Below are 121,676 nucleotides of genomic sequence, written 5' to 3'. Positions count from 1 at the left end.
GGGGGGAGAGGCCCGGCCCCACCTCGCTCCCACCCAATCGCCTCTCGCCGGGGCGCCGCGTGACGCCGCTGCGCCAACGGGCGCGGGGTTCGTCACGCGGCTGCCGCCGCGCCCTTCCGGACCTGCCCCCTTTGCCTTCCCCACGCGCACACGCACACGCAGCAACCGGCTGCGGCCCTCCCCGCCACTCCTTGTCCACGCCCCCCGGTGGCGCCACGCCCCGCGCCACGCCCCCAGGGGGCGGTGCCCGAGCCGCGCTGCCCGGCCGCGCACATGCTGCAGCAGCAGCAGCATAATCATAATGCTAATAATCATCATAATAATAGAAGAAGAAGGATAAGCTATAATATAACAAAGTAAAATAATACGTGAATAATGACATTGCTGATATCCCGCCCCCTCGGTGGTTGGGCGCCGCAGCCCGGGGAGGGGATGCCAGCAGCCTCCCGTGTGCTGCCCCTGTAAGTTTAGGAGGTTGTTCGCGAGCGTCGTCGGTTCCTTTCCCCCATTATTCAGGGTTTTAAGGGCGTCCCACTTGGCCGGGGGTGTTCTGCCCACTTGTCCCCACGGGTCGTCAGGCTCCACCCGCTGGCGAGGAGTCCTGGGGTGTGTTCTCGATGACTTGGCGGTGAAGTCCCTCAAGCTGTAAGCGATGCTGCGTCCCACCGTTCGGTCCCACCGCTCGCTTGTGGCTCACGGTTTGCCGCTCTGCATCTTCACCCATGTGCACAGCCTGGGGAGGATGCGTTCCACACAGTGCTGGGATTGTCCAGGGACTGCTGTTCCACTGTGCTGAATGTCTCCGGCTGCTGCGCTTCTGCTTGGTGAGCCTCAGCTACTTGAGAGCTTCTCAGTGGGTTGGAATGCTCAAATACACTCCGGGGAAGATGGATTAGAGGCAGTCAGAGGCCCTGATAAACACGAACATACGTCATTCTGCAATGGATCACCTCACTATCGCTACAAAAATTTAACTCTGGCCCCTGATAAGAAGAGTGGCTCTGCAGAAGATGTGGGAACACACAGAGCATCACAAAACGCTGCTATCGCGCTGGCAGTTCTTCCAGAGATAGGCAGGCTCAGGGTTTTACTCCATTTTGCAGGACAAATCCTAACATTGGCTGTCCCACGTGATCGCGGACACCGAGTTTTCAGACAAAACCATGCCTAGTTTCTTTGAAGAGAGGCAGTCATAGGCGCTGCACTTCTAGAATCTGTACAACTTAATCCCGGGCACAATAAAGGGAGGAACTAAATGATTTACAGTCTTATATGGGGATTATTCCCTCAGACTGATGAATTATACTTTTTCACTTGCCGGCAAGTTCTCTAAGCTGTGTTAGCTAAGCCTCTCTACACGCTGCTGACAGTTCGCAAAGCCTTGTTACTCCGGAGAAATCTGACCTCCCTGTGGATTACACGAGGGCCTCAGAGAAGATTTGCTTTCAGCGCTTTTTGAACCACTTCCTCCGCAGCCTCTGTGCTCTGCTTGGAAAGCTGTAGGATGGCAGGTCCTACTCCCAGGTCTCAGGAGGACCGGGACCTAACCGACGGGTGGGACAGGAGACTCGCCTGTGTCAGGGAGGGGAAAAAAAAAGGGCTTCACACAAAACAGCCATTCAGAAGTTGGTGTTTTCATCCCTCTGGCGTTGCATCCACTGATTTTTCGTGAGGATGCGGTGGGGGAAGAGGAGAAAGCTGGAGGGCTGGGGTGGTGTAGTGAAGTAATTAATTGTCCAGCACAAATAACAGCTGGCTTGCATCTCCTCGATTTAATATTAAAACTAGTGTAATTTACCCTCTTACAGCAGAAAAGCAATACCCTTACTTGTTTGCAACTGGCTGACTCTATTTTTAAAAGCGGCAGCGGCTGAGCATGCTGCACTCCTGCTGCGCTGCCGGGCCCTGTGCAGCGGCTCAACGCCGATGGAGGCGAGCCTGCTCCGTCCGCAGTGGTGGTAGGAATCACAAGGCAAATCTGCACATTTCAGCCAGACAGCCACGGCGTCAAGTGTGCGTTTCTTAAACCATGTCCATCTTGTTCCTTTGCAGCCAACGCCAGCGTGTTGCGATGGGTCTGCCTGGCTTCGGTGGAGGGAGGTACAACCGCAGCGGCAAGCTGGGACCTCCGTTATGTCAGGGCTTTGGAGCAGCCTCAGGGAACCCTTTGCCAAAGCTGTGGTTTTGGGCAGTGGAAAATCCTTGTTCAAGGGTGAAGAAGCGAGCAAGAGCGGCTCACCAGGTGGCTGAGAGCCAGGACCCAGCCGTCAAGGGCAACAGCCAAAACTCCACATACTTGTCCCGATAGATGAAAAATGCTGGGAACTCGGAGTGGCTGGAGTACGTGACGTGTCTCACTGCTATTTGGGTGTGAAGTTTTTGGTTCCTCTGCCTCCCAGAGGCCTCATGGGCCTCATACTTGTTCTTGGTGTGTAATGCTGCAAAGGGGAAGAGATGAGGGCTGCTCTTCCCCCACGCAAGCGCTGTTGTAGAGTATCAGGATTTATACAAAAATGCAGAGGGAGGAAAGAAATCAGTGGTCTGTTTCCCTGTGTAGCCTTATTCATGTAGGTCTTAAGCAAGAGGAAGCTGACTTTAATCCCTGGAAATCACAGAAACAGCAAACTGTCCCACCTCCCCGTCATTCCAGAAGAATTTAAGCTTCTGCTTCCACATACCTCAGTACGCCAGTAAAGAGTATTTTTCCATATCTCTGCATGTTTCCCTGTAGCTGCAGTAATGAGGAACATTCATTTCCCTCTCCATTTTGGCAAAGTAACTCTTAGAATCTTAATACAGATCTGATTTATCAGGATAATATGACAAAACCTGTTGCTGTGTGTATTTTCTGCAGAACCAGGCGATCCTTTTAATAGTTACAGCCTGAGCAACACCCTGCAGAGATGAAACACATTATCTTTTATTTATGCAGCTTAGCACTCTATTGACTTACTGCTATAGCAATATACCGAATACCATCTATCATGATTTATTACCAGTCCTGGTTCTCTTCCTATTTTCTGTCTTGTCTTTCTACTGTTTGGCTTGATTTACCCCAGTGAATCATCAGACAGTTTCCATTATAAAAAAATCAATTACTTGGATGTACAATGGGCAGCACATACCTAGTTCCACATTTTGCATGATAAGTAGGCATTTTGGATGGCAGATCTTGGCAATAATGAATGCATAAGCTGAAAACAGCTTACTACGGACTGCTGAGATTTAACCCCTTTTCCTCCTGCTCAGGGAAGAGAGGTCTGTGCCACGGGACCCTCTGTCGCTGCCCCTTCTCTCTGAGCAGGACACCCAGTGGGCAGCAACCCCCGCCTCGCTCACAGACACTAAATACTGTGCTTTTACATAATCCATTGGACTGAACTGTTTTTCCACCCTGCATGAAGCGTTTCCCATCAGTTGCAGTGTTCACCCTGCCCGCCCCTGCCTGGTTTCAGGGCTGTCCTGGTTCACCAGGGCTGCAGCCGAGGTAGGATGATTCCCAGTGTAGATGACACTGCAAGGAGGGTGGGTCAGTTTTAGTGAGCTCTCCTGATTACAAGGCTGGGCCATAAAGATTAATAAGTCCCATTGCAGTGATGTCCCAGGTAACGGGGGAGAATCACTGCTATTGCCAGGGAGGAGGTGAGGGTAACATTGGCAAGCGCCAGTGCCACCGATGACAGTGTGCCATTTCCGCATCTTGCTTGGGAAGGACACTCCAGCTTCAAGGTGTACTGGGTGAAAACCACTGTGAAAGAAAGACTTGCTGGTTGATGGAATTGGGATTCACGGGTGTATTTGCCTGCTCGTTTCAAGCCAGAGGCAGACACTTAGGAAGAAGCCTGATCACGAGCTATGGCCTATTCTGAATGGGGCTCAAACCTGCATGTTTGCAGACAAAATTCAAACAAATCAGAAAGAACTTGTGTCATCCTCTGCACTGGGCAAACACTTCTTAAAATGGTGAAGGCTTTTTTCTTATGGGACAAGAAAACAGTTTATCACTCAGCTTTAAATGCATGCAGTATTTGTAGTTTGGATTAGCGCTGAGCATTCATGCTCAATTAACCTCTTAGGGATTACGTTTAGTTTCATTTGAACACTGCCTCGGCATTGCATTCAACCAGGATAACTCAGGCAAGGAGGGCACAGACCAAAGTCCTGGATTTTAGGCAGGTTTGATCCTCAGGGGAAGGTGTTTTGGGTTTTCTAATTCTCTCTCTTTTCTTGTTTCAGTTGCACACCTAACAGGTTTCAGTCGCTCACTATGGGTAGGAAGGACCAGCTCTCAGCACTGTCCTGAAAGTCAGCACATAAAAACATCCCCCCAGAAGTGCTGGCCGGGCTTTGAGCACAAAGCAGGGCGATACAGCCAGAGCTGCCACTGCGCCGCAGCCAGCGACCATGCGCCTTGCTCGCCTCAGCTTGGGGAGAGCATCCCCTCTCCCACCAGGCAGCCATGCTGTAACGTGAAGGCAAATGTTTCCTGGCGAGTGGGTTATAGCAGGTTTTCTTGCAAGGTGCCTCCCAGCTGAGCCACGACAGGCAGAACAGTGGATTTGCAGTACCCAGAGAATGGATGGATGCAGTCGGGGCAGGGACAGAGGCCCTACAGCTGCCAGGGCTGAGATGCAGCTCTCTGGAAACCAAGGGTAGGAGTAACTTCAGTAGGATCCCTAGGTGTGTTCCTCAAAAGCATACTACATCTTTCTCCTGGGGAACAGAGCAGAGCAGCTTTTGACTTGTTCTGGCATTGTAGGTTTGCTTTTTCTTTTTAAAAATACCCCATAGAATCTTGCTTTCATGAAGATAAAAAGTAATCCTCTTGCATTTGAGTTCACAAAGAAAATGTGACTTAAATGTAACCTACAAAGTCGTAGCTCAAGGGTACTGGCTGCCGAATGGATTTCAGCAGGTGTTAATGCTAGCACGGATGGGAGTTTATAAATTTGACATTTAATGTCATTTAATGTCATTATTCCCTAAAGAGAGCAAGTTTGTTACACAGGCCTTCATTCCTCCTCCAAGTGATGGCTCATATTTAACTTTTATAACGCGTGGTGGGGAGAGGGTATGTTTGCTTTAATTTTCAGAAAAGGGAAAGCAACTTTCCAAAATGTGAGAAACAAATGCTAATTTAAGCCCTCTGGGGAAGTTGCTGTAATTGCCAGGAGAACTCCACACAGCCTTTAAGGAAGGCCAGGTGGGGTCCTGAAACAAAATCTAAGTCAGATCATGATGACAGCCGAAGGAAGAGCAACCTATATTCCCAAGACACAGAGATGAAAAAGACCTATGATTTATTCTGAAATTACAAGGGACCAGATTCACTCCTGATGTGACTCTGATGAGGTCAAAGGATCTATACGAGCGAGGAACATACCTTGCCAACTACTGAATGCAGCTTTTGAGCTATAAGCTTAACTATATGTATAATTATTTGCAGGGTGCATAATAAATGAAGACTGCTAGGCTTGACAGGACTAATATTAGTGCTACCAGCTGTGTTTTGGCTTGTGGGCTCACAGGGGAAGGTAATTCTGCCTCTTTACTTGGCCCATTTGCCCCGTACACATGAACCACTGTCTGCTTGTGTTCAAAGGAACTCCACTTCTCAGACAAGTCTTTACATTTCCTGCGATGGTTACCTGTAGGTAGATTTGTGCATATTTTTATTTAACTCCCTCTCTGAAAGCTTAGCGCTTGTGTTCATAACCACACAACCCCGTAGTCCCTTGCTTCATGATGCAAAACCAGGCTTCCCTTCTGCGAGCAGCAGTATCCCTGAGAGGAGACGTCTGAAACCATAGTTACCAGCTCCTATCTGAATAATGACTCTTGAAAAATTCCCAAATCCAAGGGTATGTTCTTGCCCACACCAACTGCAACAAGAAGCTGAGTCTCCTAAAATGCTTGAAATGAAATTCTAGGATTTTTCATAAGCCATCCAGCTTCACAGTCACCATCAGTCCCAGAAATGGAGAATGGCTCCTTGCAAACGCTCAGTTGTGCTTCACAGGGCCAAGAATCTTAAATCTTGTAAATTCTGCTGCTGTCTTCACCTTGACTTAGTACTGCACATGCCTTTCCAAGGCCGTGTGTCTCCTTGCTTGTCTGCAGGGTGATAACACCAGTTCTGTGTTGTGTTTTATTTAATTTCTCCCTTCTTAGAAAGTGTCCCAGCTGCGGGAGAAGGAGTGCTTTCTGATCTTACTCTCAAGCAGTCTATGGATAACTTGGAGAAGAGCCAGGACTTTGTCTTTTCCTGGAAACGTAGCTGCAGGAAGAATGAATCACCAGGTTGAACCTGTATAACCAACTGAAAACAAAAGCTCAGACTTCTGTGTCTCACTGTTGCAAATAATGGGGGGAAAAATAGGCATCCTGTTTTGAAATCCACTACCAGCTGACAGGACAAAAATATTGCACGCGTGATTGTCTTTTGAAGCTGACAAGTAACATAAGACTATGGCCATTTAAGGGAAAAAGCCTGAAACAAAACAGTAGTTAGGGAAATAGAAATTTCCAACATTTTCAGGGGAGAAAGTAACCAGCGAGGTTGTTCAGAACACACAGGGTGGATATTCAGTAGCCCTAAATTTTCACACTTCAAAATCATCTTCTGTACTACCCTTGGCTAGCGGTGAATACATGCAAACCAGGGCCGGGAGTCTGTGTTTCATAGCATCAGGACAGACTGCAGTGCTGGTGTCATTGATTAAATCCGTCCTTTTGCCTCTGCAGCAATCTAAGATGTCATTACAGGCAATGCAGAGGCTTCTCGGCTAGCATGCGAGCATCTGGATCACTGCAGGGATACCAACAGCACAAATGTATAGGAGTTAACGCTTCTTTATCTTAGTTTCTCTTTTTCTTTAGATTCATTTTGTCTTAAGGAAAAATAGAACTAGCTTTGCTCAGGTAGCGCTACTGGAGACTTAATACCCAAGAAGGATATTTGAGATGTGCTGCTGCCAAGAAAGACCAAGGCCTGCAAAGCTGTACTGTGTGTGTTCTTGGGCAGGGGGCTGGCAGCACTATTTTGATGTACCGAGTGTTAGAAATAGCTGTTACTGCAGGTCATGGATACAAATTTCCTCGGAGAAAAAGGAAAATGCTTTCCAGTATTTTAACACAAACATTAGCATGGATGTGTGACTTCATTCAGAAAAGCCAAATTGCATGTGTAAGCCCTGCAGTAAGTTTGTTTAGGGCAAACTTCTAAAGGTCTAATTCCAAGCCTGCGCCACCAAAGCCTGGAGGGAGGCTCTGAGGAGCACTCCCTATTAGCTTTAAGGTACCTGAAACTGCTTAGACTTGACTCTTCCTTCTTCTCCATTGTATTCTAAGGAGTGGAGAAGAGAAACACCGCCAATACCATTACAAATAACACTTAAAACCCCCACATTTTTTGTAAACTTGGATTCTGCTTGGTTTTAAGAGGGTAATCTTTGCAATGAGGCATGGCTCCTGCACCTGTATGAATGCTATGGCTGTTGTCTGCCTGTCCATATAATTGTTTTATTTTTTAATTAGATGTTGTTAACTAGTTTTAAATTAATAGAATGCATTTCTTGCACTGCAATTTCCTCTCCAGTTATATAACACTGCACCTGTAGAGCACATCAGAAATTTGGCCACCTAACATTAAGCCTCTAGAACATACTCCGACTCCATAAAAGGGTGGGTTTTGCAGCATTTTTCCCTGCCCCAGTATTCCATGCACAAGATGCACGTGTTACCCTGGCCTACAACCATCAACCAGCTGCAATGAGTACAGAAGCTGCTGGTGGAGGACGGAAATCACAGCACTGCACCATGATTTCCCTACCACAGCCGCACGCTCACTGGAGCACTGCTGGAGAAGCCCCTTCCAGTATCCACCTGTGCGTGCATCGATGCCACTCATGTGTCAGTTGCAGTCTGGTGGCTTAGGGACTGTCCTGTCACAAGACCCAACACGTGGCGTCTCATGGCCTGGAAGTCCGTTGACTGGAAACGTGGGCAAGGCTGTAGGTCTGTGAACAGTTGAATGTGCGGTGATAAGTGGAAGAGGTTTCCAGCAAATGAAGTGTAGCTGGAACTGCAGTGGTTGCTTGTGAAGAAGAGCTTACTCATTTTGCTTTTTGTTCCTTAATTAAAACTTCAGAGTAATGTCAGCTTTCAGACCTGCGTAGCCTTTGAGAGATCAGTCACATAATTCCACTAAAAGCTAAGTGATCTTTCTGTAACAAGACATTTTAATAAATGTGGTGATTATGTATGACAGTTTATCAAGCTGCAAGGTTGAAGGCGTGAATGTAATGTTACTGACGGGAACTATTCCCTCTTCAGGGGCTCCAGAAACTTCCTGCATTTCAGCTCAAGCACTTATGAAATTATACATCTTCATTTTTTTTATCATTACTTCCATTGTTTAATGTAACTCTGTGTGTAAAGGAAATGACATTAGATCAGACCATACATTTACTTCAGTATTTGGCCGTTTTTGCAAGGATCTTGTTGAAGCAGCAAGTTATAAGGTCTACTCATAACCCGTCAGTTTCTGCAGAACTTAGGTTTTTATTTTTAATTCACCCCATTGGTTTCAAAGACGATCCAGAACAGTTCAAGCCGGGGCTGTCTTGATTCTGCAACTGCAAGCCTGTCGTCAACCAAATTACTCTCTGGTTTATTCCCTTTGTATTTAACAGCAAGTGATTTACTGCCCCATCTATCTAATTGGTGTGGAGAATCTGGAAGCTACTGGGGAAGATGAAAATGAAAAATTTGTTAAATCCTTCCACTGCTAGTCAGTCAAATGGCCACTTATGGCGATACTTAAGGAGAAAGACTGCTTTCTTTTCTGGGTTGTACTCCAATCTTTGTGTTAGCTCATGTTTGTTTGGTTGATGAAAGCTCTTAGCAAAATAGATACTTGTCCAAACTTTACTTCAAAGACAGTTTTCGTATTTCAGTGGAATGACAAACAGAAGTAGCTGCTATTTATTTAGAGAGGAAAGGATTAAATGTGTATGAACAGAAGTTTCTACACAAATGTAGAACAGAACCATTTGGAATAAGGCGTTGCTGTCATAGGGTTATCAACAACACAGGTTTCTAGATCGAGTTTAAAAAAAATTCAGATTGTTTCTATTTATACCTGCCTTTGCCTTGGTAACCAGAGACAGCATGAGGGATGCAGTATTTCCCCCACATCGTGGATAGCTCAAAAATCCATGCGCAGCCATGCAGTACACGCAGTGTCTGCAGACCTATCACAAGAACTGTCACACTCACGTTTCTGAGAGGATTTAAAATATTAAGCAGGAAAGAAAAGATTTCAGAAAGGGAGGCATATTAGTATAGCTTCAAAATAATTTGCTCTCATTTCTGTCTCATCTACTTGATTCTTTGATCTTCTGAGTATTACAAGGACCGTTGCTGTTAAACACTTTTTCTTAATTACCCCAAGCAGCTTACCTGCATCTGAGGTAGCAAGATGTACTTATAATTGGACACATTATGCCTTTGCTCTATCAAGCAGCTGAATAAGCTAAGAATGGACTTGAATTGATGTTTCTTTATACTTTAGCTCATTCTTGCTTACCTTAAAATCAGCTACTCCCTACTTTGTGTTAGGTGTCCTTGTAGTGCTTAAAAGCTGAACCAAGCTATGTTCTTGCAACTTTATTTTTGTGCTGAGCTCCTGCCCTGCTGGGAGAAAAAGCGTTTCCGTTCTAGGCAACTGTTTTAGTCATAATTCTTTGTTGTTGTGTTTTCCTTTTACTCTCAGGATAGGTGGAACAAACCAAGCGTCTTTCTCTGTCACTATAATACTTGGGTACTGTACCTTTCTAGAAAATGGACTTGGAGAGGGGAAAAGCAGGTAAATATAGACTTAGAATGAATATGGGGAATCGTGGTCCTTACTGAAAGCTTCCCTTTTAATAGGTTCACTATCCAGTTATGAACTGGAAAGTAATTTCTGATCTCCTGTGTAAGGCTCACAGAAGTCAGTGCCAAAGCAACATTACCAGGGAAGGGGAAATAGTTCCGGGAAGAGGAGCAGGACTGGTAGAGAACCTGCTGGGCTCCAAAGATATTCAGGGATATCTGACCTACAAAAACATGTTCTTGGGATAAAAGCACTCGCTGCATTATCATCTTTGCGAAAAAATGTATAAATTTTTACTCTAGTTGCTATTTTGCCAGACCCTAGGTCTTATGAAATACTGCAGGGGAAGAAAACTGCTCTTCGTGGGGGGGGGGGGGGAAGGAGGCAGTTGGGAGTGCTGGAGCCCTGCTGCACTCCTCCGCATTTCGGCTGGAGATCCCAGGGCTGGCATGTGGTGCCAAAGGTGGAGGCAAAATCCTTGAGCCATTTGGGAGTTTCCCCTTCATTTGCCTGATGGTGTAGTTTAGGCACACAGCATAAGTGATTCAAAAACTCATCCAAGCAGATTTCTCATTTCAAGTGTAATCACTCTCATTGCTTTTCCCACACTGCCTATATAAATAATTAAAAAAATAATCGAGATAATAGCACAAGTAGTTTCAAACTCAAAAGCAGGAGTAGTGGCAAGGGACCAGCACTTTAGGACATAAAACCACAATAAGCTGAATCATCACACCTGCTCTGGCATGTTTATGAAGAGAAGTCTGAGTTGCCATAAGACAAGTATGAACTGGTTTGGGGCAAGTGAAATTCTGGTTTCCATTCCCCTACAGTAGCAGAACCCTAAAAACAAGCTTTAGTTCCTGCTACCCCTGTGCAGCCTGTAATGCACCTTCACAAAGGCTTTAATGAATCTTGAGCCACTCTGTTGAAATCAACAGCTTTCAGATGTAACCACATTTGCTTTCGTCTGCCAGCCAGATTTGCTGCTCCCTGTGGGAAACAGCAGGCATGTTTTCTGGAGCTGGTTACACTCCCCGACTTTGAGGGCCGGCCTCGCCCCATCAGTGGTGACACTGGGAGCTGCTGAGCCACACAGCCACTGGAGAGGGGAGCAGGGATGGCATGCTGCTCTCCTGCCCAGCTCCCCTACATGTGGTTCTTCCCACATGAGGCCTGGCCCTTTGCAGGGGCTGAGGAGCATGGCTGGAGGTCCTGCGCCTTTTGGTGGAGTACCTGGAGCAGCACCTCCAGGCAGCCAGAGTGCAAGCGCTGCCAGGACGCTTGCCCGGCCCTCCCGTGGCCTTTAGCAGTCTTTGGAGGAAGTTCAAGTAACTGGAGATGGAGACATACAAAGGAGAGGAGCACTGTGTTGTTTTGCCAAACAAGGGAATTAAACGGAGCCAAAGGTGAAGAGAAGCCCATGCATAAACAACACCGCAGGAGCGTTACCGCCACACCACCGCCCCAGAGCAACTTTGTCCTTGGTCAATGCTCTGACCCAGATGCACAAGAAGTGTTGAGTTTCTGTGATGGTTACCCAGTTACTGAGGGGCTGCTTCCAGGCTGGTGATGAGCACTTCCAGAGACAACGTACACCATGCTGGCAATGGAAGATGAGGCTGGCAGGCTGGACAAACGCCTTTCCTTTGCACTGACTTCCAAAAACCCCTGAAACAAAAGCCACCAGCCAGAGCCACAAACAGGCTGCGGGGACAGCAGACGTGTCCCACAGGGTGGTTCGCATCTCATACCTTTTCACGTGGCATGTCGGTCTGAAAATGTGAGAAGCCCCCTTGGTCCCAGCCTCCCACAGGGACCAGTGCCATGCTTCTCCCCTCCGGCATGCCCCAAGGACTTCTCAGGGATGGGCCCAGGCACAGCCCTTACCCGGCCAGTGGCTTCCCTGTGCCATACACCAACCCGCCAAGCCCGAGATGGCCGGCACCAGCCCTGCGGACAGCCATGGCATGCCTTCTGCCTTGCCCCCCTTCCCTTCCCCCTTCTCTCCCGCCGTGGCCGAGGGGCGGGAGCGCTATGGAGACCTTCCAGCCCCAGCCTCGTCCCTCTTTACCCGTGATTTGATCTCCCTCCCCGGGCTCGCCGGGGTAGGCCGCTGAGCGCCGCCGGCCCCGGCCGCCGTTCCCCAGCCCGGGGAGGCCGCACCCGCCTGAGGCGGCGGCGGCGCTGGGGGCCGGGCCGAGCTCTCAGCGGCGGCCCCGGGCCTGCGACGCGTGAGTAGCGGACGGGCCGGGCGGCGAGGGGCCTGGCCCAGGCCCAGGCGAGAACCGTGCCTTTCCCGGCGGCGGCCCCGGGCCTTCCCCTCGGGCGGCGGGGCGGGGCGGAGCGGGCCGAGGGGGAGCGAGGCGGCGGGGTGGCCTCCGGAGGCCGCGGCGGCGGAGAGCCGGGAGGGCCGGGGCTGCGGCGAGCGGATCGGGAGGCGATCGGCCGGCGGCGGGATGGCCTTGGTCCCCTACGAGGAGGGAGCCGGCTGGGGAGCGCGGCAGCTACACAGCCCCTCGGCCACCTACCGCTTCGCCGGGCGCACCATCCGGCTGCAGCAGGACTGGCGGCGGCTGGGGGTGGCGGCCGTGGTGTGGGATGCGGTAGGTGCTCACGCCGAACGGGCGTATTTCTGTGCCGGATGGCTTCCTCTAGCGCTCGCCCGGGCTCTCAGCATCACCTTACAAAATCATTTAACACCGAATCTTTACAGGAAGGCTTTTTTCCTTGTCAGTTGCGTGGTTTTTTTTTTTTACAAAAAAAAAAGTTAAACTCTGCTCTAAACCCCCCCCCCCCCCCCCCAAGAGATCCTGGGGGACTGCAAGGGAAACGGGCCACCTTAGACCCTGCACCACCAGAGCCAAATACAGGCAGTATTCGGGATCCCTCACAGAAGTCTCACCCTTCACAGCAGCCGGGGCGATGTTTGCTTCGCAGCGCCCTTCAGAGCACAGCACGGGTCCTGCTGCTTGTAGCAGGCAAGGAGGACTGCTGATAGGCTTTACCTTGGGGATAAGGACCGTCCAAAACAGAGGGGTTTGCGGTGGGCCCAAGGCTGCAGGGCAGTGGGTCGCAGTGCTGCTGTAGGGATCCAAGGGCTTGCCATCGGTCGGGTCTCTGTCCAGACACAAATTGCACTTTTAGCTCTAGTTTTTAAGAACAAGTGTAGCAGTTTTAGCCAACTCCTCACGTGAATTGGTGCACAGGGCTGTTGGTCTTTCCCAACATCGGCTTTGACAGAACTTGCTATGGAGAGAGCACCCTATCAAGATTGCTGTAAAATATAACATGTTAGATACAACTAGATAGAAGAGTTATTACTTTACTTTCCCTACGTCCTTCCTGATGGCATGCCAGTGTTGTGCAGAAACCTTTTGAAATACCATGCAAGATACTATGAAACCTTATCCTGGACTTTCGCAATACTGTGTTCATTGACCAGTATTTGACACCCCCCAGCTTTCCCTTTCCAAATGCCACTCTTTCTGCCTCCTGTTGCGTTTGGGGATTCATGAAGCAGCGTTACCACATCCAGGTTGTAGCCTCCATGGTTCTTTTTTCCTTCTGCCTGTAAGAGTCTTCCCTAAAACTCATAAAAAGACCACACGTGCACACAGGAGGCAGAGAAGGGCTGAACAAAGTCTTGCTGCAGACCTGAAGTGCCTGACCCTTCCCATAACCTCTCCCTCAGTGTAAATCAGAAATCCTGTGTTCAGTATGACTGAAATGAGCCCTGTGCTTAATTGCTCTTGTCTCTTGGCTTAGGCTGTTGTCCTGTGTGCTTATCTGGAGATAGGAGGCATTGATCTCAGGGATCGGTCTGTGATTGAGCTGGGAGCTGGAACTGGATTGCTGGGAATAGTGGCCACATTATTAGGTAAGGGCTTGTTTGTTTGCTTGTTTAAAGCAATTTACAACTGTAGTAAAGCTAGCACTTTTACATCTACATGCCTGGTATAGAAGTTAGCACCACAGCTACATAATGTGAACTGTGATGTTTCCTGTCTGAGTCATCTTCCTTTCTTGTTAGACTTCAGAGCCTGCTGTGTTATTTATTGTAGTGATGGTACCACTGCAGTTTACTTTATGGTGGGACCCTGTTAAGGCTGACGCCCGTTACCATGGTGCTCAGCTCAGCAGCATTCAGTTCTGTAGCTATTCTCCCCCAGGGAGCAAGTGCTGTTCTTGCAGTCTTCCACTTGTCCTTGTATGCAGCACAGATAAAGCTACAGACAGAAACCAGTCTCTGAGCTTGCGTAAGTCTTGTTAGCCTATCTTGCAGACAGGGGAACCAAGGTCTGGAGAAATGAAGTGATTTGCCTGTGATCTGTCTGTGGCTTAAGCAGAGACTGAGTACTATGTTAAATTTTTGCTAACTGTCCCAGGTTAACTTTGTAATTCAAAGCTGTAGTGGCTGTGGAAGGTGCCTATGGAAATAATAAAGCAGTTTGACAAAATGCAATCATGATATGCAAAGTCACACAAGCATGACTTTTGTCTGACCTGTGAAAGAGGCTGTCCTACTGAACAAGTACAGAATTGGAGCAGGTTAATTGTAACAGTCCCTGTAATGTACTCTGTTGACACCTATGGAAAGGCAGAAAGTAACTCCTCCACTTTCATACACTAAGAAGAATCTCCAGAAAACACTTTTTGTTCCCTACCTAACTTAATCTTCAGGTGGAGTACACTTTATATTCCTAAGTGACTGTTGGAGAGTAGGATATATGTAGATAGTGGGCTTTTTGCTTATTTTGTTCTTTTGTTTGTTTGTTTTTAATCAGGCAGCTCAGGGGAGTTGTTAATGTTTAACAGAAACTAAGGAGCCTATTTGACTTAAGAGCATTGTATTCCAAATGCTGTATTTATAAACATCGATTATTTGTCTGAGACATACACTCCTGTTCCATTTAGGTGCTCGTGTTACCATCACAGACAGGGCGGCAGCACTGGAATTCCTGGATTCAAACGTACAGGCTAACTTACCTTCTGAACTACGTCCGAGAGCTGAGGTGAAGGAACTGACTTGGGGAAAAGACCTGGGTAACTTCCCTCCAGGAGCATTTGACTTCGTCCTGGGTGCAGACATTGTTTATCTGGAAGAAACTTTTGCAGAACTGCTTCAGACCCTGGAGCACCTGTGCTCAGAGCAAACCGTAATTTTTCTTTCCTGTCGTATCCGGTATGAACGGGATCACAAATTCTTGAAGATGCTGAGAGGCCGTTTCTCTGTATATGAGGTCTACTATGATTCCAGTAAGGATGTTCATATCTACAGAGCACAGAGAGGTAGTCACAGGGATGACTTTTGACTCTCTGCTTTGTTAGTAAACCAGTGATTCTGTTCAATCCTCCCCTTGTTTCTACTCAATACACTTGTTCCTAAGCATATAATTGCAGTTATGTTATTTCATTGGCTTCTTGTTCTGATGGTCTCGTCTGATCCCTTGGTCTGATACAGCAAGGATTGTACTTCTGTTCTGCGTAGTGAACCTCTGCTTCATTTCTCAGTAGAGTTGTATAGGGTCTTCCACTGACTTTTTATAGACTGCAATTTTTGAAACTGAATTAAGTTGCGGATATCTCCAGCATCAAAAATGTCATCAAAAGATCTGTTACTTAAAATTAAACCACACTTAATTTCTGTGGGAAACTTAATAAATAGAGTGAGTTTTTTTCCCCTTATCACTTCCTTCACTCTAGAAAAGTAAACGTGGATGAAACATAAGCTAAGACCCCAGCTCCACGCTTTAACTCTTCAGGCCTTCAGCATCTTAAAAGTTGTGGTAAAAGAAGCCACTTAAACGGCAAAACCAACAAAGGCAACTGCTATAAAGTTGATCTGTTGCTGTCACTGCTGCATTGAAGAGGCATAGGGAAACAAAAGAACAAGATCTCCATGTGTGGGTGGGTGGGTTGGGAATCAGTACTGCAGCATAAGGCAACTTAGAAATCAGTGATGTTTTTACCTGACTTGCGAGTGTGGAGGCTATGCCTGCAGTACCGACGCAGTCATGATTCTTGGGTTGTTTCTAACAAGATAACTTTTCCTCGCACAGATCAAGGCTCCTTGCAGCAGATACACATGCACATGTGCCAGCAGGGAAAGCAAACCAAGGAGACTCAAACTGTTCTTTAAATATCAAATAATTCCTTGACTCTCAGAGTACCACTACATAATATTCTGCTTTCTGCCTTTGTGGCTCACTCTGTCTGAGAGCTGTTATTTAGAAGAGGAGGATGCTGCTGTAAAGTCTTTGTAGCTGGGGGAGTACTTACTCTTGTATTACTTGGGACCTTGGGGCAGCGTCTAGATTTCAGCGTGCTTTCTGTGCACAGTGGTAGATGCTGTTCTAAGTAACTGATTTAATACCTTGAGCTTGTAAAAACACCTGTGTTTGTTTATCCCACAAGATCCTATGTGAAAAGGGCTGCAGCCTGGAATCCAGCTTGCATCAGCAACAGACTTCCTTCTCTTTCTAGTGGTGGAATAATGAAACTGGTGAAAACAATGGCCTAAGACAGCTACAGTCCTAAATTCAGGAATTGCTACAGTACTTATTTTCTGGTGGATGTGGAACTTTTTTTTTCTTTAAACCTAACTTGCAAAGCCCCAGGTCAGGTTTAGGCTTTAAGCGTGTACATGTCTTTGGCACTGGCAACAGCAATCACCAGCAGCTGCTTCAGGCCATGGGCATTAGGAGCTCACTTCTGCTTCCATCAAACTTTCTAACTGGAAAAGATGCAGGTCTGTGGTCCAGAAGTGATGTGCAGACTGTAATCTGGAAATGATACATTTATCATTAGAGCTCCCGTGAATGAAGCCCGAAGGTCCTGTACTTCACCTCTGGCATGTCTCTCGCATGTTTTCAGCTAAGTTCCTTGCTCGGCCTTGGACTCAGCCTGAGAGCTGCTGCTGTAAAACACTTGCTTACAACAGTATCCTCAGAAGCCACAGGGTGTCACTAAAACAGTACTTACGCAGCTGGCTGGGAATCTGCAGTCTGAAACTAGACTTGAAGTCCCTTTGAGGGAAGGAAGACAGCACCTTTAATTAAGACCAGAACATGATATGAACTTTAATGTGCCGGACATGGCTTTCTCTGTCCTGTTAACTGGGTGAGCAACGGTTGAAAAAAATTACGAGCTCTCCCCACTTTCTGGTTTTTGGAGTTTGGCCGTTAAGTTCTCACCACTCCTCTTCCTTTTCCTCCCCACTGGTGTTTCCTTGTCTCCGAGTTCCTCTGCGGTCATTGTATGTTAGGCTCTCCCTGGGCTGAAGCTGCGCAGCATGCTGGGGATTGGACTTGTGAGAGTACGTGACAGTGCATGGGGAAAGCCTGCTACCTGGCTGTGCTCTCAAGAGGCTGCAGCTTACAATACTGAGAGTCTGAGCAGCTGCTGTTGTTGCCGTAGTAGGAACATGCTTGAAAAGCCCGCTTAAATAGCACAGAATAAAGCCCAGTGTAGTACAGAATAAAGGCTAGTGCAGCAACCTACATGCTTTTAAGAACAGGGCTTTGCTCCAGGCCTTGCTTCAACAATAGGAAAAGTTTTGTACTTTTAAAACAGATCAGTTTAATTGCATCTCCTTCTAATTGTTTAGCAGCTTTCAGTGTCTGCTTTCCCACTGCTGCTGTTACAGCCCGTAGCCTTCCTGTAAGAGTAGGCACGTGCTGGAAGAGACCAGGCTTGGCTTCTTTTGCTGTGCTGCTGTTGGACAGCAGCTGTATGCAAAACTGAGCGAGTATGTTTGAAGGCTGAAGCAGTGCTACTGTCCATAAGTAAATGCTTGTAGAGAAAATTGTGAGATGACACTGGCAGCTCGGGTGAGTGCCGTGTCCCTGACCTGCAGAGCTGAGCTCTTGGTGGCCCCTCCCCAGCATAGCAAGTGGCATCCCCTCAAGGAGACACCTTTCTCCTTTGACTGCTACTGAGGTGCGGGCACTCCTTCAGATTCAGGAGACCAGACCCAGGAAAATTGCGATTAGACCACCACCACAAGCACATTAGTTCTGGCTGCTTTTTAAGCTCCAGTGTTTAGGGGCAGGCACCAACTGTGAGAATGTAACTCTGCTGTAACCTACAGCCCATTCCTGCTGGGCAGTGCTAACACCCACCCGCACCAGGCACTGAGCAGTGCCTTCTGTTGTCCCAGGTTGAGCTTTGCAGCTTTTTTATATTCCCATCACACTTAGCTTCAACAGAGATGTCGGGAGTGAATCACGCCAGACGTGCAGGACAGAAGTAGCAGAGGCATAATTGCCCATTGCGTGAGCACACAGAGAGCAGCCCTTCGTGATGACACCTGCAAACTCTGGTGTCCCAGCCAATTGGTCCCAGGCGAGCTCCTGCTCCAGTATGAGATGATGCTCAGCGGCTGTTTGGCAATTACACTAACACCCTGCCCAAGTGCTTTTTGTCACCCTGTTCATCCCAGCACTGGAGAATCACAGAATGGTAGGGGTTGGAAGGGACCTTCGGAGATCATCTAGTCCAACCCCCCTGGCCAAAGCATGTTCATCTAGAGGAGGCTGGACAGGAAAGCATCCAGGTGGGTTTTGAGAAGGAGACTCCACAACCTCTCTGGGCAGCCTGTTCCAGTGCTCTGTCACCCTCTAAGTAAAGAAGTTTGTCCTTATGTTCAGACAGAATTCCCTGTGTTCCTGTTTGTGCCCATTGCCTCTTGTCCTGTTGCTGGGCACCACCGAAGAGCCTGGCTCCTCTTGACACCCACACTTTAGACTTTTGTAAGCATTGATGAGATCCCCTCTCAGTCTTCTCTTCTGCAGGTTAAACAGACCCAGGTCTCTCAGCCTTTCAGTGTGGTTCTCCTTTGGGTGGTTCCATTGCATTGCTCCTGTTTTGTAACAGATGACGTGAACTCATCTGCAGGGAGGATATGTTTGGGCATGGGTGCCCGAGTCGTGGGGCAATGCAGAAATAGTCTCTTGAGAAATAAAAATAGGGAGAGGATCCAAGTCACAGGGAAGTGACCAGATAAGATGTGAACATGCTGCGAGATTGTGAAACCATCCCCAAAACGTGCCATTCTGCAAGGGAGCAAACTTCTAAAATGTTATTGCAACTAAAGTCATGTTTGATTAATATTAAGCCTCTGTATTTTATGGACAAAGAGCTTCAAGGTGCAGCGTTGTCAGAAGAATCAGGTTTACCAGCTGGCCTACTGACTGCATAGGGATATGTGTTACCAGATTCTTTCAGTGCGAAATTCAAGCCAAACAGCATTTTTCTCATGGACTACTCTCTCTTTGGGGTTCTCCCTCATTACTGAGATGTAGATTTTTCTGAACAAGGATGTGAAGGGCATTATGAAAACACTCGGTTGCGAAAAACCACAAAATCCCAGCCATAATGAGCTGACCTTACTGCTTCCCCTTTATTTCACTGGAGGTGTGTTTACCTCAGCGCTGAGTTTTTTCTCCTGGCTTTCATCCCGGTGTTTGGATCCAGCCTCGCAGATTACATAACTGGGTTGGGATCCTTGCGGCGTTCGCTGCCTTCTGTTCTGCTCTGTTATTAACATCAGTAGTACATGGTTTACAGGAACGCTTAAAAGCGGGGGAAAAACCAGCATATTTAAACTGTGAAAGGGAAAAAAGTCTTTCACGCATTATTAAACAACGGAACTAATTGCCACCAGAATGGGTACTGGAAAGCGGGTTTAAAAATATCAGAAGTGGAAGAGAAACTTTGTTTTTCAGGACTTAACCTCTTGCTAATCTAATTCAATTTAATTAAGATTACAAAAGCCTTCCCTTTGGGGAAAATATATCTCATGAATACTCACAGGAGGCCACAGATCATGAGAGGACACCACAGTCTGCTTCAAGTATGCCTTCTCCCATATTCCTATCTAGCTACCATTTGCCACTAAATCAGTGTAAATGGAACATCCTGCTCAAAAAAGAGACTTCGTAGAATTTTTTAAAGCATGTTTATGTGACTGCACATAAATGTTTGTGTAAAAAGGGAGTTATGACAGTTTATACCACAAAGGTTACAGTAAGAAAAAGCACTTCTTTATGACAATAATTCACAAATTCACAAGAATCACTTTAATATACAAAGCAATTACTACCATTCTGAAACACAAAGCAGCTAATATGTACATAGTGTTAATAAAATGCATTATAACCCAGTACAATTAAAAAAAAAAAAACACAGATAAAGCACAAAAAATTAAGTGGAAAAAAAAAACAAACAACCACAACAGGGATGTTCCTGTATTTCTGGGGAAATGTAAATAAGAATTCCTTTTCCCCCAATAATGGATTTTCATTTAGTCTTTTAACTTCCACAAGTACGTGGGAGTTGAGCTCAAATACCCTGTTCTGTGCTGACATGATTTGGGTAAAGAATCAGAAATGCAGATGAGGTGAACTTACTCTTTCCAGCTTACATTACAAAGGGAGAATAATAACCCTCACTCTGGAAGCTTCCCTGAAAAACATTGTTCCAAAACAATTTTTAATTATCAATCCAGAGTAGAAATAACTAATTTTTGAAGCGAGCAACCAATCTGTAGACAAGTCTGTGGAGGGGTTGGCTGCCAACTAGCACCTCTTCTTGCCCTGTTCCCCATCCCATCCTCAGAAGTCCATGTAAGCAGCACAGTTTCAAATCTCATACAAACTCAAAGTTCTAGAACTTTTTAAAATTAATGTCTTAATATAAATAAATGTCATTACACACACACAAAATGGAGTGGCACCTGGATAAAACACGACTTGCGGAGAGCATCCGAACATCCTTAGTTCTTTTGGAGCGGCCCTTTCCAGATAACTCACTGGCTCAAGACCTTCCTTCCCCATGCTCTCACTCAGCTATCCCCTAATTTAGAGAAATATATAGCTGAGTGAACCGACTGCTCCCAAGTCGTGAGTACAGTAAGTGGTCAGCTTATGAAGTGCGCCAACCGTGGGTCATCACAGCCTGTCCCCGACCCTGTCCCTGCCAGCGCGCAGCTCCTGGGGACAGCTGACTTCTCCTGCCTCTCGCTGGTGAAAGCCACACCAGGACTCACCAATTCGTGCTAGGCCAACCAGCCCAAGCAAGCCTCTTTGCGGACCAGAGCTTAAATACATTTAAAAAAAACACATTCCAAGGCAAAACACTTGAAATGCAAACCCTCTTTACCAACTGGATCTGGTCCCTTTTCCCCAAAGGTGTACAGATTTGAGCCATATCCATCCACAGACCTGAACCTGCCACAAGCACACAGTAGATAGGTTTTCAGCACCCTGTTTCTCTCCATCAGTCCGGCTCCTCCCAGACCGACTGAGCTTCGTGATACATTCAGGTTTCCGCAAAATCAGTGTCTTTTACAGCTAGCAAATTCAAAAGCTCAGGGAAAGGAGCTCCCAGGCACAGTACAGAGAACCATCAACGTACTGTATGCTTTTAAAACCCGCTCACAGTGACAGATTTCAGGGTTATAGCTAAATTATCATTGTTCCTGCAAAAGAAAGGTGGTTGTGCTTTTTTCATCCGTTAAAGCAGGGGGACACATTGTCGATGTACCTCTACTTCCTGGTGTCAAAGAACTGGAAAGCCTTTTGATTTATTTTCTTGGAGTGCAGCTTGTAAAATTTGCAGCCAAATCTCAAATTAAGAAAAGGAGAATAAAGTGACGGAAAAATAGTTCAGCTTTCCTTCCAAATTAACCTCCCTTTCCCCACTTGGGATCACTGAACTAGTTCTATTCTAAAAATAATTTCCCATCCATCCTGCACATACTGCTCTGAGACACCGCACACTTAATTCTTTCCAGTCTTCAGTACTGCCAGTTCAGATCTCCTGCCATTTTGAAGCAACGCCTGCTGGACGCCAGGTGCTAACCAGCAAGTTAAATTTGCGAAGGAGTCAACTGCTGTGGGGAGAGGAGTGAATTGTGTGCAGGCAGCAGGATTACAACAACTGTGCCAGGGAGCTTCTCAAGCAAACCCAATTACTCTTCTTTATTTTTTTTTGTTCTGTGTTTTTTTTTTTTTTTTAAAAAGTGCACATTTTAATTAAACATTTACAAAGAATATAGTGTAACAAAAATAAATACATGACCTTTTGGTTAGATCATTGGCAAATGTTACATCACTAACCAGCTTCAGGGTGAAAAAATGACAATAAAAACAGGGTCTCAGAAAATCAATGAAATCCTCCATGAATTGTCATAGATTTGCAACCACTGATAATGAACTTGCTTGGATGGGGAGACTTGTCTTTAACCCACAAAAAGCACTCGCTGTCTGTCATAAATTAAAAAAATATAAAATAGAAAAGCAGAGGCCAGTTTTCACTAACAGATGACTACTGGAGCTGCAGTCTACTGGAAGCCCAGATTTAAAAGAAACCTGTAGTACAAATTTAGATCAGAAACTAACAGGGCTGTTTTTCCTTATTAAATCTAAATTTTTAATTTTTTTTTTCCTGAGCCTCTTAATGATTCCAAACACCCCACCAATTTTCTGATCAACGTACAAGTACCAGAGAAGACAGTGGTCTGCAACGCAAACGCCAACTACAGAACAGCCAGAACCTACAGGTGTCTGTACAGTCTTGACGAGCACGACAGGCTGAAATTGTGCTTTCAGACAGAAGCTACGCTGCTGGCAACTACCTGATTCTGGTGAAATCGCTGCTTAAATAAAAATGCATCGCCACTACCCCAGGAGGAAAACAGAAGTCTTACCAGTGGTTCCTTTAGAAAATAACACCTTAACAACCTTTCCAATTGTTTTGCCTTTGAGATATATAGCTGCCGAAGAGGAAAAAGCACAAAAGTGAATTATTCTGGGGGGTGGTGGTTGTTGTAAAACAGCTGTTTACATAATTTCAAAAATCTCCATCAATAAAAAACAAAAACAAACCTCACAAAAGCAACGAAAGATGAAATAAAATTCTTGAAAATGGATAACTGAGAAACAGCACAAAACAAATCAGTAATAAGCGCTAGAATAATGCAGCCCAGAACTACTGGGGCTTTCACACCCACGCACACATCCACACACACACCCAGACACACACAGAGAAGTAAAAATTTTTTCTGACCTCCATATACTATAATACTCAGCATTCCTGACTTAAAAGCTCTCAGAGCTGTAGATTATATACTGTGTGTATATATATATATGTACATATATTATACATATGTATTTTCCAAGAATATCTAAATTAAAAGAGCACCTCTGACAATATCTTAACTGCCTGATTGGTGCTGTTTTGCAAAATAATGACATTACAAAAATTATATTTCAAATCAATTCTTGTTTATTATGGACATAATGGATCTAGCCCTTTCTAACCCTCTCTTCAGGTGAAACAGGCTATCGATTCTTGAAAACTCACAACTGTGAGATATAAAACTAACCCTCCCTCCCCCCTGCCAGCGTAATTTCCGCCCTACTTCCAAATGGCCTTAGTTTATAGAAGCTGATTACCCCAACCTCACTACTTGGTAAATAACATGAGAATGGATTCCTGTGTCATATTCCTTCTCTTTTTGGGTCAATACGAATAGTAAAGCATGTACGGGTAACTCTAGCCAGCCCTCCACTTGGTCTAATACTTTTTTTATTATTGTCATTTAAAATCTCCATGAAAGAAATTCAAGTCCCTAAATCCTCAGTGCAGCATAAACAAAGTTAAAGATTCTTGCAGATCCCTATCGACTTTAAAATAACGCTCTTTTTCTTAAGTGAAACGTTACTTGCTACCGAGGTCGAGACTAATAACACTACAGACTACTTGCAGACCACGCACAGACAAACCGGTAACACAGTTCTCCTCTCACTGCTGCACAGATTTGCACCAGCCCTGTATCAGAAGAACCCCGTCCAGGTAGCGGTTTAGGCTCCCTGGTCCATTCAGCTCGCAGGCTTTGTGCCGAGCGACTACCGGCAAGTGCCAGACAGTGCTCATCACCCACTCAGACCAGCTCTCAGATCACAGCTGGCCGCATCCAGGTTCACTGCAAAACCTCAAGTTTTTGCAAACAGATGTTTCTACGAAAGAAACAGCCTTAATATAGGCACGTACAGCCTTTTCCGTGTTTCTCAAAGCTGGAGGAACCATTCCACGTAACTGTGTAAATTACGCCACCACGATTCTTCATGTTTCACAGGAACGACTCCTGTGTTATCGACATTTCTACTTCAGCATGAGTTCTGAAAAACTGGTAACCATTGTATGCATTCGTATTCTTTGACTTTAAGAATCCCACAATTTTTATAAAAGCGTTGCTGAGAATTTAGAGTATTCTTTAAATTTGCATTGCTAAATTAATAAATTCATCTTCCATTAAATAAAACCATGAAAATCAGTTCTCTATGGCAGATAAGAACAGACCATTTATAAACCCCCTCAAAACTTGTGAAAATGAATTCTTTCATAATTCTGATACTTGTGTTCTCTTCTTGAAATACAAACTTAATTTGAAATTACTGATAACTCTAGATTTAACAATAATGCTACAAGTTCAACCCTGCTCCTTTTAAAGTCTCTTAGAAACTGAATGCCCTCTCAAATGAGAAAACTAGAACTTTTAATACTGCTTAACTGTTTGAGACTCAACTGCCCGGAGTCTTCCAAATGTTCTTCTTATAACATCATATTGATTGTATAACCTTTTAGAAGCTTGGGTTCGAATTTCATCTTAACAACAGGTAGTGTGAATGGGAAAAAGATATTAGCTAATACTTTGCTAGAGGCATTAGTACAGACCAGAGTCGTATTCCTATGTCTCTATACATAAAAGTTTGACCAGAAGCCCAAAGTAAACTTACTCCAGCAAATGACCCAAGTTAATGTATCAAGAGACTGGCTTCAGGGGGCCAGTAAACAAACTGCACATGATTCTTTTTGACACAATCTTTTTGACAACTTCTTGACATTCTTTTTCGGTTATTTTTGAGCATGGTTCTTTTGAAGTTCTAATACTTAGTACACAGTTCTTTTTAAACACGAACTACCTTTTTAACAATGTAAATCTGAGAAAGACCACATTTCCTCAGTGCATGCAAAAAATTTGATCTTGCAAATGTCTGAGGCACATGAATAATTTTACTTACAGGAATAAATTACTTGGGAAATCTGACACGTTACATGAAAAAATCCTCTGAATAAATTAAGAATTTAGCTAGCCTGGCCAGGTTCAAATAATTAATATTGTCCCTTGCAAGCCGAAGTTGCAATATTTGTTTTTGAAGTCCTCTTCAATATTTGAGGTTGTCCGGGTAGTCGTCATACCGCAATTTATGCATGGAAGGCAGCCTCAAAATTTGAAAAAGAATCTAGCAAACCAGGCTGATGCTTCCACCGAGTACATTAATTTCCATTACGTGAGATGGTGGTAGGGAAATAGCAGCAACCTCACTGCTTGAGAGGACTTGGGACACAGACTATACTGTCATCAGGGAGTATGTATGTGGAGCTGGCCGTGCTTCAACTGCTTAGTTGTTCGGCATACAAATAGGTAGTGCTTTCATGTGTTACCCTTGCTTACTATGTGACTGGTTTCGAAACGTCACTTTTGTACCTTTTTTATTCTGAATTCCTTTCCCATTCCAAATATCATTTCCCAATCAGTATCCTATGAAGTTGGTGTTTGCCTTCTGTGCGTTCAGAATGCTGAACACACTTGCACACATAAGCTTCGAGAAGCAACAACTGACCAGTGAAGCTCATTTCAATGCATTTGTTTCTCAGGTACGGAGAAGTTTGTACTAGTGCAGGAGGGCTTAATACAGATTACAAATCAAAACCCCTCCTGGGCTAGTCTGAAAAAGGTATGTTATCTCCACACCAAGAACGTGACTGTGAAGCGCCTTTCATTTGGCGTGCCGCTTAGCCGCGTGTTTTTATAGTTCATAAAGAATATGTGAAACCAATTTGGCAACCATCGCTTGTTTGTCGCACCATGCACGCTCCACGTATGTGGCCCACTGTTTCCTGGCCCATGAGGCTGGGGTGGTTCTGTCTCTAAGGCAATGGAAAGAGCTCAGCACAAATTCTTGAAATCGTTACAAAAGGACCCTCCCCACAGTAACTTCCCAAGCGACCACTGTTACTCCTTGAAGAGGATGGGGAGACGAGAAAGAAGCCTGTTCTTCTTCTCCACGCTGAAACTGATGATGAAAATAATCTTGTAGGGGGAGGAGTGGAGGCAAGTACTTGAACATTCACAGTTTGATGCAAAGCACAGATGAAGTATATTCTGTAGTTGCTTCAGGCAGTTTTGCGCATAGAAAAAAAGAAATGTTTAGAAAATAAAAAGTTTACTTTGTCTTTCTGGATATAGCCAGAACCAGTCTCTATCCCACCTGGACAAGTGAAAATGGGAATCCAAAATTAATCTGATTTGTGGCAGTAAAGGTCCTTAAGTGCTTTCAATTCCTCAATCAGTGTCTTGTTTTGGTTTTCAAGCACAGCCACTCGATTTTCTAGACATTTCACATACTCCTTTTTCTTCCTGCGACATTCACGTGCTGCCTCTCTGCAAAGGAAAAAAAGGCCATTCAAATCCAGAACAATTACTTGCAGACACGGGTGACTCAACTGTTCAGGTCAAACCCTTACCTAGCACTGCCATTTTTAGCATATGGAGGTATTGTTAAGAAATGCAAGTTTAGGAACAAAGGCTGAGTTCACAACAATTGCTCTTCACAAATAACACACATTCGAGATCCACGGATCATTTCAACAGGCAGAACCCAGTAGGTCAGCGCCAATAAAATTCTGCTGCTACGAGAAAAGGATCCTACTCAATGACAAAATTCTGCTTGCAGGATTTACATTAGAGCCTTTAGGCTGAATTGAATGCTGCTGCAACAATTTCATTTATTTTATTACAGTAAATAGATGAATAATAAAAGCATGGGTAAGACCAACGTTCATCTATTAATCTCTTTACAGTCTTAACTCTTCCCTTTGCTACAGCCCAATCAAACACCAATGGTCAGGATGTTCAACTGGTGCAAAAAAAAAAAGCTGCATTTAGAGCATTCATATCTTTGCTCTCGAGCAATACTTTCATTTTATTTATAATGCCCGTATCACTGCAAAGATACTATAAATGACCCAAATAAAAAAATCACAAAATAAAGTCACTAGCAACTGTGTAATTCTTTAGTCCTTGTCTGCTGCGCTAAGAACACGGCAGTGTTAATGTGCTGAAGCAGATCTCGAGACAGTCAAACTTTTAAGGCTTGCTTGTAAAGACTGAGCTGCCCGTAGGTAACTCGGTGACATACAAAGAACACCAACGAAAAAATACCTGAGAAGCATTCCTGTGCTGCTGAGCGTCCCGAAGGCAGTAACGCCAAGGCAGACGCTATCCTGCACAGCACCAGTAATGGCACCAACGTGCAAAGTAAGGACAAGGCTAAATGCCGCAGGTGGACGGGAGTCCAGACAGAGGGCTCTCCTCCTGTAATGCACCTTGTCAAAGCTGCATGCTGCAGACACGTGTAAAGGTACACGCTTCTTTGCCCTCAACCTTTAGGTGCAAAGCAGAGAAGCCTCAAAAGGAGAGTCTGAGTGTCCCTTCCTTGCAAATACTACATAGATTGGCGATACAGTCAATGTTCTGGGAAATGAGAGGACAAAATTGAACCCGGTTCTTCTGCTGAGTAGATAAACAGAGGTTGTACTAGGTAAAAAATAATGTCTGTTCCAGGACCTACCTGGTAAGAAGACTTTAAAAGTAATTATTGAAATTCAGCTCCACAGGATGAAGAAAACCTAGTTTGTAAGCCCTGAAAGGACTCAGGTATCCATCCATTTGTCACTCCTACAAACACAATTGCACATGCTTGGAGCACTTCAGTGGGACACGTGCAACGTTGAGAATTTAAGTCATTTCGGGCTGTTACGTGTGTCATCAAAAGATCAAGTACTACTGGATCAGGAAGTGCCTCCCAGTGCAAACTACTAACCTGTCTTCTTGGGTGACAACTTTTTCTTTCTTTTTGTAAGTTTTGTGCCAGCTTGGGCTGTGTATTAAGCCACCACAAGTCTGTGTGCGTTAGCTATTCATTATGAACAGTCAGAGTTATACTGAATTACAAGAGAGCTTTTAAAATGTAAAATTCACACAGAAAATTTGCACAATAATATCTATGAATATTTACACTATAATCCTGCAGTAAGTACCACCTCACCATCTGCCTCTCTATATCCCTTTCCCCTGCTTTGCTACGGAGCCTAGATTTGCAAATAGCTATTAAGCAGGCAGGCTAAAGGCACCACATGCAACATGATACTGTCGCAGAAGCTGTCAATTTAACTCAAGTGGGGGTAATTCCCCATTGTTTTTCTTGGCTTTCCCAAACACAAAAGCTTTCTTTTACTGGAATAAGACTGCTGACTAAATGAGGGGATTCAGAATGCTAATTAAATTTTTCTCAAATGCAGAGCCTGAAAGCGTGACATCTACTATTCACTGATAGCAGAAAAATATATAAAAAGGGGAGATGGGTGACGTTCTGTACAAAAACCTTTTAAAAAAGTGAACTCTGCTGTTCAGCATTATTTACTTAATTAAAGCCCTTCAGACAGGCATTGGGTCTGCTCATGTAACTTTCTATTGCCTTCACAGTTTAGCAATGTACAGAAGATAAATGCACCTGTACAACATAACAGTTTTTTTCAGACTGGCAGATGAAGTAAACAGTGGTTTCATGGGGCTTCCCCTCCTCAGAGGGAGGGAAGCACTGCTGTTTTCCCAGTGTCACATGCAGGACCAAATCTATGGCCTGCCGATGGAGTTCACGCTTGGTGTGATGGGCCGGCTCAGGCCACTCTCACAGCAGTAGTCTTAAGGAGCATCATGCCCAACTTCCTGCTCCCTTCCTTTACTGCCTCCACCAAGCCCCCACCTCAGTAGGCTTGGCTGTTCCTCCTCACTCACCAAATCCTACGGGGTCAAATCTCCTCTCTCTCTCTCTTTCAGCCCCTCTGCTGCCACTACTGGCTCCGCAAGACATCAAAAGGAGTAGCTGCTCGTTTAGCTTTTCCTTGAGTCTTTCTGCCTCCAGAGGATAAAACCCAAAGGGCAGGCAGCGAAAGAGAACAAGTGAGACAATCAAGAAAGCACTCGTGAAGAGCGCAGGTGGGCCAGCAGCAAGGAGAATGCACGCAGAAGGCTAAGGCAAAGAGTCCAGGAAAGGAAACTGCATGAATGTACTAACACAAAAGAAATCAACTCACCTCAGTGTTTGTAAGAACATGCATGTAGCCATACAAGTCTCTCACCAATGACTTTTCTCCTTATGGCAACACACAAATTCACACACCTCCCAGAATGAGTCTGACACCTTTACTTAAGGTTTCATAGTCACAATAGATGGCATTAGCAGATGTGCTTCTTTGCTTTGCATCTTTAAGTAAAGGCAAATTCTTCAGAAAGCATTTCATAAAATGACTAAGCAAAATGAGGATTCTTAGTGCTTAACACTCTAGTTCTACGCGCAGCTGACTGGGAAGAGAAGTGATATAAATGTACATGCCTGTTCTTCATTAGACGCACTTCTCTCTTCCGCGCGGCCTCTTCTGCTGGCTGGGTTGGAAGTGCTGGAGAGGATGCCATGACTACGCCTGGTGCAATGGTGCTGGTAGGGGCGGTGCGAATCTGGTAGGTCTGCACATCTCCTGAGGCAGCTGAAAGACACATGGGAACATGATGCCAGTCTGGTGACAGCGCTGTTAAATGTGGTGCAAGAGCACCTAGTCATCTACCTAACCGCCCGCTCTGGGCTACAGTACAGGAGGGATGATCTGGGTCATCATTGCTATCTCAGTCTTAGCTGATTAACATATACAAGGTTTTGGACATTCCTGCTGAAGAAGTCTTCACTTGTGCTTGATAACTGGATTTGTCTTGCTGTATTGCTGTGCTTCTTTCTCCCTTAATGTATTTCTTTTTACTTCTCTGCTTTTTGGGCAGTTTTAGCAGTTTTAAGAAGATGAAGCACGGCAAACAGCATTTCTAGCTATGCTCCAAATGTCTATCTAAGAAAGGAGAACCTGCACGTGTAAGTATTTGGCACAGACAAAAGGATGTAGAAATGTACCACCTACTCCAATGAGAGAGACGCAGTGCAAACTAGACACTCAACTTCACTACTTCTCCAGAATGAACGAGGTCTTGGGTTTCTTTTGCTTGCTTATTGCAATCTAGGAGTGTGCCACTTTTGCCTGAGCTTGTAAAAAATACAATACCACCTAAAGCAATCACATGTCCTTAAGAACACAAAAAACAGAAGATCAGTGCAACAATAGTATTTTTCTCAGCTATGTATTTCCACTGATGCCTGGAGATCTCTTCACTGGTTAACTTTCAAATTGCCTGCTTTACAATCATAAAAGCAGGGACACACTTTTCTGTTATTTTTAATAAACGATTTTTAATAAACCAAAGCATACACTTATTCTAAGTTGAAGTATCCCTGCTTGCTCTAAGTGGAGGGCTAGATCAAATGATCTCATAAGACACTAAATTATTCTATTACTCTAAGACTCAGTATTAAGTACTTGGTGTCTAGTTACAAAAGCCACAATAGGAAGAAATTATGACTTGTAACTGAAAAGGGGAAAAAATTACTAATAAATAAAAGCGTCATTATAGAAAGAATCAAATACCCATCCTTCCTAAATTTAATGCTCCACTTTAAATTTACTGTTGTTGCAGATGACTATCTGGAAGAACCCAACTCTAAAGTGGGATCGGTTTTTGCAGAACATATACAAAAAAATTATGTGGACAACGTGCAGGAAGTACAGCACGGAAAACAAAAAATAAATATATTGTTTTAAGAAGTAAACCCAAAATATCCACAATTTTATCAATATGAAGGGAAAGGCTCCAAGAAAATGTGAGAAATAGCTTTGTCCAGAATTTCCTTTAATCATTTTGGAGACTCGTCTGTGCCAAAGCTGTTAATTCTGTCTCCTGACACATTTGAAGGAGTTAGGTTGGCAACTTATATCTGCATGGAGAAAATGTTATACAGAATGTCTGGCTGTGAAGTTTCTCACCTTGTACAACAACTTGGTTGCTGGGTACAAGTATCTGTTGTCCATCTGTGGTCTGTGCATATTGTAAAATGGTGGTGCCTGGTTGGGTTGCAGCTGCATTGGTCATAGTCAACGTCTGGAGACCTTGTACTCCATCTGTGCCATTGTTAGACAACTGTATTGCTCCCCCTTGGGTAATAGCAACTGAAGACAAAAAAAAATCGACACACCATTTAAGACACTAATTTACTTATTAACTTACAGTATTAAAACTAGATATGGAAGAATACTCATCTGAGTTAAATCCCTTGAACCTTTATACACCCTCAAATCAGTCACATGGCTTTAACATACATTAAAGAAATCATGCTTTGAAAATAATTTTTCGTGAGACCCATATTTTGGGGGGGGGGGGACAAAAAGCACAGCCTAAACCAGAAATTAGTTTCTCTGATAAAAGAGCATCACACAGAGGAGATACAATCCTCCCCCAGGCAATAATTTTTAATTTGATAGTTAGGATTTTCTTCTTGGCTGGTTTAGGTCTTTTTCTCAGTCCTTTCTTTTTTCTTCTCATCTGAAATTCCTCTCCTCTTCCATGCTTTATGCCCTTCAATTTCCTCTGCTGCTATTGCTATCCATCTTGTGTCTCACCTTCTTTTTGCTTTGGCATTTTTTTTTCTTCTGATTGTATCCCCCCTTCTCTACAACTTCCTCAGCACCTTCCTAGCAGTGTTTTCATTCATAAAGGTCCACTTTCACCTATTTTTTTTTCCTTCAAGCAGTCTTACTTTGCTGGCTTTTTTTCCCCTTTCTTTCCCTCAATCCTGTCATGCAGATGGACTGAGACATCACCCCCCATTTGTGATTCCACAGAATTTCACTGTGTTCCTACACACAGACATACCAAAATCTCAAGTATCTGCACAAGCGTTTCTTTTACAGTTATGGTAGGAAAGCAGAGTTAACCACATCAGTTTCAGTAAAATTAAGTAGGGTATTAGGCAAAGTGGCTAAGGATTAAACAGAGATACAAACTTTTAAAGAGATTTTAAGAGAAAGATGTAAACAAGCAGTTCTCCCTTTTGTATGTTTGATACTGTGTTTGTTTGTGTGAGACTGTGTGAATTCTAGCTTTACTGCTGTATCCTCAACCCCTTAAGTCAAAGCACTATAGCTGTAAAATCTAACGAATAAAAACCCCACAGAAATGTATACTTATTAAATATTTTAAGTAAGGTTGCTGAAGTTCTTATTTTTTCAGGACTTTCTAAAAAGGTAACTGCAGACTGTAATGTTTCTTTCTATTAATGAGGTTACAATTTTGTGAACCAGGATTAATAATCTGCCAGGAAAAAAAGAAATTTCTGAATTACCTCATTTGGTTCCTGAAGTGAAAAAGCTTATAATAACATTATGGTTAGTTCATACTTTGCCGGAGGATGTATGAGCTGCACTAACATTTCAAATACTTACAATAGGAAAGTTTTTAGAAGGCACAGTTATCAAACAGCCAAATTAAAGTAATCTTATTTTCACCTCCTGCTTTGTCCTAGTCCAAACAGTTACAGAAATAATAGTTCTTCATCTTCTCATCCCCACTTACTAGCACCACTGAGAAATTCAGACTACATACTGTACTGCCCACTGCTGGTTTGGTAAATGGGAGTTGGCACCGTAACAGTGGCGATGGCAGGTGCTGCTGTTTCCTCTTCAGACTTTTCTTCTTCGATCCTTGGCACTCCTGGGGCGTCTGAGGACAAGTCATTCAAAATTTTTCTGGCAAAGACAGTGTGTTGTAGAGATTTTAATAAAAATTAAAAAAAAAAAAAAAAAAGAAAGTCTATTTGATACATAATGCTGGAGAAAACTGAAAAGTGCGGTAAGCCAGCAAGGAAAATACGGGTGCAGAATGAAAAGCCCGCACTATCTTCCAACTCTTATTGGAGAGGACTGTTCAAAGTGCCACGCACAGATGGGCGAGGGAGACAGCCCAGAACAGCTGTGCTTATCAACACAAGATACGGCTGCGCCGCCTCAACAGGTTCTTCTCACCCCAAGATACAGCTATCACAACCTTCTCTTTGTCTGAAAAACATGTTTCTTGTCCATTTTTTTCTTGTTTCCTGCTTTTAGCCCCATAAAGATTTGAAGAAAGCAAAAATACACAAAAACCTATCTCCTCACATCAGGGGAACTGCTCTGTTTCAGAGAACACAAAGGCCTCTGCCAGAGAGCTGAGTATAAAGGAAATTAGATAAAATGCTTGTAAAAGGCAACCTGTTTATAATCTAACACCTGCCTCAGAGACAACACTGAGCTATGTCTACAGGTGCCCTGCCTCAGAAAGCTGTAAGATTAGCACGGGTAAAGGAAAGAATAGTTTGTTTAATCACTTCCATGGGTTAATTATCCAAAGGCAAAACTGCTAAAACATCACTGCTACAGGTCCCACTGAACATGACCGTAAGGCTGACCGTAGCACTTACTGCAATTTGCATCATTTAGACCAAGCACTATCCCTCAGAGGACTGTCAAGCCCTTTTCACTGGTGGCATATTCCATTATGTCACTGCAAAATGCTACTTAGGTGAAGGGCAACTTTTTTTGTCATTCTCTTCATATGTTTTCCTGAGGATTGCCACTAGGACCCAAAGCGCGATGAAGCAAACACAGCTGCAGACCCCAAGCTCCAAGACAACACTTGTTTCTTAAATAAGGCTCCTAAAGCTTTGAGCCAGAACATCTGTATGGAGCTATTTGGGGAGAGCCGTCACTCTGCTAAGCAACTTGACAAACAGAGCTTTGCTGTTGCTGTTTTGACTTTGTGTGCACGCAGGAACCCTAGCATTGCACAAGCACTCCACTGTGCCAAGCACCACTTGGACAAATAAAAAGCTCCCGTCCAGAGGGTTTGCAACCTAGGTGTCAGATGAGAAAAACTAGCGGACAAAACAGATGAAAAAATACGGAGAGAGCAGGGAGGACGAGGAACAAAGCCCAAGAAGCTCAAAATAGAAAAGAAGAAGCTACAGCTCTCCATTTTTTAAGCTCATGTCAGATACAATCTGGTGGTTAAAACCTACCTTTGCCACCATAAAGATGGATTTAAGATAGAAGGTAAGGTGGCAGCTTTACAAATATAGGTGCTATGAACTGACATGGGGAACGCGTGATGCACTTCAAGAGCAGGATCAAAGCGGCGTGTCTGAGGAAGAGGTATAGCTCTTCAATTCCGCGAACCCATCCGCACCCTATCTTGTCTCTGGGGCCAGTTACAGTAGCTTGAATAACACCAACCGGGCACTCACTACACACAGCTGTAGTCTGGCTCAGCCCTTCTGACATGACCCCTACGCCAGCCCTGAGTCTGAGCTGCGTCTACAAGTTTTACAATTACAAAGTTTTGCTGAGTTACCACGATCTGGTTTGAGGACAGAGGCTGTGGTGTGGCATCAGCGCGTGCAAAGGAGTCCATCTCAATGGGAAGCTAGCACGCACTGGCCCCCTCTTCTAAGTTTTGCTGCTTGTTTACTTAGCTCTGTCATCTCACGATATACAGCCATTCTTCCATATATAGTAAAAGCAAGTGTCGCACTGCAGAAGCAGACTGCAAGGAAGTCTGTGGCAGCCTTGAAGTTAGCAACACCGCTCCTCACAAATAAAAGTGTTTTCCCAGATCTATTACAGCTAGGGATCTTCTGTAATGATTTTCACTATCTTCAGCACAACAGCCTTGAAGGCTGCTGGAGAAGTTAGAAAGTAATCTGCAAGTGCTATAAAAAGACAATAAATGGGTGAGATGTGCTCAGGCCTAGAGGCTAGCTTGTATTTCTAAGGCCACGCTCATAAAGAAAAAAGGAGCATCGGAATTTTCTGAAGCAGCAGGAATCCACAGGTCAATTACAACCCCCTGAACACCAGAGCTGTTCCTTAATGCTATTTGGCATGTTTTAAGAATGAAAAGTGAGATTTAGTACAGCCACAAAAAGCTGTGCAAGGGCTTAATTAACAAAGTAACACATGACTAACACCATGCGAAGGAGCACTTCAGTTGGTCTTACCACAGAAGTATTTGCCATGACAACTAGAGATACTAGATGCCTATCACTACATTCAACTCATACCCTGACTTCTTGAACTTTAAACACAACCAATTTTTTGCCAAGCAGAAATTCTCTCTGAGCCACAGAACACCACGTTCGTTGAAAGTCTCATGGGAGAAAGGAATTAAGTTTGATTGCTGCTAGCATTTCAGCAATAATGAAAAACAATAGAGTTGATTTGTTGCAGACTACAGATTATACAGAAGCCACTTTCTTGCAAAGCTTCAGTATATTTCACATATTAAGTATCCATTAAAGCTAGCTCTAAGGCACCTAGCGCAATGATACCTCAATGTTTCACAAATTTGGCAATTAGCTTATTCTCAGCTCACTTCTGTCTTAACTGAGTGTAACAGCTGAGGTTTCCTCCTCCTCCTATTTGCTTATCTCTTTACACCCCATTCCATGGAAAGACATTGCAGAAGAGAGATTTCAGTGAAATGGTAAATATAAAAATAATTATACAATCACGCTGTTTGTCTCCCCACGTGAAGAACGCATCAAGCAAAATGCTTCTGCTTTTAACCTCCGTACCTGTAGGAGGGTCGTCTGGAAAGAATTTCTCTTCGTTTCTGTGAGTCTGTGACACTGTCTACTGATTCCTGTGAATCTTCACTTTCTGCTATAGTGGAGATCTGTAAATAAGAACAGCAATCAAACTTAACAAGACACTTCCAATGTCTTTATTTCAAGGAAATGTTGACGTCCTGCAAAAACCACTACAATGCAAGTATTCTACAGTGCTTCTACGTAGGCAATGAACAGAAAGGGCAGGCTGTTTAGTAAGAGATCCAGTTAAAAATGACCAGTCAGTTATCTACCTATGAGAATGTCCTTTATAATTTAAATACTCCAATAAGAAAATATAAACAGTAATTCCACACACTTTTTGCTTTCCATGATTCCCTGTTTCCATCCATTTTAAAGAAACAAAGAAAGATTTTTTTTAGTAAAATTCAGGGAGAGAAAAACTAAAACCAAATTAAGATAACAGAAACATTTGGAAACAAAGACCGAAATACTGAAGTTGAGAAACATCAATTTATAAATAATTAGATAGGTATGTTATAGAGAGACTGCCTTTTGGGGGGGGAAATTGTCAGGAAAATGTCATGCATTAAGATGCTAAAAAATAATGCAGTGCTGCAATTCTGAATATCTGTGCTACAAAAAGACAACGATTTACAAAGGAAAGCTAAAATGTTTGTATCAATCACATTTCAATAATTTTAAATGTCAAGTGTGCCAAAAAATGCAAAAAACATTTCCAATACATAAAAACAGAGACTGTTTTCCAAAGAACTATATCCACGTGACAAATATACAAAAGCTAACAATTATTGAATAGAAAATTGTCTGTGTGAGAAACAGCTCACAGCCTGACGTTTTATGGACTGTAGGGAAGATTCCTAAAGGCTCCAAAAGCTTGCTGGCACCCACGTCTCACAGTTATCAGATAGAGGGCCTGAATAGGTCTACGGCTGACTGTGAACTATTGGGCTCTGAATCATCGCAGCATTCCGAAGAGGTTCTGGCTCTGCGCTGAGCCAGGTGAATTCCAAGCGTGGTTTCACTGTCAGTCTCTTACCTTCCACCCCTGGGCTAGTAACTTGTGCCCTCATCTGAAAACTGCTCACTTTAGCGAGCGTTCTCAACTTTTGACTGCAATGGCTGAGGAGAGTAGAGCCTGCCAGAAACTCAGCACTAAAGCTGACAAGGAGTAAACAAAAGATTATTATCAGAATGGCCTAGTTTTAAATTATGCATGCCTTATTTTTGTTTTTAAATAATACCCAGCTAAATATCTGTATCAAAGAGTCACAATGCCGACTTTTAAAAATTAAACTATTTTTGAGCTCAGTTTACTAACAGCAAAGGAATGATGCACAGTCCTTGCCCTGTGTAGCTGCTGTACGCAAAGCAATTTATATTTCTGCGTTCAGTAACACTGGGCTAAAAGTGGTTAAAAAAAAAAGTTACAAGTTTTAAATATTTCAGACTACTTGTCTCCTATATCTTCAAGCTATCTCATCATATTGCATTATCTGTCTCGCTTTACAGAAGAGAAAATGCTAAGGCTTCACAAAGCAAACAACACTCAACAGGCAAATTTTAAAACCATTTTTATGAGAGGACCGATAGGTCTATTTTAAGGACCATTAACATACAGACAGCTGTTTTGTAAACCAATGCAAATATTTTCCAAGTAGCAGACTCTCATCCCAGGACATCAGCCTCATTCATGATTAAAGATTACATTATAAAAGAAATCCCTTTTGTTCACTTCAGAATGGTATGAACTCTTACTTAATAATGATGTATGAAAATACAGGAGAGAAAAAGTAGAGTAACTGTAAGAAAACCCATGAAGCTGTTAAACTCACCAACCAAATTCTAGAGGGAAATGTAACTCAGCAATGTTTGAAAGTGAAAAGTGGTTAAACCAGAACAGAAAAAAAAAGTCACAGAGCAGCAAAGACTGTACACGCTCTTAAAGTTTATACACGCAAAAACACAATCCAGGACACAAACGCATCAGAAACCAGTTCAACTATTCAAAAGGTCCAATTCACATAATAGGAATGTTCTTCAGTCAGTACCTGGACTGTCTGGACCTGTGGAGACTGAATAACTGATGGCTGGGCAGCCTGAATTACTCCATGCACTTGAACCGTCTGCCCGTTGGGCAGCTGAACTAAGGTCACCGTGGGCGCAGACGACGTTGCGTGAGCTGCTGGCATAGATACCTGCAAAGAAGAGACAGTGACCATAAATTAGGTATTACAAAATCTTCACGTTTCACTACCAAGAGCACTTCTTGGTGAAAGAATTATGTATTTTCTAGACCAGTTAGATGACCCGAATGTTTCAGCATAATATAAAACCTCCTGAACTGCCTAAGCTCAACATCTGACCTACTTTGCAAATTAATCTAATGCAGAATTTCTGCAGGCTCAAAACATCGCTTGTAAAACCACTGACAAGAATGAGAAAAACACAACTGTCTCTATTTTGAGGTAACCTAATAAAAACCACATTATTACCTTTCACTGACTTCAGTTAGATATTGCTCTAGGACTTGCTACACCTACAGACACTGCTGAGTCAAAGGAGAAGAAGCATATGGGAGCGGAACTATTTTTGTTCTCACTCAAGAAAATGCAAAGTGCTTGCCAGATGTAAGAAGTTAAAATTTTTAGGGAGTCATACCTTTCAGACCTTCTGGAGACTAAACCGCACTGAGTAGTTGGCAAAGTCCATGTAAATGAAGAAAACTGACCGTGTATTCAGACAGAAAACCCACGGGTTTGCAGGCAGTTCCTGTGATACAGGGTAACGGGTCAACGAACTCTAGTCTTAAGAGTTATTCCTATGAGGACCCTATGAGGAAAATGGCCCACGTTTTAAACCCTCAGGTTCCTAAACACGACGTTGCTCCTCCAGCACAGACCTGTAGGCACAGCGGCTATGCCAACCGGGATACACACGCTAACGACTTCAGCACGGCTCGTTAGCGCTGCGTGCACGGCCACGCATGTCCTGCGCAGGGGCTCAGGCTCTGAGGACAGCTTTACCCGCACAAAAAGTTCTTCACTCCACGCGGGGCAGTCTCACTCTGGCAGGTCACAAGGACCACCATGGCCGGCAGATGGGCCACGCACCGAGGTTGCCTCATGGCTGGGCAGACGGCCCGGTGCACATCCAGTACTCGGCACCTGCCTGGTGACACCACACACGTGTCGGTGGCCGGGGGCTCCTGGAGGCAGGGTGGTGCCAGGGCTGCCGTACCAGCCCACCCGGCCCACCGTTTGTGCCCGACTCACACCACCGTAGCCCTCCGGGAAGGGATGCAGGCAAGCGTGAGCTCTCGCAGACCACAACCGGGTCGCTGACTAGCCAGCCCTCTCCTAGACACCCAACCTCGGAAAAAATTTAACAATCCTCCAGTGTTCCAACGGCATTTTCAAGAAATCCGATGCGTGCAGCTGCGAGGCGAGAAGGGGCCTGCACCACCGCTGTCCTACCTCATCTCACAGCGCTGCTCTGTAAGTAAATCCTCTGCTGTCCCCACGAACATGTGGTTCTCAAAAAGCTGCGGTAGCTGATCCCTGAATTTCCATAAACACCCGCCACTTACAAGGAAATCTCGCTTAACAACAAAATTAAGGGGAATTAGATGTAGACCTCTCTCCCCCACAGCTGTCCCTCCCTAATCCACAAATTTGCGTTTGCTTTTACCTTCACTTTTTTCAGGAAAACAGCTGCAGCGTTACATGGCGGTACTCAGCTCACGTCTGAGAGAAACTGGGGATGAGATTAACATGAGCGCACTCTCCTCTGGCAAATTATACTCCTTTACCGAACAACCTTTTTTAATAATGCATGTCTGACTAAACAGTCCTTGGCAATGACAGCAAAGCTGATCAACTGGAGGCCACTTGGCAGTTGAATTAAGCCAACAGCAGAGTGCAACTTCCGCAGATGTCTCTGACTCATACCTTGTGGAACTGGAACGAGTTTCCTTTTGACTCTGAAAACTACCCTGAACTCGCTAAAAATGCAGCAATTAAACTAAGCTTACAAGAGGGGTGACCTTACAAGAGATAATGAAAGAATTAAATTGACATGATTAGTTATTTAGATGTGCCTAAGCCTCTAAGGGCACTCCCTAATGCCAAACACTACCACTTCACATATTAAAAATATCGTAATAACGTAACACTGATGTGAACATGACAAGAAATTATGTTTAGACTATTATATCACCTCCACGAGGAATATAAAGCCTGGGGAAAAGGTAAGGTGCAAATAATACAGCGAATGACAACAGAGGAAACTAGGAAAAACGTAACACATATATATAAAATATATATATATTGTGGTTCACATGGATTTTAACCATAGCTGTATAGCTTTTCCTTACTCAGAAAAAAATCTCATCCAAGTACCCGGGTAGCGTTGCCCGAGTAGAGTGCATTCAACCCGCTACCTACCTGTAAGTTCAGCTACCCAGTGGTTAGTACGTTAGCACACGAGCTGGAAACATTCCTGCTTCTCTGGACTAAATCTTAATGCACACCAAGCGAGAAGCAGTTTACTGGTTTTGCAAGAGAAATAAACTACTTCCACTCAGTTCACGCTGCAGTGTTATTCACACCACCTACATCCTCTGCCTAAGTTAGACGGTGAGAAAACGGCCCAAAGAGGCAAGCTGGTGCAGGGCAGCTGGTGTCCTGTAAATTCACACTACAGCTTCACTGAACCAAATCACCCCGTGCATTTTCACAGCTCCAGTCCCTGTACTATCACTTGAATGGAAGTGTACTCCCTCTGGTTTACCAAAAGGTGTAATGACTTGAAAAAGACACTAATCATTTATAAAATGATAAGCGAATTAACACTTGTGCCACTTAAAAGACACTCGATTCCCCAAATTGCGAGATCTAAAAAGCCTGTTTGTTCTTTGCAGACTGCAAATAGTTTTAAAATGAAATGGTTACAGAAGAGAGCCAAACAGATTCGGTACTCATTTACACAATGGAGTTGCTCCTGCCAACCATCAGTGTATCCAAGAATGAAACCAGGTTCCAAAAATTAGAGCTGTAGCTGCGATCGCCATTTCTTGTCTCTCCAAAATAATTTGGGGATAATAAATGATCTACTACTTTCCCTCTAAACAGCCAACAATTCAGTGAAAGTCTGGAGACAACAGGATAACACAAGCTGTCAAACGCCAGGTTGTTCCACTTGATTATAATGTAATGTTTATAATATTAATCCCATCTGATAAGATGTTGTTATTTGCTGCATTATTTATCTATATTTTCAGTTTGTTTTCTTCCGAATTAAACTGACTGCTACAGACAAGTTTCTAACAGAAAACAACAGCAAAACAATCCAGTCAATATGAAAAAGACAGTAAATTACATGTTTTGAAAAAAATATCTCTCAGTGGTATGGTTGTGGTAAAGAATGCTAGAAATATTTTCATTCATTATTCTGTTAACATTACACAGTTCACACACATACAGTTCTTCAGAACTAACACAGCTCAGTGTGACGGGAAGTTAAAAATCTCTACTGCTTTAAAAATGTGAAGACAAATATTAAAGGAACTATACATTGCACCTGTTTCAGAATCGTACCAATGGACCCTTCTCTCAGGCCCATGAGCAGACATTATCCCTCTTAAAAAAAAATTATCCAATAGGTAAAACTATTACACCGTATGATTTTATACCTGGGCTAACGTTGCAATCTGTGGTTGTGCCTGTACTGTCATCTGTTGGGTTTCTGCCTCTGTAACGGCTGCATCTCCACTCTGCTGGTTCTCTGCTCCAGATTCCATGGTCATTTAGTTACCTACAATCACAATATTTGTCGTAAGTCTGGGTTGGCATGCAAGTCCATTATTCTTGGTGGATCTGGTAGCAATCACTGCAGCTGAATTCCCATTACTACATACTGTTTTCATTTGCTTATTAAAATGTTGCCAAACTATTAGCATTCAGGCAAAATTTTTTTCATGCCAGGTGTCTGCCTCAGGTTGATTTTTCTGTGTGGAATGTTTCTGAAAAACAGGTCCAGTCTCCTCCAATAATGAGATCAGAAAAAAAATGTGTTTTGCTCTTCTTAAAAAAAATTGCTTGGGCAATTGCACTGTGATGATCTAGTACCTCCGCAATTTGGAATAATGACTGGCGGTTCGTCAGGAAGGGCACTCCCTCCATGCCAAGGTGACAATATGCCCTGCTACAGCCCTCCCTCTCCCCTTCCCCCCCCCCCCCCGCAACTGCAGTTTGCAGATCACCTACAGCAATTGCTTCTGTGTTGGGCACTTGGTTTTCAGTCTTCTGTCTGAACTATAAAATACGCAACACCTCCATGCAAATTCTTCCCACAACCAGACTGTGTACGGCCCTACGTCACAGCAACTTAAGACTTTTCTGCTCGGTAGTTTTAAAGTCAGCATACATAACGATGGAAGCCATTTCTACTTGAACCTTACTGCAAATAAATATTTTTGTATTTAGAGGTACATAGTAGTTTGTCACGACCTAAGTTTTGTATCACATATAGCTCCGAATACATTTGTATTTCTAAGCAATAACTGAGCAAGCCTGGATCACCAGAACACACAACTCTATAAAAAGAGGTTGCGTAACTTCCAAAACTATGCATGTAGGCAGAGTGCAATGAATGTTAAATTCTGCACTGATCTGCGAAAATTACTTTTCAGTTCTTCTTTAAATACTGATGTGAAAATATTTAATGTATAAAAAAGAGCTTCAAAATACAAGGAAATGTGCCCAATGGTGATACAGCAATACCACTGTATTATACAGAACTCCAAATACCAAATATTAAGAATGGATATTACCTCCATAGCCACAATACTAATTCTCTGTACTACCCTGTGTTGCCCAATCTACTCAGGCCTCTGGCTACCCTAAGGCAGCACACCTCTCTTCAGAGCTGGAGCAAAACAACCAGTAGAGCATTTCTGCTTTGGGGAAGGGCCTGGAGGCAGAAGATGCTCAGATGAGAAGAAAGGTGGAAAGAAGGAGAAATGCCCCTCTCTTTGCTCAACTTTAATGGCATGCCCCTCCTCCCCCCAAGGAAAAGACTTAGAAACGTCAATACTGTCAATACCAGTGGTGGTACCATGAACCCCATTCAAGACGTTTCATTTTAAACACAAAGCCAGGGAAACTTCCATTTCAATGCAAACTATACTTCAGTATTACAGGAAAGAGAACACTCTTTGGAGATGTGTTGCCTAAAGCAGCAGAGTCACACTTCAACCCTGAGTATAATGTGAAATGTCTGTCTTAACAGAAAAATGATTTCTAATCAATAAAAATAAAACAGCATTTCAAAGTAGCAGCTGCATGTCACTTCAAAAGAAAGCAAATCAATGTATATAAATCAAAATCCGTATATATAGCATTGAAAGTAACTGTTCAAATGAGCACGTGTGTGTGTAAACACTGACATGTTTAAGTACCAAATATTTAGTTCCAACATCAGTTTAGAAACTCTTATGAAATGAAAAGAAGGGCAAGGATTAAACCTGATTTTCCTTAAAAAATAAATACTGCATTTTAAGTAGTCTAGACATTACATTTTATAAGAATTTCAAGAATAGGCTGTGTCCATGCAAATATAACAACCCCATTCTTTCGTACAGTACCAAGTCTTCTCCATGTTGCATTCCATCTTCCAGGAAGGACAAAAGAAAACCCATGCACTATTACTATTTGTAATACACATTACCAACAGTTCTCAAAGACTTCATTAATGACAACAGTTTAAGTGGTCTTCTATCCCAACTTTAACACACGAGTTATGTTTTAACAGTCTTAGTCCTCAATATTATATGTCCAATTTTTTTTTTTTTTTTTTTTTAATATTCTGCATTTTCAAAAGTGCAAACTACAAACCAGACTACTTTAGGTTTCCCTTTAATTTTCATCATTTTTGGGGAGGTACCTAGTTTCATCACTTTTTTGTGAGTATCAGCCAGTTTGTCCAAGGCAAGCAAAACAACTTTTTCCCAATTCCTATGCATGTATCATGGTGACTCCAGTCAAAAGACTACCTCATCAGAACCATTTCAGAGGCAGATCTTTTACATCAGAAACATCTCCCAGCCAAGTATCTGAAAAGAACTCTAAAAAACAATTTCCTAGCTATAAATTAAAGTATGTTGCAAAACTAATGCTGCTAATGCAAAACTAATGTCTGCTGATAGAAATCGTGACTCCAGTACGGAGTCAATTGCTATAGAAATGGCATTAGAAATAGATGAAATATGCAAGTGAGGAGTCTCTTGAATCAGGTACTTAGCAATGTTCGCAGAGGTAGATGTTGCCAAATTCCTGCTGATAAATGCAATGTTTTCCTAGAAAAATTTGCAATCTTCTCACACACTATCCAGCAAAGGACCTCTGATTTTACAAGCTTGGTTTCCACACTTGCATCATCTTTTGCATACGTAATCAGCAAAAGCATTAACCGTTTGAGGTGTGTCCTCCTCTACACCACCACTATTTTGGAAATCAAATTCTTAGCATGACTTGCAAACACCCAAAAGGAACCTCCTCATAACATACAGTAAGCACCAAGCAATGCAGGAAGCTGCCTGCAAGATTTACGTCTTGACACATGCAGTTTAAGCGAGTTTCCAACGTGACTCGTAGTTTTTTGGACAAGCTCTTAGTCTCGTGTTATTTGCAGGTTCTGAGTACTCTTGAATTCGGTTCAATTTACCTTGCACTTATACATCACAGTATTTGTATTCTAACATCTGATTTTTGAGCATCATGACATCATATTCCAGATACACTAATTACTACATGCTTTCATTTTTGCTTTAACAGTACGATGAAGATTGTCAAGATACACGAGACCAGGCAACTAGAACATAAGAAGTATTTAAGTTGCCTGTAGAGAGACCATCATGATGGCTGAAATTAAGGTTGTCAATTCCTATAATTTCTTGCAACGTAACAGATGAAATGATGTTTGGTTTGACACCTTAACCTCCCCCCCCACCAAATGAATGCCAATCCTTACACCTCCTTTCTAAACTCTCATACACCCCTCGTCTAGACAAGCTTTGCTGACCCATACCCCAACGTCCTTCTGTTCTTGTGGGTGCTCAGGCCCACCCCACAACTCCATCCTTCTGCTCCTCCTGCCCTGTTCACAGTGGCCCACCTCACTCCCTGGCACTGATGTCCCTGGCAGCCACCACACCAGGACTTCTCCAATGCAGGCAGAGATCTCAAAGTGTCCTGGTGGGGAGCAAGCATCTGGGGCAGGGAAGGCATACGGGAGCAGAGGGAGAACACCTTCTTCTCATTCTTCCCTGCTTCCAGGCTACTTTCCATCTTGCCAGGAAAGGACACATGCTCCCATTCTGAGAAGAAAAATAATTAGTAATTGCTTTAGTTCATCTTGAACCAAGTACTCTAAACGAAACTAACTGGAAAAAAAAAAAAAAGTTGGAAAAAAAAAGAGTTGGAAAACCAGAGCCTGCCTGCCTAAAACACCCTGGCTATGACCTCTGAACACAGGTTAAGAAAGCTGATGAGATTACCTGGTTAGAGATGGTTTAACTCGTGACTTTTATGTAATACACGATTTTCTTTATTAGTTCAAAAGAGCTAGTACTACACACTACTAACACTTTCTTAATAACATACTTGCTAATGATCTGAAACTCCAGAGGTGAAGAGACAGAGTGTGAAACATTCAGCTGACACCCAGTAATTTGTTTTTAGCCAAATCAGGACTGGGAGAAAGAAGTTCTGCAGAAGATAACTAACTGTACTAGCTGAATTGACACCACCACAGCAGAAAATGGATGCTAATAAACATAAACAGTTGTAGAATGCAGGGAAACTGAACTACATACACTGTAGAAAAATCCAAATAAATCTATCTCATTAGTTGCATAAACCTGGAAAGGGGGCCTGGGCCCTACTGCAGATAGTTCACTTCAGATTTCTGCTTACCATGCATCTGTGACAAGAAAAGCTAAAATGGTAGACTGCAACAGTAGTAAGAAACAAGGGTAACCTTTGAAAATTATATATGTGTAGATGGACCCTATACATCAGCTGGATTACAGTGAAGAGGTTGGGAGCCCATCTTAAAAATGGGTTCTGTGGAATCTGTATGTTGAGAGAAAGCAAGCATTTGCAGCAATCAAAACCTGTTACATGAAGGGACTGGACAGAATTGTACTCTTTTCCCAAGAAAGGAGAGAAATAGTGAAACTGAGGGGTGGCAAATCTAAAAGCACGAAAATTTAGAATATCTATTACAACAAAGACAATTGATACTTCATGTACTGCATAAATAGATGCTGCTGACGATAAGCAACATGTCAGGATTCAACCAGGGGTTAGACATGCATAGGTAACAGGAATATCCAAGAATATCCAGAATTAGCATGATCATTTTATACCAAAAGTAGTGCAGAACTGAAAGGAAAACATCACGAGACTTAAATCAATCTCTAATCCTTAAAAATTCAAATAAAGATTTTCATGAGGGGGGGATGATTATGTCACACGTGATACTTGCAGATTCCAGTAGTCTTTTGAGGTACCCACTGATCTTCAGTATCCTAATGACAGGATGCTGAACTGGTGCACTACAGATGATGGTAACTCCCATAATCTCTGTTATTTAAAGTGAGCATCAATGCTGTGTATTCAGAGCATGAGCAGAATTACCGCTCCTCCCATCTGCTCACAGAGCCAGGAAGACATCATTCTGACTTCCCACAGCTTGCCACGTCTGTGGTCTCTCTGGTATATCTTACTTTCTTACTTCTTTTTCTGTGTTCTACCCCAAATACCCTCATGAATGCCAGCATCTCTCCTGAACGTTAGGCTCTGCTCCTTGGTTTCTCCTTGCTCACATGAGCCATAGAGCTTTCCTGCTCCGCAGACAAGGCTGCTTGTCGCCTCCCAGGATGGACTGAAGAAAAAAGGTGGAGGATTTTTCCCAAACACCACTAAATCCAAGAACCGAAACACCTCACTGTGGCTGTTACGGCAGACATAACTTTCCACCCGCTTTCGCAGGTGAAGGTCCTGAATGCCCCAAAGCTTTCTGTGCTTTTCAGTTGTACCAGCTGGCACAGTAAAACACACTACTTCTCGCTGCAAGCTTTTATTTTCTTTCCCTTTAGTAACATCGTGGTGACAATTCACTGTTATCAGTTAATGCTTATGCTGACAATTGTTGGCCGTACAATATACCTATACCTTGAGGCAACACGGGTCACTTTACACGTCAGACGTATGTCGCAGCCTGCTCACCAGCAAGCACAGCTTTACCAAGTGACATGCTTTAAAGTCTCCTTCTCCTCCACAGCTAGATGGTGACTTCTGGTTCTGTCAAAGTACACACCCGTATTCTGAAGAACAACACGACAGCCTCCAAAACCAGTGCAGAGCTGAGACCCAACAAACCTTTACCCATTTTGAGCCCGACTTGTGCCACATCCGTCCATCCATTCACCCTGCTGTCACCCGGAGAGGCCACCTCTACTGCCACCGTAGGTTCCCGATCCAGTTCAATATCCAGCGGCCCCGCAGCTCATGGCAGCAAAGGGCCGAAGCAGCGAGGGGCTGAGGGGAAGGAAACAAAGGCAATGCCTCTTTCTCAACCCCCGTATTTGGATTTATTCATAGCAGGTGTGCCAGTACAATTGTTCAAGGAAGCAAATGCGGCTCCACTGTGCAAAAGTTGCAGTAATTTGACTCACTCCATATTTACTATATATATATGTGGCTTTACAAAGCCACAGATCCACCATGAAAGCACTGAAAAGATCATTAAACACCACTCTTGTACGCTATTATTTGTTTTCACCTTTCGAGTTTAAGTACTGAGAACATTCAGGTGAAATCCATAAACATTTCCACCGTTCCCCTGCAGCACGACAGCCCTGTCAGCCGCCGCTCAACAGCCGCTTTATGAACTCCGTTCAACGGCTGTCAGACTGAAAGTGTTCGGAGAAAAATAATTTTATTTACGGCTAACACATGGGACTTCAAACAACCAGTAATAAATGCTCAACGGGACAAGACAGGCCCATAATTATCTCTCTCTGTCGCTAATGACTGCAGCGGGTTGGCACAGGAATGGCATTTTACACCGCAACTCCTCTGTCACCCCACGCTGGCACTGCCCCCGCCACTGCCCCCTGCGTGTCCACTCCTCCTGCCCTCTCCTTGGGGCGACAAGACTGTGCATCGTCCTGTGAACACGACCTACGTTTGCCGCTTTGTCTTAAATCTGCCTTTTACCACTTCTCCGAAGGGGTTCACCACAGAGCCACTCCATGATCACGCCAGCTTCTGGGCCAGGGCAGTGTGAGGGCTGGGCAAACCGAGCAGAGGTAGAAGTAAAATGTTGAATGGCCCCAACATCTGACTCCACTGAAAATGCCCAAGAAATGGAGAAGAGTCTTCGGATTATTTGCAATTACCCACAGCGATCCGCCAGGCACACTGAAGAATAAAAAGCTGGAAAAATTCTTCTTGCCACTGAAGTTGAAATATTCGGTCTTGAACTTACAAGAAAAAACGAATCTCACTGTGAAGAGATGTTGCACAAAGCAGAATCAGACCATCAGCTGAACGTAATACCTGTAGTCCCACTTCTGTCTCCATCAACAGGACACTTGGAGGAGTGTCTGAAAACTCTTTGCTGACCGAGTACATTCTGTAGCAGACGATGCAAGAGAGGTGAACAATGTAGTATTTTATACAGATCACAGAAGAAATGCAACCAGGAGCCTTGATTATGCGTAACGAACTTGGCTGGCTCATGACTTTTCCAACAAAACTTCTAGTGCAGTTGTAGCTGCACTCCTGAAGTCGGTGAAATTTTCTCACACTTAACAGATTTAGATATGTAAAGCATGAAAGTATTGGCACAAATTACTTGTGTCGCATGCTCAACCTCCTTTTCACCGAAGAAAAAGCAGTGGCAGACTTTAAAACAACGGCAGAAGACCAAAAATCTAATCTCGCAGCTACAGCGGCGAGCACCCAAATCAGCGATCATCTCTAGATTTTGTTTTCTGTTAGCATAACACAAGAAAGCTGACATTTACGGGGCAGATGGTGAATCAGTATGCACAGGTTAAGGTGTGTGAGTGAAAGTTGCTTAAATGCTCTTCACTGCTTGGATTTTCCTCATTTGACTTCACGCTCTTGGCATTGCACTAATATCTCGTGTTTCTGCCCTCAAGCTTTTTAAAAGGAAAAGATGCTTTGACAGCAATTAACAGCAAGCACTTGGTACATGCACATAATTAAAATCAAGTTTAATCTATACTGTCTTTTCTTGCTCAATAGAGAGTCAAGGGACCTCACTGAATTACGACCCTTCCCTTTGAGACCGTGAATAGGGCACTAAACGTAAGGTAAACCCTCCTGCACAGCTTAAAAACCCCCCAAACTACACATTTTAATCACACTGATAATATATGTATTTTAGAAAACCTTTTTTCCTAACCTCATCTAATAGTTGGGATAGGTCTTATGTGAATACACCAGTTCTGCGAAGAGGCCGAGGGAAGAGACCAGAGCAAGCATTTCCTTAAGGCATTAGCAACGAAAAGCAAACAAATGCCTCTCCACTGTCTTCACCCCTTCACATTCAGAAATTCCCCCCAAATACTCTCAGACCTGACTGTGACAACACAAAACGTCAAAACAAGTCCCAGAAAGGTTATAAAGTCATTAAGTAACTATTATTATTATTGAAAACATAATCCATAAATATATTCTATTTAGAAATGCTCTGTCCTCATACTGAATGCACTTAGGGTATTAAAAGACTAATTCACATGTTTTATGTCTGTGATCCTTAACATGTGACAGAATGGTGAGAACTGCTTATAAACACCATTAGTGAACATGTGTAAGAAAAAAAAACAACAAAACACCCCAAAAGATGTCTGCAAACTGAACTTTAAAGAAGAGATTTTTTTTTTTTAAGGATGTCCTGGGCTGTATATACAATCTATTCACAAAGACTTCATAAGAACTTGCTTGTTTCCAAGAATTCAGCAAATTTTGTAGTTCTTACACATTTGTGGCCATTACCATATTTATGCAGTGCATTTACATACAAACTGACCGCACCTTACGACAGCTTACCATCTTTTCTGACATTATTTTTAGAACATAAAAAACACCTAATTTTCAACCTATGCTGACTTCCTGCAATTCCTACTAACTGTAGAAAGAAGCTTTCCTTTCGCGAAAATGAAATCATGTGAAATTGTCGAAGTACATGCCTCTCTTCGCCGTGTGTCTGCTGAAAGTACTGTGGCTCACCTTGAGATGGGTAGCTGCTGGTTACTTAATAAAAATTACCACAATGATGTATGTGAGCAGGATCATTTGTACGCAGACATCTTTAACACAACGTAAACTATGGGCATCAGATGATTTTTTTGATGACAGCATGCAACAGCCAGTGCTCCCACTGAATACATCACCAACTCCAGGAACAAGTTATTTGCAGTTGGGGTCGTGAACACTTGCTGGACGTGAACCAGCATCCATCTAAAAGCCATGGCAGTGTATTGATGCAGCCTGAACCCAAGTAATTTTGAGTACAGCAGCACGCACGATGAACTAACATCTCTGTTCTGCTAACGAGGCCCCGTGCCCAAGCGGGTATACCCTATGACTTAGTACAGTGTGGTTAACTTGGGCTCAGCACCAGGCTAAAGCAGCTACATGACCACTGCATAAGGAGGTAGGTTGTACCAGGCAGGCACAGGCAGCAATATAGAAACAGTGCTCTGGTACCACCCAGCTATCTATATATGCCACATAAATAATTTATCCTGCTGTGCTGGTCGACAAGCAGAACATTTTGGGCCACCTCCTTTCATAGCAAACATCGGCATGTGAAGGTGTTCCAGCGGAAGAGGTAAGGCAGCCCAGAATGACAGAAAGTTGATTCTGCAAGTGGACAGAGACCTTCTCTTTCCCCCGTGACAGGAAGAAAATGAAAGGTGATGTTAGAAATGAGTAATGTGTCCCTACCAACAATGACAGGAGTATTCAGAGCAGAAAATGATGCCAAGTTAGCAATGTTAAGATCCACCTAAGAAGGTGTATGTGTTCCTTTTTTCCACTGGGCAGACCTGTCAGGACTTCAGATTTCCCCTTGGCTTGCCAGAATCATTCAGATGGATCATATCTGTTCTCCTCCATATGCATTTCTGTGTCTTGTGGCCTTCTACTGCCCCATCATTGATTCTGGCAGAGAAAGACCCACCTAAGTGCTGCATTAAATATTTGACAATGTTTTGACGTGTTGTAAGGATCTTGTCCATGTGCCAAGCAACCTTTAAACATCCCAAGTCCGAGGCATCAGCTGGAGGAACTGCGGGAATCCCAAACCTGTGGCAGTATGCAACTCTGTAGGGAGAGACCCTAGAAATGTTTGTGTTAAATAAATGGTTACCTCCGAGGTGGTAACTGTTCTCAGTTGCTGGAAACTTCTTCTCAGCAACCAACTACAGGACTGATGACTGACTGCTCAACAGAGCTACTCTCCTAGACAGAGTGAAGTAGGACTATAATGCCGTTAAGGCTCACAGCAGATCAGGAACAACTTATTAAAAAAACCCCAAATAAACAACCCAGAGCATTACACAGACTTACATCAGTCTGGTTACCCCGAGTGCTCCAAGCCCAAGGGCCAAGAATACAACATATAGTAATCTTACACCTGTAACAGAGAAAGGAATCGCCTCCATACAGGTGTTTCCTAAATTGTAACAATATAAATTACATACCAGGTATGGTTTAATATAAAATGTAGATATAAATATGTTTACTATTACTGGAAATCTTTCCATTCCAAAGTAATTTGTTTCCAGAGTCTCTGTTGATTTTACAGTGTGAAAATATTAATAGACAAGTCACATTTATCAGAACAGTGTACTGCAAAACTGGACTGAGGTATCTTAGAGATTACACTGATTAAGTATGACATTATAATGTAATATGAATGTAAATTTATATTCTGAAACTTAATCTTCTGGAAAGTCCCCGCAATTCAGGTGACTTTCCCAGGAATAAAGTAAATGTTTTCTTTCCCATCCTATAACGAGGGAGGGCAACTGTCAGTATTTAAAGTCGTTTGTTTGGTCTAAAACGTTAAATTAGGTAACTGAATTTCATCATACATTTGTAAAAACAAATAAATAAATAAAAAGCTCGAGATTTGAATACTGCAGGTCACCTCAGCAAAATATGCAGATTGAAAAGGATCAGATGTTGGAATCCCAAAGCGATACAGATCACGCTTGTTTTCACATCGTTCTTCTGTTTCTGAGAACTATCAAATCAGTTGAGAAATTCAGGGCAAGCATGGAGTTTTATCAGCAGCATAGTTAAACTTGGTAAGAGAATTTTAGGTAGAATTTGTGTCTGTGCTGAGATTTTGTCTGCTGGCGAGAAGGGACAGCTCCACTGCTAATGTTTCTAACCCACTTCTGAATGTCAGTGGCTAAAGGATTAATTCATTAAAAATGCCACTTCATATATTTACGCTGCAAGATTTATAGGCATAAACTATTAAAACAAACACTGCTCATTCTGTTTGATGCTTGGAACGTACGTGTTATTTCTAGAGTTCAACCCATAGTATACAAGCATGAAGTTATATAACTTGGTAAATATTGGAAAGTCCTGTTTACAAAAAAAGACACAATGCTTCTAATGAGTTCAGAAAGAAAACACAACAAAACGGATGTTTCAGACCAATGCTTTCACTGTTTTATTAATAGATTATCTTTAGAACTGGTCATCTGAAAGTAAGATAGACTGAATTATTTATACAAAGCTGGCAATTACCAGATATAGAGTCAAATGTCTGAAAAAAATTCAAAATAACCTGTATCTGTACAAGCAGCATACTTTCTGTTATGACTTAATAGCTTTGTTTCTTTCTTAGCAGGCAGTATACACTATTTTTTGCTTCAATGCTCTCAAGTGAGTGAAAACTTTTCAATTCTTTCTGCAGTCAGAGTGCTACAGCAGAGTATGCCCAGGTATGCACAAGAAAAACAGCACTTCCTTACAAACCTTGCCCTTGTCCAACTTCTGAATGCATCCTATTCACAAAATTTACTGCAATGTTAAAACCGAAAGATTTGGGGCTTAAGCCACAGCTCAGACTTGGAAATATTTTAAATCCTAAAATTGCTCTGGCTTTACTACTTATATTGAAATCATTGTTGCTTGGTCAATTAGCACTAGTCTTGAAGCAATAGCAGACACATTATCTTGCTTAATGCACCAAAATTAAATCTGTGACCCACCCTCTATCTAAACACCAAGTGAAACAAAATAGCGACCAAATTCTGTAGTAAAAGAAATTTGACTAATCATCAACCGAGTAGACTCTGGTTTATTTTTCATGTATTTTTATATTTGCCTGGACTGTGCAGGAGAGCTTCTTAAATGAGAAAGACCTCTCATATGCCCGTCAGACAGATCTACTCTGCAAAAGTGCCATCTCCAGAACTGAGAATAATTTATCTTGGTTCTCAAGCACTGAACTGGAGTTTAAGACCTGCATTACCTGTGGGCAACACAGCTGCCTCCATTGAACAGAGATGTGACTTGCTGGTAACGCTGAAGGTCAGAACGACGACCCTGAGTAAGTAACGGGAGCCATCGATGAACCAGAAAGGGCCAGAGAAAGAAACACAATCCGTGTTTTTGCATCAGTGTGTGGCACACAAAAGAAAATCTCCGTTTTGCTTTCTGCAACTACAGTCTTATGAGCATGTCTGCTGGCAGCAATGCCAGCTCTGGCTCTGCTTTCCTTCGGATTCTTTCTTATTTACACCTTTACAGCTGTCTGTGAGGCTGTGTAGTAAATGGGACTGGGCAAACAATTTGCACTACAGACAAGACCAGAAAACGCAACTTATTTTTATCCTGGGCCAGTTTTCCAGTCCAGTTCACGTCACTGCCTCACAAACAGCTGTACCAGTGCTACTGGCACAGGAGCAGGAACAGGGAAGGTGAAGCAGAGTCTACCCTGCCACAGCCAGGCCTGCCAACGAAAACAAAGTAGATCAAGTCATGGGTATAGGTGTCATAAGGCTGCGGGAAGTCAACGAAAGATTGAAGAAAAGAAAACATCTATATTCTGTAATTTGATTATTCTTGTTTTGCTGATGACTCTTTTAAGAGTGGGAGGCTGGAAACAGGATGATTATTTTTTATATCGTCAACATTAGTTTCTGAGGATTGGGCAGAGACACATTTTTCAAACAGGCACCTCACTGACAAAGCAGTTGTTTGCAGCAGGTAACATCTTCCTCTACCCAGACCAGGATAATGTGTGTAGTCATACATGCCGCATTAACCTTACACTACAACTTTCATGCTAGTAGTTTCAGCCACAACTATTATTTTAAAATCAGGAAGACAGGCCAAGGCATCTATCAGTTTGTATACCAGTGAAACTGAAGCAAGCTCACCATCCAGGTGCCTCGGGCCAACCGACGGGATTTACACCAAGGTGTTGGACCTGGACCCCTTCTGGAGCTTTATCTTTCAACTTAGGCATGGTTAAAGAAATGTTATCTGACTGGGCTCCCCATAAGAAAAGGACCTAAGAGTTACACTAATCCAACCTCTTGAAAAGACTGAAACCTGCCTCTGATAAGGAGTAGCTAGTTCAACCACACAGGTGTCACCAGGCTTTCAAAAGAAGGAAACTTTCCTCTTTTTTTTTTTTTTTTTTTTTCAACTGAGACACTTACTGTGTTCTAGCTTTCCTAGCTGCAGAGACAAACTCATGGATGTGGCTCTGATCACCACAGACAGAGCCTGACTCCTCCTCTCGCTCCGAATCATGGGTGTGCTACAGTTCCCCAAGATGGGTCTGCTGATCGGCTGACCCAGCCCTCTGCTGCTGAAGGCAGAAAGTTGTGTGTCCCTCTCCTTCCTTTCCCTATGGTTTCCCTGCGAATTTCGCCCAGTGTTGCTGCTAACAGCATCTCAATCACCAACCGATTCAGCTCACTCATGGAGAAGAAAACTAACCTAAAAAAAAGCATGGTTTTCTCCTGGGTTAGTGATTTGAACTGGCTCATTAGATTTTACATACAATCAACATTACAGCCATTGTAACGGATGGCCGAACAACACACAACCAGGAGCAGGAGAGAAGGAAGGAGTAAGATGTCTGTCTCTTGGCAGCCACATACAGTTCTATCAGCTCAGATGAAACCACAGCAACAGACTTCTCCTGTCAGGATTATGCTGTGGCATTAGTACACAGTACCCTTTTTCACATCTTCCCTCCCTTGGTATCTCCCAGAATTTTCCTATTGGCACAAACCAGAAAAATTTGGATGAGTTTCACAAAAAGGGGCAGGGGTCCTACTTCTATAGTAATGCCCCAGGCTTTTTTCCCTAAGAGAAAGCTCTCTGCAATCTACAAAGGCATAAATTTACAAACCCTGCTCATATTGCACATCACTTGGAGGAATGGACAGGCACCAGCAGAGTTTGAGGCCGGGCCAGCTACACAGAGCCAGAGGAAGAGTCATCAGAAAAAGGCAAGAAAATAATGCTTTCCATCCATTATTCCATGGGGTATAAAAGATAAGCTAGATGAGAAGAGATTTTACATTCAAGCCCTAGGAAAAGGTGCAAGGGAAAGCAAAATCCAGCTGATATTGGAATACCAGTAGAGAATGAGAGAAGACTTAGGGCAGCATCTATCAGAAAAATGCACGTAATATTGGAGCCAAAATGTCACAGGAGGTTGCAGAGTTCCTGGAGAGATGATTAAGAAGATTGCAGCAAAGAGCTGCAGAGAATGGCGATGGGAGGTTGGGAGTTAGAACAAAACATGTGAGAACAAGACTGAGGAAGTGAACATAACAGCTGTTAAAAGAAACACACAAAAGTTGTTTAAGCCAAGTAAACAAGTAGCACAACAAACAGTATGTATACATGATATCAAAGTTTGGGAACAGCTGCTGCTCATATTCCTTTGCTCATATTTAGCACATGTAAAAACTTAAACTTAGCTAAATGAAACTTAGCTAAACTTAAACTTAGCTGCAGCAAGAACAACTGCAAGAGGATCTATGCCATCCATCTTAGTTATAAACACAGCAATAATTTAAAAAATTTAATGTAAGCTGCATTTTCTCATTTAGCAGCACTGCTGTTTGAGTTGCCTTTATCTTCCTGCTCATTCCAGCCCCGTCCCTTCCCCTGATTATGCTGGTACAGCTAGCCTGCAGCCAGGCAGCAACCAGAGGAGGGAATGATCCAGGGGAAAAATAATCAGGTTCCCCACCTCTCACTCTGCTGGATCATTTCCCCAGTCAGGTCTGCCATGCTGTAGCCCAAACATTTGTGCCAGTGCAATGGAGAAGACATGAACAAATCAACAAATCACCAGACATGGAGGATGCTTCAGCCAACATTACTGTCAAAAAACGTATGTGGGAGTATGGTTTCAGTCCGTCAGGCAGTAGATAAACTTCAGAAATTCCTGGATTTCTCAGGCCACCTTTTTTTTTTTTTTTTTAGTGTGCTCTAGAAAAGAACCTGCTCCTTTCTAAGTTTAGAAAGCTATGTGAAAAAGTTTCTGCCAAATGAGGTAAATACAACCCAGCTTTATAGTTCTTCCAAACACAAGGAAAAAAAAGTTTTGCTGATCACCTCATTGACCAAACAAGCTATTGCTGGAACAACACTTTAAGCATCAGATTTTTTTACACATCACTTGAACTCTCCCCTCCAAAAGTGTGAAAACATCAAGGGTAGACATTTTTGTTTCAGTTTCCTGCATGAAGGTAGCTTCAAAAGAGTTCATTACAAGGCTTCCCGCAGCTTTGTCTAAAGTAGCTAGTATAGTCTTGTGTCAGAGACCAATTGAAGAGTAATGAAATCCACAACAGCAATTGGCAGGACTCTCCTGTCTCTGGAACTATTTTTCCATCTTTCACCTAATGGGCTTGATTTATGACAAACATCAAATCTCACAATACTCTCAGAAGAAAGACAGGTATGCTTATTATCTTAAATGGTAACAGAAACCCTGTACCTATCACCTTGCTCAAAATCTTGAAGAGTACCTAACAAGCATCAGTGCTGCTTTAAACTTGTATGTACGTATATATGTTTTACATATATATAAAACATACACACGCATCCTCCAAATTCTTTGCCCTCTCCCCTTTAAGTGGCTCTTCCACCACCTAGTTTTCTGTTCTCTCCACTTTGCACAGGATACTCTAAATCCAGCACTACCAGAAAAAAACAGCAGCAGCATGAAATGAGAAAATCTGTGTCTGTTTTCAAATGCTTTTTTACCTAAAAGACCAACTGGACCCTGGTACATCTTCATCTCCTGCACAGCTGACAAGGCTGTTTTGGAAACAGAAGGTGCTGTATTTGTGCTCACTCACCTTTTCAACTGCGGTACAACCAAGTGATCTAAAAGTTTTGATGAATAAAATAGGCATCAATGCCTTCATGCTGGGTGACATACAAAAATTGTTAACCGCAGTTGCTCAAGTTTTCATAATCACCATGAAATATGACTGCGCAGACTGCAGGTGAAGCAACACAATTTTTGATTCAGAGAAAATCACTGCCTTGTCATAAATCTTCAACTGTACGCAGGTAGGGCACCAGAGAGCTCAAAACGAGTTCAGAAGGGTTGTTTATGTAGATGAGGATTGCCGTCATGTCCCATGAAACTAACTTTAGATTCGTGGCAGAAAGCTAGCACGGCCTTCTCACTGCAGAAAAGCCTTGAGAAGTGCGGCATGAGTAACTGATCTCCACTTGCTTCCACAGATCCGAAAATAGAGGTGAAGTGTGAATAACCCATTTGTTTCGAAAGGGTGTCAACAGAAATTCCTCGTCAGGGTCTTGTCTACTATCAAAATCTGTACCTACAGAGCTGCGGCTGCACTTTGGCAAGAAGAGGCTGTTTGCTTCTTATTGCAGCAGAACAGCTACTTTCCAGAATAAGATCAGCTACTACAGAATATTTTATATTTGACATCAGTACCAGCAATAGCTACGCTGGTGCAGGCTTCCAGGAAACAGACAGATTGATGACTTGACAGTCTAAATGAGATGTTTCTAAATTTTATGTATCAGCAGACCCCTCTCCCTTTTCAGACCTTTTTTTTTTTTTTTCCACCCAGGGTAGCAGACACCCTTATCACCAAAAGTATGGGAGGAAAAAAAAAAAAAAAAAGATTAGATGCAGACCATTTATTGCACATCCAGACACAAAATTGAGTACTAATCATACATTGATAGAGCATTGATGTTCTATCTATGAAATTAAAGCATTAAAAATTATTACACTCTTGTTTCTTACATGCAAGTATTTCATTTTAGGTCACCTGTAAGTGATGCTTAGCAAATACACAAGTACCTCTCTGTTCCTTTTTCTCTCTGATCTCTGAGGATACAAAGCTGGTAAGGAACTGCAAAGATCTGTGTTAGAAAATATGGATCTGAGAGTGTACCACCCTATTATGAAACAGAGTAAAATAAAATGTTGTGTTTCTAAAGCTACAAAAAACAACAAGCAAGGATTTACTGTCACATTTTTGTATTTAAAATGAAGTGCATCAAACCAAGAATGAATGAAATACACCAACGACCACATTCTCTTTAATGACTATCAACAGCTACATTGCTTACTGGAGTTCTCAGATGTCTATTAATCAATTACAATTTTAGAAATCCTCTTATCATGTTGGTATTATTCATAGTGAAGTGATGTAGAGCACCTTTGGCCTTAATTTCAAAAGAAGTGGTGGAAGTGACAGAAATTTACATACAAGGAAGGACAGGCCTATTTACATATGTGAATCACAAATACCTGTCTTGGATAAAAACTTATTTCAATGACTTCACATTTTACCGTAAAAATCCACAGGGAAAAGAAACACGTAGAGTCTCAAAATTCCTGTATTCTGAAACAGTGTTTGGTGGTTGCAATGGGACTAAACAGAGATATCCAATCTTCCTAAGAAAGTCTCTGGTCCTTTATTTAAGAAATAGGAAACTTGTTTCTAACCCCAGAAAAAAAAAAAGATAATAAATTAACAATGGGTGTTATGCCAAAAATAGATTATGTGCAAGCATTTCAATATGTAAGAGGGAGAAGAAAACAAAAAGATTTTTTAAAAAGTGTTTTCAAGAAGAAAAGTCATATGACCTATAAAATTTTTTTTGTCCTCGTATACATTTGAGAGGTGTAACAATCTTTGGTTAAAAGAAGTTGGATTTTAAGAAGATTGCCTCATCATTTTTACTTATTGCTGTACACAAAAAATGCAGATATCCAGGTTTTGAAAGTAGAAACGAAGTCAAAACAACGTCTTTACTCTGGGCAAGTAAATGGGGAAAAAAGCCCCACAGCCGCAGCCAGGCAAAGGCTGGTGTAAGGTGGAAGCAGCAGCCGGGCTGACATTTGCTATTAAAGCAGGGACGGAGGTCAAACCCCGCTCTCTGCGCGGCACCTACGAGCCCGTGGAAAAGCGGCAAAGGCAAACCCCAAATTTGCCAGCCACGGCCAGGCTCGAGCTGGCGGCTTCGGGTTAAAAATACCCACGGGTAAGAAACGAGGCGGCGAAGGGGCGGGGAGAGGGACCGTCCCCGCATCGGGCGATGCGCGCAGCGGGCTCCAAAGCTCTTCCCTCCGGTACGCGCCCGGAGCGCGGTGTGGGGCGGCCGAGCGCCGTCACCCGTTTCACAGCCTCCCGGAGACGGCCGTGCCCCTCGCTGCGAATAAAAGCGACCACCAGACCAAGCGCTGGCCCGAGCTCCTGCGCGCACATTTTTTAATTAAAAAAAAAAAAAAAAAACAAACAAATCACAACCCCCCCCAAAAAAAACAAAACCAAAAAAACCCCGAACTTCTCGTTACAGAGCCGAGGAGCATGTTACGGAGCACCCCACGGACTCGCTTCCATCCCGGCAAAGAGTTTGTTTATTTATTTATACAGCGCACTCGGGTCACCGGGGAAGTGAAACTCTGCGGGCGCAGCGGGCGGCCGGGGCGGCCCCGGCAGGAGGGCTGCCCGCCCGCCCCGCCGCCGGGACGGAGGGAGGCCGCGCCCGGGGCCGGCAGCGCCGAGGGGAGGAAGAGGGACGCGCTGCGGCGGCGGTGGGGTGGCGGGGGGTGGGGGAAGCAGACCGAAGGGCGCACGGAGGGGGCGCGGGTGGGTGCGCGGCCGCCCCCCCCCCCACACCCCGCTCCGCCGCTCCCCCCTCGTCGTCTTCCTCCTCCGCCGCCTCCTCCTGGGGCCGGGGGGCGCGATCCCCCGTCCCCGCCGCGGTGAGCGCCGCCGCTGGCTGCCGCCAGTCGCCGCCGCCGCCGCTGCCCGGCCGTGGCGGCTGCCGCCGCCGCCGCCGGGGCCGGCTCCCATCCGCCATTATCCTTTGTTCGCGGCGCGGCGGCGGCGGGGATGTTGCAGGGCTCGGCTCCATCTTTAAAGCGGGCGCCCCTCCCGCGGGCGGTGCAAGGCCGGGCCCCCGCGTCCTGCCGCCCGGCGGCTCCCCTGGTCCCCGCCGGGCTCCATTTCCTTCCCTCCCCCCCGCCCCTGTTTGCTGGGCGCCTTCCTCCTCTTACCGGTTACCAGGCTGCTCCGTCACTGCTTTCGTTCGCGCCTAGGATCTCGCCGCAGTTTTATTCTCTCCCCCACGTAACACACCGCGTCAAACTACACCTCCGCCGCGTCACTCACACACACACAGGCGCTCCCAGCCCGGCGACAGGCAGGCAGCGGCCGACTGAGGAGCGCCAGCCAGGGAGCAAGCGCCGAGCGCGCCGCGGCCCGCACGGAAAACGCCGAGCGCTCACGGAAAACGCCGAGCGCCCGCCAGGCGGCGGGAACGGCCGAGCGCGCCGCCGGCCCCCGCGGAAAGAGCCGAGCGACCGCGGAAACGAACGAAGCGCCCCGGAGGGGAGGCGGAAAGAGCCGAGCGGCCGCGGGAAGGCGCGAACGGCGCTTCCGCCCGGGGCGGCCCGCGCGGAAAGCGCCCGGGGGGGACGTGCGGCGGGGGGGCGCGAGCCCCTATTGCCCCCCCCCTCCCCCCTCCGCCCCGCCAGGCGGGGCCGAGGAGGCCGGAAAGGCGCGAGCGCGTACGGAAAGGGCCGATCGTGGTCCCGTCCCTCCCCAGAGCCCCCCCTGAGGGCGCCGGCCCCCCCACCCCAACCCCGGGTTCAGCACCCACCTCCCCACGCGCGCCCTGGCGTCCCGGGGGGCTCTGTCGTGCCCGGCCCCGTCGGCCTGCTCGCTTCCCCCCCCTCCCCCCCCCCCATCCCCCCGCCTGGGTGCCCCACTGCCAAGGCAGCCGCCCAACCCCCTTCCTCAGGCCTCCGGTTCTCCCCTCAAGACCCAACCACCCCTTGTCTTCACAGGCACAACGTGGTGGCGGGTGAGGGGCTGTGGCGAGGCCATGCTGCCCCTCCTCGATGCCTCCCGGCTGCCTGGCGTCCCTGCTGTGGGGAAGCAGTCGTCCTTCATATTGCTGCTGTAAACCACCTTCTAGTGCCTGGTTTTCACCACGGGCTGCGACTCCCAACCTGCTCTCTGGCCCTCTGGCTAGCTAGTCATGGCGGCCCCAAACCAGGCACAGGGTGACTGCTGCGCCATCATAACACAGATACCGCTGTGAAATCCCTCAGCCCAAGCAACCGGCCTCCACTGCCGCTGGAGGGACGAACCTGTTTTGGCAGAGGTGCAAACACCAGGCACCGAAGCTGTAAACCCACAATTTTCAGAGCAGCTGTGGCCAAGGCGGCAGTTTGCAGCCATGGCGCCAGCCCCGCGCTTCAGCACCTCTCGGGGGGGATGGACATCGTCATGATGGGGCAGGGGACGGGATACGGGTTTGCATCTCACCGGAGAAGAGGAGCAGCCACATGCTGTGGCCCTCGCCCTCATCTGCAGTGCCAGCGTGATGTCCATTGCTGGGGGTTTTAAATGCTGGATAGATTAACTTTTCCTAGGAAAGGTTTTTCAAAGAGTCGGTGCCACCACGGAGCAGGGAACAGGCCGGCGGTGCTCCGGCTGGGTGACTCCAGCCCTGTCTTCTCCAGTTCACACACACAGTTGAATGCACCCCATCGTACACCCCGAAGAATGAACTTTTCGAACTACAACCAGATAAAAGCTATACAAAAGCTATACTACATAAAGTAGTTTCCAAGAAACTACTTTTCATTTCACAAAACCTCAAGATGGCACTACATAACAAGATTTGAAGTTCCAAATCTGGTTCATTTTTGTAGCCGGGCTGGCACGGCTACCCTGGGAGACACCTCTGCGAGGCCGTAACTGCTGCAGGCACCACATCGAGCGACACCGGCACACGGTGTAAATTAGTTTTACTCTTGTGAAATCTTGTTTTCTCAAGAAGGTTGAACTGATTTTACTTACACTGAGTTTCATCTAACTCCATCAAAAATTGTAAGAGGTGGTGCAGAGAGCTATTATAGGTTCACTTTGTGTTTGATTTTGTTGACTACAGTTATTCTAAAATAAACCTTTGTCATTTAAAAAAAAAAAGGTAACACAAGTTAAACAGATAAAACATTATTTTATTGACAACACATACTGTGGCTTTGGGCCACAGCTCATTTTCTGCCCCTGCTGTGTGTTTTCCCGCTGCTCTGCCTGAAAGCAGGAGCTTCAAGGGTGCAGCCCAGTGCAGCCTCCACTGATGCCCTCCCTGTGCCTGCTTCTCCCCTGGGTGTTGTGGACCTGCCCTGTGCCTTTGGCTCGTACCCCATCCTGGCTGCAGCGCACAGGTGACATCATTTTTGGAAACGATTTTCTCTTTTTAGAGTCAGCTAGGGTATGAAAGCTCGATCCACTAAATAAGTCTTTTACAACTGCTACTGGGAGCAGAATTTGTCTGCTGTTTAAAGCTTTTGAGACAGGTGAGAAATCTAAAATCAGTGTTTCTAATTTGGTCTATTCATTGACAGTGAATGGAAATGCTTCTTGCTCCAAATCGCCAGTAGAGGTGTGAAAGGCTTGTCTCACAATCATGTCCTTCTCGTTTCACTCCACTAGATACTGAGGTAGAGGGTTGTTTTTGATAATGTTTTGACTTTTGACCTCTAGCCCCACTGCATAGAGTTTTAATATTTTATTGTGTTTAATAACATACCTTCTGTGCATTTTCTTACCATACACAGATGTAAATCAAACTAGGTGATTTAAAAATAGGCTTCAATTCAGCTAAAACATGGACATTTTGCTGTGTGGATTTTAAAGTTTGCTAAAACTTCCATGTTTCAAGGAGTGGTTCTGAGATCAAAGCATAAAGGATCAGCCTTTGTGCTCCTCTTAGGAGGAAGAAAGTACTTTCTGTGAGAATATACTTACAATGAACAGAACAAATGTAGCCATCTGAGTGTCTCTTGTTTGACTCATGCATTTCTTCATCTGTTTTCCCATCCTTCTCTTTCCCTTTTGTGTTAATGTTTGTGTTGCATCAGCTTCTTTTGCTCCCCTAAATGACCAAAGTCATACACATTCTCCACCTGTGCACGTTTCCCGGAACTGGATTGCTCGCCCTCATGCAGCAAGCCTGAAGAATCACAGCAATAAGCCTTTAAGGGTATAAACTCCGGTCCTCAAAAAGCAACTAAAATGCACTAACCAGATCTCAGTGAACTGCTCCCATTGGAAACCTGGGCAACGCTCTCAACCTGAGTGATGAGAGTGCTGCTGGTGGGACTGGACTACACCCGGTCCCGCAGACCAGCCAGCACTGCCCTTAGGTAGCTAGGCAGCTCCTTGCGTGGCACTGATCCTACTGCCCGTGTCGGGCATGGCTGATACTCTGGCTCCCTGCTGATCCTTGCCATCCTTGGTTTCACCCACAGCTCTCCAGCCGGCTCCTCAGCACTTCTCTGAAAGTCTGTCAGCTCACTGACTAGTTTGCAAAGAGCATCTTGTAGCGGTGGCTACTTCTCTCTCAGCCAGCGTAGGCTTCCCATATAACAGGCAACTCAAGAGAGCAATTTAGCTCAAACTAAAACAGATGCCTGGGATAGGCCAGATGCCTGAAGTGATTTGAGATTATGCCCAGTGTCATGCATCTTTGGTATCTTCATCTCTTGCCCCCTGGCTGAGGCTTTGACCATATGCGGACGGGAACTGGATTCAGATGTGACTCATCCCAGTGCAGTGGCAGGGATGGGTGTACATCTCATACACAACCGCTGTGATACCTTCTGAGGGCTGTTTTGCACGTTCCTCCTTCCCTTACAGGCTTTCTGGTTATTTTTTTTTTTTTTTTTTCCCTTCTCACCAGATCTGGGCAAAATTTGGACACTAAGCAAACCCTCAGCTTCCTTGGGAACGGGAGTGAAAGTCTGAGCTGCAAAAACCCCTTCCCTCACTAACACCTACACATTCCTTTTGTCGTTTTCTCTTGGGGAATCTGTAGAAAGAGGGATAATAATGACGTGCCAATTACTCACAAAGTTCAACAGGGAGAAGCTGACTTGAGGAGCGAACTGTAACGCTCAGCAGTTTTCTTCTTCATCAGCAAAAGTTTGCTTGATGATGAGTGAAACCCAGCAAGATTAATTACTTTTCTTACAATTAAGCCTCAGAGGCAAATTCATTAGCTTTGCAGCTTCCAGGTTGGTTATCCTGGGCAGTGGACTCTCTGCATACAGCATTGCAGGTTGATTGCCCATGGTCCAGTGTTTGTAGAGGCTAACGGGTGATCAAGAAAGGTTTGCGCTTGGCTGTAAAGTGTGATAGAGCCACAACACACACATGGCAATCCGGAGCAGTCGACACTGCTGGCACTGGTAGCATGCAAGATAATATTTATTGTGGAAACACAGATGCACGTGCATTTTCAGTCTCCACACCACTCAAAAGAGAGAAACACAGAAGTATTTTGTACAGGCCACAGCCTCTGGGAATGATTTATAACAAGATAATCTTTCAGCATCAAATACTCGCTGACAATTTCTAGAGGACCAATGTGGTCTTGCAGTGCAGGGACGGAGAGAGGTTGTTTTGTACAAGGATGACATTAAGCACAAGTATTGCTGAGGAGAAAAGGAGGCAGGGTGTGCTCTGGGGCTTCCTAATGGGTATTCTCCCAAGGAAAAGGGGAAAAGGAGGGTGTTTTCAAATAATGAATGTGGAGGGGGGCAGATGTTACATTAGACAGTTAGAAAAGTGTCCAGCAGTTACCAGTATAAGGAGTATTGCGTTGCACTTTCCATCCTGTACAAACAGAGCAACCGATTTTAAAGCAGACGCCGGGGAAGGCAGGGGGTGCCACCATACCCCTGTGATAGACGTGGCCATTCAGTAGCACAGACAAAGCACTGAACTGATGATGACTTTCTGAGGAGAAGATGAAGATAATAAAAAGGTGTTATTCTGAAACCCAATGGCAAAGAAACGTCAGTCCTCCATTTCGGTCTCTGCTTCTGAGATAGATGGAGGCTTAACTTCAAACTCCTGTACAGAGCAGTCTTCTATCATTTCATAGCCTCGCAGGACCAGCTAGAACTGCTTACTCATCAGGATAAGGACAAAACCCTACAGGTTTAGTATCTGCCAGAGAGAACAAGATTCACTGGCTTCCCTGAGCACTTTATTACAGAAGTAGGTCTAAATTCACAGTTAACCCAGAACAAAATAACCAAAAATAGAAATGGTTTTTCAACATCATCCCACTTAAAGTTAATGAACTGCAGCTCAGGTCTGCCCTCACTGCTCTTGGACATTCATCATTGCTAAAAGTAATAAATCTTCCTGGCCAAATACAGGCTTTACAAGCAGGCAGATTGCATGCTCAATTAGTCCAAGGAAATTGGTCACTTTGCTTAACCCCTGCCGTTTGAAATATGGAGCCCTGCTGCTGCACCATCCTGCCGGAGCAGGATCATGTCTCTTATACTGACGAGCAGCCGGGAAGGGGAAATCCTCCATCCCGAGCCAGGGACACAGCCATTCCTTGCCGTGCCTCATCTTGTGTGGAACTGAGGAGCTTCCTGGGCTCACAGGCTGCCCCAGCAGGATTTTCCTGCTCTGGCCGGCGTAGCAATTAATTTCTGAGCCCCGAACACTTTTGCTTATATTCTCTGCTAAATAAGAGCCCGTTTCTGAATTCTCAGATATCATCCCCCCAGAAGAAGAGGGGGTGTGTCAAGGGCAGGAGCGCAGGAGCGGATGAGCGTGAGCAGCTTTTTGACACTTTGACAATGTGCTGTGTTTTCTAAGCATAGCCAGTAAAATACATCTTCTGGCTCCCCGAGCACACTGCAGCAAGCCCAGCCAAGTCCACCATCTGAACAGCCCCCGTGCAGACTAGGGAGAAGTCTAGGTTTTTTCTTCAGTTCATGAAAAATGCCTCTTAAAAGTCATGGTTTTCTTGCCACTACAGCTTCACTTTTCATTGTCTTCCTCATGAAGCTGAATTTCTTCTCACTTTGCTTGACCCTTGCTTCATCCCTGCTTAACCGTTTCTATTTTTGGTTACTTTGTTCTGAGTTAACTGTGAATTTAGACCAAATTCTTCACACAGCGGCTTCTCATTGGAGAGACATCCTGGCTCACGTAATCCCAGTAGCTTCTGGGGCCCCTGCTCTTTATCCAAAGATAAATGATGAATTGTGTTCCCATTAAACCCCCTTCCCACCCCCTCTTTTGCCCCTATCTCGGTCCCCTCCATGACTTAGCAAAGATGTAACTTTGCCTCAGCGCTGCAGCGCAAGCTCAGGTACGGCCTTTCGGCCTTCCTCCTCCGTGCTGCTTTCCCTGCCTTGGGATTGACAGATGATGGCCCTGCAGAAGCCTGGTTATTGTTGTTATTCCATCTTATGGCAAGTCCCTCGTGTGCCAGATGTCAGCAAAACTGCTTTGGGCTGAACCTCTAAAGGTCACATAAGCTCTGAAGAGCATCTTGTGTTTTCACATGACAGACTGTCACACAGAAGGAAGAACTAAAACGAATTGCTGGCCAGGGAGAGACTTAGACATGCTATAAATACCTGTTTATGCTCCAAACAATGGTGATGTTTTTCTTGCCTATTAAGCCCCTTTATCACATACTTCATGGATTGCGGGCCTCCAATACACAAAAACTTTCTGTTGCTTTAAGAGCTAGCAAAAAATAATGAAAAATATTGTCAGCACTCACTAAAGTACCAGACATGGCAAATGTAATACGAATGGGATACTGACCTGGGCACTGCGGGTACAGGGATTGTTTCAGACAGCTTTAACCCAGGCAGTAGGACAGTTGTAGCAGCACAGGGCTGATTGCAGACTGCAACACGCCTCAAAAAGTAAATCCTGGAGCCATCAGTCCAGGGACAGCATTTAGCTCTCTTGTTCAAAGCTATGTCCACAGTCCCTGCCTTGATTGCCATGAGGATGTTCCCACGAAGAGGAGCAATAAATTCCTTCAATAGATACATGGCAAAAGCTTTGGGCAACAGCAGCAGAGTGGCGAAGCTCTATATTTGCCATCCATTTCTGCACATGAATAAAGCGATTAAAAAAAAAAAAAAGACCAAAGAAAAGGTGTGTTTGCTGTCCTGGTGTGCATGGTACAAACGTGATGCGGAAAATTGAGCTGCACAGAGATGTGACGGATCACAACGTGATGGAGATGCCCTGCCACCAAGTGACCTGGGCTGGTGCTTGGGCTGGGGACAGGTCAGCACCTGGGACCCTGCATGACATGAATCAACTGCTCTGACGAGGCAGCAATGGCCTTATGCGTGAGGGAGGAGGAGTTTGGGCTTCCCAGTAACCAGCTGGACAGAGAGCATTTCCTTTCGAATGGGAATGGGATTTCATCTGCCAGACATGGAAGAAAAAGCTGTTGGATGAGGCGCAGTAGAAGTCAAAGCTGAAATAAAACCCAAAACCAAGCCCAGTAACTGCTGTCAGAGTGAAACGGGAAGAAAGAGGAGAAATTGTTAGGGAATAATTCTTGGAAATACCCTCATCTTTGGTCCCGAGTGCCCACATTTTAGCTTAAAGGTGACTGCTGGGGGTGGTATATTCTACATTGCTCTGCTGGTAAATACCCCATTTCTATTGGAACAGCCTGTTGGTTTTGACCAGTTCCTACTGTATAGAAAACATTATTTGGACTGACTTTCACACTTTGAAAAAATAAATCTTATACCTCCCTAGCTGCCTTTCCACCATGTGAGAAGCTGACAAATACCCACTTGGTGAATAATTTCAGTGGTTGCAGGAAGAGGGAAGGCTGCGTGTGTGTTGTGGTTTGAGCTGGACTGGCCACTGAAATGAACGACAGATGCTCTCTGACCTCTCTCCCTTCAGAGAAGGGAGAACATCTCCCTTCAGGGAGAAGAGGAAGAGAGAGAAGGAGACTTATGAGTTTAAAAGAAAACTAAACTACTTTAATGAAAATATGAATAAAATAATAATAAAAAAATGAAATATATACAATACATACAAAACTGTATCAAGCCCCCAGGATGATGGTCACGTCACTGGCTGGCACTGGGAAAGTCCCAAGCTGGACTCAGCGATGGACAGGAACTGGATTACAGATCTGGATTCAGGAACACACGGATCGGGATCAAAGGCAGAAGAACAGACAGAGTCTTCCTTGGATGCCGGCCATTGAAGAAAGAGACCTGACCCTTTGATCCTGCAGCATGATACAGATGGGATGGAATACTTGTCTGACTGTCTGACTTGTTGGTCAGTTTTGGGTCACCTGTCCTGCCTGCTCCTCTCCACAGGTACAACCCCTCTATGCTTTTCTACTTCCAACCCTCCAACGGGGCAAATAACCAAGTTCGCTGCCCTTGGGTGTGACAACGATAAATATAAGCAAGAGCCTCTCTGCATACCATTCCTTGGCATAAATTAGAAACAACCAGGTTTTATCACTCTGGAAGCAGACAGTGTCTGTTAATTTCAGACAGTTCAGTTAGTTAGAAGAGGTTTAACTGGAAAGTTAAATTACTGAACAGAAAATTAGTTCCATTTTACCTCAAACCAGGACAGTATGGTGCTTGGTTTCAGTATCACTATCTCAACATCTCGGTTTAACAAATGTCTATGTACGTTGAACAGCTCCAATTTTTAGCACGTCCGTTTACTATAAAGTCAGATTGCAGGAGTTGTGGGAAGGAGGGAGAGGTGGTTCAGAAGTGAAAAAAACAGTAGAAACACTTTAAAAGTGGTGCAGGTCGAGCTGAAGCAAAGCATAGGAAAAAAAAGAGGGTGGGTGGAAGAGAGGAATCATTACCATTAGCCTTCTTCGGCTTCTATCACAGGCGCGTGCTATCTATTACTAATTTAGCTGAATGAGGGAGCCACAATTTCTTTAAAACATGCCAGGACTCCGGTCTGTCTCTCAGCCTGTAGTATCCAAACAACAAATTGAGTCCCAGCTGGGCTGTTTCTCGGCTTAGAAGGAACTGATTTTCTCTTCCACAATCAGGAGGAAAGCGTTGTCTGACAACAAGAACTGAGATCAACGCTCTCTCTCTCAAACTCCCTGCAAACAGGCAATTTCAACCATTTGGTTGCCCAGGTACTGATTTTGGCTCTGCTGGCTTTGACTGTGCCCTGTAACTGGTGGCACATCCCCATCGTCCATCCCCATCCCCACTGTCCATCCCCATCCTCATCCCCATCATCCACCCCACCAGCAGGGTCTATCATCCCCCACCACCATCTCCTGCACAACTAATTACGCTTTGACCTCTCTGCCCAGATGCACTGGCTTAAGTGAAAATGACTCTAAGCTGATTTGAATAGCACTTAAACAGGCAAGCAGGAAGCCTTGGCTCAAATAACTAGGTTTAGCTTTTTTTTTGTTCTTGTTCTTGCCTATTGTCTTTCAGGTCGATTTTCATGGACTGCGAACTATTAACGTAGGGTGATTTGTACAATACTTCCACTAGGCTTGCTATTATGTATAGGTAAGAATGAGACACTGTATCTAATCGCAAGTATTTATTTAGCCAATTATATAACATATTTACTTGTGTGGCTATATAACATATAATTTAATTTGTTCTATGAAAATAGTGAGCCTTCCTTACTAGATTTGTGTCAAACCATCTGAACATAAATTGGAATTCAAATAAAAAATCACATTACTTTAAAGTATTCTTATTTAACTATTGATAAAATAGCTCAGATGGGCACAGTGTAAATGACAGTAAAATTGGCATTTACAACAGACCTATTAGGCAGAAGGGAATTGGACTGAGAAAAACAAATCAATTTTTTTTCTACACTGTGCTTGAAATAAAAACTGTGCATACAAAAGGGATCTACTCATTTAAAAAGTCTTGGTCAGTTGATAAGGGGACAAATGTTTGCTTTCCCTCTCTGTCTCTCCCCTCGGGGGTGATCCACCAGGGGGGTAGGTGAGGGATGCGGTGCAACGTGGCCTCCAGCCTTCCCTGAGTCCACTGTATGACCCACTGTCTCCCCCTTTGGGATGATGGCCCTCAGTCCCACTGAAGTGACCACCACATGCCACTGCTGGGAACAGGCTTAGCAGCATTTTCGGTGCTACCCGGGGGCTCCTGATGCTGCAACGTGCACCCGCTTCGTCGGCTGCTCCCAGCGAGCCCCAGTGAGCTCCTGCCGAGGGCTGGTGAAACAGCCCCGGCACTGTCTGCGTGAAAATCTGCACGAGAAATGAGTGTCTGAAGAGCAGCTCCTCATGCGCAGCTTAAAGATAAAACATTCCTTTTTTTGGAAAGCCCCTGTTCTTACAGCTGTGGAAGTGCACGCTCCTCTCCCGCTCTGCTGTTCTGCCTAATCCTAAGGGCTACAAATCTTTCGTGTTTCAAACCCACAGCCGCGACCAACAGCCCTGAGATGCTCCTGGTTCCCAGAGAGCTGCAAGGCAGCTGCTGACTGCAGGGCGCTCTGCACGTGGCTGGCTGGCCCGTGCCGTCCTCTCCATGGGGCTGGATCTCCTGGCTGATATTTGGGTTGCGGAGCAGCAAGGTTCACGGCACGCTCGCCCTGGCTGGGCAGCAGGCAGCCTGCGCCCACATGAGCTGTCACGCCAGCCCTGCTCGCAGGAAAACAGGAGGCTATTGACTTCATATCTCTTTGGCAAGATAACTATTGATTGCCCCCCCTCCCCCCTCGCCTTAACTGGTAAGATTTGATATAAATGAGTTGCCACGTAGAGCTGTATACAAAAGGGTATTGTATGATAGAGAAAAGGCAAAGCCAAGCATTTGGCTGAGTTTAGGCTGTTCTGTGCCTTTCCAAGCACGATAAAATTAACAGTATTATCTCTGTGTGTGTGCTAGCACTTGTGGAAGGCTAATGGTGTCAAAACAGCAAAAGAAAATGAGAATATGTTTGGGACGACAGCGGAGTGTTATCCCTGGAAGAGAAGATTTGTGGTTTAATTTGAATAGCGTCATGTTGGAAAGACTCTGCCCTGGATGGAGAGTAAGTTATTCTGAGACAGGAACTCTCCTGCCCATTTCTATCTGTAGGAAGAGATTAAAGAGGACAGTGGCAAGAATGCTGCCAGAGAGCAGCACATGGGGACCTGAGGTTGCTTAGTGGAGAATGTTTCCTCACTTTTATTTAGCTCCAGGGCATGGGTGATCTCTAGCCCTCTGCCCACCACACCTGTCTCAATCTGCCAAATACATTTAGCTCTTCTGTGAGCATAAGCAAAAAAATAAAACCAATGTAAAGATCCATGGCAACAATATGGTTTCATTCATGGATGCTTTTAGCAGAGAAGGAAAAAATTGGATACTGTCTATCCAGGTTTCTTTCTGAAATTTGGATTTTCTGATGAACTGCATCTGGATGAATCTTGATTTCTGCAAAATAGAAACACAGTAGAAACTTCATAGTCTCTGCAAAGCCATATCTGGGTCTGACCTCCCTCCTGACATTTCCCACCTCAGATTCTCATGGTTGACATGAGAACGCCCTGCCCAAGTTACAGCAGGTTTTGTGCTCTTGAGCATCAAACTTCATCCTCCTCTCATTCTCTGGGCTTGCCTTCACTGCCACTTCCTTCGTGGCTGCAACATCAACTATGACATGTCAAACAAGAAGGTGGGATAAATATCCCAAAGCTGCTTTTGGCTTTGAGGCTTGGCAGCCCTTAACAATTACTGTGATTTGCGAGGAACGGGAGGGATCATGAGCTATACAGTGAGAAAACAATGCAGCAGGGTACCATTTCAGTGCCAAATTTTCATGGGATTGGCTGACACAAACATCTCAGCAAGGCAGAAGCGTGAGACCCACAGAAACCTGAAAAATGCAAGAGAAAGCACTATGCTATAGCACTAACTCCTGGGAAATGCTGTTTCTGTAAGCACAGCACCGGAGCTCTATTAGAGCATGCTGACCCTGGTCCAAGAGTAATAACCTTGGGTTAAACAGCTGTGAAGTGTAGATAACCTGGGGTGAGCTTCGTCTGTGGAGGGGGCTGGTGCTGGATGCTGGTTACTTAACCAAGTTCAAATTCAGATGATGGTGTCTGCTCTGTTAGGCTAGCTCACATGAAATACCCCAGGTCAGCTGCCCCAGGGGAGAGGTCTTTTTTTTCCCCAGCACTGATTTCTTTGTGCTGTATCCCTGCTTGGTAAGGACACCTCACTCCACGTGGGCTGCTACGCAGCCATGAGCCCATCGGTGCTTTGGAGCAGTATCTGCTGTGCCTACATTTGGAATGATAGCTCAGCTGCCAAAAAATCCTGATAATAACATTCTTTGATCATTTCTTTCCCCATCATTCCTCTCATGTCGTCTCTGCGGGGAGGTATCTCAAGTGATGAAAGGTTTATAGGCAGAGGTGATACTTCTGATCTGAACAAAGGATGCGGTTGGGAAAACCAGGTGGACTTTGGGCCAAGCCCTTGTCCATGCTGCCCTGCAGCGTGGGGCAGCAGCAGCTGCCGTGGGGCCTGCGGGAGGCCAGCGGTCCCAAAACTCCTCTGTCTGCTTTAACTGCAGCAGCGGGTACCACCCTTCCCTGCAGATCCGGTCTTGCTTTTCGGAGGGCAGGAGTGGGTTCAAAAGACAGAGCCCGAGCACAGGCAGGACCCTGCTTCCTCCACTCTTCCCGGGGCCGGAGGAACCTGGCTGGGGGCTCGGGGTGGCTGGAGGGCACCCTTCTGCTGGGGCCTCTGCGCCAGGGCACCCCTGCCCTGCTCCCCCTTGAAAGGCTGTGCCCAGTGCTGAGTGGGATGGGGCTGCTGCCCTGCTGGGGCACTGGCGCCATCTCCTTCCCTGGCACTGCGACACAGCTTCTGGGAGGCCAAGATTGTTATTTTTTTTTTCTCCTTTTAAATCTTCCAAACAAGAACTTATGTGCAGCCTAAGCAAAAAGTCCTGAGGCTGCAACTCGTAGAGAAAAGAGCTGTAATGACTGTATATGTTTAATGGCAGATTGTAAATGACTGGTGATGTGTCAGCTGGAGGTCTTCAGCAGAGCAAGACTTGATCTCGAAATGGTAGATGCCACCCGTTATCCGCAATGAAACAAATGGAAATACTTTTGTGTCTTTGCTTGGTGCCATTTTTATGTTCCAGGTTTGGAGACTTTCCTTGTTCCTGTGAAGCAGACTGTGCTGACAAAAAGGAAAATCGCTTGCAGCCGGCTCCTGTGAGGTGACTCGGTGCTGCTGGTGCAGCCAGAACCCTCCCAGGCTGCTTTCTGGAGCTTGGTCTCAGCTCGGCGTCTGCTTCCACTGCAGTCAGGAAAGCTAAGGGTCAAAAGACAGAGGCAAGCTCCTTCACCTCTTGCTCCTTCCTTACTCCTTGTGCGGACAGTACAGTCGCAAGGGCATAGTGCTGGCCAACAGTCTACTTCAACCAAACACAGGTACCAGCAACAGCATCTGCTGTAATCTCGGTCAGACCAGGTTATCTCTGTTCCCTTTATTTGCTTTCCTGCCTTTGACCTTATCCACCTAGATTTGTGCTCGTAAAGAAAAAGAGTGATTTCTTACTGTGTGTTTTCTCCTCTGCAGTCTGTGGAGTCATGCAAACAGCGCATCTTCTGACAAAGTCAGGGAAAAAGATGTAGTTCAGACCAATCCAGATTGTTTTGGCTGGGACAGCCCCTCGTGGCTTGGGGTTATTTCACCCTTTCTAAAAAAATCCATCTACATCCAATGCAACAACAACAAAAAATAAATTTTGAAGAAAAGTCAAAGTATTTTTAATGCTTTCCCATTTTCTCTCTCACTGTGAATGCTCTGTAAGAGTCATACAAACAACTTGGGACTTTAGACACTTATTTCTCAGGTACTGATTTTGGGGTGGTGTCTGTCTGGCACAGGTCCCTGGCTCGGCAGCCAGCACCAGCTCCCAGCACAGCACAGGGTGCAGCCAGGATGAGGTCTGCCTGCGGGAGGCTTTGGGGGGGTGGGGGTTACCCCAGCACGGCTGCCCCTGCGCAGCCCTACTGCACATGCATTATCGGGGCAGAGCTGAAGATGGCAGCAGGAATTTGGTTTCCCTTACTGCATTTTGTCTCCTTGGGAAGCGCCGTGTGAGGGGCTGCTGCCGAGTGCAAATGGGATGGGGCTGTGATGTGGGTTTAATGACATCGCTCCTGGAGTCACTGCGGAGAAAGACAAGCTTTTCTCCCCTTGCATTTAACCCTATGTCATGCACAAAGAACACTGAGGAAACCCAGAAATCACCATGTGGTGATTGCCTTTTCTAGGGATCCCCCATCTGGTGCAGGGGCCACAGGCTGTACCCCCAGGCCCACAAGCTGCCTGCTCGCCCATGCTCCCGGACAGAGTGGCATCTCCATGCTACCTCCGATGGCTTTCAGGAACTGCAAACGCGGGTTTGCAGTGCACAGCTAGAAAAAGAGAAAAAATGTCAAGATAAATATGCATTTTGCATGCCGCACGCCTTGCTCGCAGGGGCTGATGGCTGAGGGGCTGGCTGGGGAGGGGGCAATGCCGAGAGCTCTGGGCACTGGGGTTTCGCTGCTCTGCTGAAGGGGGATCGCAACATCAGATCTGCCCATTTTATAGCAGTAGGCAAGGGAGGGATGGCTGGTGCTCTGCCAAGTATGCAGTCATGAGCGCTGGACTCTTGAGCCAACAAGAGAGGCCGAGGAAGACAGCAGGAACTTTATTCTGCATCTTAATTTATAGACGCTTCCTTAGTCCTCTCACAGACCTCATCTGTTTGAGAAATCAGGTTCATATGTCATCTGTAATGTCTCCTTCCAGACAAATAGCACCACAGGATCTGCAATTTCCATAAGCGTGTTGCACTTTGAAGACGGAGATACATGGGACACTTCAGCATAGCTTGCTTTTAAGTGCCGCAGAACTTGCCTCATCAACATGAAGGTCTATTCGCCGTTCAGCACACACCGGTATTAGTTTCAAGTTGCTCAGATGCATCAAGAGCAGAAGAACCCGTTGCTCCAGGAAGGCACTGTCAGCTGATGCATTGCCCAGATCCTCATTTAGAAGGCAGAAATTGAGAGGAGGCCTCAAAAAAGGAAAAAAAAAAAAAGGCAAAAAAAAGAGCACAACCCCATAAACTTTACATAATTTCCTGGGTTTCATTCATTTTGCTGTAATTTTACACATGTCTTCACATTAAGTGCTTATATTGTCAGAGGAGCACTCAGGATAAGTAATGTCACTCAGCGAGTCACAAATGGAAGCCATGTCAGCTGCCGTTGCAAAATGGATCTATAACTGGCTTTTTGTCCCTCAATTTGAGATGATCTAATTCGATTTCTGTGATTTACGGCTGGGAGGAGGATGCTCACCATCCTCCCACTCCCTCCATGAGCCCGGGCTCAACGTCTCCCCCTCTTCTCATCCAGGGTTTTGGAGGTAATTAGTGTCTGAAAGGGGAGCGCATGTATATCCTGCCTGAACTGATTTGTATACCAGTAACTGGAAGAGGGAATTTTTTTACCTGTCCTTGCTGACATCCCAGGATAACAAGTATCACTCATGCCAGCCCTGAGTTTAGAGATCATGGTGAAACTGCATGTGTAAGAAAAATGAGCGAGGTGTTTGGGGTGAGTTATGGAGACCTGCTAGAATTTACCGCCACAACATGGAGCTGCCAGCGACGGCAGCGGCGCCTGGTGCCAGCCCAGGCTGCTGCTGCTTGAAAGCCTCCTCTCCACATGTTTATTTACTCGCTGTAGCTCTGACACAAAACCTCCCGCATCACTGGGTTTCCGTGGGTTTCAGTGGGCTTCGCATCAAAGCTGTGACACATAAAAATAAACGGTCTACAAAATCTCACAAGCTACTACTCGGGCAAAGAAAGAATTGTCACTTAATGTACTATGTCTGATTTAGCAAAAGAGGTGTTGCATCACATTATCAAATACAATTAATATTGAGATAAGCATGCGCATATGGCAGAGGGCCAACACATTCATCTTAGCGGACGTAGTGTGTTGAGGTCCTCACAGCCCGGCGAGGCGCTCCTGCTCTCGCTGACAGTGGAGAGGTGGCAGCCGCCGACAAACCCCGCGGACCTCGAAGCCAGGGCTCTTCCCAGCTCACCCCGAATAGAAGCCAGAGCATCAATGTATGAAAACCATTTAACAGCACATCCTCCCCCGCGCCTGCGCCGCTCACTGCACTTTCCCATCTCTGGCGAGTCCCCGGCTCCTGGGCTGCGGGGCCAGCACCGGCCGCGCCACGGCTGCTCGCAGGCTCTGCGTTGGCCTGGTGTGCGGGGCAGGGGGGGTCAGCCACAGGCACGCAGGGGCTCTGCGCTCGCCTGGGCACTGCCATAAGTCACGCACGCGTGTACGCACACACGCTGCTCTGACAGACTGACCCCCCCCGACAGCTCTGTGAGGGTAAATCCACTCTGCCAACCTAAAGCCTCTCTTAATATTCATGATATGCAATGCTCTGCCTCTCTGGTGCTGACCTGGTGGAAGGTGTGAGTACGAGCTGCTGATCACCCGCAGGGTCCCAGCGACGGCGGTTTGGGCATGCAAGGAGCTCCCAGAGCTGCTGAAAAGTGCCGTATGAAAGGGGAGATGGTCACCCCTCATCTTGCTAATCCCACAGACGCTCGTGTCTCTAGCTCTGTGAACAGCCCCAGGTAAGCTCCGTCCTGACCTTGTGAGCCGGGATTTTGGGAAGAAAACATGCAGGGCTGCCTTTGTGCACCCTGTGCCCCAGCCACCCACCAGGCCCCCATGCTACGCTCCCCTACAATCTGGGCAAAATTTAGTGCTGGCTGTCGGCAGTGGCAGGACAGACAGACTCCTGCCACAACCCTGGCGGGTCGCTCACGGCTTCCTGGCACCCTCTTCCCTCACTGCATCATGCTCAAGTCATGAATATATGTATTAACTACAGAATAGTCGTAAGCAAACATTTATCTTGCAGAGCAGTGGCCGTTGTTAACGACTCCGGGGATGGATGTTTAGGAAAACAAGCCCATTCGAGTGCAGCGCTGGAAATGAGGATGTTCTCACAATAATTTTTTCCTCGGGTTAACAGTTTCCAAATAAGCAGGTGAAATGGTCTGAGGTGATTAAAGCAATACAGAAGATTAGTTTTGTTATATATAATCACCTTTGCTTCTCTTTTATGTGTGGAGTGATTTTCTCAGCAGGGTGCCATATCTATTTTAGGGAACGCTACACTTTTTTTCTTTTTTTTTTTTAAATGTAAATCAGGTTTTTAATCTTTTTGTGTCAATTTGATACACTGTAATAGCAATTCTGTTTGCTAGTAGTTTCCCCCCCTTCCCCAAGCACTTCTTTGCCTTTAATTGCCTTAATTGTTCTAATTTGAATAAATCTGGGATCACACCTTGGCTTGTGGAAAGTTGCTGAGGATCTGCAGTGTACTGTGTGGAGCTGCTCCTTCAGACCACTCTCTCAGCTCTCACAGGTTGGGTGTGGGGTGGGGGGGGTAGGTGGGAAAGCCAGGTGGTGCCTGATCTCAGCAAAAAGAGGGTACAAACGCTGGACCTCCTCTAAGATGGGTTATGGCTTCATCTCTACTCTATTTCACTCCTGCTCCTGCAGGGAGTGGACACCTCCTTCCTCCTGGCTTCCCCCATCTCAAAGAGATGAAGTTTTGGGTTAAAAGAAGGCAACCCCCAAAATTCGCACGTGCTTTTCATGACCATTCCAACCTTTTCTAGCGGTAGACGCAGTGCTGGGGCACTCACTTCTGCAGCATTTCCTCTCCCCGTGCCTCAGAGGAAGGCACAGATTTTAAATGCTGACTTTACATGGCACAAAGCAGCAGCAGCCTTTTTCAACGGAGCTCAGCTCTGCTGCCCTCAGCTCTCTCCTAACTCTGGGGGGCAGGACGTGGCTGCCCGTAAGGGGATGTTCCCATCCGAACCCCTGCGCTGCTCACTGCTTTGGGGAGCTGCAGACCCTCAGCTGCCTCTCCGCTTCAGAGAAATGGATAGCCAGAAAGAAGGGAAAGGTGTAATTTAGCAACCTCATGCATTTTATTGGTGAGCCGGGATAATTTCATGCTGGTAAAATACATCCCTCCATCAGTCCCTGGGCCTCGGTGGGGCATCCTCGCCGAAAGACGCGATGTGGAGAAATGCCTCCATCAATACGGGATGTGTTCATGACGGCGCGTGAGCCGATACAGCCTGTCAGGTACACGACAGGGCGCAGAAGAGCCTGAGAAATTATTTCATATAGACCACTTGCAAAACAGTCCCCGGAGCAGCCGGGATGAGAAGGGCTCCCTCGGGAACATTGGGAAATGAGCTTTCATCTGTCAGGGACGTCTTTAGGAGAAGGTAGAGATGGCTGTGGGCTGCCTCCTGCGCTCCCCGGCCCTGACGGGGGGGAACCTGCAGATGGGGACAGGTCTCTGTGTTTGGGATGCTGCTCGCGTTGGGAACATCCTAAATCAAGGAGGAGGTAGAGGGGGGATTTATTTCCAAGGAAATTGTGCCCAGAAGGCACAGGGCAGCCCAGAGAGCCAGTCCTCCTCTCTCAGCCTTTCTCCCCACGGCCTCCAACCAAAAAGCTGCCAAGATGAGAGGAGGGGATGTCTTTTGATTAAGCTGCCATGGGGGCACTTGCCACCTCTGGGGTCACCACCTGCTTTTATAGGAAAGTTAAGCGTTATTGGGAAATAAAGAAGGAAAACGCTAGATGATTATCAGGGAGGAAAAAAGGTTACAGTAAAAAAAGGAATTAAGAGACAAATAACAAGTTGACCATTATTAGGGAGGGAGATGCAAAGAGATAAGGGGCGGGGGGGACACACAAACATCTAGTACAGTATATTAGACTTTGGTGAGGATGTAAGTATAAAATGCTCCACAAGTCCTGTAATTGAGAAAATCCATCAAATGTCATGACAGCTGTTCCAGCATTTCCAGAAGCGATAAAACTTGAATTTATTTCACTTCTGGAAAGGGGGCAGTATCACCTTCTGGCGGCTTTAATGAAATGCCATAAAATTCGAGGAAAAACTGTGCTGTAAAGTAATAAAAAAGGGCAGTCGGCAGCGGGCTGTTTGCTGAAACACCGTCAGAGGGGACGTGGCAGGGCGGACCTGCTCCCGATAGTCACGGCACCCAACCTGCGGGCCCTGGGGGGATGCTTCGTGGGCCCTGGGGGGATGCTCCGTGGGCCCTGGGGGGATGCTCCGTGCCCCGGCCCCACTCCCCGCAGCCGGCATGCCTGCAGGTGGCCGGAGTGGAGCTGAGCACGGCTGGGTCTTGGCCCTGGCCGGGAGGCACGGAGGTCACGGAATAACCAGTGTGTGCCAAGGCTCAGGCAGGGCTGCAGAGGACCTGGGGAGAGGCGTGTGTGGCTTCCACCCGCTGCTGGCCGGCCCTGGCCCCTGGGCCACCTCGGAGCAGAGGAGGGCTACGAGTGTGGGCACCAAGGAAATTGTTTTAATTTTATTTTTATTTTTAAACTGTGTCATTTGGTGACAGGAGAAAAGGTCACTGGTGCAAAACGCTTCCTTTCGTGTGATAGCTGCTGGGCAATGTGCTTGTTTTCCTGTTTAATCTGTTAATTGAAACTAAATTTGTAATACAACGTTTAACTTATTTGAAGACTCCCAGACCCTGTAATTTAGCCCTAATTTGTTGGCAGGAGAGCGCACCTTTTGCATACATCTTTCTTTTTGGCTCACCATCATCTCTCACATAATTGCTGAGACGGGTTTCCTTCCATTGCCTAATTTTGTGTAAATGCCGCAGGCACCTTGGGAGCCAGCGTTACTACCCCCAGCTGGCAAATATTATGGATCTAGGTAATATGTTTAAACAAGAGTGGGAGGAGACATCTAAAAATAGAAGAGAGGGAGGGAGCGGTGCTGGCTGCACGGAGGGAGCCCTCTCCTCCTCCCCGCCGCTGGCAGGGGTCAGGAGCTGGCGTTAGTGGTCACACCTTGCCTTCCCCAGGTGACACAAGGGGAAAGTGGCCAGGAAAGCAGAGCATGAGCCACCGATTTGCTCCCAGTTAGGGCTTTGTAATGTGAAATCCTCCGTGCTAAACAAAAAGCTCGGAGTGAGGCCACAAGAATGATGTGGCTGACAGGCGCCCCAGTTGTTACGAGCAGTAAAACACTCTGCGTGATGCCGGTTTCTGCCCCGGGACCCCCTGTGGCCACGGCCACTGCTGTGTTTCTGCCAGCATCTCTCGCTCTCAGACACCTCCTGTGGTTGATGAACCTATGGGGAGTGACTGGGGCAGCTGTATGGGATGAGAAGCCTGTACTTTGGCCAGACTGTGGTTTCCAATAGGTCGGCTGGAGGATGAACTACAGGAGCCATGTGGGAGCGGGAGTCTGCTGTAGGGGGCTGAAATCGGGGGGACCTTCTCATTTCCAGTGTGTGTGAAGTGGGGCTGCTCGTGCCCTGCAGCATGCCGAGCACTCCCTGCCACAAAACAGAAAATAAAGAAAGACAAAAAAGGTGGTCTGTGAAAGGACTAAGAGATTTCTAAGTAGGCTTGTCTTTTCACGCGCACTGGTGTATATTGGTCAAATCGGAGAGGCTGAGCCCGGCTGGTAACCCCCGTGCTGTTCATTCTGCGTTCCCAGCCCAAGTCCCCACTGCTCACAAGGATGTTGAAACGAGCAAGGGAATGATTGCCTTCAACCGGCGCTGAGAATTCGTAGCCCTTTTCCCCCGATAGGCAAAAGGCAGCTCGTGGCCTCGGCTCTCTCGCCGCACGCTAAAATCCCGTCGGTGTGTGCGGGGGGAGGCAGGGCCAGCCCGGGGCATCCAACCGGGCGTCACAGCCGCTGCCGAGACTGCCTGTGGAAAAGAGCTTTTCCCACAATAAGTACTCCGAGGCATCCCATGAGTTCCAGTAGGAATTATTTGAGTGTTAGGGAGGGGATTTCCCAATACTTTGGTGACAGAGTATTAGGGGCTGATGCTAAAATACCCTTGGGCAGGAGCGGGGCAGAGCTAACCCCCTTGACGAGGGACGGCGCCGTGCTGGCACCGCACTGGGGGAAAATCCGGCTCCTGCCCAGCCGTGGGAAGGATCCTTCTGATTAACCCAAAGTCCAGATTTCTGCGTGAAGGTTCCCATGGCAACAGGGCTGCGAAGATTAAATATTTAAAAATATGGAAGCGATGCCGGCGTGCCAGGCGAATGCGAGAACTTTGGGGCAAGCAGCGTCTCCCTGCTCTATCCATGTGGCCGGCTCGTTGTCCGCACCAGTGTCCTGCAGCCCTGCTGCCACCAGCTCGCCCTGGCGATGCTTCCCCAGGCTGGGAGCAGCCGCCCTGCCCATCACCCTCCCCATCACCCTGCCCATCACCCTGCCCATCGGCATCGCTGCCTGCAGCCTCTGTGGGGCATCTCCCCCCCCTCCACATGATTTCCTGCAACAGAAACTGCAGGGTATGAGGCCGTCCCCTTTTGGCAATCGCTCCCAGTGCTCCCAGCGCTCCTTAGCAAAGGAGGGGAGAAAATGCAATTTAAATGAAGGCCAAACCTTCCCCAGGCCTCTGCCCAGTGAAACGTCATTTGTGGAGAGCTTCAAAGTCATTCCTGATAATTCGTGGTGGGGGTAGCAGACCAAAGAGTGCTGCTGATTTGCCTTCATTTTACAGCGCTGCTGTTGAAAAATGCTGTTAAGTGAAAAGCAAACGCTCTGTAGGAAGTGATCATCTTAATAAAGTTTTGATGGAAAGTTTCTAATCCACTAGAAATGAATAATTTGGTTTGACCTCCTTATTTTGTTTCTGACATACTGCTTTACCCGAAGTGCAGCGCTCAGGTGACACCGGCACTGCCCACTGCGGTAAAATCATTCTTCCAACTCAAGTGGTACCCGTCCTGCAGTAAACCTAAAAACTACTACTTGCAGCCATGCAGGATCTTCACCAGGAGTTACACATTTCAAGCTTACGGCAGTCACCTCTTTTCCCACCAGTCAACATTAATACAGCAGTTGACTAATCATGGTAATACTAAAGGAAGGCGGTGCCAGCATCTGGGCGTCCGCAGAGAGGTACAGATGGCCTCTCCAGACACGGTGGAGCTTTAACGGCACCACAATTTCAGCTCCCGTCTCTGGAAAAGAGATATCTCATTTCTGAAATCACTGGAAAGTTAGGGAAGTTGAGTTTTTAATGGCACCCACCATACCTATATCCACATTTAACATTTCAGCCTTGTCTCTAAGGTAAAGAAAAGTGAGGCTCATTAGAGCCCTTTTTCTAATTAGCTGCTGCAAACAGATTTTCTTTTATAAATGCCTGAATATAAAGTTATTTGTGTACCTAATTTCCTTTTTTATGTTACATTCATTTTTAAGTGTAATTCACTAAGGCTTAACATTCGTAATTCTTGCAGGGGCATTACAACCAGCGATGCACATTTATTACAACCCGTTAAATTGCCGCATTTTATTTCCATATGCTTTTGAATTGCTATTGAGCTTGTTTTGTGCTCTTCCCATCGTTAAAGTGTATTTTTTTATTGTACATAAATGGTAAATAATTGATACCTGCCATCTGGTGCTAATCATCCTGCCAGCCCTATGTCTCCACCCTGTCCTTTCATTCTTTGCTCCCCCATCAGCTCTTCCCATTTCTTTCCCAGTTTTCTCCACGTCTTCACCCCTTTGCTCCCCGGAGGTGCTTGCAGCGATGTGGTGCCGAGAAACACACTGCCCTTCACCCCTGCTCAGCCCAAACCCACCTCTTCCTCCCTGATGCCCTTCAGGGGAGGTGATTCCCCTGGGGACAGTCATCTCCCCCTCCCTGTCCAAGCTCCCCTCATCCCTGCGGTCCAGCCAGTCCCATCACCCAGGGACCACCTATGGCATCCGTGTGCCTCATCGCTCTTACAGAGGCGGCATCCTTCCCAGCATTTTCTCCAGCATTAGCACCGGTGTGTACAGACCCGTGCGAGATACGAACACCCAACTGCAGCGCTGGGTTTCTATCAGTACAGACTCTGCTGGAAAAAATACAGCTGGGCACTACAGTAGTTAATGGCAGCAAACCTCAAGTGCTGGTGGCTCCAGAGAGCAGCAACAAGCCACAAGCCATGGTGACATGGTGCAGTGACTGCCTCCCACCCTGTCAGGTAACAACACAAAGTCCTTCCGACCCCTGAGGTTGCTCAGCGGTGAGTTACGTGGGCTACGTACGCTAAAAACTACATTTACGAAGTATCCAGTTGCCAAAGTCAAAGCAGGAAAAGCCCAGAGCTGCCTACAACCAGAGTGCGCTTTCCATGAGGGATGCAACTTTGTTCTCTCAGCCTGAATTAAATCTTTCCAGACATAAAAAAACCCCTTGGAGGCAGATTCCTGGGATGGAGAATTTCTGTCTGAACAGATAAAACTTCGGCAAGGCTGTGAGTGGCCAAAACCAAGGTTTTACAATGGGAAAAGCCGTGGAAAATTAGTCACCGGCATTATTACCAGCCCAGCTGATAATAACAGCTTGTGCTGTGCAGATATGTGACCATCCGTGCTGAGCTAATTGTTGCTAAAATCCTAGGAGTTATAATTAGCCCCGGTGGGACTCCTCGTGCTGCTAAAGCAAAGTGTGTACCTCCCTGTTTGCAGGGGGGGCTGCAGGGCAGGGCTGTGGCCCAGCGCCCCGAGGGCGCAGGATGCGACCTGGTGATGCAGACCCTGGTGGTACAGACCTCGGTGGCGCAGACCCCAGTGGGCAGCGCCAGCCCTGGAAGAGGAGAGGACAGAGGCACTTGTGGGGGGGTGGGAATAAACATGCCAGTGTTTCACCCCATCCCCTCTTTCCCACCTTTCCACATGATGGCCGAAATGGGCTATTAATGACAATTTTCCATTCTGCCCTTTGCAGAGTACAAGCCCTCCTGCTGCCTTTGCTGCCTGCGGGACAAGGAGGTTTTTGGGATGCTGTACCTGTCCATCTGTCTGTCTGTCCGTCCTGAGCATTGTACACTGGGCACAGATGCGCAACTGCTCCTCTTTGCTCTGGGTGCAGGTGTGTAGCTGCACATAGTACCCAACCCTCCAGCAGCCCCTGGCACAGCCCTGGCGGTGCCCCCAGGGACAGGGCAGAGGTGGCCTTGGTCCCCGGGCAGGGCAAGTACCAATGGCACCTCTGAAGGTGATGGGCTTTTTGCTCTCCCTCAACGCGTACATGTGGGCAAGCCGGGCCGATCCCCCTGTGAAACCACAGTCTCTGCATGGACACAGTGGGTGACAGCCTGCGGGGACCGCCGGGGGATGGGGCTCTGTGGTGGCAAAGGGGCAGTGGGTGGGAGGGAGGAGGCGTGAGGAGAGCGGCGGGAGGCGACAGAAGAAGGGGAGAGAAGTGGGGAAGGTCTGTGCGCCAGTGCTGGGGCTCAGGTAGTCCATGCTCTGTGAAGGGGAGGTCGCTGCCGGCCATGGGTCAAAGGCAGCAGTCTTTGCCTCTGAATATTGATGACCGACGGTCCTCGGAGATGGGAAATATGCTGAGGGCTAAAGGCATCCCTCCTGATGGACTGATGCCTGCAGTGTGTTTAGTAATGAACTGAGCTCCTTTCCATACTGTCTGTATTTTAGTGCACAGGGAACAGCCCTACCAAATGTGCCTCGAGCAACTGACTCCCGGAGAGATGCAGATGGGCTTTACTCTGTCCTGAACCCCAGTTTTGGCAATCTTGCTTTTGCTAGGGGACTGATTGATCAATAATTAAAACACGGGATATTTAAAATCTCATGAAAACCTCCTCTGAGTCCTTAAAGTGAAATATATCAGCTTCTCCACTAGCTACACCGCTTGTCCTGATTTTGCGACGTCCCCCAAGCACAGTGATCCAACCACAGCATCTTGCTGCTGTGGAGAGCTGGAGATGACAGCCTCGGGGAGTACCAGTCGCTGGCGGCTCCCCCCGGGGCCCTGATGCATTTCCAGCATCAGTTGCATCATTTGCAGCGTGGCTGCATGTGGGGATGTGCTCATGTGTGTGCATGCCAGCTTTTGTTTCGAAAACAGGGTGGTTTTAGCTAGCTACATTCACCAGAAACTGGAAGCCCCTGGTCCCCTCACAGGTGAGCAATGGACCCACCAGATGCAAGCAAGAGTCACCACGACAGTCCAAAGTCCAGTGAAATCCTACCATGATGGAGGAATAATGAAGGCATTTTACCTGTTTGCTGCCAGGTAAAAGGTGACGTTGTAAGAGCTGAACCTGTAAGCTGGGCCCTTTTTTGTGTGTTCACAAATCTATCAATGGCAATAAAATGGTGGTTTTCCTACAGAAAACAAACTTCTTCCAGGCATCTAAGTGTTAAAACGCATCAAGCAGACTTTGAACCCAGAGTGCCTCTCTGCTCCCTCTGGCAGAGCAGAGCCCCTCTGCCCAGGAACGCTTTCCTGGGCACATTCAGGCCTCTGAAACACTCTAGCTAAATGGCGTTCATTAGTTCGGGGGAATTTCTTTAGAGAAAAAAACCCTGTACTGCAGCCAGGCGCCACCAACGTGTGATTAATAGCAAGTGGTGGGATCTGCACTCACCAGCGCGGGGGGTGGGGGGGCAGAAATGCTCTTTCACTCCCAAATGTCTTTGGCACAAGCCTTGGCAGCTCTTTCTAAGCTTTCCCTGAAAACTAGCTGTCTTGCGGGATTAAAAAATGCTGCTGCGTCAACAGCTGTGCTTACGGGAGCAGGTGAGAAGCAGCCCTGACATTTCCAGGTTGTCCAAGCAAGACAGTTCCTCACCATCCAACATGGATGCTCATGTTGGCTGCCGGACCACATCCCCCACATCCCCCAGGCATGCAGGGGAGCAAGCTGCAGGGGGGGGGGATGCCACCCTCCTCCAGCCGCCTGGCCACGAGCCCACCCCTGCGGGTCCCCTCCCGTGGGAGCCCAGGTCCCCGGGGCCACGTCTGCGCCGCTCTGCAGCCTCCGCATCCCTGCGGGCCACGAGCATCCGAAGAAACGGCTGCCGCTGCCAAGGCTGCCAGTGCCCAGAGCTGGCACCGAGGCTGTGGACGCGTCCAAAATCCTCCCACGCCCCCAGCGAGGCTTCGAGGCTGGCAGTGGTACCCGCCGGCTTCACAGCACGCTGCCGCGGCGTTCATGGGGAGGGGGGGGGGGCTGTGGGAACGTGGCTGCTCCCAGGCCTGAATTTTCTCGCTCATGTCTGATGGGCTAATTATTATTGATTGACATTTTTGGAGGTTTCAGGTCACTTTGGGGGAAGAGCAGAGTGTGGGAAGAGGAATATGTTGACAACTTTTTCACATAATCCTTTCCAGCCCCCTCATTTTTCAGTCAGCCATGGAACGTGTCCAAATATCTGGGATTTTAATGAAATTAAAAGCAAGCAGACCGAAACCCCCTTGAAAAATACAAGACAAAAACACAAACGGCCATTTCCCTCCTCTCCAGCCCCTGTGCTGCATGTCTGGGATGGATGTCCAAGTGGGTCTGGTGGTGATGCTGGGAGGCTGCCCCGCAGACCTTGCTCCCCGCCCCATGCCAGGGCAGCTCTCCTGGCCCTGTGGCGCCGCGTGGCCACCCTGCTTGGGTGATCAGGTGGTGTTTGGTGTGAGCATCTTCCCCTCTCTCCACATCCACCAGGCCCTCCAATAAGGAGTATTTATATGACCATCCTCTGCCCGTACCGAGAGCCAAGTGGCATCCTCAGTCCTTTTAGAAGGGTGGGAAATGGTGGTTTTGGTCCAGCGCTCCTGCGTGCGGAGCTGTCTTAAGCAATGTTTTGAGAGTCATAGCTGCTGGTGTGTATTTATCCTAAACTCTGAGTGATACCCCACCGGGAGCTGCACCTCAGCACATGCTGTTCAGGATCCCCAAAGGGCTTCAAGCATGTTTGTCGCAGGAAAAAAAAAAGCTCTTTGTACTAATAAGTAACAATTTACGTTAGCTTAACTGAACTGAAGCAAGCAATTTGTATTGCACGTGCTATAAAGATGCAGTTAAGTGTGGTTACAAGGGACAAATGACTGCATACTGGATACATGAGCATCGACACGTGCGACATCTACCTCAGCTGCTTTAAGTGCATTTGCATAAGTTTAACCACCGCTGCCGGAGGTAACTGTCATATTACCTTATGTACGATGCAAACCGATGTACAGTAAAGACCTAACTAGCAAGCTGGATTTTAAACTGGCATCAAATTTTCCTTGGAAATGGCAACCTGAACTGCCTGCGTGGCTGGGAGGCATTACTGCATCCTCACGGCCACGGCTGTTGGCGCCGGGCAGAGCTGGCACGGTGACTTCTCCGAAAGATGCTCCCGTTGCGTGCTAATACTGCGAAGGTACAATCCAGACACAGCTGGAGCCCTGGCTCCTACGAGATATTCAAACCTCAGCCTGCAAGCACACACTCTTTGTATTTTCCCCGGGCAGCTTGCTTAGCCTTTAGGCTTCCTGGGTTTTGAATCGACTCTGCCTTTTGAGTGGGAGTTTTAAGGAAAAAAAAGAACCCGGCAGGTTGAAAGCAAAGGAGCCGGCTGTGCTGACTAACCATTTTGATTTAAGGCGAATGTGGGAAATACCGAGGGGGGAAGCAAAGCCTCTGCTTTGTGAGCAGCGCATCGGCAGTCAGCAGCAGCACATGCTTAAAATGGATCCCGATCCCCGCCGTCCTCAGTTTAAGATTATTAATGTTACTTAACCTAAACAAGACCGGACGGGAGGATTTTCCCCCAGCATGGATTAGTGAGTCAGGAGAAAACCAAAATTCAGCAGAAATCCTCTTAGTCATTTTTATCGGGGGTAGATTTTCACATCTGAATCTCAGCTGCCAATTTGCATGGATAATCTCAGATTAGCTTTAGTCCGCGGTTTATTGTTTCCCCCCCTCCTAAATAAGCGCACTTTTGCAGTGACAAAAGAGACGAACAATTCTTTAGGAGAACGGCTGTGACATCTAAATAACAATGACAAAAAAAGTCCATCTAAAAGCGAGCAGCTCGGTGCTTTTGGCTCCCCCCCTCCTCACTATGCATTATTCATAGTAGACAACAGGACCAAATGTGTACGCTCCCTGTGCAATTACCAGGAGAACATATTCAAAGACATATGCTAGTGCCTCTTAGTGAAAGGAGATGTGCAAGTACCCATTATTTACTAGGCACTGTTATAAAATCTGCAAGTTTGACTCCAAGGTTGCAGCTTAATTGACTCCCCCTGGTAGCTCTTGTCATCCATCTAATTCAAGCCATGCGAAAGGCTGGTGGTTGTTTTGTGTGCGTACAATACGCTGGCTCCTTTGGCACACGCTGGTGGAAAAAATGTGGTTTGCATCAATTAGCCTTTTTTATAGCAAGGAGAGTGGCTGAATGACAGGGCATCTGAGAAGTATGTAAAACTGCAGCGCTTCACTCACAGCAAATCATCACTGAGGTCGCCCGTGTTATCATCGTGGCTGCCTTCGGCCCTGCTCCTCCCAAGCGCAGAAGCCTCGATAAGGATCATCTGCTCAGCTTATTGCCTTCTTGATCCAAAAAATGTATTTCCTGTGAGAAAACCCTTCTGTGGGATTTATTTAAATCAGCCTCCCCCCATTCGTCTCTGCAAACTTCCTTCCTCTTCCTCCCACACTGGTTCTCTCTGCGTGCTGTAAGTTGCAAGGATCTTTACACCGATTCCTTTCCGTACCCCCTTCTCAGGCAGGCAGCAACCTCTGTGCATGTGGAAATAATTTTCCTCCAGTCACCCAGACCAGTCCAGCTCTTTTTTGTCTCAAAGCGCATCCCCTGAAGATGCTAGCCCCTTTAGAAATGACGTTCTGACAGGTGGTGGCATAGAGGCACCACCAAAAGCACCAGAGGAGGATGCTTTCCTCCATCCCCTCTCACAGTCGAGATGAAGAAATCCGGGGTTATTTATTTTTAATAGAGACGTTTGACATCGGTGGCACAGCCACTGCCAGAACAGAGTGCCACGTGAGGGGCGGGGAGGCCAGTGGATAACTGGCCAACCATCCCCATAATCACAGAATCACAGAATTATCAGAGTTGGAAGGGACCTCTAGAGATCACAGAATCACAGAATCACAGAATCACAGAATTATCAGAGTTGGAAGGGACCTCTAGAGATCATCTAGTCCAACTCTCCTGCTAAAGCAGGATTGCCTAGAGCACATTACTCAGGACTGCATCCAGGCGGGTCTTGAAAATCTCCAGGGAAGGGGACTCCACAACCTCCCTGGGCAGCCCGTTCCAGTGCTCTGTCACCCGAACCGTAAAGAACTGTTTCCGTGTATTTGAACGGAACTTCCTGTGTTCTAACTTGTGCCCATTGCCCCTCGTCCTGTCACTTGGAACCAATGAAAAGAGCCTGGCTCCATCCTTCTTCATCCCACCGTTTAGATACTTGTATGCCATAATCAGGTCTCCCCTCAGCCTTCTCTTCTCCAGGCTAAAGAGTCCCAGCTCTCTCAGCCTTTCCTCATAAGGCAGATGCTCCAAGCCCTTAATCATCTTAGTTGCCCTAATAGATGACAATTCCCTGTGTAGGGGGTTGATGCTGACAGGCATCGCTGAGGCAGTGACTGAAATGAAAGAGAGCAGCAAAGGTCCTGCGGTGCTGCCGGCGCCAGGCACTGGTCTGTTTTAGGTGGATTCTCTGGCCAGAAAAGGGCTCTGCAACAGCACTGGGATCAGACCTGTCCGGGAGAAGCTTCCTCACGAGCCGCTGAGGGATGTGCTGGGGCAGCCTCGATGCCAGGAGCTGCAACAGGGCCAGCAGCAAGGCACTGCCTGTGTCACTGCTGCTCCTCATCGTAACTTATCCGCGGCCCCTCTCCCCTTTGCCCTCCCATTCAGCCTTGCACCAAACGGTGTTTCCCCAGGGCTGCTGTCTGTCAGGAGAACTGGCCTCTGGCCATGCTGGCACGACAGAGGCCAGGTAACCCATGGCACCTGGCTCTCCCCAGGAGGGGACCCTGGAAAAAAGCATCAGCAGATGTGCTGAGGGTGCGCAGGTGTGGAAACGTGGCACCTCTTTGCTTTTAAGGTGGGAATGCCCTAAAAAAAGGAAGGTCAACAGTTAAAGCAAGTTTGGGGATGGCAGTATCGTGCTGTTCCTTAGCCAGTCAAATAAATGTAAGAATCTGTACGGCAGCGCTCACCCTAATTTTGACTAAGAACAAATTCAACTATTTTGGAGGATGTGTGTGAAACACAAACACTTTTTTTTTTTTTTTAAGCAGCCCTGCTCCCTGCAGTGCTTTGGGAGGTACAGCATGACTTCCAGCTTGCCTAGACTGGGAGGAGCGACAGAAGCGGCGATCTGGTGTGTGCCTTCCACACGAATCCTTAATGTAGACACGCTGCAGCACCGCAAAAGGGAATTGACTTCACTGCAAATGAAGCAAGGCCTTAAGTGCTTTGTTGAACAGCAGCCGAGCTCTTTGGTAATGAACAACAGGGACAAAAGAAATAAAGAAGCAAGCCGTGATAGCCTGATGTGGTTGCAGTGGAGTAGCTGTTTGGATGGTTGCTGGCGTGTGAGATGACATGCGAATACAATCTATCTCCACACGTTGCTGCAGTCTTTCACCAGAGGCTAGTTTAAAAACCTTGAAGACTTGGCAATTAAGAGGACCTCTAATTGAAACAGAACAACGGTAGCATTTTAATTGCCATGCAGCTCCCCTCCAGAGCGTCGTGGTCGAGCAGAAACCTGAGGTTTCTACAAGCAGGTTTTTTAAATCACACAGAAACCACGTCACGTGTATGCTTTGCCTCAAGAGCGGTTTGCATCTGTGGGGAAGGGATTAGTTACTCCACAACACCAGGGCCACACGTAGGGGTAGAAAAAATGTGCTGCTACAATGGGTGTCACTTGCCCTAGAAACCATCGTGTTGGAGGACAGGGAAACCAACTGCAAGCACTGGGCAATTTAAAATGCATTAAAACATGCTCTGGCACCCAGAGTTGAGCCTCCTTAAAACAAACCATTGGCTGCTAATGATTAGCAGCTGGTCAGGGAAAGGGAAAACCCACTGGTGTTGTGCAAACTGGGATGGTGTTGTTCTGATGTGCCCTATGGTGGTGCTGCAGAAGTTCAAGTCGCATCAAAGAGATGAACAGAACCGGAGGTCAGGGTATTCCTTCCCATTACCCGGGTTACCCTTCGGTTTGGTGGCATTCACATGGAGCTCTTCGAGGAAGGGGTGTTCATTCCTCCTATAGCTGGGAAAAGAAACACACCAGGCAACGCTCAAGAGTGATAATAAGTGGGATTCCAGCAGCAGTCTCACCCCAGCACAGAGTAACCGTAATGCTGTGTGGACATGGACCCTTCAGGGAAGGAGGGAGATGCTGGAGGTGCTGGGAGCGGTGCCAGTGTCCCCTGTGGCAGGTGCCAGGATCCGCGCCGGGCAGGAGCCGCTGGCAAATATATGTTGTAACAAATTAATACATTTTTATAATTCCTTTCATTTCCAAGAGCCCCAAGACACGCCGCAGCAGATAACCCTGCTGATTAGCCGAATCAAAGCTTTGCAAGCAAAAACTTCACGCTATTTAGGGCGCTGCGCAATACGAAATCAACGTATTGAAAGCGCGCTCTCCACAGCCAGCGCTGCTGTTTCACAGCCCCCGTCCGCTCCCCATTTCATGGTAAGCGGCATCCGAAGAACGGTCGTGGTGTTCTTTTCCATTGCTAACTATCTGCTTGTCCTGGGCTGGATGGCACTCAAGACAGAAAAGGCATCATCCCTTCCCCAGGGAGATGAGGACTGACACACAGAGGGAAAACTAAGGCCAGGAGAGGAGGTTTCTGCTGCCCAGTCTGTGCAAGACACCAGACCTGGGCTGAAGCCGCAAATGCATTTTAGGAACAAGTCTGCAAAAACTGGTGAGCAGGTGCCTGGCACGAGGGGGAAAGGAAGCCCACAACAACAGATGAAGAATACCTCTACCCAAAAGCTGTATCAGGAATCTTAATCTAAAACCAGCCGAAGCCAAACCCCTTGTTGGGAGCTTGGGATTCGCCCCCTATTTATGCAGAAAATCCCAATGTTGGGTGCTCCCATCTGCAGTTGGTTTCCGCTGCGTATTTCAAAAATAGGTCTTGGTCCTCCTCGAGGGGAAGCAGGCGGCAACGATGGTGCCGGGGGGAGCAGCACCCCACAGGAACCCCGGCACAGCCCCCCCTTTGCAGTACCCATGGGGGGGGCACCGCCAGCACCCTCATTTTTCCCCCCCCTGCAGCACTGTGGCAGCCTGATGTGCCGCCGCGGGAAGGACCTATTAGATAATTGACTGTATCCCCTGCCAAGGCAGGAGGTAGTCTCCTGACAGAGGCTGTAACAGATATTAAACATACTGCTCTTGATCTCAGCAAAAAAAGGCCACTGGAGTAATTTTTTTTTTAACCCGCTAAGTAAAAGCTTTCTAGCTAATATTAATAGGTTTTATCTGATGAAAACGGTACATTCATCAGGGAAGGGCTTTTCTTTTTTTTCTTCCCCATTAAACTTTCGAAGAAATGTTTTAATTTTTTTAAGCTGTCATTGATTTTTTTTTGTAAGCAAAAATGGACATGTTCAAGCAGAAAAAAAATCCATTTCATTGTAAACCAATTTTCATTTAGGAAAACATTTCAACATACAATTTCCAATTTGGTCTCGTGGCATCCTCCTTGTCCCACTGTTACATGAGTCAAAACGTTACTGGAGATTGATAAAAGTGCAAAAAAGTGAGCTTGTTTTAGCAGCAATTGGAACTTTTATATTTGTTTCCAGACAGTTTTTTCTTGCTGCTTTCCTCTTTTTCCGTCAGCGCAACAGACTAATGCCCTTGGGTAGCTGCGTGTTGGTGCCAAACCCATCACCGGCAGATTTGTCCCTCTCCCTCTTCCCATTTCTAAATGACCTCCTCAGCCAGACACGGAGTATAACCTGTATTTGGGTGAACAGGCTCCATCACCATCACCACAGGTAATGATCAGCAAGTAATTCCCCTGTTAAAACCAATCCCCTCACTGAAATGCTGCCGGTCCCATGCTACCAAAAGCCATGGTGCCCTCAACCTTGCTCTGCTCCCTCCCACCTGCCCAGACCGGGGTGTGCGGGATGTGGAGCAGGACAGGGGGGCAGTGGGGGGGAGAGCCCCGGGAGGGTCCTGCTCCCTCCGGCTTGGAAACATGGGGTCACTGTAAGCTGCTCTGTTCGCCTGTGTAATGTAAACTACTGGGCTTTCAGATATTGAAAAAAAAAAAAAAAAAAGTAAAAATAAAAATAAAAATAAAAATAAAAATAAAAATAAAAATAAAAATAAAAATATCAGTTAAAGACCAGCATTGCTGGTGGTGCCAGTGCTGCACTTTTCAGCCCTGTGCACCTTGTGGCCTCATTAGCCCCAAATTATGTACAGCCAGGGCCGTGTATGAACCAGTCTCCCGCTGCCAGCTTGGCACCTCTGCCTGCCGCCTCGGATGTATTTTGCGGTTGTCACCGTTTGGTACCAACTGCAGGAAAAGAGGGAAAAGGTGAAAAGCAAGGAAGCGAGCTCCCGCATTGTTCGTCTCGGAAGGAGGGAGGGAAGCTGCTGCTACAGCCCGCAGGGGCACCGTCTGCCATGAGTCAGCAACCAGCCAGATTTACTGCCGATTGATTAAATTAACATTTGTTATAAGCCAGGGAAGGGAGGAAGAGGGGGGAAGAGATCCTCTTCATGGCTCTTGAATTATTTATGCCCTGGAAGCCTCCACGCCGTGCTCGGGGCAGGCGGCAGTGATGCAAGCTGCAAGTCCCCCATCCACGGGGGACAGGCTGGGCTCCTGCTGGACCTCCTGTCCCCTGACAAATTATAGCAACACAGGCTGGGAGGGGATGTGCAAACCGCGCCGCTCCAGAGGGCATTTTCCTCCTGTTATTTTGGCTACAAGCTCTGTTTTCCCAACAATGGTGTGACGGGTGGCAGTAAAGCACTGCTGCGGTTCCAATGCCCTTCGCTAAGCCTTCGCCGGCGGGTGCAGGAACGAGGGCAGGTTTGTGTGGGCAGGGGCAGGCAGGGCTGGCTTCGATCTGCTCCCCTGGCTGGGAGCCAGGAATGGCGAAAAAAAACCAAGCTGAATTCCCACCAATTCGACGTGGTATTTTTATTTTTTTTTTTCCCCTAGGTGACCATGATGAATCTGCGCAGAAGTCAGCTGGATGCTCTTAGATCTCGGCAAAACCTGCCTCCGTATGCAGCGTGCGCGTGCTGAATTCGGGACTGGGCTCGTGTCGCTCCGCGGGGGCTGTCTGGGCTCAGCGTGTGCCTGGCGGGGAGGGGGAGAAAACGTGGTGGCACTGCCGAGAGATGTGTTACACGGCCAACGTCTGAACGGGCTGGAGCTGCCGGGAGAGAACATCTGTGCAAATCTGGGCGCTCAAGCTGCTGAGCCAGCAAGGAGCGGGGACCATGGGTCTTTTCTTCTCGTGGCTCACGTTGGGTTTCAGAGCCAGCCAGCCCCGACACAAGACCATAGACAGTGGCCATCTATCTGCAGAGTTGGCGGCCGGTCCGAGTGAGAAATAAGGCAACTCTTCCCTTTCTCCTACAGACTAATATCCTCTGTGTGAACGCCATCAGGATGCGTTTCCTTTCCACCATCTGACCTGCCACATGGGGATGATGCCCCAAGCCCCTCATCCCCCCAAGAGGGTGACAGGCGAGAAGCGTGGTCCCCGCAGGGATGGGGACGCACAAGGGGGACAGGAGAGCAGAGGAAGGAACGGAAGAGCCAACAAGGCACAAGGGCAGCAGCAAGGGTGACCCCAGGAGCAGTGCCACCTCCTGACCTCACCAAGCGTTCCCAAAGCCCTGCCACTGCCTGTGCCTTCGGAGGGTCTCACCCCACAGCCCATGCTGGCACATGGGGGCTCCCTGCCCCCCTGTAGCCCTGCGCAGCCCTCCCCAGCCCTCTCAAGCCCCAGGCTGCTGCGCAGCTCCCCGGCATCAGTAGGGCAGCCAGTGCGCCTGTACCGGAGGATAAATTTAGGTATTTAAACTTCTCGTTACAGTCAGCCATCAAATATTCATAGTAACAGATAAACGAGGAGAGAAGGGGCGAGCCTATTGCACAAGGGCTGAAAAGGGAAATAACTTTTTACAACCAGCCAATTAAGTTATAAATCTGTATGTGTCCAGGATTTATTTAACGCGCTCTCTGGATGTAAGCATGCCGCAGTCACCAGGGGAAGCCACAGCTGCAAGCGAGGGCAGTAGGCATGCGGTCTCTCCATCCCCGGGATGAGAGTTGAAGGGGATGGTAAGAGGAGGGGGGGGTCAAGGAGGAGAGGAGCCTGGTGTTGGGGGTACGGACAGAAGTCAGCGAGGAAACTGAGGAAAGAGCCCCTGCAAAGCCTGCAAGTGAGCTGGGGCACCAGGCAGGTCTCTCCCCTCTCACTGCCCAGCTTCATCCAGCCTGCAGGATGCTATAATGCTACCTGCTGGGATTTAAGCTGAGGGCTCTGATTGCTACTGCAGCACAAGATGAAGAAGGTAGCAAAAGCTGAGAGGTGGGCTCAGGCCACCGAGCCCCTTCCCACAGGTGCCCGAAAGGCCATTGCCCAAGGACTGCTTCCCACCACCACCAGCTGGGAGGAAAAAGGCTTCTCCCCAACTCTTGTTGTGAGAAACAGCCCTGCCATCCTGGTTTGCAATGGTGTGGCTTGAAATATTGCAGGGAAAAAGCCACGTCCTTGACATGAAGGGATAAGACATGGCACTAGGGAGAGACCACAACGGCTGGCACCAGCCAGAAGATGCCCGGGCAGCCCCTCCAGCCCTGACTGCACTGCAGGGGTGGTTTGGGTTTCCCTTTCCCTTTGAGCCACTGCTCAGCCTGAGCTCAACCTCCAGCTCCTGGAGAGACACCGGCAAGAAGCCGTTTCAGCAGAATTTCAGTTACCGGCGAGAGGGTGGCACATGGAGGGAGCTGCCTGCTGCCCTGATCCAGTGCCGAGCAGGTTCTCAGCAGCCCCAGAGGCCATCAGAAGACTTTTGTCCATCACTGGCAGGAGAAGGGGTGGGTGGGGTGAGAAGGCTGTTCTCTCGCCGCACATCCCTTCCCTGGAGCCCTCTCCCCATCCCTGTTTTCCCCCGGTGGCTGTGCCCGCTGTGGGGGCACCGGCCAGTGCAGGAGCCTCGCAGCAAAGGGGGTGGGATTTGCAAAGCTTATTTCTGCCCAAGGATTTTCCCTCAGCCAGGCCAGGATTTTCCTAACCCCCAAAGGGCCGGCATTGTAAAGGTCAGGGCATATCTCAACAGCACAGCGCATCCGGCATGACGAGCGGATGCCTGGACCCCTCTCCCGGTGGCCGGTGCAGATTCCTGGACAATATTGCTTCATGAAGCTCCAGGTTTTCTGCGTCCCAGGGAGTGGAGTCGGCAGGGAAGGTCGGAGGCGTGCCAAGGGGAGTTTAGCCGCTGATGAAGTTTCCAGTCATATTCTATTTTAATGTTGAGATCCTCCATTTGTTCAATTCTTAAAGGTGACCCACAAAGGAAAGTACAATTTGGGCTCATGCCCAGTGTTCGCTTCCCTGTGCTGAATAAAAAGACCTGGAAGTAGGTATTTTTATAAAGCTACTTTTCTGGCATTAGAAATGTGGATCCTTGCTTTACCTCAAGACTCTGGGGAGGCAAAAGGACTCACATAAGGTGCAGTTACAGAAATAATAACAATGGGAGCTGAGCTGCTGAGAGGTGACCGGAGCAGGCTGTTTGCTGTCCGGTATTTCTGTTTGTTTTGTTATTAGCATCGCTTAATTTCAATAGACAACTGACGTTTTGGATAAGAAGCCTTTGTTAAAGCCTCAGCATCCTTTCCCCTGCTATGGTACATTTTCCACAGCCTCATCCTCCATCTGCTTCAGCAAAACATATTGACTAGTACTTCCATCAGCTAAAACAGCAAACAGGAAAAAATCTTTAATAGCTTTATAGCTTTTCCCCTCCATGACTTTCGTCATATAGAAAAGATACCTACGAGCCAGCAACACAAATAAGAAAAACCCAATCACAGGCCCCAGGTGCCCCTAGGGCTGCCCTGGCTGTGCAGGGCTCTTTGCTCTTCCACAAGCCACCGGTGAAGGCACGTGCTGTCCCCCCATCGTCCTGTCCTCTTCTGCAGCGCAGCTACCCCCTGCACCCCATTTTGGGGCAGGATTCCTGGCTTTCCTCCTGTCAGAGGCCGCTGGTATGAAGCCTGTACATGTTTGTGCAGGCTTTTGTCTTGATTTGTGTGCGTGTCCTTGGAGCCGTACCCCTGTCACCTACACCCCTCTCCTCTCACCTTTCTCTTATTTCCAGAGTCCCTGTTAAGAGCCGGGGTAATTTCTGACCTATACAGTTGATGGTAAAAACTCTCAGGGAACTTAATCACTAAATAGAAATCCACTCCCCATGGGGCTGACACCACTTTGAGGTTTTCCTTGCGGTGCCCCCACCTTTTGCAGTCCTTGCTGCTGGGCCAAGGCTACCTCCAGCCCCGAAGTGCTTGCCCCTGGGTGGAGGGTGCCGGGCGCAATGGCAGGCAGGAGGGGGGAGGGCAGTGGTGCAGGGCCGGGGACGCTGCTGCAGCTCTGCCCGTGCTGAGTCACGGCCGCCGGATGCTCCTGCAAATCCCTCTGTTTCCTACGCCACTGGAAAGGTACCAACAGCATTAGCATTGTGAGCCCAATCTCTGCAAAACAAGACAGCCTGATCCTTGCAATAGCTCCTGATACAGCCCATGGCTCCCTTCCCCGCGTCCTCCAGCCACCCGTCTCACCCAGGTCAGGCAGCCTCCCGTCGGTGTGTGCTGCCTACCCCGACGTTCAAAGCAATATCCTTGGGCCTCGTCCAAAAAAAAGGCCTCCAGACCTGGTGAGCTGCTGGCATAGCTTGTTTACAGCCTGTTGTTCCCCCTCCTGTGCTCCTGTCCTCCAGCAAGTACAGCGATGACTTCCGCCTGTTTGTCTCACCCTGTGGCACTGCCTGGCTGTGGGCGTCACTATGTCCATGAAAGGACCAGACAGACACCAAAGTGGCCTTCAGTAACACTGGAGACTCGGATGTTGGCCTTTTGTTGACACTTGCAAGCATGGGGGAGGTGAAGGCTGGCCTGCCCTGCGCCCCGGGAGGCTCACATCCCACGAGCTCTCCTTCCTTTCCACCACAGGCCAGTGATTTATGGCCTCTGTGCCTCTGTTTCCCCGCCTGGGACCCAGACACACATCCCTCCCTCTCCAGGCTGCTGTGACCATGGCTGTGTTTAAAGCCTGAGGTTCCTGGACACTATGACAACGGGACCATACAAATACTTAGGGCTGAGCTACCCTTTGTTTGGGGTTTCTGGAGCTCTGGTGTTACTGATGAGCTCTCACCAGACCAAAACCATCTCGAGCAGCCTCTGCTGGGGCCAGGCTCCTCTTGACGTCAGTAGGATTTGGACCGGGGCCCATCTTTCAGAGGAGGCGAAGCCAAAGCTGCTTTTAAACCGCACTGCTTCTGCCCATGGCAGTGAGGACAGACTGGGGTGGAGGTCCACAGTGGCCCTGGGGGGGTCCTCCAGGGATGGAGCTCAACCAAATCCACTCACTTTAGCTGGCCAGTCCCATCCAGCGTGATGGACGGCTGCTGGGACCACCATCTTGCCCCTGGGACCCCGGGGCTCCTGGGGTGGGCAGCAGACCCAGCACGGTCCCTGGCCTGAGAGCATCAACTGTTGCTTGGGAAGATGGGACTTCCTCTGCCCAGCTCCTCAAGCATCACCCACCATCCCTCCACGTCTTCCTTTCCAGCAAGGTTTCCTGAGAGAACAAGGTTACTGCCACCAGGCTTTGCTGACACGTGGGGACTGAGGGGGACTGAGAGAGGTCCTGGCTACAGGACCAGCTCTGGTTGGCATTCGCACTGTGGAAGACACCAGAAAGACCAACTGCAAGACACCACGATCCCGAAGAGGTCTCTGAGGCAATACTGCAAATGCCAAATAACCAGCACTTCAGGCTGTCCCAGGGGCTCTCCCATTCCTTTTGGTCATCTCAGCATTTCCCTCCTAGTCCCAGTCCTTACTACAGTGTCAGAGACAAGGTGAAGGTCTGTGGACAGAAGCAATTTCTCCATCACTCATCGCATCTCCTCCCCAGCTTGCCCTCCTTGTGCCCTGGGGCTGAGCTGCTCCTGACTCTGGCTCTTGCTCTCCAGTGTTCGGTTTATACAGGACCTCTGACTCTCCCTCACCCAGAGGCTCCTGGAGCCAGTGGGCCACCAGTCCATCCCCCAGGCTGCCAGAAGGGCAGCAAGTGTCCGGGAAGGGCCCTGTCCTGCAGCGGGGAGCCCAGCATCAGCGCTTCATGGGAAGAGAGCACTCCTCTCCCAGTAAGGCAGCATCCCCAAAGAGGCGCGTGTCCATATGCCCGATGTTTGCTTCTGCTGTCCTCCAGTAGCAGGACCGCCTGTCGCCCCAGTCATGGCGGTGCTGGGGCTCAGCACACCCTGGTCCCCCACCGTCTGGGCAGAGACCACGCTAGCCACAGGGTGCATGGGGCCCGTACCGCCCCTCTGCCCTGGCTGTGTTCCCCTGGGAAGGAGGGCACAAAGGGAGGGGAAGGGGGCAGGGAGAGCATGAAACACCCATTCAGCAGTCAGGATCCTGCCAGGACAGGCGCTGCGAGCCGGGCTGTGGGCATGGTCCCTGTGCCCTGGGACAGGCAGAGCCTCTGCTGATGCCCCGACCCCGCTGCTCCAGGCGCTCAGTATGAATCCATGTTTGCCAACGGCGCTCGTCTGGGCATGGCGTCCCAGCACCCGCTGCACAGGCTGCTGGCTTTGGCTCTGGGCTTGCCACGTGCCTGGGGTCCTGCTCCAGGCTGGAGGTTCCCGGGCAGGGCGTAATTAACTGCTAATCTTCCTCCTCCTGGATTTGTTCAGCTCTGCTAGGTCTCCCTGCTCCTGCTTCCAGGCATTTCATTATCTCCCGGCTCCTTCCCGCTCACCCTCTTCTGTCCCAGGGCTGCTCTCCAAATCCACCAAAGCTGCTTCTTGGGTCTTACGCTAATTTTAACAAAGGCTCTTCCTTACCCTGGGGATTTTGCTTGTGTCTCTGTCAAAGCTGCCTTTGAAAGCTTTGCTACTCACGCTCACTAATAATTTAGTGTTTGGCTTCTGCATGGCTTCCTACTGTTCTCCTGGCTCCACCAGTCTCCCTCCTGCTTCACTCGTCTTCTTCCTCACACAGGTTGGGAGCAGGAACCAGTTAATATTTCATTTCCCCCCTGACCGCTGTGTCTGGGAGGCATCGGGGGATCAGCCACAGCCGCCCAAGGAGGGAGCATGAGACCCCCTAGAGCTATTCGCAGCCCTCCCAGATGTCTCACTTCACCGCCTTTGTGGCTCGTGATGCCCTGTCCCCTCATCCCCCTCCACACCCACCCCCCCGAAAGTCTGTTCTCCCTGTTGATAATCCATTATCTACATTTAATGCCTCGCTGACGTCCTCCCCTTTGTCTGACGGTGAAACCCCGACCAGATGTGAAGCTTCTTCTGTTACTAATGGCAAATCCTTTTGCAATAGCCGGTTGGAAAATGGGGAAACGGTTTTCATGAAATAAAAATTGAAACAGTGGACTCATTTTCATTCTGCAAGCCTCACAAAGGAACAGGTTTTGTTTGGCATTATTTCTGCCTTTTTACAGAAAATCACTCTTTGGAACTGCGGCTCAGAAGATGGTTTTGTATTGTCAGTACTTATGCTGCTAAATGCTTCCTTTGCTGTCCCGCTCTAGTTACTATTGCTCTCGTGGTCCACTTTGCCTCTGAAAAAAAAAGAAAAGGGGGAGCTAGAGAGGGAGGAAAAAATGCAAATGCTCTGTTATATGTTCAGACGTCAGAAAACTGAGGTCACCGATAACATTTCCAGAAACACGACTTCCCTCTGTGCTGAGCACACCCGGGTAGATGTGTCGATGGGCTCCAGGAAGGGGGTGAAGTGCAGCTCAGAGGAAGGTCTCCAGTTAAGCTTCAGACTGTGTTTTTATCATTTGGCACCGTTTCCAGAGTGCTTCTGCAAACTTCCTTGCTGCTATAATAAGGTGTTAGGTTGTCCCATAGTACCACCCCCCCACTCAAAGTCACCCTCAGCCAAATTATTGTTAAAGAACAGCAGCGCCGGCTGCTACTCAGCGGCAGAGCTTTACAGCAGCAACAGAGCAGCGGTACCCAAACAAAGCCCTTGAGAGCCTGCAGACGGAGCCACGCCACACCGGGCCAGCATCTGAATGGAGACTCCCAAGCTGGATGCAGATAAGGTGTCAGCACGTGCCCCTTTCTGGCGAGCCAGCACTAGCACAGACAGCACTTTGGTATTGCATTTAGGCCATGGGTGTGCTGGGATCTGCACCATCTTCTTTTGCAGAGACAGGTGGTAAGAGGAGATCCTGGACTGCAGGAACCCCGAGCGCTGCCAGCAAGCTGGGAGAGAACTGTCCTCCCGACCAAATGTTTATTCCCATCGCTACAGATGTGCCTATCTATGTTTTTCCTTCAGTTGCAAGCATTCATTTTTGCAGCTAGTCAGAAATTCACTGACAAATGCCAGCCTGAAATGTTTAATCTCCTGTTCAATGAACTGTCACTGAACCACAAAAAAAAAAATCTGCAAGGACATGCCTGGGCTCCTGGTGGATCTGCCCAGAGCCAGGTTTTGAGAAGCCTCCCAGACTTAGTCATGACATTCTTCCAGTTGAGGGGAAATTTAGCTAGTTTTTAAATTTCGGTCTAATTCAGAAGGATTTCTGCTTTTAATTTCCGGACACGATGGCATATCCTGTGAACTGGAAAGCCTGTGCACCAGCAAAGCTGTACATTAGACCCGAGGGGGTTCTTCTGTCCTGTCACTTGGGATGAAGAAGTCGACAAACTTATTTGATACCCCAAAGAGTAGAAACAATAAACAGAATATGCAAACCACAGCCACACAAGGCAGCATGAACACCTACGCTGCCCGAGAGATTCAATGGGAGCTGGTGCAGCAGGGGTGCTGGGTTACCAGTATGAGAGGGTCTGGGGTGGGAAGAGCAGACAGACAGAAAAGCTGCGAGGGACAGCTATGGGGGAAGTGTGAGAGCACATGGCTGAAAGGGGCTGAGGAGAAGAGAAGAGAGGGAGAGGTGCAGGACCACGCAGCAACAAAACCAGCTCTGGAGTCGTGAGCAAAGACATTTTTCCCCACGTGATTTTTTCCAGGTGCAAGAAAAGGCTTCTTTGTGAAGGTAGAGGTCGGCAGCAGAGGTGCTTCCCTTTTTTTTCCCTTTGCCATCGTTTTCTCTTTTGAAGACCTGGAGCCTGACAGGCACTGCCTTTTCTGCTCCCCACCACCACCAAGGAGAGGTGGCCATATAAGGAGTGACTGACCTCAATGAAGCTGTGGTTCATTGAACCACCTGGCTCAAGACTTTTGACTTGGGAAGAAAAAAGCCCTGGAAATGGTGACAGCATCTTTACCTAGCTTTTACCCTGAAGCTGACGCAACAGCAACAAACACAGTGATGGTAACAACCACGGCAGCCCCTTCTGGACCTGCCATCCTTTGGTCCTCTCACCTTGGCTCACAGCTGTGTTTTGCCCTTAAGAGCAGGGCTGGTGGGTCTCACAGGATGAGATGAGCACTGCTGAGTGGAAGGTGTCAGCAAGAGATGCTCTCTGCTCCTCTCTTTTTTTTCCTTCCTACGTGTTTGTTTCTTTTTTTCTCCCTGGAAGCTGTTGCTGCTGAGGTGCCACCCCAGTCCGCAGGGGCAGAGCTGTCCTGTGTGCAGAGGTGCCACCAGCATGGGACATGTACCAGGCATTGCTCCACCACTGTTGACTGAAAAAAAAAAGTAGGTCAGGAAACTAGGTTTGGCAGAGCTGAGGACTGGACCGTCACCTCACTTGCCACTCGTGTGGGAACCGAAAACTGCCAGCGCCAGCCAGCGAGTGGGCAGAGCGCCGGGCAGAGCGGACAGCCCCTGCCCTCTCAAAGCCATGGCACCGTATACGGCCCTGCTGGTGCACTCACTTCCGGCAGAGGCTCAAGATCTCCACGGGGATGCTTTGGCTCTTGCAGGGTCCCCAGCCACCAGCTGCATTTGCCTGATTGATAATGGAAGCAAACTCCCCAGCCCAGGGTGACGGCTCTAATTGCAAACACCCACTGCCTCCACAGGAGCAGCAGGGCAGTGCTCCGCCAGCCGGCACAACACTTTTCACCGGAGGGGTCTGCCACCAGTCACAGACAGGGGAACAGAAATCACCACATGGGGCCCCCAAATATTTGACTTTGCCCCGTCAGTAAGCCAGAAAATCATCCGCGACGCTGCTGCTGCCTCCCGCAGCAGAAGGAGCGCTCCTTTGTTTAAGATGCTTTCTAATGGACATGCTGCAGAGCCACCACGTGCATTTCTGTGACGCCCACTCCAAAAGTCCTCTGAGTATTTGGGGATCTCAGTATGCTGGGCTCCAGGATGGGACTAGACTTTGCGGGTCAGGGTGGCAGAGAGGATTTCTAACTGCCGAGTATTTTCATCCGGGGTCTGCAGGCACATGGTGCTGGTGTCACCACACAGCAACTATCTGGGAAGAGAAGTTACCTGTGATAAACCCCACGTAAGGGAGGGAAGATTCAGACCTTGTGACCTGCAAAGCAACTCAACCCTTGGAGCCTGTGGCTGTATTTTGGCAAGCGGGGCCATTCTGCGTCAGGTGGGGGTGGCAGTGGCTGGGGCTGGCTGGGGAGAAGCAGGACAAAGCCCCCGGTCCCCACAGCAGCTGGGGCAGGCAGCCAAAGAAACACGGACACGGTTGGCGCCTATTGAAACCCCTGTCCCCAGCTGCCCCCCCCCCCCCCCCCCCCCCGAAACCTGCGGTTTCCCCCACGCAGCCGCCCGTGCAACTTTTCAGGGGCTAAAACCGGTGCCGCTCCCTCCTTGCTCCTGGCTAATTGCTTTAATGCATCCCGAGGTGCCCGCCCTGCCTCCCTCCCACCAGCGGCTCATCATTTATTCACAGGGCTGAAACCCCCCGAGCAGCGTCCCGCTGGTCGTCACGCTGCGGGGGGCTGATGCGGGGCGGCTGGCCGGCCACGGAGAAGGATGACATCATTTTCGTGCCGGGAGCGAGGCGCGCGGGGCTGGGGGAAAGGCTTAGCCCACTTATCTTCCGACGTACACCTACAATTTTCCCTTTCAATCTCCTTCCAATCTGGCTACTCCCACGTGAGTTGCTAATATAGGACACGCAACGGGGCTTCTCCCCGCCTGGCCTATCCTCATCTATTTGACTAATTAGCTCAGTTTCGCTTGGGGGTGTGTAGGGGTAGAGGGGGGGAGCGGGAAAGAAAGGGGGGGGGGATCTTGTCCGAAATCCAGCCTTCTGCTCCATCCTCCCTAAGCTCAGGCTGGTTGAGCCGAGCAGGTTGGTGTCAGCCGGCAGGACCCACTGCGGGGCTGGTGCTCGGTGGCTCTAATGCCATATCCAGTGCCCTGCAAAACTGAGGGGCACATTGGCTCCTTCCCACACCCCTCACCAAAACACCCGCCCGCAGCAGCAGCCCTGCAGGCGCTGGGGCAATATTGCTCTTGCCCCAGGGAAATTACAGACCCTGGCTGGCCGGTGAGGGAAGGGAGCAAACAGCAGAGGGATACTCATTTGTTTTCCCCCTGCCTCCTCCTGCAGCCTGTCCCCATGGCGGGTCAGGGACAGACAGGGGGTTTGGGGGGATGTCCCCCCTGTGAGGGAGTCCTTGACCTACCGGCACCAGGACCCACCAGCACTGAAACTACCTGCAGCCGGACCAGTGGCATGTGAGAAGCTTTACGAGTCATTCAGCGGGGAACGAGTGGTTAATTACCATGTGCCACCGCTGTTAACCTCTGCAAATAAGTCTAATTATCACAGATTAATGAACAGAGCGCAGGCACATCCAAGGAGCTGTCGCTGAGGGTCTTTCCGGGGCTACATTTCATTATCTTTCTAAGCACTGCTGTCCTGCCTCCCCCACTGTCCCGTCCCATCCCCCCCCCCCAGCCATGAGTCCTACTGATGCTCCAGCTGATCCCTGAGAAATGTGGCCCCATGGCTTCTCTGCTGTCGCAGCAGCAGAGAAGCCCCCGGGGGTGCGCCATGGAAGGCACCAAATCAGGGTCCCCAATGGCTCCCAGAGCTCATCCCACGGATGTCAGCGTGAACCTACAAGGATGCTCGCATATCATGGCCATCTCCTCACACAGTTATGGGGACCCCCGTGATGTTTAGGTTCTGCCTACCCCAGAGGCCCTAGCTCTTGCAGGTAAATAATCAGATGAGATCCTCCTATCTCATCTGGGAAAGAAAAAGAAATAAAATAAACCCCCTAAAGTATGTCATTAGCTCTCTCTCTCTGGTCGCAAGGAACAGCTCAAGCGAATCTCACAAGCTGAGAAAGCAGACAAAGGAAAAAGAGACCATGGTTATTGATTTGTTTGGTTTTTTTTTTTTAAAGCCTGCTCCTTCCCCACCACCACCTTAGGAGAGCCTGTGGCTGGGCAGAGGGGAGTCCTGGCACCCGCTGTGGGGTGGGCAGCGGCGTGGGCGGCCACCTCACAGGGCACAGCTGCAGGACCGGGCTCAAGATGGCAGTAATGGCAGCAGAAGGCTTAGGATGGTATGGGATGCAGCCTCAAAGCAAGGAGCATAAATAAATGATAAGATTTTACGATCATGTCAGGAAAGCTTACACTTCCAGCATTAAAATAAATAATGAAACATACTTTTTTTTAGCTATTCTGGCTTATTTTCAGCACTTGCTGAACGGCTGATGCTTTGTTATGGTTGCTTACCCAGCACTCAAGAGCATCCTTTCAGATTTGCACCAATTAGCCCACGCTCACCTCGATGAGCACCGCTACAACACACGCACACAACTGCCGTACGGAGGCTCCCGTGCCAGCAAATCGATTGAGCCTTTTTTCGTTACCCTGCCTGAATTTACGGAGTTGCTGGCCCCATCTTCACGTGGTCTGATGCCGGGAGGTTTTGCCAGCGGAGAAAGGAAATCTGCACATCTTTGCAGTCTTATTGCCCCCATGGAAGAGCCCCACTGGCCACGGCTGCGTTGGGATTGAACATGTCTCATCGCCTCCCTCGTGGTGGTTTTGCTGCCGAGCAGCACAAATGCGTCCCCAGCTTTGACACGCTGTCGCGGGGAGGAAACCAACAGATGCAGAGGAAGCTGAATGGGCAAATGAATGTTAAAATAATTGGAGCCACCATTTCAGACTTGATGAATATGTTACTCAAATTACAGCTCTGCCTTGAAAACAAAACAAAACAAAAGCCTCAATGAATGTAACATTAATTTAATAATAGTGAAACTTGTAAATAATGTAACACTCATTTAGATGGTTGCTCATGCAAGATCTCTTGAGAGGAGAGTAAGGGACTTTATAATTTTGGGGCTGGGATGACACATGTTCTGTAAAACGTGATGTTTTATTCATCAGCTCCCCCAAGAGCTGGCGGGGCGGTGGGGCTGGCGGGGCCGGGACCGAGGCGCTTACAGGCAGCCCCCAGCTCTGCCACCGGCTGTGCCTGTACCCCCTCATCCTCACTGGTCCCTTGGGTTTCCCCAGCAGTGTCCCTCCCCGTGCCCAGGCGCTGGCGGCTCCTCTGGGACTCCCCCAGCCCCGGGGCCCGTCTTCCCCATCCTGGGGACAGCTGCGACACCCACACATCTCAGACGTCTCTCCTCGCTTCGCTGCGGCATTTATTTAAATGTTTCTCTTATCCTTCACCCTCCACCACAAGGTGGAATTAAATTCACAGAAAAACAAGAAATGCAGTCCAGGGCCAAGCTAGTAATTACCATCAAACCCAGAGAAAACCAGAGCAGAGATACTCACTTCGACTCTTTGTCCCTTCCATTTTTCTAAGTTGCCCCTTTTTTTTTCCCTTTTACTGCTGTGAGAGCCTATTACCAGCATCTACAACTTCCTTTCACCGAGGACCTCTGGGTTTTTCCCTGCCTGCTTCCTCTGCTTTATTTATTGACATATTCAATAATTCAGAGAAATCTTATTTTAAATGCAGAGGGCAGAACTTGCCCCCAGGTTTAAAAAACAAATCCTGTCACGATTGGCAAACAGCTGCACACAGAAGGCAGACATCAAATATATATATCCAAATATGTAAATTCAAAGAATCAATAGATACGTCGTATTCTTTATTTTCATTTTTCATCCGGAAATAAAAGCTCACGCGTAACATTATCATAATATTGCCGTATTGATTTCCTTGCGGTAAGGAGCATCCTCCGAGACGTGCCCCAGGAATAAGCTTTCCTCCTGGAGTGAAGGTCAGCCTGCTGCCACGGGGACTATTCTTACAGGACCAAAAATACTCGACGGAGAGCTGATTTGCAGGGCTGGGCTCTAACCTAGCGCAACCAATCTTCCTCCTCCTTCTCCTCAACCCTAAGGAGGCACCTAAGTGCCAGCTAAGGGAAGCTCTTATGCACAAGGCTTTCAGTGCGAGTCCCATGGCACCTAAAGTGCTTCCCCAGTGAAGACCTGGGGTCTGAGCTGGTGACACAGGGGCTGAAGCCTGCAGATCGGCACCCGCCATTCGTTTGCCTCCCAGTCTATATTGATCCTGTGCACTACATTTACTCTGCTCCAATATGCTACTCGGAAGGTTACCTCTCCTCTTTTATGGTCCATAGTATAGTTATTTTTCACATCTCTGGTGCACGCCACGTTACACAACCTCACTGTTGACCAGTGTTCTCCAGCCATCACCTGCCATGTAACTGCCAGGGTTTGTTTGTAGATAATTGAGAAAGAAACGTAAACGTGCCGAGATGATTAAGATATACACAGCTGGTGTCACCAGAAACGGGCAAAAGGAGCGAGCACTGAGCGTGTATGAGCGAGCAGCCCGTGCTGTTTCCTACTGACTCATCCAGGACCGTTTGCCTCCAAATGATGCCAAAGGCAAAGAGGCTGCACTGTAAAACCGCCGGGCTGTGCCTCTGGGATTTGCTCATGCATTATCATTTTCATCTTGCTGCTGCCGGTTATAAAATAAATGTGTACATCGATACAGTAGTGGCAAGCATGTGGCTGTTTTGAAGAGACGTTGGCATTGTCTTATAAATGTCAGCAGCTGAACAGCAGTGGGCTCCATCACCTGCTACCGCTTCTATCGCTTCCCTTTTATTAAAAATACATATTGACAATAAAAGCTCCAGCTAAAAAAAAAAAAAAAAAAAAAGAAAAAAGCCCCTCCCTCCCCAGAAGAAAGACCTTGCTCTGCTCTTCTTGGAAAATCTTTAAACACGTGCCCTGAAAAATGACCTTACACATCTTCTCCCCTCCTGTGAATGCCATTGAAGTACGCTTTTAAAACCAGGCAGTAAAAAGTGAGGCTCCTGTAAGCGGTTTAATAGCGGCACTCCTCACAGCCACCGCAGCAGCAGCAAATGTTTGAGCTTTCTAAAATACTGTGTTTTGTCCAAGCTGCCCTGCTCCCGGCCAGGCAGTGCCGTGCCGTGCAATACCGTGCCATGCCATGTCGTGCATCATGTGTGGCCAGTGCACACAGCTGAACGGCACACAGCCCCTGCCCCGTCCCTGCAAGCGCCGCAGTGGCACAGGGCACACACGGGGTTGGTGCCACAGGGATGGACACGGCCTAACACCAATGCCTGATGCTTCTTGCCAAAATTCAAGTGTACTGAGTGCGGGGGGGCTTTGCTGGGCTGGAGCCGCTCCTGCAAGGCTTTTGCTCACTTCTCTGGGTGTGGGGAGTGAGGAGAGGTCACCAAGTTGGGCAGATCTGAAGGGGATTTATCACAGCTGACCAAAGCCCTGTGGATGGCATTGGTATAGTTTTACTATTAAATCCGTTTACATTATTTTTTCCTTTTTGGTATGTGGATTCATTTTTAAAATTTTTAAAAGTGGGAACGCCTTTCTTTTCTAAGTAATACAGGAGAGAAAATTTAGAAAAGTGTCCCATGAAAGCAAAGGGGCTTTATATCAACAGTCCCTGCCTAAAACCTCACTATTTGAGTTTCTGTTTCTTTTTTACTGCTTTCCTTCACCAGGCGTCTCGAGGAAAGAAGGCCAGCGATGTTTTAGGAGGGCGGCTTACTGTACACAGCCCACTGGGTGCTTCAGACTGTGACACGAATCTTGGGTTTGCAGTGGAGATGCTGTTAAACAGACAATGGGTCATGCCTGCAGTTTTCATCCCTTAACACCTCTGTATCAGGCAACCAGAAAGCTGCAAGTCCCAACAGCTTCACAGAAACCCCAAAGAAAATACGTTGTTCAGGGACACAAGCACGTGAACACTGCCACATAAATGTCAATCACTGCAAAACCTAAACATCGGCCATTTGTAAACTATCTGACTGCAAGTCAAATTGTTTTATGGTTAGGGGAGCATCTAATATACTATGAACAGTTTAAAGTTAGCATTTCATATTCAGAGTGATTAATGGCACCATATTGTATTTCAATTACTATGAGATACTTCCCCGTAATAAACGATGACAATAATATTCACATTAAGTCAATAAAAAGCATCTTGAAAGTGTGATGTATAAGTGCCATTATCACAGCTCAATGTGAAAGCATCCTACAACAAGTTAGCAACACTGATAACAGAAACCCCAGCACCCAAAGGTGGATGTCTGTGCGAGGCAGAGGTATCGCCCTCTAGCTCGGGAAGCCATACCAGCTCGCCCAATGCTTCCAAGAAAAACTTCATAAACTCATGAGATGGGGACTGCAAGCACAGCCATCCTACAGCCATTTCCTAGTCACCATGGCTGATAAGAGCTACACAACAGGTCACACCAAAGCCTTTCATTCTCTTGTTCTTCTTCCACGTGAAACCTCATTAACTGAAAAGTGAAATTATTTTTTGCTCATACTGTTTTAACCTGCTTGCTTGCTTTTTAATTGCTGGCACTGATTTAACTTGAGTGCCCAAGAGCATACCGAATGGAAACAGCTGCTTTCCACAGCCTCATACCTAGAATATAGTTGCATTCCTCATCAGGAAGTGGAAAACTGAAAAAAAAAAAAAAATTCAAAACAAAGAAAACATTTAATTTCAATAAACAGCGAATTGTTTTTGTCTTGGCATCTTAATTTGTTTCATTTGACTAAAATAAAAAGACACTTGGCTTAGATGTCAAAACACAACAGCATATATCAAAATTAGATACAGCATTAAATATCATCTAGAAAAAAGATAATGATAAATTAATAGCTGTTATGAACAGCGTATTTATAGCTAGTAGAAAATGTAGTAAAATGAGAAGGTGGAAGTAAAACATTTTTGCATCATAGAAATGACAATTCTGTTTCTGTCAAAACAAGACATTTCATCATTATCAAAACAAAGCAGAAAAGCCCAAATTATTCACTTTGACATTCCTGTTGAAAATTATGTCCAGATTGGCACTTTCTCATGAAATGCCACAGTTTCAAAAAAAGCTGCATGTTCTTCGGATGAAAATTCACTTCTGCTGGAGACCTTTGCAGCCAATCCTGCTGAAGGGTGTGGGAGAGCAGATGCCTCTGGTCACACTTGGTACCTCCATCCCTCCAGTTAAGGATTTGGACCCCCTGCCTGAGACCCACACACCCCTGCTCAGTGGAGGCTGGACTCAAAAGCCCCCATTTCTAAGCTAAAGTACAAGCAAGTTTGTCTCTCCACTCCACAAAAAGCAAGGCTCACCCTTTGGTGCTACCACTAAGAAGCAGAGTGATGCACCAATAACTGCAGTATTCCATAAAATTCTACAAGGACTTTTTCTTTTTTTTTTTTTTAAAAAAAAAAGAAGAAGAAGAAGGAGAGAGAGAGAGAGAGAAAAGAAAACATTTTTCTTTGCAGGTCAGCTTTAATGGACCCAGTGTGGGGACTGCAGGAGAGCATGGAAATCTCGGAGGGAGCCATTATCCGTAGATCACTGCTCGGGCAGACCATAACGGCCTCTCCCGAGCTATTAGAGGCAATTGTTTCAATAAGCATTCGTCGTGGAATCAATGGCAAGACAAATGGCGATGCCCCTCTGGACTCCTGTCGGTCTAGTGGGGACGACACGGTCTTTGAGCGGTGGGTCCTGAGGGGACAGGAGCCCCTGGCCTTGCCCCGGTGGCCTGGCCAGTGAGGACTGTGCCAGTGCTTGCCACACAGGCTGGTGCTCGCCTAGCAGTGCTTCGCAGTGCCATGCAGCTAGACCTGTGGTGGATGGTGCCCTTCTGAGGCCGGGTGGCTGTAGCTGCCCACCACTGCCATGGGCACGTTGCTTCTGCAGTCCTGCATGGAGGTGCCTCCACCAACACGCTCTGCAAAGCACTGCTGAGCTACCCGGTACCCTGCACCACGACCACGCAGCTGCAGCCCTGCACGACAGACTGCCTCTGCACTGTTTTATAAATCCCTGATATTATCACCGGTGACTTTTATTAAAACAAACACTTAGACAACTTAGACCTGGCTGGAGACCCTGGCACTGTGTCCTGGTGCCGCAGCAATCAAGGTCTGCGTTGGTCCTGCACAGACACATGGGGTGACCACGCGGGCTAAGCTTGAGGAGCACATTGTATTGAAGCCCTCCCACGGTGCTTGCTCATTTGGGGGCTCGGGGGATCTTCACCCAGTTTCCTGCAGCCAGCGAGCGCTACGCCTGGGGACATGCACCGTGTCAGCCATAAGGATCAACTCACCGCAGTAATATCAATGTAATTTTATTAACTGTCTACTCTGCTCTGAACAAGAAAATACCAGCTGCTTCAACAAGCCTGTATTTAAAGTTTTCTTTCCAAAGACTGCTTTATGTTGTATTCCCAGACTTTTCTACCAGCTTGTCCAAAGCAGGAACAAAACATGCATGACAAATACAAGGGCTGTGTGCCCTGACACACGCTCTGTCCAAGCCCAATTTAAAGTGGAAATTACCGGTAGAAAACAAAGAAACCTCCATAGTTTATCAGTCCTAATCCAATCAATGCTAATAATGTAGGTTACTAATGATAGTACGTAGCTCTCTTCAATATAAATCAAACTTGTACTGCTTACTGTACTGCTGAGAGATGGAGGCTGACGCACCAGTAAAATACAAGTTGAGTCTCCAGGTCAAACCAGGCCATGCCCTGATCATACTGCTTCTTGCTTTTCAAGTTTCATATTATTCATTTCTTGAAACACATGCTCCTACTTAAGCCAATGGGAAATTTGCCATTGACTTCAAAGGGACCTGGAGCGAGCTCCTGCAGCAGTCGCTCTCCTTAAGAAGGACTGTGCATCCCCAGTTTTGGCACAGCACGAGCAATCCTGCCGGCTTGTAAAGTCATGGTCACACTTAACGCCAGAAGTGCTGGGTGAAAGTTTTTGCAGGATTACTCCGCTAACCTTCATCATGGCAACTTATGAAAAAGACACCCAAATTTGTGCAGAATTCAGCGAACAGGTTCATAAAAAAGATTAAAAATAAATAAATGCCTGCTGTAGTGGCTCTCCCCAGAAAGGGATGAGTCACAGTTTCTCAGGGTGCACTCTGCAGCAGAACTACATGCTTGAAAAATGCAAGAGGGCAGAGGTTCAGCCCCCCCAGTTGGTTTCCCCAGCAGCCCCTGCTGAACCAGGGTCTACCCAGGGTGGAGGAGTTGAAGGGTGGGGAGTTTGCGGCCAGGGCTTTTCCTTCTCATCCGGACAGGGGAGGGCTCATTCCCCAGCAGAGGGGAACTGACAGCAAGGGCAAGGCAGTGTTGTACATCACCCATGCAGCCCATGCAAGCCCTTGTGACTCCCCTGTCAAAAACCCCAGTGATGTCTTTGTGCGTTGCCATGGAGAAAAAGTGATGTCAGAGAATGAGGAGGCCGCTGAGCCTGCTCACCTGCTTCCAAGAATCTGCGAGAGTTTCTGGAGAGACATGCATCTCTCTCTTTGCTCCTCCAAGGCTCTGCCTCTCCATCTCTCAACTCCTGGTTTCAGGAATCAGTATGGATCCACCAGGCATGAGGGGCATCTGCCTTCTGCTTGCAAAGCTCTGGCAGGAATAATGACACCCAGCATCTCTACCCTCAGACACCCACAAACCAGAGCTCAAGGCAGGGGGTTGCAGAAGACGACTCCAATCTCCTTGCCTACTACTTATTATCTGTACGACCTCTTAATTTCTTTCATCAGAAAGAACAACCTTCCAGCTTGCCTTCTGCAGGTGTTTACCTCCCGCTAAAGAGGAGAAGGGAGGCTATGTTGGTGACCTCCACTTTATAAAATTATTTCCCCCACCCCTTATAAAATAATCTCATAACATTCCCCGTGACTTTGATAGTAACAGCCAATTACTCACTGGTGGCAGGAATTGCTACAGGTAGAAAGGGCAGGGATGACAAACTGCTGGCTACCCTGCTGAGCACTGCCCCAGAGGGAAGGACAACTCAGCTGACCTCCCTCAAGTCACAAATTGAGTTGGGCAGCCAGGACACTTCTCCAGCCACGGAGGGCTCTGAAGGAGCAGGTACAATAGTTACAGGCCAGTCCCTACACATTAATCTGCAATTTGAGAGGATATGGGGTTTATTCTGTGTTCTGACTTGCATTGTGACTGTAGGCTAAGCTTTGTCTTTCTCACATTTAAGCCACGAGCTCTTGTGTTGTGCAACCAACAGCCCTGGATGAATGGAACACTCTTGGTGTTACTGTCTTTCTACCAGCAGCAAGGTATCCATCTTACCCAGAGATGCAGCATGCAACAAGGGCTAAATGGGTATGAGAAGCTCCACTGAGTGCTCCTCACGCTATAGACAGAGCCATGCAGACCTCCAAGGGAAATCAAAGCCAAGGAACAAAGACTGTGGTGGGAGAGAGGCCCCAAAGATCAACTCTCCCTCTTGAACAATACCCATTTTCCTTTCAGCAGGCCACAGTTGCCCAGCAGAGAGATGATGGCTGACACTCCAGGAGAGCTCAGTTTTGAGCAATTTTTTTTTTTTCCAGAGTATGTCTGCAGAGCCTTATTCAAAGGTCTGTCTTTAAGTAGGGTGATGGCTGAGAGAGGGACAAGCCCTGGAGGTGCAGCTGGTGGTGGGATGGGAAGCGGCTGCCCAAGGGAAAAGCTGTTTCCATCTTTTTTCATACAACAGCAGTCCCTGAAGAGATGGTCTTTAGAGAGGGAAATGCTGCGATACCTGGGTGATGCCCCTGTGTCATGTCAGCAGAGCCCTGATAAACCAGAGCAGGGACTCTGACCTGGGGTTGAGCTTGGCTCCAGTCTCTTTGTATGAAGCCTGGCCACTGCTGTGGGGTACGTGTGTGCTTGTGCCAAGCCAGGTATTTTATTCTTCATGCACCTCTGTTGGGGAACACAAAAAGCAGCAGGCAAGCACCACCAGAACACCTGCATGCACCCAGCACAACTCTCTCTGGCAGGCGAGCTCAGAGTCTTGGCTTGCTTCCCTGCACTCCAGCACTTCCTTACTAATTCCCACATCCATGTTTGACTGTGAGAGCCACGTCTTCAGCAGCTTCTTGTAAGGAAGACGACTAATAGAGAAACCCCAAGAGGATGTGAAAACAGCACAGTAAGAGTCTTGCAGCTTCCAGCCAGAGACAGGCTTTGCTTTCAATACACTGCATTTCCTTCATCTGGGAAAGAGTCTAGGGAACAAAACCCAGCCATGCTGCTCTACCTCCTGCTTTCTGCAGAGTCGTCTCCTTTCCACAAGCACCAAGTGCCACGGGTGTTTGCTGCGGTGCTGCAGAAGAGCTGTGCACAGCAAGCCACCCTTGCTGCACGTGCTACCTGTGCCGTGATGCCAGCTTTTCTTAAAAGGGGTCTTGCTGACTAAAGCCAAGACAAACTAACACTTTGTCCAGAGTAATGTGTGTAATAACACAAGCCAGGCCCTGGTCACCATCTGCTGAACCATGCCAGTATCCTCCTGTTCTACTGTAAGGTTTCCTATAAATTACGCGAACGTGATCCAACTTGGTCATTAAAAGGCCACCGACCCAGAGATGCAACAGAGAAATGTGTCTTTCTCAAGTCTGCTGACAGCCACACAGCATCTCCCATCTCTCCAGCAGCAACGCTGCACTGCCAGCAGCAGCAGCCCAGGAGGGTCTACAAAGTGGACACCTCAGGTGGAAGCCGCAAGAGTCCAGCCTGAGACTGAGAAGTCTTCCTTGCAGCTCATTATTATTTATTATTTGTACTGTAGAAGTACCTGAGAGCCTACTAATATGATCAGAGACTGTTTATGTCAGATGCTGAACACTGACAGAATAGCAATGATAACTGCCCTTGCCAGGAGGTTCAGAAACATACAGATTGCTTTGGGCAGAAGTGAGGGACTCAAAAGGCAGCAGAGGGACAGTTAGATCCAGATGGGTTCAGAGCTCGCAGTGGGACCCAAAAGAGATCACTGGTAACACCAGGGTGGTACCTATCTGCCTCTGGAAGCTCTGACCCATCACCATACTGCTCTGAGCACAGCTGCAGTGCTCTTCTATACAGCACCGCTTTGCACTCTGGCTTTGAAAACTGGGAGACAGAGACCAATCCTAACACAAACACCCACAGCCATAAGATGAAAATGATTACAAGAAATATGAAAACCGTAGAGCAAGTGAACAAACCACAGCAGATGAAGATTCTTTCCCCAAAGTGGAAACTCAGTCCTGTTACATGCCATGTGTGCTTGGTGCCTTTTCAGGATGAGGGGTCAAAAGCCTCCAGGCCAGATCTGGATCAGGCCCCTTCAGCTACAATTTCCAACCTTCCCTTGAAGCATCAAGCTTTGTTTTCTGTCTCAGTCCAGAGGACTGAGCTGGATGATGTTTCCACTGCAGGATGTCACATCCTGCTTTCCCACCAAACATCTGTGTCTGGCTAGTAATCAGCTTGCACAGTCCACTGAGACTTTTTGATGCCCTAAACTATGATTATGGGTTAAACCCATTCATCCCTAACCCTGCAGGGTGCTCGTTAGCTGCTCTGCAATTAAACCCATTACAATGTCCACAGGGCACTGATTTGACAGGGAAGGGGAGCCAAACGGTGCCTGTTTTTAGGAAGGAGAGGAGGCACAGGAACCTGCTGTGCCACACTGGTCCCCCTTTCCATTGCTGCAGGTCTGGAGAGTGGGTTGTGGCTCACTGGAGGCCAGGAGGCACCTCACCCAGGCAGGCTCAGCGTGGAGATGCCCCCACTCTGCTTCACAGCATGTCCCACCCCAGCAGAGCCAAGTACCTTCACAGTTGCTAGCAGGATGCTAGCAGCCATGCTGCCTCCCAAGATGGGGACAAGAAGGGAAACCACCTCCATGCCCTGTGCCCTTGGGATGCTGTTTCTGGGCTGCATCTGCCAGAAGGAGGCGTGAAATGCTGAGCGACCCTTTAGGTGACTGAAATGCTGCTGTGCAGGGATGGGAGAAGAATGTGGGGCCAACAGTAGAAACCTTTCTCCAGGGAACTGAGGTCTGAGAGGAGGGACGAGGTTGGGAGGTATTCAAGTGCGGGAGAACAGAGGATGTCTGGGGCATGCACAGAGATGCTTCATGCTGGGAAAGGAAGTTGTCTCTCTTGGCTGCTTGATGTTAATTGGGATTTTAGTTCTCATCAGCCACAGACATGGACACAGATGCACAGACACATTTGGGTATCAGGAAGTGGCAACTTGGAACAGCAGGGTGGCTTCTGAGCTTTCCGGCTGTGCCTCTGGCAGCCTCTTTCCAGCCATGCCACCTGGCCATAAACCACCACCAAGAGTCCTCCACTCCCCTGGCAATAGCTTTCTGCATCCACTCCTGGAGAGGGTGCAGCTGCAAATCCAAGCATGCTCCAGTGGCCTTCTCTCAGTGCTCTTCCTTCCCTTTGCTCTTTGCAAGGCTTTACAGCCAGTGGCAACCTCAACACTACCAAACTGCAGGCACAGACTCTTCCTCTCCAGGAGGGACACTGACTGAAGAACCAACACCTTTGAACATCCCTGTCACAGGTTTTAAGCACAGGAAAGCTGTATTAGCTCTTGATTCCAGATGGGAAAAGAGAAAGGTGCAGCTGGCAGCCTAACATGCAGATGTGGCAGTAGAAGAAACTGATAGCCTAGACACCTGGAGAAAGCCCTTTAGCACTTTTGTTGACTATGGAGAAGACGACGAGCTTTAACATGAGATGCATATAGTGGATCTCAGTGTAGCTATTTCATTGGTACCAAAGGGAGTGTATCCAGTGAAATGTTTAAACTATAATTTGATACACTACCTGATGGCTTTACAGCACCTTCTCACTACCCAAACCAGAGCAATGAAACACAAACCAAACACCCTAAAGTCCCCTGCAAATCAGCCTTCCCCATCGGGTCCCCACTATGCACCCCTGGGGTCAGCAGGGCTGAAAATATCGCAAGGACAAGCAACCAGAGTGACCAAAATTGTGATTCTGCACACACCAGTGGCTTGCAGAGACCAAGCCAAGCAGAGGGGGTGATTCTGTCCTCCCAACTTGGAGAGAGCAGAAAAGGTTGTTACCAGAGGTCCAGGGGCAGGCAACAACAAATTCAAGCTCTTCCCAGAAAACACTAAAGTCACTTCTCTTTCTCTAGAGGCACAGAAGGAACAAGGAAATGTTTTCTTTCTTTTCACTAGGACTAACCACTCCCATTGCCCCTTGATGCCAGAAATACAATCCCTTCCCTTTTCCCAGGTGTCAAGATCCACCAGTGTTATTGCACAACCAGCCATACTACCTCCCTGCATCTTCCCGACATTTCAGCAAGTCACAGGAGTGAACAAGTTTGCAGCTGGCCTAAAAAACCCTGTCCCCATCCAGGCTATTCTCTTTACCCGTTACAGGACAAATCTGTGCTACGGCTGAAATGTCCGTCCGTCCGTCTGTCCTTCTTCCCTGCAGGTCTAGCCTGCACCCTTCGCCTGAATTTTTGCATAGTCCTCCGTGTCCTTGAGCCCAGCTGTGTAGCAGTGGGAAGGTATTGCTCCTCCTCCACGCTTGATTGCGCTGCTCTCTGTGATGGGTGGTGTGGTTGGGCCGGAGCAGGGAAAGTGGCTATCTGCCAAGAGTAAGGTCAGTACAGCCTGGGAAACAGAAAGAGAGCTGGGTAGAAAGTGCCTTCCACTACCTCTTGGTAGCACAGGTAGATGCTGCTCAGGTGCTGGACTGACAGCATTATACCCAGCATATCACCACAATTATTTTTTGTCTAGACTTTTCTACTTCTGCCAAGTGACAAGCCCATTCTGCTTTCTCAAGTGACCTCCAAAGCAGAATATCCAAGGCAATAAAAATGCAATGTCTGCCTGGAAACCACCCAGGCAAGCAGCCAGATCTGTAGCCCAGCTCTTCACCTCAAGGCTCACAGCCAAAATCCTGCCCTTAGACACAATTCCTCCTGAAGCCAGCCAGAGCAGCAGACCAGCATCTGCTCACCGGATCTGGCCATCAGTTACAGTGCAACCTGGGCACAGGCTGGGCTCTTCGCTGGTGTAAAGCGGCAGAGCTTCACAACTGAGAACAACCTTCACCCTGAGGGTGGAAAAGTGGCTGTTCCTACATGACACGGATTCAGCAGAAAGTTCAAGATAAGATAGACAAATAGAAGGATTTTAATTGACTCAAATGAAAGTTACTCAATAGCAAGCAGAGGTGACTATCATGGCCAAGGGGACTCCTGGACTGCCTGTATACACCGAGCTTTGCAATAAAGCAGAGCATGAGCAACACACAGCTTGCACAGGCCAGGTCTTCCCTCACACCAGTGTTAGAGGGGAGCTTGGACACCAGAGCACTAAACTTTCTACATATTAAAATGGCAGTTATGATAAACAAGGCCAGAAGTATAGCATCAAAATGTTTTTCAACCACAGGAATTACTTTTTTTTTTTTTTCCCTTACAAATCTCTATGTTTATGTAGCTCGCACCATAAGCCTTCACTGCTTTTGTCCTCTATTTCCTCGCCTAGGTCAGAAAAAGCCTCTGCATATGCATATGGCCTTGTTCTGACAAGCTCTTCAGGATAAATGCTTATCCAAAGCTTTTTCTGAAACTGGTATTTCTTTCATAACCTTCTCAGTACGGGATCCATGTTATGATACCCAAGTGTTGCTTCTTTCCAGATCTGACCACTTTAGTCCAGCTTTATCCACTCCTGTCTTTAGGTTTTCCCTTCCCAAGGTGCTGCTTTGCCAGATCAAGGTATGCTTGGAATTGGTAACAATGGTCTATAAGACCTCTCCAGCAGTGCTCACTGCATGCTACCCTTCCCTCTCATCTTCCCACTAACACATACATTTACACATTTATGGGTATATTTATGAAAAAGAGCAGTTTATTATTCACAATCAGCCTCAAACCTGGCTTTTCTGCTAAACTAAACATGCCGGAGACAGTCCTGTTTGAGACAACCTATGGTTCCCCAGGTGAAGGCTGGGAAACAGGCATCATTTTCACAAGTCGCTCACAGGTGACAGCCATCTTCAACTCAGCTGCCCCCAGACCATCCAGACCTGCAACCTCAGAGTCAAAGCCTGAGCAATAGCTCCCACAAGCCATCCCACTCCTTCTGCAATGCAAGCACCCAAACTGAGTGTTTTTGCAGAGGTGAGACCATTTATTTGAGAAAACTGCCTATGTCCAGCCTCTCCCAGTTACTGCAGTTCCTTCATCAAGAGCTTAATTTCTTCCTTTCCTTCTAGATTTTGACGCCTCAAACCAGAGTGCAGTGTTTACTCTGCTTTATTCTACAATACCTACAAGAATTTGGGGTTGGTGCAGCCATTATCCAGGCTTTCCTTAGAGGTTTATTCTGAGCAGCTTGCTTCAAAATGGCTTTCAAAATCGTTATAATAGAAAAGGCAATCTGTCTTCATCACTCAGAAAGAAAACATACCATGAACTAATTAACACTGATGAGTTTCACTGCCTCATACTTTCACATCAATCTGAGTGGGACACCTGGGATGACACATGTGTGTACTAGTGGCATTGCACCAGTTTATACCAGCTGAGGCCTGGCCCAGGCACTCTCGTCAGGTTGCAGAAGGAAGACAATAGTGAGTAGACATCTTAGTCACTTAAGGAAAGGTAAGTGTTATGCAACTGCTCTAAAACCAGACACATTAACAACCCCTGGCAGCATCTTCTTGCCCCCAATATCCAATCCAACTCACACAGCTGACAAAAGGGGACCGGGAAGATGTCTGCCCAGCAGCCCGGTGGCCAGGTATGACCCTGGCCATGCAATGGATGGGACTACAGGGCCTTCTGAATTTGAGAGCAACAAAGAGAACACACTTTTATTACTGGCCACCTCCCCCTTTCCCCCACCATCTCTAAATGAGCACGCTTAGTTCTGCAATTCTTCCAAAAGCAGAAATGCAACTGTGTCCAAGTGCCAGAGCAATTTTGGGGAAGCTCTGCACCGCACTAACCATTTAAGGTCAAACAGCTCATTAGCCAGCCCAAACAAGCACTCAAAGAGAGCTCAGCTCACAGCTAAGCCTGGTTTAAACACCACAATAGATGCCTTATTAAGCACACAGGCATTTCTGGAGATCGCCCGGCGGGATTAACACCCGGGCACCGCCCGTGCCCCACACGCCGGGACACTTCAGCCTCCACACACAGGCACCGAGCGCACGCTGCCTGCTCAGGGCCTATTCCCCGCTCTACCTCCTTCCAACACCCTCATCAGCTGCGCATCTCCTCCTACCCGTCTGTGACTGAGGGGATAAAAAAAATAAGCGCTTTTCTCTGCCTGGCCACCCTCGCCCCCTGCGGACTCCAGCGCTGGCGGCTGGCCGGTAGGCACCGAGCGCACGGCCCCGGCCCCTTATATCCCCATCCCTTCCACTGCCCGCGCCTCGACGGGGCGGCCGCGCGGCGGGGAGAGGGGCGGTCCCCCACCGCCTCGCAACCTCTCGCCAGCAACGGTGTTTCCGCCGACAACCACAGCCTAACCCTTCCCCACGCCTCCCCTCAGCGCACCGCGCTCTGCCGCTACCGCCCGCCCCGCCGCTCCATTATATAGCGCCCTAAAAATAGCTCGCCGCGCTCCGCCCCGCGGGCCGCGGGGAGGAGGCGGGAGCCGCGCTGCCGGCCAATCGACGCCTCCGCCGGCGGCCCGGCACCGCCCCTCTCTCCCTGAGCGGCGTCGCCATTGGGCGGCAGTGACTTCAGGCGCACCGCGAACCCGCCCTCCCCGCCCCGCCGTTTACCCTACATGGTCACGCGCTGCCTGAGTGGGCCGCGCGGCTGCGTGCGGGGGGGGGGAGGGGGGCGGGGCGGCCGTGAGGCGGCCGTGAGGCGGCGGCGGCGGCGGCGGCGGCGGCAGCGGGGGGGGCAGGGCCGGGTTTGCTGAGGGAGGGTGAGAGGAAAACGGGGGGGGGGAGGAGGGGATGTGGTCTCCCGAAAATAAAGAGGGGAGGGGGCGGGGAGGGCGGGCGCGAGCGCGCATGGCCGCGGCGCGGGGCTGCGCGGTGCGCGGCGGCGGCGGGGACGTGCCCCGGTGCGGCGGCCGCGGGGTGCTCGGTGCGCGCCGGCGCCTCTCGTCCTCCTCGGCCCGGCCCCCGGCCCTCGCCGTCCCTCCGCGCTGATTCTCT

At 47.3% G+C, this 121,676-nt stretch overlaps 2 protein-coding genes across 3 annotated transcripts; one reads left to right on the top strand and one right to left on the bottom strand.

Moving 5' to 3' along the window:
- Nucleotides 1-12,289: 12,289 nt before the first annotated feature.
- Nucleotides 12,290-15,505, top strand: METTL21A (methyltransferase 21A, HSPA lysine). 2 transcript variants are annotated; one of them, XM_082484461.1, is made up of 3 exons: nt 12,290-12,483; nt 13,646-13,757; nt 14,795-15,505. In XM_082484461.1, the coding sequence occupies exons 1-3, from the start codon at nt 12,337-12,339 to the stop codon at nt 15,190-15,192; spliced, it is 657 nt and encodes a 218-aa protein (XP_082340587.1). In that variant the 5' UTR covers nt 12,290-12,336; the 3' UTR covers nt 15,193-15,505. The 2 variants fall into 2 exon arrangements, with proteins under 2 accessions (XP_082340587.1, XP_082340588.1); XM_082484462.1 differs by having other exon boundaries at nt 14,722-14,983.
- Nucleotides 15,506-26,059: 10,554 nt separating this feature from the next.
- On the bottom strand, nt 26,060-60,291 carry CREB1 (cAMP responsive element binding protein 1). Its single transcript, XM_082484619.1, has 8 exons — nt 60,223-60,291; nt 41,258-41,379; nt 37,617-37,763; nt 35,551-35,651; nt 32,547-32,689; nt 30,932-31,114; nt 29,400-29,554; nt 26,060-26,386 (listed from the first exon to the last, which is right to left on the bottom strand). Exons 2-8 carry the CDS (start codon nt 41,369-41,371, stop codon nt 26,246-26,248), a joined length of 984 nt encoding a protein of 327 aa, XP_082340745.1. The 5' UTR covers nt 41,372-41,379; nt 60,223-60,291; the 3' UTR covers nt 26,060-26,245.
- Between the last annotated feature and the right edge of the window lie 61,385 nt (nt 60,292-121,676).

Source organism: Vanellus vanellus (assembly GCF_965231255.1).
Source record: "Vanellus vanellus genome assembly, chromosome: 5".
Lineage (NCBI taxonomy): Eukaryota > Metazoa > Chordata > Aves > Charadriiformes > Charadriidae > Vanellus > Vanellus vanellus.
The sequence above is the reverse complement of the archived record's forward strand: the minus strand, read 5'-3'. Positions and strand labels throughout refer to the sequence as shown.

What these genes read in the sequence shown, in the direction of transcription:
- CREB1 (XM_082484619.1), bottom strand. Translation starts at nt 41,371, where the DNA reads ATGACCATGGAATCTGGAGCAGAGAACCAGCAGAGTGGAGATGCAGCC. An exon ending in CACAGGTCCAGACAGTCCAG is followed by an intron (nt 35,652 to 37,616) that starts GTACTGACTGAA and finishes TCTTATTTACAG; the next exon opens with ATCTCCACTATAGCAGAAAG. An exon ending in CAACCAAGTTGTTGTACAAG is followed by an intron (nt 29,555 to 30,931) that starts GTGAGAAACTTC and finishes TGTGTCTTTCAG; the next exon opens with CTGCCTCAGGAGATGTGCAG.
- METTL21A (XM_082484461.1), top strand. Translation starts at nt 12,337, where the DNA reads ATGGCCTTGGTCCCCTACGAGGAGGGAGCCGGCTGGGGAGCGCGGCAG. An exon ending in CGGCCGTGGTGTGGGATGCG is followed by an intron (nt 12,484 to 13,645) that starts GTAGGTGCTCAC and finishes CTCTTGGCTTAG; the next exon opens with GCTGTTGTCCTGTGTGCTTA. An exon ending in AATAGTGGCCACATTATTAG is followed by an intron (nt 13,758 to 14,794) that starts GTAAGGGCTTGT and finishes TGTTCCATTTAG; the next exon opens with GTGCTCGTGTTACCATCACA.